At 43.4% G+C, this 144179-nt stretch overlaps 1 protein-coding gene across 1 annotated transcript; it reads left to right on the forward strand.

The window, feature by feature from the left end:
• The first annotated feature begins 16412 nt into the window (after window positions 1–16412).
• Window positions 16413–116533, forward strand: CDYL2 (chromodomain Y like 2). The gene is made up of 7 exons (XM_083165271.1): window positions 16413–16693; window positions 94581–95124; window positions 102152–102369; window positions 110660–110832; window positions 111304–111514; window positions 111649–111792; window positions 113692–116533. The coding sequence occupies exons 1-7, from the start codon at window positions 16670–16672 to the stop codon at window positions 113848–113850; spliced, it is 1473 nt and encodes a 490-aa protein (XP_083021397.1). The 5' UTR covers window positions 16413–16669; the 3' UTR covers window positions 113851–116533.
• The last annotated feature ends 27646 nt before the right edge of the window (window positions 116534–144179 follow it).

A 144179-nucleotide genomic window follows, 5' to 3' on the forward strand; every position in this document is an offset into this window, starting at 1 on the left:
ATGGATAGAGGCCCTACAGGATAAGACCATAAAACAAGAAATGTTTTTTGCCCATAGTAGGTACGTACACTATGATAAACCGGGGAGATTCATGGCCCAGTTAGTTAGGGATCAGCAGGGGAAGAAGAATGTTACCCAGATTAGAAATGACCAGGATCAGCTGGTGGGTACCACGCCAGAGATGGCACAGCTGTTCCTTGAGTACTTTGAACAGCTGTATGCATCAACAGACGTGGAAGAGGTAGGGGTTAAGGAAGAATATCTAAGCCAGATCATACTCCCCCAGATTAGTTTGAACGTAAGGGAGAGGTTGGAACAACCGATTACTTTGGAGGAAGTAAAGCTGGCAATTAAGCTTTCCCCCAATAATAAGGCATCGGGATGTGATGGGCTTCCCATTGAGATTTACAAACAAGAGATTGATATCATTGCCCCTAAATTGGTGGATTTGTTCAACGAATGCATGGAAACAGGCAGACTACCAACCTCAATGGAAGAAGCCCTGATCATCTTGATCCCTAAAGAGGGCAAGGACTTAGAAGATAGAGGATCATATAGGCCCATATCATTAATTAATTGTGATGCCAAGATATTGGCAAAAGCCTTGGCGATAAGGATGGAAGAAGCTGTGGATAGTGTTATTCATAGTGACCAAATAGGATTTAGGAAACACTGCGGTACTGCCATGAATATTAGAAGGTGCTAAGGGGATTTAGGAGCCATGATGAAGCAGGAGGGACATACGGCGGTGGTCTCACTTGATGCCGCTAAGGCTTATGATTGTGTAAACTGGAGGTACTTGTGGGCAGTTCTTGGGAGGTTCGGTTTCGGTCCCCGGTATATCAAATGGGTGCAGATGTTGTACCGGGAGCCGAAAGCGAGAATCCATATAAATGGATACACCACAAGTCAATTCCCACTGATGAGGGGGACGCGACAGGGGTGTCCCCTGTCGCCAGCATTATTCAACCTAGCAATAGAGCCGTTGGCAGGAGTGCTGAGGGCTTCCAGCAAGCTACAAGGCATAGGGGTAATAGGGGCCCCCAAACAGCTGGTCTCAATGTATGCTGATGATATGCTTATTTATTTATCAGATTATAGAAATGAACTGCCTTGTGTATTGGGAATAGTGGAGGAATTCGGGCTACACTCAGGGATTAAAATAAATTGGGCAAAATCCAGTGTGTTTAGGACCAATAGTCAGGGGAATACAGATCAGCAGAATATTGGTCAATTGGGATGGGTCACCCAGATGAAATATTTAGGAGTTATGATCTCTTGCCATTTAAAGGAATATTGCACTCTTAATATTCTCCCTTTAATCAAGTGGTATCAGGAAAAAGCCAAAAGTTGGATTAAACTACCCCTAACGGTATCAGGAAGAATTAATTTAGTAAAAATGGTGATCCTTCCTAAGTTCTTGTACGCTTTGACTCAAGCCCCAGCATATATCCCTAATAAGATCTTTAAAAAGATTGATGGAATAACATCGTTTCTTATATGGGGGGGGAAACGTGCTAGAATTAGTATCGTAACACTAACAGGGACCAGGAAATCGGGGGGAATGGGTCTGCCCCATTTTAAAAACTATTATGTAGCGGCTCAACTATGGCAGTTAATTCCTTGGGCTAGGGAGGTGTGTGATAGTGAGACGATAGCACGGGTTGAGCAAGACACAGGGGGGTTAACCCCTAGACAGGTGGTGCTAGTCCACCAGGGAGTTAAGCCTAGATGTGAACTGGTACGCCAAGCACAGAAGGTAATAGCATACGCACATAAAATTTGGGGACATGAGGGGATAGACCCAGAAACCCCTATATGGATGAGACGTACAAATACTGGGTGTAAAGAGGTATCTGAGTATAATAACAGTAGCCGGATTTGGAAGAAATATGGGATTCAGACCGTAGGCCAAATCTACTGAGAAGGAAATATGAAGTCTTTTGAGCAGTTGTCCCAGGAATATGGGGTCCCCAAAACAATGTTTTTCCAGTATCTTAGACTTAGAACTATGATGAAAGGGGTATATGGTCAAAATGGGGTGGTGTTACAAGAATCCCCGGTTAAATTAGTGCTAGGGGGCACAAACAAATTGAGCTTAGCCACTATTTACAAATTACTAATGTTGAATATGGAGAGGCCACAAGTGGAACGAACTAGACGGAAGTGGCAGGGGGATGTTGGGATATTAACAGATCAAGAGTGGAAGCTGGCCCTGGCCTCCCCAATAAGAGCAACCCAGGCAACTCGGTTCCAGCAGATACAATTATATTTGCTGCATCGAGTATATGTGACACCAGAACAACTTCGAAAGCTAGATAATACAAAAAATGACTTGTGTCCCAAATGTAGCATGGCCCAGGGTACGTTTATACACATGGTGTGGCAATGTCACAAAGTCCAGGCCTTTTGGGTTAGCGTGGCAAAGGGGATGGCAGAAATAGGAGTTAGGATACCACTGGAGGTAAAAGTGTGTGTTATGGGAATTGTCCAATCAGAGGGGGGGAACAAATATGAAATGACACTGGTGGAGAATTTACTGGCAAGCGCAAAAGTAATAATTGCAAGGCACTGGTTTGCACATAAGAAACTAGAACAAATTCAGTGGATTAGATTAGTGAATGAAATAGTCCGTCACGAGAGATATATGTATAGTAAAAGGCACTTGATGCACAAGTTTAATAAAGTTTGGCACAAATGGATTAATAGTAAACATTATATAGCCCGCACAGAAAATGAATAGTTGGTGTCACACCAGGGGACTCAGTCGACAAGACTGAGACCTCTGGTGGGGACCTGGACCGGTACCTGAACCGGGGAGGTTGGAGAGGACCCCTGCGCATGAACTGCGCGACAGTGCACCCAGAGCCAATAAGCAGTCAGAGGTAAAAGTACAACCAGATTTATTATGCAGAAGGTTGTAATGATACAGGCAGTAAAGTATGCAGGAGAAATGACAGTTCATACGGATTGCAATACTTTACAGGGATGATGAATGGAGTATCGATGGTGGAACATCGGATGGATATCGGATATGGAGACTGTAGGTCCGGAATGACGGACGGCAGGAAGGAGCTTGACTGTGAGTCCGGAATGACGGATGGAAGCTTGACTGTGGGTCCGGAGTGTCGGACTATCGATGGTGAAACATCGGAGACGGATGATGGAGACTGTGGGTCCGGAATGACGGACGGAAGGTAGGAGCTTGACTGTGGGTCCGGAATGTCGGACTATCGATGGTAGAACATCGGAGGCAGATGATGCTGGAGCATCGGAGGACCAGAGTCCTGGAGCTAGGCTGGATCGCTGGGCTGACGAGGCAGGTTCACAGGTGATGGAATAACCTGGATATCAACAGGAGATGGAATAACCTGGAATACACTGCAGCATGGAAGACAACACCAGCGGATAAAACACACTTGCATGGAGACAAGGACAGCTGACCATATACAGGAGACAACTGAAGCACTAGCATTGATCTGAGAGCTCCCAGCATACTTATACCCACTGGGTGGCCAGGATTGGCCGGGCAGGTATGACTGGGAGATCAGATCACACAGGATTGGATGGGAATGACATGTGACTGGGAAAACATGGCAGCCCCCATGTCAGGCTATGGCGGGAAAGTATGTTTGTGCACACCATGCTGGATACTGGGAGCAATGGCGGCGGACAGGTGGATTGCCGTGCACTGGGTACTGTCACTGGGGACAAGGAGAGCGGTGCGCCGCGCAGCCGCGGACTCAGCAGCGCTGAGCAGACTGGAGGATGGCAGCGGTGATGGCGCACGGCAGACAGGACGCCGGCAGGGGTGACGTCTGGACCGCAAGCTGAACCTGCGGAGGCACTTAGCCGGTAAGAAAGTCTGTCTGAGAGCTCGGATCGTGACAGCACCCCCCCCTTTAAGGGTGGCCCCAGGACACCTTTTAGGCTTGCGGGGAAACTTGGAGTGGAACGCCCGGATGAGTCTGGGAGCATGGACATCGATGGCATTGGTCCATGATCGTTCTTCGGGGCCGTAGCCTTTCCAATCGATCAGATATTGCAGACGACCATATCGGATGCGAGAGTCCAAGATCTTACTGACCTCATATTCTGTTCCACGCTGGGTGCAGACCTTAGGAGCCTTGGGGAGCTTGGAATGAAAGCGATTCAAGACCAGCGGCTTGAGCAGCGAAATGTGGAATGTAGCTGGCACTTTCAAATAGGGCGGCAACTTGAGCTTGTAAGCTACTGGATTGACGACTCGCTCAACTGGGAAAGGACCAATATATCGGGGAGCGAACTTCATCGATGGCACTCTCAATCGAAGATTCTTGGTTGACAACCAGACACGATCTCCGGGACGGAGGGCTGGCACAGCTCTGCGTTTCCTGTCGGCAAATTTTTTGTACCTGCTTGAAGCCTTCAGGAGTGAAGAACGAATAAGCTTCCAGGATTTGACGAATTGCCGGATGGTCGTGTCGACCGCTGGAACAGAGGACACAGGTTGCAGAGTGAAGTCAGGAACTCGAGGATGAAACCCATAGTTGGCAAGGAATGGAGTGACATTAGATGAAGAATGATATTGGTTATTATGGCAGAACTCTGCCCATAGAAGGAGTTGAGCCCAGTCATCTTGGGAAGAAGAGACATATGTGCGGAGAAATGCTTCAAGGTCCTGATTCACCCTCTCCGTTTGGCCATTGGTTTGAGGGTGGTAGGCTGTGGAAAACTTTAGCTTGATTTGAAGCAGGGAGCACAGGCTTCGCCAGAATTTGGCTACGAATTGGACTCCTCTATCGGAGATGATTTCGAGAGGCAGTCCATGAAGCTTGAATATCTCTTTGATGAAGAGCTGGGACAGCTTGGAAGCTGACGGAAGACCGGTGAGGGGAACGAAGTGAGCCATCTTGGTGAACCGATCAACAATCACCCAGATGGTGGTGAACTTGTCAGACTCTGGAAGATCAGTTACAAAGTCCATAGAAATATGCGTCCAAGGACGATGTGGCACTGACAGTGGCATCAATTGCCCAGGAGGAGACTGACGACTGGTCTTGTGCTGAGCACATTTAGCACAAGAGGAAACAAAGTCCTGTACATCCTGTTTGAGGGACGGCCACCAGTAGGACCTGGTGATAAACTCGTAAGTTTTCTGAATGCCTGCATGGCCAGCGAATTTTGAAGAATGCGCCCAACAAAGCAACTTCTTTCTTAGAGCTGGCTTTACATATCTTTTCCCTGTAGGGGGCGTGAGATTAGAAACTCTCGTTGCGGAGAATGCCACTGGATCAATAATAAAGTGTTGATGTGTGGACTTAGACTCACTTTCTTGCTCCCATGAGCGGGAAAGGGCATCAGCTTTTCGGTTTTGTGTCCCTGGACAGAACGACAGCTTGAAACGGAACCTGGAAAAGAAAAGTGTCCATCTGGCTTGACGGGGATTTAAACATTGAGCAGACTTGAGATACAGAAGATTCTTGTGGTCTGTGATAATTGTGATCTCATGAACAGCGCCCTCTAGAAGATATCTCCACTCTTCTAATGCCAACTTGATGGCGAGAAGCTCTTGGTCACCGATGGCATAGTTACGCTCTGCAGGCAGGAACTTACGGGAGTAGAACCCACAGGGATGAAGACGACCATCGGGCGCTTTCTGCGAGAGGACTGCCCCAACACCCACGGAGGAGGCATCAACCTCGAGAATAAAGGGCAAGGTGGTATCAGGTTGCCTTAAGACAGGAGCGGAAGTGAACCTCTGTTTCAACAGATGGAAGGCTTCGATGGCTTCTGCCGGCCACTTCGCTGGATTAGACCCCTTTTTTGTCAAGGCAGTGATGGGAGCCACAATAGAAGAGAAGTTACGAATGAATTTTCTGTAATAATTGGCAAAACCCAGGAAACGTTGAATACTTTTCAGCGAAGAGGGAATTGGCCAATCTTGGATGGCCTGCAGTTTTCCTGGATCCATTTGAAGACCGGAACCGGAGACAATGTACCCTAGGAAGGGTATAGACTTCACCTCGAAGACACACTTCTCCAGTTTACAGTAGAGATGATTAGCTCGCAGCCGGGACAGAACCTCTTTGACCCAATAACGATGTTCTGTGATGTTATTGGCGTAGATTAAAATGTCATCGAGATATACAACTACATGACTGTAAAGAATGTCCCGAAAGATCTCATTGACATAGTGCTGGAACACGGCTGGGGCATTGCTGAGCCCAAAGGGCATGACGAGGTACTCATAGTGGCCGTCTCTGGTATTTAACGCCGTCTTCCACTCGTCGCCCTCTCGTATGCGGATGAGATTGTATGCACCTCTCAGATCGAGTTTTGTAAAGATGGTTGCACCGCTGACACGGTCAAACAGCTCGGTGATGAGAGGCAACGGATATCGGTTCTTTACTGTAATGTCATTGAGGCCGCGATAATCAATGCAGGGACGTAGGCCTCCATCCTTCTTTTTGACGAAGAAGAATCCTGCGCCAGCAGGAGAAGTCGAAGGACGGATGAATCCCTTTGCCAGATTTTCCTTGATGTAACTGGTCATGGCTTGAGTCTCTGGAAGAGAGAGAGGATAGGTTCTACCTCTGGGTGGTTCTTTGCCTGGGATGAGTTCAATAGGGCAATCCCACGGTCTGTGAGGAGGTAGGACATCAGCGCCAGACTTACTGAATACATCTGAGTACTCTTGGTAGGGAAGAGGCGGAAGGTCTGCTGCATCGGCTGAAGAATGACGAGCTGGAAGTACCTTTTGGAGACAGGTACCAGAGCAGGAAGGATCCCAGGAAAGGATTTCGGATGTCTTCCAATCAAGACGGGGATTGTGAAGACGGAGCCAGGGTAAACCCAGAACCAGAGCATGAGTGGCTCGGGGTAAAACCAGGAAGGACAAGAGTTCAGTGTGCAGGACTCCCACTTTCACTGTAAGTGGCAAAGTTCTGCGGGAGACTGTCGCATCAGGAATCCTACTGCCATCCACAGCAGTAAGGAAGACAGTCTTGGAAAGACTTTCAGTGGGCAACCCCCACTTGCGGACCAGTTCTGCAGTAACAAAGTTGCCAGCGGCACCGGAATCAAGAAGCGCGGAGACAGTCTTGAAATGCTGACCAACTTGTAGGGAAACTGGAAGGACACAATCGGTTGCTGATGGAGAGGACTTAATTACTCCTAGCCTACCCTCTCCTTGACGGGCTAGGAGGAGGAGTTTTCCTGACGCTTTGGGCATGCAGAAATTTGATGTGCAGGATCGGCACAATACAGGCAGAGCTGTGCCAACCGTCGACGTCGACGTTCTCCTGGAGACAAACGGAAGCGGTTTATCTCCATTGGTTCTTCTTTGGAATGGACCGCAGGAGCAGTGGGTAAAGAAGGCGGAGGAGTTGGCACTTTAACTGGAGCGCTCTTGTGACGTTCTATAGCCCTTTCTCGGAAGCGTAGGTCTACTTTAACACACAATGAAATAAGGTCACTTAGACCTGAGGGTAAGTCTCTTGTAGCAAGTTCATCCTTGATACGATCGGATAGGCCATGCCAGAAAGCTGCGTATAAGGCCCCATCACACCAGGAGAGTTCTGACGCCAGAATCTGGAACTGGACCAGATATTGCCCGACGGAGCGGGATCCCTGTCTGAGACGGAGGAGTTCAGTGGAGGCAGATGCTGATCGCCCAGGCTCATCGAAGATACGCCGAAATGTTGACACGAAGTCCTTGTAATTGGACAGGATGGCATCAGATCTTTCCCATAAGGGAGATGCCCACTCTAGTGCCGCTCCACACAGGAGGGAGATGATGTAGGCGATCTTGACCCTTTCAGTAGGGAAGTTGCTGGGTTGCAGCTCGAAGTGAATCTCACACTGATTGAGAAAGCCTCGACAGGTCTTGGGGTTCCCATCATACTTGGTGGGGACAGACAGATGAAGGCGAGGTGCAGCAGCCATTACAGGAGGATGAACGGGACTTGGAAGTTCTCTGACAGGCTCAGGGCCACTGAGAGTGGTCTGTAACTTATCCAGCCGGGAAGACAGATCTTGCAGGCAATGAATCACTTGGCTCTGCGCAGCCTCTTGCTGATCCAAGCGAACAGCCAGTTGCTGTACAGGGCTGGGTGGAGAAGCTTGGTTTGCGGCTGGATCCATTTGGCTAGTGCTTACTGTCACACCAGGGGACTCAGTCGACAAGACTGAGACCTCTGGTGGGGACCTGGACCGGTACCTGAACCGGGGAGGTTGGAGAGGACCCCTGCGCATGAACTGCGCGACAGTGCACCCAGAGCCAATAAGCAGTCAGAGGTAAAAGTACAACCAGATTTATTATGCAGAAGGTTGTAATGATACAGGCAGTAAAGTATGCAGGAGAAATGACAGTTCATACGGATTGCAATACTTTACAGGGATGATGAATGGAGTATCGATGGTGGAACATCGGATGGATATCGGATATGGAGACTGTAGGTCCGGAATGACGGACGGCAGGAAGGAGCTTGACTGTGAGTCCGGAATGACGGATGGAAGCTTGACTGTGGGTCCGGAGTGTCGGACTATCGATGGTGAAACATCGGAGACGGATGATGGAGACTGTGGGTCCGGAATGACGGACGGAAGGTAGGAGCTTGACTGTGGGTCCGGAATGTCGGACTATCGATGGTAGAACATCGGAGGCAGATGATGCTGGAGCATCGGAGGACCAGAGTCCTGGAGCTAGGCTGGATCGCTGGGCTGACGAGGCAGGTTCACAGGTGATGGAATAACCTGGATATCAACAGGAGATGGAATAACCTGGAATACACTGCAGCATGGAAGACAACACCAGCGGATAAAACACACTTGCACGGAGACAAGGACAGCTGACCATATACAGGAGACAACTGAAGCACTAGCATTGATCTGAGAGCTCCCAGCATACTTATACCCACTGGGTGGCCAGGATTGGCCGGGCAGGTATGACTGGGAGATCAGATCACACAGGATTGGATGGGAATGACATGTGACTGGGAAAACATGGCAGCCCCCATGTCAGGCTATGGCGGGAAAGTATGTTTGTGCACACCATGCTGGATACTGGGAGCAATGGCGGCGGACAGGTGGATTGCCGTGCACTGGGTACTGTCACTGGGGACAAGGAGAGCGGTGCGCCGCGCAGCCGCGGACTCAGCAGCGCTGAGCAGACTGGAGGATGGCAGCGGTGATGGCGCACGGCAGACAGGACGCCGGCAGGGGTGACGTCTGGACCGCAAGCTGAACCTGCGGAGGCACTTAGCCGGTAAGAAAGTCTGTCTGAGAGCTCGGATCGTGACAGTTGGGTTGTTACTATATGGTAGGAGACACAAATCAAGGGCACGTGTCTATAACTATAAAGGTGATAAAGACGTTAAGTGTATAGAGTGAGATTGGGAATATGCTGAACTTCGCGGGGGGGGGGGTGGGAAGGACAGGGGTAGGAACACAGTAACGTGTATAAATACGGATGCCACACAGGAAGGATGTATGGGAATGGCCCACGCATATGGCCAGTATAGGTCGCCCAAGGAGGGTATAACCCTTATACTAAGCCTTCTCTCTCTAATCTACCCTTTCCCTTCTCTGCTAAACTCTGTATCCCTTTATTTTTAACCTTTCTTGGTATAAAATAATGGTGAGATGTATGTAGCAGTGAGAAATAGGCATAGTGAATATATGAGCTATGAGGGCAAAGAGGGAATATGTACCTAAGTAAAGTGCAGTACCAGCCCTGGGGGATTAGGGACCCAGCAACGCTATGCTGTGTGGAACCCTCTTTTTTAATATCTCTATCTACCTTTGATCTATGTTTCCCTTCTCTGCTAAACTCTGTATTCCTGTCTCTTCCTTTTCCCCTGCCACCAAGACAGCAACAGAGACCCAAAGCAGGAATGGTGAAGTAATCTATTAATGGGTATATGGGAAGAGCGAGAAAGTGGCTCGCTAGGAAAGAGGGGCCGGTGGGTAATATGAGGGCGGAGGTATAACAAGATTGTGAGGGGTCCGTTACCACAGAGATAACTGTGTTGTGGTTTGATTAGGTTAAAATGTGGTAATCTGTGTAAGTGTAAGTCTATGTATAAGTAAATGTCTCGTTTTATAAGATTGGAAAAATTGAATAAAGAATAAAGTATAGGGAAAAAAAAAAAAAATTACATCATAATGCCCATTACATGTTAAGCCACACACCATAATGTCCATTAAGTATTATGCCAAACACCATAATGATTATTAAAAAATATGCTACATGAGTGCTGCTTACCTATATGCTCATTGCCAGTGGTTACATGCTCATTGCCATGTGGGATTGCATGCTCATTGCCAAGGGGGAATACATGCTTGCGGTAACTGGGGGACAGCCGCCTCCGGGCAGAAATAACAGCCATTGACAGCCGGGCAGAGAGCAGGGGGCTGCCCCGCTGTATTCAGAGCAATGCAGGTCCCGGCTATTTGAAATAATACCCCTTTCACACCAGAAAATGCAGGGATTTACCCGGGCTGGCCCCTATTACACCAGCCTAGTTCCTGCATTTTCTGGTGTGAGGAGAGAAAACTACCCCCCCCCCCCTTTAAACTTTAGGGGTAGTTAACCAGCATTATCTTCGGAACCAACTGACCCATTTACATGTGGGTTTCGAATGATTTTCAAATGATTTTGGTCCTGTGAAACTGGGCCATTTGGTTCCAGAGAAATCTGTCCTCAAACAACATGAACAGCCATGAAATGACATTTCAAACATGAAAAAATCAGTTTACCCGCAATATCTCTAGAACCAATGAACCCATATGGACCAACCTGGTATCAGATTAAAGGCCCAGCAATTTGAGTTAGACTGAGATCAACTTCGAGCTTCTGTGATGCCGTTGGAACCAGGTGGGGGTCGGAATTAGCAGGTCTCATGTTATCCTATGGGGAAAACGTTCCAGCTTTGCCTGGCGGTATCTCCGGTTCCCGGGGGGGCTAGCAACGCGGGGCCAGGCTTGTTGGAAAGCCCTGACCCTCAGCTTTAAATGGGCCTATTTAGAGAGTGGGCCTGGAGCTGTAGCTCCATCAGCCCCATTGTTAATCCGGCTCTGATTAATTGATCCTAGACCGGATTCAGTATGAAATCCCGGCGGTTGGGATCCCGGCGTTCAAAATCCCGACGCCGGAATCCCGACCGCCGAAATCCCGACAAGGGGGGGACGTGGATCGCCCCCCCCCTTGCGGGATCGCTGCACTCGCCACGCAGCGGGCCTGGTGCCTCGCTACGCTCGGCACGCTAATTTATTCTCCCTCCAGGGGTGTCGTGGACACCCACGGAGGGAGAAAGTGTCGGGATTTCGGCGGTTGGGATTTCGGCGGTCGGGATTCCGGCGTCAGGATTCTGAACGCCGGGATCCCGACCGCCGGGATTTTAACTGCATCCCCCTAGACCACCAACTGGAGGCACCCCTGGAAGAGCATCTCACCTCAGGGTGCCTAGGCACTCAGGGCCTTATTCTGATCGGTGCGGATATTCCCGAATTCTTTCGGTGCGGGCCGCACGCATCGCTGTGCGGCAGCGTGCGGCCATCGTCCGTAGAAACGCCCACGTGTCCTCCGCATTCGGACGGACTCACTCTTTAAGAACAGGGCGTGTGTACGGACGACATATAAACCATGCGTGTGCGGGGGAAACGTACAGATTCTTGCACGGTCTTCCCGCACAAGCACGGTCTTACCGCGTGAGAACGTACGGAAAGCTGTAATAAATGTTATTTTGGCCCCACAAATGTCTGTATTAATTTAGACATGCAGAAGTGGCATGTGTATTAGTATTAATATTATTAAGTTGTGTGCATTATTTGCAGTGTTAAAGTGTGTGACAAGTGCAGCATGTAATGTTCCCTTTAAGCTGCAATGCTTCCAATTGTAGCAGTGAGAAGCGTGTAATTAACAAGTTATGGGTAAAGTATGTGATTGTATTGGGTTCAGGTGACATTGGTTGAGGTGCGTCCGTCCTGATTAGGCGTTCCGATTGCCTAGCGCATGACCGAGTGGTGTCCGCAAAGCAAAAGTAACCTTTTGGACACCGCACATTTCTTCCCTTTTTGTTCGCGTGCATTCGGCGTGCTGGCCGAATGCACGCCTACCAATATATGTGTACTCCCCCGTGTCCGCCCATGTTTCCGCCCAGTTTAGCCCACTTTGAAACTACGCCCCTGTGTCATTCCGCATGACGCCCATAACACACCCCTATTGCCCGAATGTATGCGGTGCACAGTTCTGTACGGGATTAGTGAGAACATGTACGGAGACCATGCGTGGCACATGCGCGTCGCGTTCTCCACGCATGCGCAGACGGCTAAAAAACGCCATCCGAAAGAATGCGGAAAAGTCCGCACCGATCAGAATAAGGGCCTCAGTTTGGGAATCACTGGTCTAGTGTGTATGCACCTAACTCCTGAAAGCTTCCTGTCCTCCACATGAAAGGTGCACACCCTGACTTTGTTTTGGAGTTCCGTAATTATCATACATGAATTACATTCTATTGGGAACTGTATATAACCTGCTTGAACCAGTCTGTCCACTCACACAGATCACTCCTTATTAGTAACCTTTCTATGCCTATTTCCCTGCATAGTGGACTCAATTAAGAGTTGCTCAATTCTTCTTGTCGGGTTTGGTTTCCACTTTTATGTAACTTCTGTGCATTTACTGTATTATCAGTTACTGTATGTAATACTGGCCTTCTTTATATATGCTGGGTAGTAATAATAATAATAATAATAATATTAATTTTCTATTACCAGGCTAAAGTAACCCCTTCAGCATGTCTCTTTGTAAAGTTTGGGAGGGTGCAAATTTACAGGAGGGCGCCGAACACCCTAGCACTGGCCCTGCCCTGGAGAAAGAGTTAGCCAGACCAGACGGGTTCTATCTGACATAACGTGTAGCGTGGGGCTCTGCCTGGCATAATGTCTTACCTGGGGCTCTGCCTATCGTGATGTGTGTAATGCCGGCTCTGCAGGCATAAAATGTATAAGGGGGATATACCTGGTATAACAGGGACACTGGCAGGTATTCAATGCTGTGGGCGAGTGCTGACAGCGAGCAGAGCTTCCTGCTCGCTGTCACCACTCACCCTGACAGTATTCAACGCAGCCCCCTCATACGCCAATTTCCCCTCGCTCCATTTTTTGAGCGAGTGGAAATTGGCATATGTGGCTCCTGAACCAGAGAGACTCACGGCTAAATATAGCTTTCTGCATTAGCCGCGGATCTCGCTGTTTTGGGGAATTTCCCCGGATCGTTGAATAGAGCGAGCGGCCGGCACAGGGGTTAAACAGCGAGGATAATAAGTGTAATAAGGGCTCTGCTTGGTGTAATATGTAGCGGGGGACTCTGTCTTGCGTAATGATATGTAGCGGGGGGCCCTGTCTGGCATGATCATGTAATGGGGTGGGGGGGCTCTGCTTGGCGTAATGTCTAATCGGGGCTCTGCCTGTCATGATATGTGTAACTGGATCTCTACCTGGCATAGTGTGTAATAAGGGCTCTTCTTGGTGTAATATGTAGCGGGGTGCTCTGCCTGGTGTCATATGTAGTGGGGGGCTCTGTCTGGCATAAAGGGCATTATACACCTTTTTTCAGTGTGCACCTTCGGCATGTGCTGTCCCGTTGCAAAGTATGGAAGAGTGCAAATTTATAGTTTGCAGGGGGGCAGCGAACACCCTAACACTGGCCCTGCCCTGTTTGCTGGGTCTAGCTGGGGAAGGATATTACTGCACGATCCGGCTCTTTACTCCTCCCAGCGGCCGGGCCCAGCGCAAGTGCTGCTGCGCCTCCCAGATGCTGAAATCAGCACCTGGTGCCATTTTTTTCTGTCCCTGACTCCTGGCTACACACTGCGCCGCCGCTGTTGAAGCCTGCAGTCTGACTCCGCAACTTTTTTCAAGGTAGTCTTTTTCTGGCAAGGCCACATCCCTGCAACAAAGCCACGCCCTCTATGCAAGGCTTCTACCGCATCCCGCCGCCGCCCTGCAACGACCCCCCGCCGCCCCGCACGGACCCCCGCCGCCCCCTCACCTGTGTCCGGGCAGCACAGAGCTGTGCTGCCCGGACCTGTGACCTCCTCCCTGCACTGATCCTCTTCCGGGTGCAGGGAGGAGGAGAGCCTGGCGCAGCAGCGCCGGGTGTGGGAGGGAGGGGGAGCCGCCGGGACCTGCTGGGACCCGGCGACTCTCACCGCAAAGGACAGCTCTTAACGCAAGAGCTGTCCTTTGCTATAATTATCGCATATGTTAGAACATATGCGATAATTATAATGGCGATGGACGGCGAAGGGGGGCGGAGATTCTTAGAGAATCTTTCCCATTGTATGCAGTCCTTCTGTGTATCCTATGCAATCAGGGCCGGTGTAAGGCATCTCAGCACCCTAGGCAATACTTCAACCTACTCCCCCCCCTCTCCCAAACTCCACATCAAAAATGAGGAGGTGGCCGCAAAGTAGGGAAGTATGTCTCAAGAGAAAGTATGGAGGTGAGGTCATAGAAGTTTTACAGCATTAAGTACAACAAGAATCCTCATAGATATCCTTGATTTTTATATTTTCAGACTTGGTGGCGCCCCCCGGATCCCAGCACCCTAGGCAGCTGCCTAAAGCTGCCTAGTGGTAGAGCCGGCCCTGTATGCAATCCCAGTCAAGGCTGCAGAATATGACAAATCCTTGTGGAAGCCATGGCCAGGGGTTAAAGTGTGGGGGAGGGAGAGGATGGAACTGATTTAACCTTCACTTTGGCCATGCACAGTAATTCCAACAAAAAAGCATTATAGTTTGCAAGGGGATGCCAAAAACCCTACCACTGGTCTGCCTCAAGGCCCCCATACTCTAGTCAGATTTGGGCCAATTTCACCCGATCCCAACGTCGGGCTGAGAAATCTGCGCTTGCCGTCTCCCTCAGGTTTGATGCACGGTTCCGTGCGCATCGTACCTGAGCTGGAGGTCGCACTTGCCGGCTTCTCCTACCCGGCTTCTCACCACGTGGCGTGGGATGGGGTCACATGCTATACATCGCATTTCAAAGGACCGCATGCTATGTATCGCATGTCATCCTGCCACCTGGGAAGGTCCGGGCGGAGAGGGGGGGGGGGGGGGTGTTTGAATGGCCATACACTGCAGTAGTGTAAGGCCACCATAATGAGAAGGGGGGGGGGGGTAAGAAAGAAGGGGGAAATGAGTTCCACCACCTCTCCAGGACCACTTTAAGCCCTGGCCATGGAGCACAGGACCCGCATGTCGGATCAGAATCAGAGATAAGGCATATGGCACTTTTCACATGATTTATCAGCCCGATGGGTGGAAATCGAGTGAAAAAGGGCCATATGGCACTAGTGCAGGCTTTCCCAACCACGGTCCTCAAGGCACACCAACAGTGCAGGTTTTAGTGATACATACCTCCCAACTTTTGAAGTTGGGAGGTCGGGACGTTCGCGCGGCGAAGCCGCGCGTGCGCTCCCGAAAAGGGGGTGCGGCCTCAAGGAAAGGGGGCGTGGCCTCACAGGGTGACGCGAACTCCGGCCACGCCCCCGTTTTCGCCGCTCGTCGGCGCTGAATAGACGCTGTGCGCATGCGCACAGCGTCTATTCTCTGCAAGCTGGGGGGGCTCCCAACTGTCCCCCCCACCGCGGGACAATGGCGGCCCCGGGCGGGACGCGGGAACGTCCCCGAATATCGGGACGTTCCCGCGGAAAGCGTGACAGTTGGGAGGTATGGTGATATCCAGGCTTCAGCACAGATGGTTTAATCAGAATCACTCAGGTACTAATTAAGTCACCTGTGCTCAAGCCTGGATATCACTAAAACCTGCACTGTTGGTGTGCCTCGAGGACCGTGGTTGGGAATGCTTGATCTAGTGTATGGAGGCCTTTACACAACAAAGCAAGGAAGAGCTGGGGGCTGTAAGAGGGCCCCATGCCGCACATTACTTAGTGCAGACACTCCTGAAAGACCACTTCCAACAGGTATAAAATAATATGGGCTTCCCAATACAGGTGACACAGTCATCACTGAGCGGGGACACCAGGTGCAGAGACCTAAGGGAAGGGGACATATACAGTATTGGAGGGTCTGTCACTGACTTCATATAACAAACTGGTTTCTGATAGCAGTGTTACCTCACAGGCACCTGAGGTGTTAGGTTTCCCAAAAGGCAGCAAGGAGTGACAAATAGTGACATTTATCTGTCACTAATAGAGTTGACAATGACATTGTCCTGTATGGAGGCTGATGTGCAGCACACAGCACCCAGGGGGGTTGTGTAGACTCACAGCAGCTCTGTGTGTTGTGTGTGTGCTTCTATATACACAGTAGTGTGATGGTGGCTCAGCACTAGATCACCATGGCCAGTGAGAGCGGAGTCAGAGCCTCGCCCCTCCCCGCCCCCCTGTCAGGATGCTGCCGGCCAGCCCCCAGCTCTCCTGTCACGGATCCTCCTCCCACGTTAGCCCCGCTCCTAGAGCGCCCTCTGGCGGCGGTCCCCTTCCAGTGAGCAGGGCAGGAGCTGGGACTCCCCCCGTGGCTGCTCCAGAGCTGCTTCTGCTGCCATCCGCTGCCGCCGCCGCTGTGTGTGATTCTGCGCACACCGACTACACCCGGAGCCTGGCATTCCCCGCACGCAGCAGCAGCAGCACCAGCGCACCGTAGCCCCGGCTCCCGGCAGCATGGCTTCTGGGGACCTATACGAGGTACGCTACACCCCCTGCTCATAGATGGGCGCCCGCAGCGGGAGGAGGGGGGTTCTGGGGGGGCATGTGCAGGCCTAGGGAGGGGACAGCACCCACTGCATTAAAGGGGTGGCGTTGGGTGGGCGTCTAAAGTGAGTAGGGGGCTGAATGTTGACAGTTAGTAATGCCAGGGGTGGGGGTGGCGGTTACTGCGAATGCAGGAGGGTGCAGGTGGCAGCACTGGAGGGGAAAGGTGGTCTTCCATCCATGTGCAGGTGAGGCTGCTGCTGATCACACAGGTGACCTGTTGGCTGCTGCAGAACCTCTTGCAGGCAGCAGGTCACTGTTGTCAATCATCTTGGAACTTTTTTAAAAGTCCCTCTCTGTGTATTATTTTCTGTAGTCTCCACTACTTCTGCTACGTTGGCATCCGTTACCAGTTACTGCATGGTAAGCGGTAAGGAGGGTGGGTTATGCCTGGCGCACCTGGCAGCAGGTGTCGCCTCCGCTGCCCCTTCTGCCAGGCTGAGTAGGGACCCTCTCTACACATGAGATTGGTAACCTTTTTTTATTTAGAAAAAAATGCCAAGAGTCGCTGCAGCAGCAGCAGCTGCCCATCCTGTACAATTAGCATGTTCTCTGGCCCCTATAGGTATGGGGTTTGCTACTAGAGATGCAGCAGCAAGTACTGACTCATCATATAGGAATTGGCATATGAGCACCTGTAGTGCTGATCTAATTCAATTAAACTTCCAAACGTTAATATAATACCATGGTCACCCTTATTTAAGCCTCCATTCATGTTTCGGTTTTGGCTGTTTAATCATGGCGCACTCAGATGACCATTTAATATGTGCACCTATCAACGGGTTCTAGTACCTGGGTGCACCAGCTGTTAAGCCATCTAAATATTGTCCCATGGTCAAAAAATAAACGTAGCATGTTGGCCTTATGTGATCAGGAATTGGAGGACATGATCACCATGGGCAGCCTTTGACACATCTTGCCACCTTCACACTGTAGAAGAGTGGTCATTGTGGTAAGATGAAGACTATTCATTATCTGAATTGAGTATGTTTATCTCTAGGTTTATTAGTGACCAATAGCTACATCGTTGACCTTTTCTGATTGATGAATAATTGCTTCAAAGAAATACTTGCAAAAAATCCTGTTCTTGAGCGTTAATGGTAAATGATATGGTCTTAACCTGAGAGAGTGATAGATCATTCTTATATTGATGAGTCCAACCCCCTCCCGACGTTCGTTACATGTAGAACCCACTGACAAAGAGATTACGCTGACAAGGTGATGTGTGTCTGTTGATATTTTAGAAACTCAAAGGGACAGGGCAGAATTGATTTTTGTTCTTGAAATGTTCAGTAAATGCAATAACAGCCTGGAGAAAAATCAATTTGCCTATGGCCATATTTATCATACAAATGGTTTACAATTCCAACTGGTTAACGGTCTGAGCTGTTTCTCTAGATTGTTTACATACCCTACTGCTTGGGGGAGAATGATTGCAATTTGATCTTAGTGCCTTTTTATCCATGACGCTTGAACGATACCGTATGCAGGCTCTTTACATGTTCTACGTTGTATTACTATTTTATTTGTAGGCTTTTTACACTTAATTGATCAATTTTTGAATGAATTACCTTATTTTTTTATGAGAATACATTTCACCATTCTTGCTTAAGATTAAATGGTAGATTTACAAAAAGTTCTAAAAATGAATACCAACCAATCAGATTCTGCCTAACATTTTTTTTATTGCGTGCTAAAAAATGATTAGAATCTCATTGGTTGCTATGGTTCCTTTTTTAATTTTTCTAACTTTTAGTATATTTACCCCTTATTGTTGAGCAAAACTTGGATTTAACTATGTAGCTGTGCTTCAGGTGTAATTTCCAGTGAATTTAACTAAGAATGCATGTCTATACTTTCATGTATTTTCTTTGACACTTTTAAATGTGTTGGTATTACTTGTTTTATAAGACATGAAGGTTAATACAAATTTTTTCAATATGTACATTTTAAACAGGAGGCTTGTATTTAATGTACGGTGGTTAACATTAGAACGTTTATACCATTAATAAGTATTGACAGCAGTGCCTAGTGTTCAATCAGTTGAATACTATTGTTATCGCAGGTCTTTTTTTAAAGTCCAGATTACCCCCATGAAGTATTGATGCCAATTGTTCACAGAGAATATATAAGCTACTATTTCTGGAATATTATTTACAAAATGGCTGCCTCCACATGGTGTAGACCAGAGTTTCCAATCTCAACAGTTACAGTACAGGTTTTAAGGATATCTATACTTGAGTCCAGATGCTTAAATCGATTTGACTAAGGTACTAATGAAGTTACATGTGCTCAAGAATGGATAGCGTTAAAATGTGGCCTGTGATGGTGGACTTTGGCAAACTCTGATGTAGACGATGGTGATATCGACCAACTAAATTGGTCACAGGTTCTAAGCTCCTGTTTCCGTTTGTTCAGTACGTACCAGTTGTACCAATGTCGTCATTGTGATCCTTGTTATGTTTGTTACGTTGGAAACCAAACTGAAATATGTGCAATTGTTTAGAAGACAACATATGGGTCCAACGCATTTTGTCTATCCTGGAGTATTGTGCATATTGCAAAGACATGAAAAATCAAATGCAATTTTTTTTCCCTGTTCATGTTTACATCTCTTCATAAGAAATGGGTTATTTTTGGAAAAGGGAAGAATAGATTAGTGGATGTTCCTTTGTAATCAAATTCTACCTCTAATGCCGAAATAAATTAATTTCTTAATGCTTGGCTTAAACGATAATGAAAAACTGTTGAAAGACACAAATCTGTGCGAAAATATTTTTTTTAGATTCATAATTCTAAGCGTTACAGGATTCTTTGCATTTGGCATGACACGATTAATTGAAAAGGTTGTATTTTGTAAGATCCGGTATGGTTTGACTGTTTGCTAATTGTAATGGATTCATGTCCAAAATAATTACTGCAAAGAACTTCCTTTTGATATATTATCTTATTACAAAATCTCAGTGGCCCCAAAGTCTTACATGACAGGAAGAGATTACTTTTGGAGATATTTTTTCCAAAGTGGCTTGAAAAGATGGATGGGATGTTAAAATATGGCTTCACACTTGGTTTTGTTTTATGGAAGTTAGTGTAGTAGGGAGTGTGTGATGATAGCGTTCTTAAGGGGTGTACACACGTTGCAAGTGCCTTGCTATTCAATCGCGTATAGTCTTGCCTGCAGTGTCTGTTTTTCTATTCGATTTCATTGCCGCAGGGCCGTGCATTGGGATCCAATCGAAATCGAATGCCTTTATATAAGCAAAATCGAATTGCAAAATCGAATTGTAAAATAGACCAAGTCGAACCGTATGTTTGGGGCATTACACCATGGACAACTTGCAAGAATGCATTGCTGAGAGCATTTCTATGGAGTCACCAACAATTGGGATCTCAGTGACAATGCTTTAATCTTTGGGCATCTTGTTAGGATCTTCATATATGTCATGGCCTTCCAAGAGACCTGGAAGCACATGTTGCAAACTGATCTCCATGACTCTTTTACCTTTTATCAATTATTTATTAGTTTCCTTCTTAGTCCATGTATTGTGCCCAAAAGTCTTGCTCATCTTTCCAGATATCTTTAAATTCAATAATGTTATTGACTGCCTGATCCATCACACTATTTTTATATGTTGTACCGTCTTACGCTTGTACTTACAGGTCACTCTATTTACTTACCATCAGTCCATTTTTCAGCTATAAGGTTATACATCCAAATGACTGGGACATTGACCACAGATCATGCAGGCTCCATTACCTGGTAGTTCTCATTTCCTGCATATACAGTACCTTTGTCTCAGGGCAGATTAGTCTCTCTGCACTTACTGTACATTTCCTCTCACCTCCAGGCACTTTCCTTGTGCATTATCATAAACTTTCCCCAACTCTGTGCTTTTTCCTCATCTACAACTACCCCCAGCCCTGTATGATCTCCTCGTTCCTCATCTACAACTACCCCTCAGCTCTGTGTAGTCTGCTCTTTCCACATCTAAAATTGCTCCTCAGCCCTGTATAGTCTCCGTCACCTCATTAAATGTTTCTTGTTCTTCTTCTACTTTTACTCCTTATATCTACATTCTCCCTGTCTTTTTTTTCTTCTCCTTCTACAACTGTATATGAAATCTCTGCATCCTTGTTTTCCTTGGGTTAGCACTGGGCTCCCTGCATTCTTCTTGATCTTCAAGTACCCCTGAATTCTGTGCATCCCTCTTGTTGTTGATGCCCTCACCTTCATGTATTTTTCTTGTAGATATTATACTGTTGCCTCTTATCTTCATCAACTACTCTTAACCCCTTTATTACCTTGTTTCATCCGGTTCACCACAACTGGTCCTTATACCTCACCACCACTCCCTCTTGTGTCTTTCTATATTCCTAGAAGACCAGTCTTACTATTCAAAACCAGGTGAAGTCTGTTCCAAGAAAACTTGCTTTCAATACCCCACACCCATTATCACATTTATCTCTTATGGCAGTCTTATTGCTTGCAATCAACAGCCAATGCATTCTTACTATTCAAACTAAAGACCTTCGCTTCACATTTTCGTTCTCGTACTACTATTTTGTCCCCAGCAAAGTACAGTACCTGTATCTCATACTATAGCATTGTGTCCCTTAATGAGCTGGAGATTGTTGTGTAAGAAGCCTCTGCAATCTGGCGATGGCACATGGGTGAGTAGGTGGTAGTATGAGGTACTTTACTGTTCAAAAGCAGATTTTGTTTAGATCTACATTCCAAAGCCTCTGTGCCAACTAGTTTGTGTTCCATGTGATTGTCGGGCATAAATCCCCGAGCCAATGGAGTCACCTGCCTGCAGGCTCCTAGCCATAAAGGAGCACCTGCATATATAACAGCACTTGTTTAGTTCACAGTGGCATCCACATGTGATTGGAGCTTTTTAGCACACCCACTACTGCTGCACAGTTAATCAGCTCTGTACCAGACGACCTGCTAACACCTACTATAGGGGACAGGACTGGATTTTTTCTGGTACCTCCTCTTTTTTTTTTTTTTTTCTATAAAGGGATTTCTGCATAAAAAAAGTAGCATGGTCTGAAAACAATGTTGTGTTATTTAAGCAATTTGTGTCCCCCCATTTATATTTCAAAACCCGGTTCTGTTATTTTATATGTTAAAGCTGTTCTCAGGAATGATATTATTGACTGCTTAGATTAGTGTTAGCTGCGTCTCATGGGTAACTGAATAAAATGCTAGTGCTCATCCCCTTGGACCATAATTTATTGTGTTTTTCTCTTGCGTTTCCCACTAAAAGAGACCTATGTAACCTTGAAAATGATAATCACATCTTGTCTCTGAGCTTCATACTTGTCTATATAACCCACTGCTTCCATTGCGTTTAATGCCTGATTATCATCTCTATAAATGTTCCACAAATATTTCCAAATGTTTTCCCTTTTAAATCCTCATATATATTATTTCTAGAAGGTAACTTTTGGTGACGATCCCTTTTTTTTCCCCTTTATACTTAGTGAAATTTAATAGGAGAGATTCAGAAAGTGAGAGATTTGGTAAGAAATCTCCAGTTATTTTAAAGCGGCAATCATTTACACTGCAAAACCAGTTCAATTTTGCAATGTAAATGATTGCTGCTTTAAAAGAACTGGAGATTTCTTACCAAATCTCTCACTTTCTGAATCTCTCATCCTATTTAATTTCACCCTTAATCTTTAATATGGTACCTCATTTATTGATTTTGGTTAAGTTCTCCGCTTCTGCCGAATTGTTAATACAGGTCGAGTATCCCGTATCCGAATATCCGTTATCCGAATTATTCCGAAATACGGACATTCCAGAAAGTGAAAAAAAAATTTTTTTTTGCTAAAAACTCACTGGGGACATATGTAACAGCATCACTGGGGACATGATATGTAACTGGCACTATATATGTGCAAGACAATGATTGCTTGGCATTCAAATTCAGTGCTGAGATAGTACACACATTTTGTTTCACGTTTTGAAACCTTGTTTTTTGAACAATTAAAATATGTTTGTGTGTATTTTATGTGGTAATAAAATATATTTGTGTGTATTTTATGTGTTTATACAGCATAAATGCAAGATACTTCAAAATACATAATTGAAATATTAAAATATTCCAAAATACGGAATAATCCGTTATCCAAAATTCTCCTGGTCCCGAGCATTTTGGATACGGGATACTCAACCTGTATAGAATTGCGCATTGTATTTTATTTTATTTTTTTTTTAAATCGAAGTTAAAAATAAAATTGTGGCCCTACTGTTCTTTCCCTAGATGCGTTGATAGGGCATGGCTAATGGGGCCTACATACGATACCTGTACTCTGGTCTGCGGGGGGTCTCCGTCACCTCCCAGCCAGCTTCTGCTGCCTACACGCCGGGGACAGCTAAGCAGGCTGTCCCCGGCGCCTCCTCCTCCCCCCTGCAGCCGGAAGGACGTCCGGCTGCGTTGATAGGGGGAGAAAGGGCTTACCTTCCGGGGTCCCGGAGGACCTGCAAGAAAGTAAGCCCAAGGGAGGGGGGAAAGGGGGGGTTGGCGGGGTTGCGGCGACGCAGCGAAAAGAAGCCCATAGACTTCTATAGGGTATCGCCACCCAAAGGTGGCGATACCGTGCCCTGCGATAAAGGTGCGGCCGGGTAATAGTACATAGGAAATTGCTTGGCTACTCAAAATGACTACAAATGAACCAGTTCTTCTTTCATCCTACTACAAACCGCCAACCGTGCTATAAAATTAATCGTATTTTATTTGCATGCAAAATTATCCCTCGAGCCACCTAGTTTACTTTGTTTCCAGTAATTCCTGGTCATAGTTCCTCTTGTGTCTATTTTTTTTTTACCATTTACATTGTGTTGACCTTTTTTGAAAATACTTCAATGGGTTTACTTTATATTCAGTTACTTCTCTGAAGTTGTTGACAAACTTTGTAGACTCGGAATGAGCCTCGAAAAGAAAAAATACTCGTATAATCCATATATGAAAAAGGTGATTTAAAATTTGCCAGAAGGAGTTGCCGTTCTAGAAATAGGTAAAAAGCTGGAACAAGACAATGCTTTCTAAACAGATTTGCTTCTGTTTAGGTCAAATTCTGTATCGTTACTGTCAGGCTGCATTGGAACGTGTTTGGTTCTTACTGGATCTGACAATGCCATTTCATGCATCTATGGTCACGTGACTCTCCACACTGGCTTTCTTGATCTACTAGGCTCTCCGCTCGACTTGCCCTGCTCATAGGGCCCGGTGGGTGGCTTGTGCTCATTTGACCACTGATGTAAATGGAGGGGACAAATGAAATTAATAAACCTACAGGATGTTAAACCTCTGCCTGCAGTAATGGGAAGGTGCCGAAATATTAGAATTAGCAAACCTTGCCTTTAACGTTACTGTCCTCTCTTTTTATATATTGCCGAGAAGCTTCCATAATGTCTTCACCTTTGACCCTGACCTTTAGTACTGAGGTGTACGTTTATGAACAGGTTATATGACGGAAAACTGTGCCCATTAGATCAGATCCAGCTAGCGATCCATGGACTATGCACCTATTGCATCACTTAATTACTTGAATTGATTCACTGAATCGGTTGACCTAGAGGCTATAATCACATATGTAAGGCATGGCTTCTATGTAGTCACCACTTACACCTCCAGTGGCTACTGTTGTGCCTGCTGCCATGGCTCATACCGTCAGCATACCTACTCCTGCTAGATATGATGGCAATCCCAAGAATTTTTTTTTCTCTTTCATCCATCCTGGTGACACAGCTCAACCATGGGATGTAGGAGGGTCCAAAGGAGCCAGGCACCTATGCTAAAGCTTTGAGAGGCAGGCTCCTCCCTTCTGCATCCCAGCATCCCTCAGTTCGTTTTAGGTACCCACCGGAGTGGGTACTGTGCTGGACGGGTTCCCGACAATCATTTACCCGATGTCGGGTTCCCGACTGTCAAAACGCCGACAGCCGGGTGCCCGACGGCCACCCGCTATTTTCCCTCATGGGGGTCCATGACCCCCAAAGAGGGAGAATAGAATAGGTGGCTCGCGTAGCGAGCCACCGTGCCCACAAGGGGCTTTTTTGCGCTCGCCATGCTGTCTGACTCCGGGCAGTCGGGATAATGACTGTCGGGATCCCGACTGTCGGAGTCACATACCACACCCCTATGCTGAAGGACTGCTACAGCAGCCATACAATAGAGTAGCTAGGGTGTTTTTTTTTTTTTTATTACTATTACATCTTAGTTAGTGCAGGTACAGTGTGAGGCTTCCAGGGGAAGTTTCTTCACACTGACAGAGCAACAGGGGCTGACAGAAGCGCGTCCTGTCAGTTCCCTATGTGCTGAGAGACGCTGTCTGGTCTCTCAGCACAGCACTTAAACCTCCTCACAAGTGAGGTTTCCTGGACCCTGGGGGTCCCCGGAGCCGGCTCCCTGCATAGGGGGTGGGGAATCATGGGTGATGGGCACCCCGCAATGGCAGCTGCCATCTTGAATGGGTTTACAGGCTGAAATCTGAGGAGATTGCAGCCTGTTACAGGAGCTCAGCGCTGCTGGGCGATTCCTAGTGGTCCCCATTGAAGGGGAGACACAAGAAAAAGAAGAAACATTCAGTAGGAGCGGCTCACAGGGGGAAAAAGGCGCCAAAGCGCCTCCCACCCGCTGTAGCAGGGACTTCCTTCACTCTGCCCTGGCGCCCTTTCATCCCACACTGTGCAGAGCTGGAAGGAGATTTTTCCTGCAGACAGTGTGACAAGTTTCTTCTGAGGCAGCGTTATCCCCGGTGACCACAGAGGGTCAGACAGCAGACAGATAAGTACACTTATATATATTCGCTTTGTACAAACGCCTGACTTCGTGCACTGTGATAAAATCATGACAGAAAGGTGTAATGCTGGAGTGTTGAGGGAAGGAGCGTCTGCCGTGTTAATTAACTGCAAATTTTGCGGGCTTAAATTAACTCCTGAACAGTTTGACCATGGGGATATATGCCCTTCATGCGAATCTGTGCCCAGTGGGGCGCAAGACCAGAGGGCTGAGCAACCTGAGCCTGCGTGGGCAGCTGCTCTGGGAAGGTCTGTGTCTGCCTTAGTACAGGCTTTGAACAGACAGATGAGTTGGTGAGATCTCCCAGGCCAACCCTGCATTTATACAAGCCATGCAGGACACTGCTCAAAGTGTGCACAAAATGAATGCTTTTATGGAGCAGTTTACTAAGGAGTCTGAGGTTTCTCCAAGACACCCTTTATCCACCCCACCTATTCCTAATATAGACTATGAGGAGGATGGGGAGTGTGTGGAAGACATGTCATGGGATCAGAGGTAATAGATTGAATTCTCTGTTCCTGGTGTTGATGATTTCATTTTGGCTGTTAAAGAGGCATTGAATTTATCTGAGGTGGATAAGGCTCCCCAACAGGGAGTATTCAAGAGACAGCGCAGAGAGGCAGTCACTTTTCCTTCTGATGAAGGCATGCAAGAATTGCTGGGAGGGGCGTGGAAAACGCCTGATAAGAGACTCCTTATGCCCAAGAGGTTTTTGAGTCTGTACCCCATGCCAGAGGAGCATGTAAAATGGTGGAAAAAGGTCCCACTGGTTGAAGCCCCGGTCGCTAGGCTGTTTAAAGCTACTGCTTTGCCTGTGCAAGGGGTGCTGCATTTAAGGACCCTGTAGATAAAAAGTTAGAGGGTTGTTCAAAAGCAGTTTTTGAAGGTGTTGAGTTTACTCTGAGACCTATTATTGCTTCTGCCTGGGTCTCCAAGGCCATGATGGCGTGGGCAAATACCCTGTGCGCATTACTGCAGCCGGATTCAGAAGCTTTTGCATTGGCTGAAAAGCTGAAGGCGGGGGCGGAATACACCTGTGAGGCTGGAGAAGAGGGAGTCAAAATGGCTTCTAAGATGTCGGCCATTTGCGTGACGGCCAGAAGGGCCTTGAGGCTTAAGGCATGGGATGCCGACAATGAATCCAAGAAGTCTCTGGAAACATTAGCTTTTAAAGGGGAGTTGCTTTTTGGTTCGGAATTGGAATCCCTCATTAAACAGGCAACAGGGGGAAAGAGTACGTTGCTTCCCATGCCGGCAGCCAAACAGGGAACTTCCAGGTTTGCTAACTTTCGCTCGTCCTTTCGTCCCTCCTTTAGAGGGGGTGCTTCTTCCAGAGGGCAGTCTAATAGAGGAAGATTTGTTGCTGGAAAAGGTAAAGCTCCCAAGTCCCGTTTTGGTGCCTTTGCAAAAAAGCAGGCTTCCAAGGGTGAGGAGAAGCCCTCCGCATGGGGGTTCACCTTTTGCTGTACTGGGATGCTTGGGCTCTATCGGCCCAGGATCCTTAGGTTCTCAATGTATTTTCCCAGGGATACAGGATCAACCTGAGGGGCGTACCTCCAAGGAGGTTTCTTCCTACACCTTTATCCAGGGAGGCACGCTTAAAAAAAGCCCTTTTGGGGGCGGCGTGGTCTCTCCTGGAAAAGGACGTGGTGGTTCCGGTACCGCGGGAGGAAAGGAAGAAGGGGGTTTTACTCCATTCTTTTCTTGGTGCCCAAACCGGACAACTCATTCAGACATATTCTGAACCTGAAGTCCCAGAACCTCCACTTGTGGGTTGGTGGATCACTTCAGAATGGAATTTTTAAAAACCGTTCGCCTGATCCTGGTACCGGGAGAATTTCTAGCCTCTGTGGATATTCAAGATGCCTATTTGCACATACCTATATGCGAAGAACATCAGTCCTTGCTGCGTTTCGCAATAGGCAATTTAAAACTGCAATTGCATGCTCTCCCCTTCAGGCTGGCGACAGCCCAGAAGGTGTTCACAAAGATAATGGCGGTCATGGCAGCAGCACTCAGACTTCAGGGAATTGTAATCATCCCGTATTTGGACAACCATTTGTTCAAAGAAGAGTCAGCAGAGAAGCTGCAGGAGGATCTGTCTGCTGCAATTCAGTTTCTGCATTCCCATGGGTGGATTTTAGATCTGCCAAAATCCCAGCTGTGCCCACTCAGAGGCTTCAGTTTCTCGGAGTCATTCTGGATTCACACCTTCACCATGTATTTCTTCCACAATCGAAGGCCAGAGACATTTGTCAGTTAGTATGGACCATTCTGCAGTCACCCAGTCCATCAGTATGGCATTTCCTGAAACTAGTGGGCAAAATGGTGGTGACTTTCGAGACCTGTCAGTACGCCAGATTTCATTCAAGGCCGTTCCAATGGAACATCCTTGCAAGTTGGTAGGGGAATCCCAAGTTCATGAAAATAGAGAAGGTTCTCTTAACACCAGACACTCTGAATTCCTTACTGTGGTGGACGAATGTGGAATCTCTCCTGTTAGGGCATTCCCTTCGGTCATGGGATTGGTTGGTGGTCACCAAAGACGCCAGCCTCTATACAATTATACATAGGAGCTGATTGGTTGCCATGGCACACTTACCCACTCTTATCAGGACTATGCATATTTCCTTCTCTAAGTCACCGTAACCACTGCAGTACTCCTTCTTTGTGAAATGTCTTTATTAAAGGGCTGAAGAATTTCCTTCATATCAAGAATGACATTGCTTTGTTGAATTACAACCAGATGAAACCCTTCCTAGGGGAAGCATAATCCTGTTATCATTACCGAATACTGAATAAGTAAAATTGACAAAATGTTCATGAAGAAATCTAATTTGCCCACTAGGTCAGACTACTAGTTTGTGAAAAAGAAAGGTTTGTGTATCGATTATCCTGGCGTGAACAATTTATAACACAATCAGGATTTGGGCAGTTTGAGCATCTGGGGTTGCCCTTCAGTCTCTGCAATGCCCCGGCCTCTATTCAGTTTGTACGCAAGATCTTCAGGGATCTGATATCTGATTTTGTGGTGGTCTATCTTGATGACCTATCTCTTTTTTTTCTTTTTTTTTTCAAAATTTCTGGAACATAGAAGATGTCAGAAATTTTTTTCTTCCCATACCTATGGCAAATCAATTATTCTGGAAACTTAAGTTTTTGTTACACAAAATAAATTTGCCTACCTAGGGTATATTGTCCCAGATACAATTTTGAAAAACTAGATTTCATTATCAAGTGGCCACAGCCAAGGGATCTGAAAGCATCTCAAAGATAATTGGAATTTGTTAATACAGGTTGAGTATCCCTTATCTGAAATGCTCGAGACCGGAATTTTTGATAACGGATTATTTCAGAATATTTTTATATTTCAATGATGTATCTTGCATTTATGTTGTACAAACACATGAAATACACACAAATATATTTCTCTTTTGTCCATCCCGGTGACACAGCTAACCTTGGGATGTAGGAGGGTCCGCAGGAGCCAAGGCACCTATGCTGAAATTCTTCTGGATGCAGGCTCCTCCCTGCTGCATCCCATCATGCCTCAGTTTGTTTTAGGTGCCAACAGGAGTGGGTGATGCTGCAGCCGCCGTTTTTCTTGGATTTTTACTAGAAATAGCTAGGTTTTTATTATTTCATTTACTTAGGGTTTAGTGCAGGTTTTTTCACCAGTGTTCTGCTTCTGATGGAAGTGCTGCACACTGAGCAGAGGCTGACAGAAGCGCGTCCTGTCAGCGCTCTGTGTACAGGGGTACGCCGTCTGCACCCACTGCACAGCACTTAACCTCTGCTCTGATGAGGTTTGCCTGGGCCCTGGGAGCATCTGGAACCGGCTCCTTGCTTAGAAGGGGATTGTGGGGGAAGGACCTCCCACGATGGTGGGCGCCATCTTGGAAGGGCTTATAGACTAAAATCCCACTAGGGAGGTGAAGTCTATTACAGGTGTCCAGCGTAGCTGCATGACTCCAAGTGATCCCAGAGAGAAGGGCAGGCACTGGAGGTGAGGAAAAACACTTGTGGAAGTGGCTAAAGGGGGAAAAGCGCCAATCTGGCTACCTACCCCGCTGAAGCAGAGACTTTGTCTCTTACTGCGCCATTTATCTTCATACTGCGGAGCTGAAGCCTGGCTTTTTTCTGCAAAGTACAAACGGTGCAGTTTCTCCTGGAAAGCGCTATCCCCGCTGATGCAGAGGTCACTGACAGCAAGCAGACAGATAAGTACACTGTATAAATGCTCTGTGCTTTGCCTGACATTGTGCACCGTGGGTTAAATATGGCTGACGGCTGTGATGATGCTGCTGTGGGGGGGGGGAGCGTGGGGCATGTTATTTGACTGCAGATTTTGCGGGGTTAAATTAACATGTGAGCAGATGGACCCTATGCAAGGGGACCCTATGTTATTGCAGGTCATACAATAGGATGAATTCTCATAGGATGAATTCATAGGATGAATTCTCTTATGGAAAAGTTTGCAAAACCTTCTGAAAGTCCTTCCTCCAGGCGGCCTTCAGCTACACCTCCTCTATTAACTTTGTATTCTGATGATGATGGTGTGTGTGAAGATGATTTGTGTGTGAAGATGATTTAAGTTGGAAGCAAAGGGAAGAGGCTGACTCTTCTGTCCCGGGCATTGATGATTTAATCCTTGCTGTGAAACAGACATGAGACTTGTCTGAGGAAGACAAGGTGCAGGCGCATTGTGTATTTAAAAGGGTGCGTAGAGATTCTGTTACATTCCCTTCGGACCAAGGTATGGTTTCCTTGTTGGGGGAAGCTTGGAAAGTTCCTGATAAAAAAGTGACTATGTCAAAGAGGTTTGCAAATATGTACCCCGTGCCTAAAGAGCATGTAAAGTTGTGGGAGAAAGTCCCGTTAGTGGACGCTCCTGTGGCTAGATTGTCTAAAGCCACAGCCTTGCCGGTCCAGGGTGGGGCAGCTTTCAAGGACCCCGTAGACAAAAAAGGGGAAGGATGCCTTAAGGCAGTTTTTGCAGGAGTGGGCTATACACTATGCCCCATTATTGCTTCAGCTTGGGTAGCCAAAGCAATGATTAAGTGGGCTGAGGCTTTGGGAGATCAGCTGCGGCCTGATTCTCTTAGCAGAAAAGCTCAGATGTGCAGAAGAGTACATTTATTAGGCTGGGGAAGAAGGCGCAAAGATGGCATCTAAGGTGTCCGCCACGTATGTGTCTGCAAGGCGGGCCCTCTTTCTTAAGGCCTGGGAAGCAGACAGTGAATCAAAGTAATCCCTAGAGTCTTTGGCCTTTAAAGGGGAGCTGCTTTTTGGTTCCGAGCTTGAGTCCATCGTAAAGCAAGCCACAGGGGGAAGAGTACATTTCTCCCTACTACGGCAAAAGCTTCAGGTTCAAAATTTGGAGTTTTTAAACCTGCTTTTCGCTCATCCTTTCGGGGTGGAGCATCCAGTAAAGGTCAGGCGGGAAGAAGTAGATTCCCAGCTAGAAGGGAAATCTTCCAAATCTAGATTTGGAGCCTTTGGTAAGAAGCAGGTGTCTAAAGGAGAGGATAAGTCCTCTGCATGACGCTGTGGAGGCTCCCCGTTCTGGCCCCAGAGTGGGGGGTCGCCTTCTGCAGTTTCGGGACAAGTGGAATATTCCAACCTCAGACCCTTGGGTTCTTTCGATTGTCTCAAAGGGCTACCGGATAAATCTCAGGGGTGGTCCTCCACGGAGATTTCTCCCAACCCCTTTGCCAAGTGAAGCCAGTTCATGTACTGCCCTATTGGGGGGCGGTGTTGCCTCTCAGGGAAAAGGGGGTTGTGGTCCCGGTTCCTCAGGAGGAACGCAAGAAAGGTTTTTACTCAATTATTTTCTTGGTTCACAAAAAAGACTGGTCAGTCAGACCTATACTAAATTTAAAGTCTTTAAATCTGCATCTTTGGGTGGATCCTTTCCGCATGGAGTCCCTGCGCTCAGTGCTTGGCAGCATAGAGCCAGGGGAAGATTTGGCTTCCGTAGATATTCAGGATGCATATCTTCATATACCCATATGCAAAGAACATCAGTCCTTCCTTCGCTTTGCGATAGGGGAGACTCATTTACAGTTCCAAGCTCTACCTTTTGGTCTGGCAACAGCACCAAGGGTATTCACAAAGGTGATGCCTGTCATGGCAGCGGCACTCAGGCTGAGAGGGATAGTGATTATTCCCTACTTATTCCCTACTTAGCAGAATCAGAGGAAAAACTCCAGGAACACCTAACAGTGGCGTCACAGTTCTTGCAGGACATGGAATGGGTGTTAAATCTCCCCAAATCTCCCCAAATCTCCCCAAGTTCCATAACCAACCAACAGGAGTAACCCTATGATATAACCCACAAGTGCATTGACACACACACAGCACGTGCATCCTTTTAATTATTGTTCAATGTTTTTGTCAGTCATGTACGTAGTCTTTATTTCACCTTAAATGGCTTCTTTTTATCGATATCATTAAAAGTTACTTTTTAATACTTAACAACTTTTCTTCTCCAGTGCGCCAGCAACAAAGACAATCCTTTTCTTTTTTCGTTCCCCATTTGATCCCCACGCAGAGACTGCTGTTTCTGGGGGTGATTCTGGACACTCACTTGCACTGGGTATTTCTACCAGAATCCAAAGCAAGGGACATCCGTCAGCTGGTGTTGATGATACCACAGGCATCAAATCCTACGGTTTGGCAGGGGGTGAAGCTTCTCGGCAAAATTCCAGAACATTTCAATGGAACATTCTTTCCTGTTGGTCAGGGAATGTGAAAACCATGAAACAAGAGAGATTACTTCTATCCCAGGAGACAAAGGAGTCCTTAGTCTGGTGGATGGACGTAGAGACGTTGCAGCTGGGGTGGTCTCTTGGGACTGGGTGGTGATAACGACTGACACCAGTCTCAGGGGTTGGGGGGCAGTTTCCCTTCACCTACGATTGCAGGACCTGTGGTCCACACAGGAATCCAGACTGCCAATAAATATATTGGAACTTCGAGTGGTTTGGAAGACTCTTCAACAGGTGGAAGATTGGCTGAAGGGCCTCCCAATCAGGGTACAGTCGGACAACGCCACGGCGGTGGCTTACCTGAATCATCAGGTGGGACGCGATGCAGGAAGTCTCGCAGATTTTTTCAGTTGGGCAGAAATCAACATTCCTGTTCTGTCAGCTGTGTTCATTCCGGGGATCCGGAATATAGAGGCAGATTTCCTTTTAGAGAGGACCTGCTGGAGGGAGAATAGTCATTACATTGGGTGAGGGACGTGGTCCCGACAATCGGGATCCCGACAGGCATTCACCCGACGTTGGGATCACGACTGTCAAAACACAGACAGACAGGTTCCCGACGGCCACCCGCTATTTTCCCTCGTGGGGGTCCACGACCCCCATAGAGGGAGAATAGAATAGGTGGCTCGCACCTTCTGACGCTCACGCCACCTGATGTAAATTTTCCAGACTAAATGATAATTTGCAGCAGACACCGGCTTAAGAGCCCTGGCGTCAGACGATCCTTATTTCATCAGTAAGGAGGTCACATAAGCCAGGCAGTGAAATTGAGCCCAGGTAGGTGCAGGTGCAGAAATGGCCCTTGTCTTAGAAGGTCCTGTCGAAGAGGAAGGGGTCAAGAGTCCATTGTTAATCTCAGAATGTCCGAATACCACGACCTCTTGGGCCAGTCTGGTGCAATCAGAATGGCTTGCACTTGTTGAGACTTCACCCCTTTTCAGCACCCGCGGTATCATTGGGAATGGAGGAAAAATGTAAACCAGGTGAAAGTGCCACGGAACAGTCATGGCGTCCACCGCCCAAGAGGCTGGGTCCCCGGTCCAGGAACAAAATTTCGGAACCTGACAGTTGTTCCTGGATGCCATTAAATTCACTTCTGGGAGCCCCCAGAGACTCATAATCTCCTGGAATACTTCCGGATGTAATGGGTGAGGTATAGGGGTCCGACAGTCGGGATCCCGACAGTCATTATCCCGACGTCGGGATCCCGACTGGCCGCACCCAGACAGCATGGTGAGCGCACCTAAGCCCCTTGCGGGCTCACTGCGCTCGCCACACTGCGGGCACGGTGGCTCTGCTGTGGTGTTTCTAGCACAGGTCTGGTTTGCATATCAGTGATGATATACAGACCACACTGTGCTAGAAGCACTACAGCAGACAGTGACACCCCAGACAGGGAAGAGGAACTGCATGGGTTTTCAAAAATAGCAGGTTCTAGAATTAACACTACATGTAATATTGGCTCTATTTATCTACCCATAGAGACTATTAAGTATTAAAGTTGTTCCTCAAGTCTTTGAAGTTCTTCCAAATAAATATTCCAATTGGACAGCATCTGACTCTTCCTAGACACTTATCGTAAATCACTGTTTAAGACTCTTGCGATCAAGATGTTCACAATATGCAAAGACCGTTTCTCACATCAATGGCCTCCAGCAAGAGTAGTATGAAGTAAATACACTTTGAGACTGACAAATCTATTGTTTAACCAACTGGAAAGGATATGGGCTCAAGGAAATGCTGAGTAAACACAACATTCATGTATGCTCCTTATCTGCTCTCTATTTCACAAAACATTTTCTCCCAAACACTGTAAGAGTGAATTTGAGCCCAACCCTAAGTGGTGGTCTGATGTTGCTTCATGTGCTTTCTGTCTGCCGACTCACTTTATTTTTTTCAATCTTCTGGGTTCTTGTCTCGGTCACTGGTCTGCTCGTAGGTTGGGTGGGTGGCTTCACTGAGGGTTTACTCTTGTGGACCTCTGACTTCAATGAAGTTTTCAGATTGAAACCTATTTTTAAACCTTGCAAGAAGTGGCTGCATTAGACTTCACAAATCTAGTCTCCACCATTTCTATATATTATTGACTATTGTATTTGACACAGTTTGCATTTTGGCTCAATTCCCAGCTGTACTGATATTGGCTTGTAGCCATCCCTTTGTCCCACCGTTTTGGCTTTGGCATGTCCGTCCTATTATTAGACCTAGCTTCTTAAATAGTCACCAACCAATTACATCTTGCATCAGTGCCACTATACAAGAAACCGTGGAACTATCCTCTTGACTGCCATCCCATTGCTCCCAAACACTGTCCGTCTAACTTGATGGTCCATATATGAATTATGAAAAACAATATTGAAAATAATTCTCCAAATGTTGAAAGTATGTAACAAACAATCTGCCAATTATCTATCATGATCACCTTTCCTTAGTAGTTGAAAACCGTATTACAAATGTAAGCTACTGCTCCACTGGCTCACTGTTTTCACTGCTTCATACATCTCCCCCCTGAGCCCCTAAAAGTGGGTAAGTTATTAGCACTGTTGTAAGGTAATGCCCTAGCTTGGCCAACAACTCTGTCAAGCACATGACACTTGAATTAGTTATCAGCATTTTTGGAAGCTTCCAGAAGAATGTTCGGTGACCCTACTTGGACAGAAACCCCCTATTCAGTTCTTTAAACTCAACATGATGGTAAACAGTCTAATCTGTAATATCTGGTGTCAATTGGTGGCTGATACTGACTGGAACATGATGGTCAAGGATATCCATTTCAATTGTATGTATTTCAAATGTAGTGCATTGTATGGGCAATTCCCATAAAAGTAGACATGGGACATGAAAAAAAAGTTGTCATATTCAAAAAAATTATTTCCCAGTCCATCGGTCATAGTCTATAGTAGTTTAAAAAAAAATGGGTTGGTAAGTGTCACATGACATGCTGCCATTTTGTCTTATTTAAGCAATAGGCATCAGGCAGAAACTGATATGGACACAAGGATTAGAAGACTCTTTTTGCGCTAATAAACAGATTTCGCCTGTTCAGAGTAGGGGGATATTACTCTTGGTCCCCAAAAGCTATATGTATACAAGATAATTTATACTCTAAACATAAGCGCTCCCCTTATGGACAATCTGAATGATGTATATACAGAGAATACTTCCCTTCTATGATGTTTTCAGTGGTTGGTCCTCAATCTTAAAAGAGCCGACTTCTCCCAATCTTTTACTCGGGATTCAATAGAAATTGGAAAAACAAGAGAAAAATACAAATATGTAGGGTGGTATTTATCCAATCCAAATATTTCATATAAGTGGGTCAACTCAGGCGTACCAGGACTCACTATTGCAAATGATTATAAAAGCATATCAAGGTTTCTTTAAATTATAGGGTGGCGTACCCTTACTCACGATGGGATAGGAGACTTCACACCTATAGCGGTTTATACTTCTTTATTTCACATTCAAAAAGGTTTTTTCCTCACACACATAAGAAATTACATAAATGAATAAAACTTGTAAAAACTGCTAAGTCCTCAGAGTAGGTGCAGTGTCACCACGGAGTCAACTCATCTGCTAAAAAATCTGGATCCCCAACAGATGTGGACACCCCCGTGTCCACTTACCTCCTTCTCAATGAGTCCAATAGCAGGTGTAAAAACACTTGTAAAGAGTCAACATGTTTCGAGATCCTTTCTCTTCCTCAGGACTCTGGCTAGTGCTCTTGGACTGATCAGTTTATTTAGGTTGAGGCTCCTCCTCTTCTGGTTCCGACTCTCCCTGGCCTGGGTTCTGGCTAGCATCTCCAATTTTTCTCCATAGTATAGGCGGAGTTCACAATACTGATGTACAGATGAAGCGGGTCTCTTCTTTGCAGGGGATGGCGATGGCGACGCCAGCCGCCTTCCCCCTCCACCCGCCATCTGTATCTGCGAAAGGGGATGCGCGCACGTCCCCTTCCGACAGCTTCCCCCGGTCCCCGCCGGCTTGTCGTGGTCACCCGGGGTCCCCACCGCCTCCCCGCACCCCCCCCCCCTAACCCTGTCTATCTCCCTGAAGCGTAGACGGACAGGGTTCCCGTCGCCCCGCCGCCCGAAAACTGAGACGTGCGTCTCAGTCAGATGGACGCCGGGCTGCTGGCGGATCGCCAGCAGTGACGTTCTGGCGATTGCCAGCAAGAGGGAGCCCGGCTCCATCTGTAAATCTTTCCTTATCGCCATATATATGGCTCCTGTTATAAGTTGCCCCAATCCTCTCCTTGGTTGCATGCCCAGATCTCTGCTGCGCAAACCACGTTGCCGACTGTCCGCTAACTTCCGGTGACGTTTGGCTTCGCGTCACTTCTGGGTCCGATCTATCGGGTTGAGGGTGAACATCATTTCCTGGTCTGGAATTGCTCCCGTTCTCCTGCCACTGTATACAATGGAGCCTCGGAGGTAATCGGACTGCGCTACTTCCGCTTTGGTGACCCACGTGGCAAGTAGCTGTCGGCCATGTTTTTCGTTCATCGTTTATTACTTATGGATAATTCTTATTTAGAAATCGCTTTGTGCATCTCCATTAAAAATCTCTGGATTACTTTTTACAACAAAACGAACAAGTTCAATATATCTAAAAATCAGCATCTCATATGTAGTCAAATAAGAACAATTTAATACAAATAGATTTTAAGCTATTAAAACTAGAGAAACCACTTCAGCTCAAAATCAAGGTTTAATCCTAAAGGGGTCAATGTTTTTAATTTGTAAATCAATTTCATCTCTGCTCTTGCTAAATTATGTTATACTGTATATTCCTATCCCTCCAGTTACCATCAATTTTTTGTATTCCTATAAACTTTTTCACTGAGTTGATTGAGCATTGGTGAATTTCTTTAAAATGGTTTGAAAGGTTGTGTGTGACTAGTCCTTTTTTAATGTTCCGTAGATGTTCTGATATTCGCACTTTAAAGGGATGGGTGGTTCTCCCTATATAAAATAGACCACAGTCACACTCTATCGCAATAAATAATGTTGGAGGTGTCACAGGTAATGAAGTCTTTGATTTTGTAAGTCACTTGATTCACCGTTATTTCTGACAATTTAAAATTTTCTGCTTTTATGTTCTTAAAGGCCATACACTGGCCGCATCGATGAAAACCTTTGGTACGAATCAAACTTATCTTGTTTTCCGGCAGGGCACTTCTTACTAGTTGGCAGATCTCCTATAAATAAATTTCGGTTTATCAGGTATTGAATTTTTCAAAACAGGATCCTGTTGTAACAAGTGCCAATGTTTGTTAAACACTTTCTCTAGTTCCCTGTGATTCTGGTCGAATTGGGTGAAAAAGGCACATTGTAAACATTTGGTTTTATGTTCTTCATCCTTTTTTTTTTCTAGGTTGCAGAAAAGTTTCTCTATTCTTTTGTTCAAACTCTTCTATGGCGGTATTCAGGTCTCCCTCTTGATAACCCTTCGCCAGGAACTCTTCTTTTAGTTTCATATTTTGTACTACTAGAGTCTCTGGGTCCCTACAATTTCTTTTTTTTTTTTCTTTAACAAATATTTTTCTTTATTGAAGCATGAAATAAAATACATCTGGAATACAGTATAATTGCATTCCCATTCCTACAATTTCTTTTAAGACGTATAAACTGACTCTTTGGAAGCCTTTTGAGCCAGGGGTGATGGTGTTGGCTATCAGTTGGAATGAAAGTGTTGACATCCATTGGTTTATGGTAGGTTTTTAGTGTTCATTCTAGCACCCGCTATATTTGAAAACCCATGCAGTTCCTCTTCTCTGCCTGGGGTGTCACTGTCTGCTGTAGTGCTTCTAGCACAGTGTGGTCTGTATATCAGCACCCATATATATGCAAACCAGACCTGTGTTAGAAACACCACAGCAGACAGCGACACCCCAGGCAGGAAAGAGGAACTGCATTGGCTTTCAAAGATAGCGGGTGCTAGAATAAACACTAGGTTTTGGTCTGCATTGTATCATTCTTAATATAAATGGTCAAATCCAGAAAGTTGACTTCCTGTATGCTGAATTCAAAGGTAAACTTGATGTTATGTGTATTAATATTCAATGATTCCGCAAACTTTCTGAGTTCACTTTCTGTTCCTTCCCACACTAACAGGACGTCGTCGATGTAGCGATTCCATTTGATGAGTGTATTGCCCCAAGCTATGCTGTTGTATATAGAATCCTCCTCCCATCAGGACATGAAAAGATTAGCATAGCTTGGGGCGAATTTAGTCCACATCGCTGTGCCTCTTGATTGAAAATAATATTTTCCTTCAAAGTAAAATAAATTATTGTGTAAAATAAAAGAAATAGATCCCAGGATAAAATCCTTCCTTGCGGCTGAATAATCTGATTTTTCTAAATAGAAACTAGTTGCCTGGAGTCCATCCTCATGAGAAATACGCGTATACAGGGAGGTTACATCTCCCATCCCCAGCCATTTCCTACTGTTACAGATGTTATCCTGTATAGATCTTAATATGTCTCCAGTATCTTTCGAATATGCTCTAATTAAGTGGTTGGAGGCAGGAGTCTATCAGGGCAGACAAATTCGATGCTAACGAGCATGTCCCGGCAATAATAGGTCTGCCCGGAGGGTCAACTTTATCTTTATGCAGTTTTGGTAGGACATAGATTATCGGTGTGACCTCTTCTATGTTTAGAAAGTCATATTCTTTTTTGTTAATGCCTTCCTCTTTAAAATGTTTCTCCATAAGTTCTTTAAAGGCTTTTTTAATTCTCACCGTGGGATCTTGATTTAGTTTTTTGTATGTGTCTTTGTCTTCCAGCTGTTGGTTAATTTCTTTAACGTATTTTCCTTTGTCTAATATGGCTATGCCTCCACCTTTGTCACAAGGTTTGATTATGATGTTCTTATCTTCTCTTAAGGAGGTTATCGCTTCGTTATCCTTCTTGGACAAATTTGTTTTCTTCCACACTTTACCATTTCTTCTTCCTTGATCTACTTTTTTCTAAATCACTAATCACCATCTTATTAAAATTTTCAATGAAGTTTCCTCTTATATGCATCGGATAAAATTTCGACTTTTTTTTTATTTTGGTATTCTCAATTTCGGTATTAGATGTCGAGGCTATAGCTTGAGTTTCTTTGTTTTCCTTCATTGCAAAAAATTTCTTCAACGTGATTTGTCTTGTAAATTTATGGACGTCTACAAATTTATCAAAAGGGTCCGAAGTGGAGGTAGGTGCATACTTCAGACCTTTATTTAAGACTTTCGGTTTCTGACTACTCTTTCACTTAAATTGAAAACAATGCTAGACGGGGGGTTACTCTCTGTTATCGGTTTTCTCTTTTTTATCCTTTTATTTCTGTTGTAATTTCTCCTCGAGATTTTTCCTCCCCTTTTGCCACTTTTATTCGAAAGTTTTCTTTGAGTGTCTACTTCTCTCTCCTGTAGTGAACTTCCTTTTTTCTTGTTATTGATCTTTCCCTTCTTCGTTCTAAAAAAGAGGGACGTTTTGGAAAATCCATTCTGCAATGAGAGGTATCCTGATCTCCATACTGAACAGGATGTCTTGGCTCCGTTCTGTAGTGCTCCATAGTGTTCTCTCCTCTCTGGTGATTTCTATTTTCTTTTTCTTTTGAGGGTGATTTCTTTCTCCTGGGACTTCTATTCTTAGATGGTGACCTTCTATTCCGACTCCTGTTTTTCCTAACTTCTCTACTTCTTGAGAACTTTTCTCTCTTTCTTGGATTTACAAAGTCCATTTCTTCTTGTTCCTTATTCTCAGTTTGATGCCAGTTTCTATTCCCTCTGTGTGTAACACATGTAAGATGTAACATCTTACACTCTGGGGGAATTATCTCCTTTGTTGGTAAGGATTGAAGTCATTCTCCCTTCGGTATTCTCGGTTCGATGTAGCATGATTGTTAGCCCTTCTGGTTTCCCGAATTCTCCAATCCTGTATGTCATACCTCTGTTGGTAATTCTGCCTATGAAAATTCTCCGAAGTAGAAACAGGATAATGGTTCCTGTATCTAAGTCGATAATTTTGGTATTCTCATCTTCTATAAGCAAAATTTCTGTTGGGATAGTTCCCTTCATAATTCGATCTTCTCCAGTCAGTTTGTTCTTGTCTTGATTGATATCTCCAGTTATTATATGGTTTGTAATCTTCTTCCCTCTGGCTCAACAAACGGTTTCTTTTTCGGTCCCTGGCAGAAACTGATTGTGGCCACTGATTATCTATTGCTGTTTTCTGAAAACAAAGGTAAGGAACTTGGATTATTGTAGTGTACAGTATAACAAAGGTTGAGGACATGTACTGTCAGAAATTATATGTTGATAATTAATGTTTCATGTGGTTTTATGTTAGTGAAAGAGTTACATTTGGCTCATATTTGGTGTTACATCCGTTAAGTTTTTTGGTATTTTTTTTCCATATTTTGGTTAAAAAGATGAGTAACGCATGCTATTTACCAATGGCCCATTTGTTCACCACTTATTTCCTTTGGCAGTTCTGTACTGTAACCGTAACATGCTCAACGTAATGGATGTAACATAGTTTGTTACATGTGTTCCATCAATGATCTAGGCCCATTACTTGTTATTCCAAGTTTGCTTTCTTTTAATATTCAAGTTCAGGGTGAGATTGTGTCTGCCAACTGAGTTTCTGAAGGGGTCACGCTCTATACATGTATCGTCACATGAAATAAACAGCCAAGTACTTATGTTGTTGTAAGTGATGACTTACAACATGACTCGCTTGCTATTCTTGAATGCAATCGACTCATCCTTGGTGGCCATGCAGATAATCACCCACCTATTTCAACACTTCATATGCGCTCTGACGGTGTGACTGGCCAATTCAAGAATCGCTATGCACTTATGGCAAACCCATGGCTATTGCCCCCGAATGTGAAGGAAGTAACTTGGACATTTTTGGGGACTGCTCATGGGAAAGGTCCAATGGATGGGTTAAGTGGGACAATACAGAGAGCTGTATTGAGGGCTATCCGTTAGAGGACAGTCACAGTTTAAAGTGCTGTGGAATTCTTACAGGATATGTCAGAGAATCTTAAAGTTCTCATCTTATCAAAAAGTTGATGTATGTAGGCAACACATGCAAGGCCAGTGGTCAAGAACTAGTGCTAACCCCATTCCAGGTTTGAAGATTTTTCACTACTTTCAATGTACCATAGTAACATAGTAGTCCAATTACTATGTAACATTAGTTACTATGTTACATTGAAATTATTAACAATTCTTCAAATCTGGAATGGGGGTCACACTAGTTATTGACCACTCGCTACAAGCAATCTATTCCAAGCTTGTGAAATAAATCCTCAAGAATACCAACGACCATTTAACCCTTTGAGTGTTAACATCTCTGTGAGCAATGTGCAATATCTGCTAAAAATGCCAGCATTGCTCACATTTGTTATATAAATTCAAATAAAAATGTTGTGTAAAAAAGATTTATATTTCCTATATAAGGTAAATATTACAGGTCATTGTGATGAATAAAAAAATTTATTTGCCAATTTTCACACCTATTTTGACAAATTCACTTGGCGCTCAAATGGTTATTTATTTTTATTAACATTTTCTTATATAGCGCACACATATTCTGCAGCGCTTTACAGAGAATATTTGAACATTAACATCAGTCCCTGCCCCAGTGGAGCTTACAATCTATATTCCCTACCACATGTACACGAACACACAGACATTCTAGTGTTAATTTGTTGGGAACCAATTAGCCTACCAGTATATTTTTGGATTGTGGGAGGAAACCGGAGTACCTGGAGGAAACCCACGCAAGTACGGGAAGAATATACAAACTCCGCACAGTTCGGGCCATGGTGGGAATCGAGCCCATGACCTCAGTGATGTGAGGTAGTAATGCTAACCATTACACCGTTCGTACTGCCGAAGGATATACATGCAGCTGTACAGCAAAGTGTTGATGCAAATGTCACGGCTAAGATAGATGACTTTGTTGTAGTAAAATATGACACTGAAAAATTGTATATGACTCTCACTGATATAACTGAGAATGGAGAGGTTAATGACCCTGTACCAGTTAAAGCAAGGAGGGTTTTTTTTTGTTTTTTTTGCATCTCCTCAATAATGTATTTGATGGTTACGTCCGTGATGATTTTCGAGTTATGTCCGTTACATGTAAATTCCATTAAATAATGTCAAGGTAATAAGCATGACGTACCTGAAAATTGTACTAAAACAATATGTGTGGTTTATACTTTATTGTAAAAAACGTATGGAATAAATATCTGTTGTAGTGTCAGATAAATCAAACGTATTTTATTTCAGAAATGACAATGTCCTATCCCGGTTACATCCATTACATTAAATGTATTATTAGTTATAGCAGACAACAATGGTGAGACTTGTTCGCACTTCATAATTTTATTCACCAGTGGTAGATACAATTATTGTCAAGTTTGCTTCTTTAGGTGCATTTTATATTTGAAGCAATCCAGATGTTTATCACAAACTTTGCATCTGAGAGTGACATCTGTTACTTTGGAATTGCCTGTATATTAGTTTATATACGTTTTTATCTTTCAAAGATCGGTTTAGTGGGTGGAAAGAAGAACTTTACTAATATGAGCCACATTAAAAAATTATAATATCCGACCAGAAATTTTATTTAGGGATGAATTTAAAAATGTTAGATCTTTTTTTATTAAACTTAATATCTACAATACATTTTAGGGTGTAGATCATAATGTCATGAAATTTGTCATTCGAAATCCCCATATTGGTCATTGTGAGTAACCGAACAATCACAGGCATAGAAAAAATAACATTCATAGCATCACATATTGTAAAAAAAAAAAAGTTATGGCTCAAAACGGTGTGTGGAATATCCATTTCAAATGTAGTATGTCTCACTTAAAATGCTATGCATTTTACAGACAAATGTTTAATGTTTATGGATTGTAGCATCACAATTGAATCCAGGATAATAGAAAGTTTCAAAGAAAGATTAACCCCTTCAGTGGTGGGTTTTTCTGGGGCAGGAGTACCTAAATAGGACAGGTTTTTCCTGTCCCAGAAAAACCATCCACTGATGGGTTAGAGGAGTCCTAGTGCTCCCCTCCCCTCCTGTGACCCCCCCCCAGCCCCTCCGCTCCAGTGATCTACAGCGGAGCTCCCCTGCGGCCGCTGCCAGTCATAGCAGCACACTAGCAGGCGGCAGGCTCGGCTAGGCTCGGGAGGACTCTGACGCCTAAACACCCGAGCGATCTGAGTCCCCCGAGCTGTGCGGAACATCCCCGAGCCTGCGGCCATCTCTCCCACAGTAATGGCGGCGGCAGGGGAGCTCCGGCGAACGATCGCCGGAGCAAAGGTATGGGGGGGGGGGACACAACACTGGAGGGGGGGGGGACTCGAAGCGGCCTAGTGAGGGTCGCTGCTGAGGTGATGCGCTAGTGGTGCACACCTGTAGATTTGTGGAATGGCCGGAAATTTTCCGGGACTGCCCGCTGCGGCACCGCAGCTTGGCCCGGAAAATTTCCGGGACTGCCACGGAAGGGGTTAAAACGGAACTAGTCCATTCCTCCTGCTGGTGAACATTTTATTGTAGCCTCAGTACCAATGAGTATTAAATGTTAAGCAAAGCTTATATAAGTTGCTTACTGCTGGTTCAGTAGTAAATGAGAGTAGTAAATGTGGTCCTCTACTGGGTCAGTTATACACATTTACTAGCAGAATGTTCCAACTGGTTCGAAAACTGCAGACTGGAAATACTTAAACTCGAATACCTTTAATGCATTCACCTGCTGGAAATAAGCTCAGTCTGGACATTCCAGAATTCTGTATTTTATTACCATATATTTTAAAATCTAATTGTGTTTGTCTCTAATAGTAGACCCTGTATCAATGAGAAATTTTATTTACAGTGGGTTGCCATTTCCATGCCAAAGCCAAGATTGTCCAATTATAACCTATTGCTGGGTCTCGGAAAGACTTTCGACTTTTTGGTAGAAAGATTTTTCCATTGTTTGTTGAAACTCCTGAATGACATTGAGACTATACTACACATAGTCCAGTCTTTGAAATTCCCAATCATCTTGGGAATTTGCTGACTTTTCCATTAATTGGGAAACCGGGAACTATGTCAACCTTCTGTTATAAACATTGTCCAAGTTCTTTGGTATTCACAATTGTAACACAAGAATTGATGATTCCGCTTAAATATTAAAGGTAAAAAAAAATGTCTTTGTACCTGATTCAGAGTTGTACACTATTGCCCTCAAAGCTGCAATTTTGTATTCAACTGCCCAATGGTGACTTTGCACATCCCAGTGGCTTCATACCAAGATGCAGTGTTGGTCGCAGATCAGTGGCTTATCAAACTTCTGATTAGCCCAATGGTCATGCAGCTTGGCAGCAGAAAAGAAGGTGCTGGACCCCCTGTAACTGCTTACAGGATGGCAAGCAGAGGCTTAGAGACGCTCCCAAAACCAGTGAGACTTGTTTGCGTTTTTGCCACCATGCCCCAAACTGTCCCTGGTTGTCACTTACTACTTTTCCCTCATCTATGATTTATTTGAAAGTTTACAGTCTGAAAAGTTCCATACAAGCTCTATATTTGAGGATCATAAAACGTTCTGCAGTACATATGGTCCAATATACTGTAAAGCACTAATGGTCCATCTACTGTAAAGTGTTCTCTTTCAAAAACTCATCTCTGTTCGACATTCAGACTGCTCCTTTCTGGGTCCATTCCAATCCAGCACCTTCTAAAGGTGGATGCCTCTAGCACATCAGTTGGGATCCTGTATAGAAACGGAGAGGTACATTCTCCAATCTTGTACATTTTTTTTTGCTCAGCTGTTCTCAGCAGAACCAAAATATTTTATCGTTGGATTGAGAAATCTTTTATAGCCATCTTGCTAACATTGTGAAGGCACTTGCTTGACAGGTCTAGTTTCCAGTTACCATCTATACTGACATTAAGAATCATTAATATATAAAAACTTAAAAAGATTACATTTTCAAAACTTTGATGCCTGTTTTTTCTGATTCAATTGTACTTGTCCTGGGTCTTGTAATATTCAGACAATTGCCATATCTGACCTCTTTGATAAATATCAGGAATAATCATGTAAAGAATAATTTATTACACCCTAAACATTTGTTCAAATAGCATGAAAATTAAAGCCCACCAAAGATTTGCGAAACTTCAGAAGATCAGGCTGAGTAACCAAAATTACAAAAACAATCTAAATGTTGTCTAATTTGAGGTTTGGGGCTATTTATCCCAAGTTAGTGTAACAATACCACAACTATTGGTGACTAATAATTAAATGTTTTAGATATTATAACTTAATATTAATGGTTATGGTCAAAAGTTTGAAGAAGATAATATTCTGTAGCTGCATGTCCAATTTGTGCCTTTAGCAAATCGACAGGCCTCTTACAACCTGTATGGGTGGGGTCAGATATGCAAATGTTAATTGGTTGAAAAGAAAACCTCAGGATATATGAAGTAAACTACACCAGCGCGGTTTCCTTTAAATGCTCATATTTTTATTAACTCCACCAACTGCTGAATCTGTGATTGTGAAATCATGTATTTTACTGCTGCATTCCAGTGGAAATTACTTAATAAAGGAAAATCACTAAACAGACCAGCAAAATCAATTTATACACTTTCTAGTTAAAGACGTTGCTAATCACTTTATTTTGGAGTATTCTGTCTTCCTGTCATTTTTAGCCATGTGTTTATATTATCAGGCTAGGTTCTTTTGTTTTGTAACCCAGCGATGCAACACTGTTGTCCCCTAGTATATGTATCAAATACATAAGGTCGGGATGTAATACAGATGGAGCGCCTCTCAGCCAGCACATGCGGAATGCCGGTCGAACTCTGACTTTTTTTTAAAGGGGCAGTCAGGTATGGTTTTTACCTTGTAAATGATTGCCCCTTTAAAAAACTCTGAGTTCAGTGAGCATTCCACTTGGACACTATAACATCCCACCCATAGAGCACAGCAGTGATGTATCGTATCCAAGGATGCAATTGTGCCTGATGATCCAGCTGGAAAGACTTTTCCTTTCGATCTCCATTTACAGCGTTTCTTAAATTAAAATGACATATTCCTGCTAATTTTATTTTTTTGTTTTCTCATTAATAACTGCAGAAGCATTCATATTTGTACCGTGCTAGAACATTGGCAGCCGCAGACTGCTTTCGGTATATTGAAAAACCTGCCTTAAAAATATGTAGTTGTATGGGGATTATTATAGAACTATGTAGTATAATATACGATGATAGTGTTCCCGCTAGGCTGTTTTAGCGGGGCGCTGCGTCCTGCCCGATTTTTTTTAAAGGGCAAAATTCACCCTACCCCGCTAGCAGCTCCCCGCTAAAACAGCCTGGTGTCTGCCCCGACGGTGTGCATGGGGAAGCGCAGCGCCACCTTAGACGGCACTTCTCCGGCAGCACTGCAACTTCGGCGGGGCCGGGCCCGCCCCCTTTTGTAACGGCGGTGACCGGGCCCGCCTTTTTTCATGACGCCGTGGCCCGGGCACGCCCTTTTGGTGACGGCGGCGGCCCTGGACCGACCACAACTGTGACGTCGGCAAGCTCGGTTCGCCCCCTTGCGCTTCCCCGTGCAGCGGCGCCCTGCCCGCCCGCATTTCTAGAAGGAACACTAAGGTAATACCTGTGGAAAATAGAAGGACAGAGATGTATCATCGCTGCTGGAAAAGTGCAGTAGACATAATATAGAATAAATCCCAATGATTATTCTACTCATTCACTACAGATCTGATAGGTTCTCTTGTATTCAAGTTACTTTATTCAGAGCCAGATGGGGTCTGCTTGGTGATAGGTATTAGCAATGTTTCATGCTCACAAAAATCTGACAAGATGCCACAGAAACCACTGTCTTATACATGGATACAATTGTTTATTGTGTGTACAGTGAAGAGCAGCCTGTAATGTTAACCCCTTACCGCCGCAGCCTGTTTTTGCCTTCCTGACAGAGCCCTTTTTTTCAAATCTGACATGTATCACTTTATGTGGGGATAACTTTTTATTGCTTTTACTTATCCCAGTGATTTTGAGATTGTTTTCTCGTGACACATTGTACTTTAAGTTAGTGGTAAATTTTGGTCGATACAGTCTGTGTTTATTTGTGAAAAATACCAAAATGTCGTAAAAAAATTTAAAATTTTGCAATTTGCAAAATGTTAAATTTTCTGCTTGTGAGACAAATAATCATACCACTCAAAATAGTTAATAACTAACAAAGACCATATGTCTACTTTATGTTGCCATCATTATTTCAACCTCCTTTTAATTTTTTTGGACACTAGGAGGCTTAAAATATGAATAGCAAATTCTCAAATTTTCAAGAAAATTTCAAACACTGATTTTTTTAGGGACCAGTTCAGTTCTGATGTGACTTTGAGGGACTTGTATGTGAGACACCCCCATAAATGATGCCATTTCAAAAACTGCACCCCTCACAGTATTCAAAACAGCATTTTGGAAGTTTGTTAACCCTTTAGGTGTTTCACAGGAATTAAAACAAAGTGTAGGTGAAATTTCTAAATTTCATTTTTTTAGCAGATTTTCAATTTTAATACATTTTTCTAAGGAACACAGTAGATTTTACTAGAGAAATGTGACTAAAAATTGATTCCCCCAATTCTTTTGTTTTCATAAATATCCTATATGTGGCCCTAGTGTGCACGTTGACCAAACCACAGGCTTCATAATAGAAGGAGCACCTACTTGATTTTGGAGCCTCCTTTTTATGAGATTATTTTTTAGGCACCATGTAGGTTTCTAGGCACCATAAGATGCTAAAAGTTAGGAACCTCCCCCACAAGTGACCCCATTTTGTAAACTACACCCTTTAGGGAATTCATCTAGGGGTATAGTGTACATTTCAAACCCCCAGGGGTTTCACCAATTTTGATACAACTGGGCTGTGCAAATGAAAAATTACATTTTTTTACACAAAAATGCAGTTCTGGCTCAAAATTTTTCATTTTCACAAGGAATGAAGGAGACAAAGCACCCCAAAATCTGTGCCGCAATTTCTCCCGAGTACGGCAATGCCTCATATGTGACCAAAAAATACCATTTGGGTGCATGGCAGGACTCAGAAGGGAAGGAGTGATATTTGGATTTTGCAGCACAGATTCTGGTGGAATGAATGGTGGGTGCTATGTCGCATTAGCAAGATTATTATTTTTGTGTTTGTGTAAGTGTAGTGTTTCAACACGTGTATAGTGTAGGGGGGTACAAACTTTATTTCAACACGGGGGGTATGTAGTGTGTATGTAGTGCTTTAACACGTGTAAGTGCACTTAAGGGGCAGCAGCTTCAAGGCAGCTTTTGGTACAACCTTGAAGGGGTTAAAAGAAAAAAAAACGCTCCTGCGCCAAAAATTGAGCACAGATGTTGGTCAGTAACGTCCGTCACTGATCAGCGCTCAAAGGCAACAGGAATTTGATCCAAAAAAAAAAAATTAGATCAACCCTATGCCAAAAATGCTGATCAGTGAGCGCCGGAACACAGAAAACGCTGCAATTGGCTGTTCACATTTGAACAGCCAATCGCAGCGATCGCCGATGGGGGGGGGGCATCGCTGCCCCCCCTGGGCAATGAGGGAAGATGTCTGCTGTCAGGGACAGCAGCCATCTCCCCTCTGTCACCGCGTCTATAGACGCGGTGACACTTTAAATGCATGACGTACATTTATGCCATGCGTCGGGAAGTACATCCCGACCATGACGTAAATGTACGTCAAATGTCGGGAAGGGGTTAAGCCCAGTACACAATTGACAATTTGCTCCATGAACGATATGGGGGAGTATTCAATCTCTGCCAATATTTACCGACAGGGGAAATATCTGCACTCACCTATTCAATGCTGTCGTAAATGACAGCATTGAAGGGTGTCAGACCCGTTTGTTTTTTTAAAGTCTGATCTGTTTTGTTGGAAACGCTAGCGGATTGTCGAATTCATGGCCGTTTTTCAACCATCTGTGGCTGGTTTCGCCGATACGCGAGTTTCCAACAGTCGGAACATCAAATTCTGTCTGTCGAGTAAAGTAGTGAACTAGAGTATCAGAATTTACTTTTTTTTTTTTTTTTTGTGGCTCCCCAAGTTCAAAAGCTTCTTATTATGAAACACAGATCACACTAAAACAATTGTGTTTTTTGTCATCCTGATGTTGGTATTTATGATTTGAAGCCACAAGCTGTGGTTTTGCTTATTACATTGACCATAAATAATTTGGATGGGTTCTGGATCACCAACTGAGGGCACCCCTGCAAGTCACCCACTGGATTAGAACAGTAACTCCATAACCTAGTTTGTTCTTTGTGCCATCAAAACCATTCAGACTTATTTGCCGACTTCCTGACCTGCCGTATGGTAGATCCTGGAGAGGATATAAGGCATGTCGCATCCTCATGTTTCCCACCTACCCACTTCACTAGGAAGGAGGGCAAGACCAGAGAGGGTTCCGTGCTGTACCATGAGTCAGGTTGAACTGCAGACCATCTTGTGTGCGAGAAGGCAAGCATGTATACATATGTATCAAAGCAAAGTCTAACATACATTGATCATATGTTTAGAAGTGATTGTGGATAAAGAGCATAACTTGTTCAAGTGGCAATGCACGTGACTTGTCGTAAGACAACCACCCTAAGCTGGGATGGTAGTTACCCTCAGAGAGATTCTGTTCACTTTGGTGCACCAGAATATATAAAAAATAAGTCAACGCACACAACACCATAAGACATGGTACAGGGTAATTGGTAACATGTATCATTCAGCAGCCTCTTTCAGTCTGCACCCTAATATGTCAATCTCATAATCTACAGTTAGACAGTCCTGTGTCCCCCACCCAGACTGGAGTATTGGCTCACACAGACCCTGTCCTTGTAGGGTTTGTAGGCACAGCGATGGATGCCTAGCCCAGAGGGTTTCCTGATGATTTATGGTATTATTTCCTTTTATTCCTAACTGGCAGATCCCCCTTGTTGCCAAAAAGTCTACTCAGGGTATAGGGTCAGGATATCCCAATGCTATGTAAGTGTTGTGCTATGGAGACCCATTGTGCATCTTCTGAGAGTTCTAACCTAATTCTCTGATGACTCTGCTATTGTGAATCCTTATCGTAGCTGGAGATGATGGGGAGTACAGAGAACTTGTGCAGAACTTTATTATTTGGTGTCAGGGGAACCTACTTCAGCTTAATACGAGAAAGACTAGGGAGTGGGTAGTTGATTTCAGGAAACGTCAGCATACTCCCCCAACTCCGGTGAGGATTCAGGGAATGGATATTGAGATCATAAGAACTGACAAGTATCTGGGTTTTCACCTGAAAAATAAACTGAACTGGTCCGATAATTCTGCTCTGTATAGGAAGGGAAAGAGCAGACTTTATCTGCTGAGGAGACAAAGGTCCTTTGGAGTTCAGGGAACGCTCCTGAAGACCTTCTTCGACTGTGTAGTGGCATCGGCCATATTCTACATCTACAGAGTGGTCTGCTGGGGCAGCAGTGGTTTTGATTGCTGACCATAAGAAACTAAACACACTAGTAAGGAAGGCCAGTTCTGTTTTAGGAATGCCTTTTGGATTCTGTAGAAGTAGTGGCAGAGAGGAAAATGATAGGCAAGATAACATCCTTATTGGATAATGCATCACACCCACTCCAGAATTTTCTGACGGAACGGTGTAGCTCTTTCAGCGATAGGTTGCTTCACCCTCGATGCTCAATGGAGAGATACCGCAGGTCTTTTACAACTTTCACGGTCTGTAGAAGACCAACATGTTCTTAGATTCCAGATTCATATTGATTGGACTTCTTATCATGTGTGTTCTTATTATGCTATTTTATCTGTACTTTGAACCTTGCTGTAACAATAGCAAATTTCTCCATTGTGAGGCGAATAAAGGAATTCTATTCTATTCTATTACCACCCACATTACTTTACCATGGGCTGCCAGCTACAGTAGCTGTCTTTACCAGTTGCTCAAGCATTGTTCTGATTACATTACTAACAACCCCTATCACTCCTCACACAATGCACTAGCACAAATGTTACACACGGTAATTAGCTAGCACAGCTGCCCAGCTTTACCTCCTGTCACACACTATAGCTTCTGCTGCCCTGCTACAGTCACACAATGTGGCAATGAACTTTATATCTACAATACTTACAATATCACAGGTAATATCAAGGGCAACATATACATATTTACAGGAAATAACAATACAAGTGATAAAATGGTTCTCAGTCCAGTTCCATCTCATGTCGTCACACTCATTATTCTTCAAAACATCTGTCCAGTTTGCGGAGGAGCAAACAAAGTGGGATTGTATTTTGGTGTGCGCAAGATTGTGTAGTGTCTATTTTTATCCTTGCCAGCGGAGATGCATCGATAAATGCAGAAGACCCCTGACTCAAATAGAACTGATATATACCTTAAATCAGGGGTGGCCAAACCGGTCCTCAAGATCTACCAATGGTCCATGTTTTCCAAATCTCCTAGCTGGTGCACAGCTGTAGTCATTACTAACTGTCACATTCCAAACATGTTGCGTTCATTCCTACTATAGACCCACAGGTTGCCTGAAAAACATGAACTGTTGGTAGATCTTGAGGACAGGTTTGGCCACCCCTGTCTTAAATACAGTAGACCCATATTGGCAGCTCAAATAATTTGCCGGCTCCTACTTTATGTATTTCATCCACTCCTCAATCCTGGCCAGTCACACATTACAAATTGACTCTGAAGTGTATGCTCATTTGGGTGTTAAAGAAAAAGTATAATGAAATATTTTATTTTTATTTTGTATTAGATTTAACATTAAGGCACACTCCAAATGTAGCATACAATATTTTCAAACTTTCCAGTAGTTTTCAAGATATTACTGATTTTCTACTGATAACTCACGTTACATGTTTTGTCCATGGTTTTTAAACATACATTTGTAATTATGAAATCTCTGCTCTCCTATGTAGCATATGTTTTTGGTAACTAAACGAAAAATATGACAGGTGATGTTCCAAGGCATGGAATATGAAAAATGACCTTAAAATGTAAAAAACAAATCTGGAGCAAAAAAAAAAATGATGGTAACTCGCGTTACCTCAAGGTAACTCACGTTACACTTTGCCCATATTCATACAAATATATTTATTCAACAAATCAAAATAGAAATATTTTACAAGGTATAACTACTTTTTCACAAAGGTAAGTTATTTGAATAAAAAGTGCCCTCTAAGCTGTAACAATTGTTGGTGCTGAAATTTTTTTCTGCATTTTTTTTTTGTAACAAACTTCACCTCTCTGACTGATGCCCATTTCCAGTATTTCCCATCTCTTGTCATGACATTAACATGATATTCCCCTTTTCCTATATTGTAACAATTCCTGGAAATACATATAGTACTTCCACATCTAGCTTTGGTGAAAATTCATTAGTTTCTATGAAGGCAGGGGCATATGACTGAAGGGATCTTTCAGCTTTTTCAGTTGTTAGAACGCCAATCATTTCATTGTCTTCCATATTTAGGTAGTGTATCGGCTTTATTCCCTCTAATGGTTTAGCATTTGTTGTAAGGGATTCAAAATCAAGTTGGTTGTTGATGTCGGCTATCTCATCTTGGTTCTTTAAAATAACTTTGAGGATCCATCGACAGCTTTAACAAAGTCTGAAGCACATTGCACAGTGTGCTTCCTGTTTTTCACATTTGCCCACACCTGTCTTTTTACTGCTCCACCAATCCCATCAACGGCTCCCTTTCCATGAGATGTGGCAAAATAATTCAAATAAATTTTCGTCTCCACATGTGTTTCCAAATGTTCTATAGCTTCCGCTATATATCTGTTTTTAAACTGAGAGCTGGGACCATCGGACCAGATTTTTATATTTGTAACTGTTGAAGACAATGCTTGCAACAAGGTGTACATTTATGGAACTACAGCTTCTTTTGTATGGACAAGGTAATCTGATACTATCACAGATGAATACAAGTCTCCAGAATCCCAAGCTGCTACTGTGAAAAGGCTCACTTGATATAGTTTGGAAGTTAAGATGGTACAAAATAAAGATAGACAGATGGAAACCCACATTACAACATTAAGATCAATTACAGAGTCCAGAGAATATAAAACATACACCATTAAATCTATTGACAGCAACACACTGTAACGTGAGTTACCATGATGGTAACTCACGTTACACACATGTTTTATTCATTTATTTGGTAATGCTACTGCATTTAATAAATGTTTAGTGGTTTTGGACTAAGCACTGTATGGTCTAATGTTAGGAAAATATGAAATCATTAATTTTTTTGCAACAATCTGACAAGATTAAACGAAAAGATAAACTTTTAGGTAACTCACTCTACATAGTTGAGGTTATGCTCATTAGGAATGCCAGAACTCTTAAAGTATTTTGAATATGGATAGTATTGTTAACGAAAAATGATTTCCAGATTGTGATCTAGAAATGAAGTGACGTATGTTTTTTTGAGTATTATTAACATTAGAAAATTTACTTTGAATTCTGGGGGTTTTCAAAGTCTATTTCGCCATCTGAAGCAAGCCTAAAGCAAGATGGTTGCCATAGCAACAATGATGCTACTAGCTAAAGAAATCTCTTGGAGGGAAAACTCACATTATTGTACTATAATAATTTTCAAAAATAAAAGTGTTGCTGTGAAAAAGAAAATCCACACAAATTTCCATAGTTACACGGAAAGACCCATTAGAAGATTATCTTGCAGCCCATAAATATGTGCAGGAACACTTGCAATGTTGAGTCTATCTGATGTGGTGGATATTATGTGCCGCCAACATCACGGCACCGGTTCATCTCTCTGAACTGAATCTCAAACTCAGTCCCGAGGACCACACACACATACACACAGTTTGTTGTCCATGTCACTTGTGGATTTTTAAAATCTGACCATTGGTGATACACAGGTAACCTTGAAAATATGACCTGTTTGGGGTGCTGGGGACAAAGTTTGAGTAAAAATTCATAGCATTGTAAAACATAAATAACCGTGTCAGGAAAATGGTGTTATATTACATTACCTGCAATTTTTTTTATGTAGTAACAGGATAAGGAAGGGGTATATAACTATGTAGCAACAGCTGGTGAAATGTATCTTATGTAATAATACCAATTAAGCCAAGTACTATAGTGCATCTAAATAGCCGGGGGGGGGGGGGGGGGATGGGGATTTGTATTTACAAAAAAATCTCAGATTTTTTTATTAAGATTCTCAGAAAGAGAAAAGTCTTGTTGCGCTTTGGCTTGCAAAAAAAAAAAAAAATGCGTTAAAATATAAATGGTTCTTAAATTTCAGAAGAGGAACGAATTTCCCAGGAAGAGACTACAGTTCTTTGTAACAAGATAAAAATGTGCTGTTGGTACAAAAACAATTTCATGTATCCTGTAACGTTACTGAACAGAAACTGTTGTTTGGTCTTCGGGAAACTTTAATCTATAAAATGAATCTTGGTTAAAGAGAAATAAAACTACATTTTGAATATACTGTAAAAAAGGAAAAGTCCAAAGATAAGCAGAATAAGTCAGAGATCGTCTTGAAGTTGCTGCAACATTTATATAATTCATCAGAGCCATAGCTATTATGTTATATTTTGCGGATTTAGATAAGATACTTTAATAAAAAAAATTAATTGTATCCCTCCAGTCTGACAGGTGTAAAGCCCTGTACACATGCATCGATTTTTCACGATTTTCGATTCGATTTTGCTTCTAGAAGCAAAATCGAATCCTAAACAAAATCGAATGGTTTTTGTGTCACTTTCGGTCTACATTCGTACACATTCAATTTTACAAGTGTCCTAAAAACCATTTGATTCCGTTTCGCTTCTATAAGCAAAATCAAATTGAAAATAGACAAAAATCGATGCATGTGTACACAGCTTAACAGTTCTGTGTGGAAATCATCTCTTAAACTGTGTAAATACGCTTGGATTTTTCCCTGTTTTCGATTTTGCTTATAGAAGCAAAATCGAATCCACATCGAATGGTTTTTAGGACACTTTCGATCAGCATTCGATTCGATGCGCGCTCCCGTTGTCTCAAAATCAAAAAGAAAAATAGACTGTGCAGCCAAGAAAATCGCAAATTCGATCCAGTAAATTAATTGTGTACAATGTACCATGAATGTAAATGGAATTCTATATCGAAATCAATATCTAATGCAAAAGTACAGATCTAATGCCAAATTGAATGGGAAGATCTAATGCCAGATCTAATAGAAAATCGAATCTAAAACAAAACGAAGTGTGTACACATAGCAAAAGGCTTTGTTTGTTAGAAATGGCTGTCTGCATTGTCAAGCCAACCCAGAAGAGTTTCTTGCATGAGCCTTTCAAGGCATTTTGGGATTGGGGCACACAAGTTGATAACCTCTCCTTATCCTATATAATAAAAAGCTAACACTGCTCCTCACCTATGGGGGGAATTCTAGTGTTTTGCACGACGGCAACCACTAGATGACATCCGACAGAGCAATTCAAGTGTTGCTTTCTTCAGGCACGCACAGCCACCATTGCTGTAATGTTGAGTCATTTTGATGGGCTGGCTATTAGTACAGAACAATCCCCCAAATTCATTTAAAATGAAGGTTTTGGATGTCATTCATTTTTCGTTCTTTCCATATTTATTTTGGATTCCAAAATGTATTTCAAATACAATCATAGCTAATTGATGCCTGGCTCCTACCGGATATATAAATTACTAAAATACTGGTGAAAACTGGAGTGGAAGCGAAACAAGTGTTGACCTTCTTGAATACCTTTTGGACATTATGATCCAAGGCATACAGATAAGGCTGAATAAATCCCCCGCTGGTCTTCTGCTTTCGGTGACCCTTTTACTTTACACCCATAAAAGCATAATTCTTACTTTACGAGGGGTGGACAATAAATTTCCAGATGCACAAAAAGTATTCTATTTACAAAGTGAACATTTAAAATTTCAAAGTATTTGCCAGAAGAGTCTGTGCAAAGTTGAATGTGCTCAAACAACTTGGTGATGCAGCTGGACCAGTCTGAATCCAGTAGGTCTTCTACACACTGGATGCAGGTCTCCACTGCAGCATCCTTTGACTGAAAACGCATCCCACACAGGTGTGTGTTTGCCACAGTGGGCTCATGCCTATTTATACACAAATCTTAGTAGATAGTGACCAATCAGCTTTGAGGAAGCTTTGAGCAAGTACATTCCATAACATGATAGAAGTTGATTGGTTGCTATGAGCATTTTCTCCACTGGTCTTTTTCTCAGTTCTTTTCCCAACTAGATTCATCACCCCCAAAATGTCATGACACTATTTTCTATACTGTGCTCTTCATTCAATGGCCATCACCATTCTCACACCAGCCCTACATCTGGTGCTAAAGTATCATCTGAACACATATGGACAAATGTGCATAAGCACTAGTCCGTTCCTATGGAGCACTAAAAATTTGTAGTCCCATGGATCCATTGAATGCCAGGTGGACCTTGCGTGGTTGCAGTACCTCCACGTTGGATTACATGGATACCAAGAGGCAGATATAATAGCTTTTTCATTTGTTGGAGGTGCAGAATGCCGGTCAAATTCTGCCATTTTTTTTTGTCACTTCTTAGGCATGTGTTTGCCTTGTAAATGAATGCTGCTTTAAACAAATGCACGAGTTCAACCGGCATCCCCCACCTTCCATGAACTAAGATGCTATTACATATTCCCCAAAGGGTCTGATGCTGACTTGCAAAAAGCAAATGCATATATTCACATGTATGTAGAGTTGTACGGATCTTGCGATGCCATTGTCCACATCCTTATGCTTGGTGTGATGCTCATCATCAGTGCACACTTTGTGCTAGGTGCAAAAGTTACCCTGGAAATAGGCACATTTGAGCCTACATCAAAGTTTGGGGAGCTCACTAATATTCATTGTAGCAAACTGCATATTGTAAAATCGGTACTTGTGTAGTTTCAACTTCATGCCAACGTGGATAGTGGGGGTATGAACTATCCACGTTGGCATGGAGTTAAGTTACTTTATTTTAGATAGTTTGGGGAGCGTAGAACCCGGAAGTAGCACGGCGCCATTCTGGCGCCGTGAAACTACACAAGAACCGTAAAATTCTATCAGTTCCTCCTTCCTGCCTGTGGTGTCCCTCTTTGCTCTGGGTTTTTCCAGAATCTGATTTCTATCTTAACATAGTTTAGGTTGAAAAAAGACTTCCGTCCGTCAAGTTCAACCTTTTACTGGACCACTTAGGGTGTTGTGTAGATGTTAAATTCCCTTTTGATTTTATTACATCGATTCCACTTTGAGTTAAATAATATTTATCGGTTGTACCCTTCGATGTTTTTACCCAATAAATGCTTGTCCAACCTTAATTTAAATGTATTTATTGTGTCTCTTCGGGATGAGAGTTCCATAAGTTTACTGCCCTGACCGTAAAAAAAAGCTTATCATTTTGGAGGGTACAAAATGTTCTCTCCTCCAGCCAGAAGGCATTTACACATGTCCTAGTCTCCAGCCTCAAAGCAAATAAGGTATTTTACAGTTTGTTATATGTCCCCTGATATATTTGTACAGTTTGTTATATGTCCCCTGATATATTTGTGAAGCAACCTATCCATATATCTCTAACCTCATCTCCATTCATACACCCTCCCGCCCTCTACGGTCGGCTGACGACTGTCATCTCTCCTCCACCCTGATAACTGCTTCCCATGCTAGAGTACAGGACTTTGCCCGTGCTGCACCCCTTCCGTGGAACGCACTCCCTCGCTCCATTAGACTCTCCCCGACCTTGCAAAGCTTCAAACGGGCACTGAAAACTCACCTATTCATCAAAGCGTACCCTTTCACTGCATAAACTAGCTGGTTCTCCGACCCCTTGCCTGTTTACATCCTGCTATCTAACCACCACCCACTTGCTTGCACCTCTTGTAATCTGTCTTTCTCCCCCTCCTACTAAATTGTAAGCTCCTCCGAGCAGGGCCCTCTTCCCTCCTGTTGTCAAAGCCCACTTCTCTTCACATTTTACTCACAGCTCTCCTATACTCCAACACTCAGTGACCATCTTCGTCGGCATACACATCTCCATCATTGGCCTCAAGCCTCTAGTTGTATGTTGATTGAGTCCTCACTACTTACTTTTAAGCTGTAATGTGTATTGATCTGTGGCGCTCTTTATTTGTACTGTATTTTTGTTATTTATTCAATGTTATGCCGTTTTGTCTCCCTGTACTGTTCCTTTGTACAGCGCTGCGAAACACTTGTTTCGCCTTATAAATAAAATTATAATAATGATCACCTATCACTGAAAGTGCTACACAGATCCGTCAAAACGTTTTTGAGCGGGTGTGAAGCATTATCCAATATAATATTATATAATATAACAAATGTGAGTGACACTTAGACCTCATCTTATCATTAAGATACCAACCAGACTGTGCTAGTACCACAGCAGAGAGCAACACCCCAGAAAGGAAGGAGGAACTACAATACTGCACATGAAAACACCATTTCGTGTGCAGTATTGTATCTCTTTGTGTGTTTTCGTGATACACAGACCTCAAGGCGGTCCCAATGAGCAGCTATTAGGCATAATTGTTTTCACAACGCACATTCTTGTAGGAAGGAGGAACTGCAAGTGCAGGGTGCTAGAATGAACACTAGCTCACACTTGCATCAGAATGCCCTCATTATGCTTTGCCTACCATGAGATTACTTACCTGCAGATTCAATGACATTGAATAGTGTATAACTCTGCCTTGCCTGTTTGTGTACTGTTCCAGGCCATGTGTAGTGAACAAATGGGTAATCGTTCAGGTTCTAAATGTCTCCTATGCCACATTGTATAAAGTATGGTATACTCCCTCTAACCCTAAATAAGCATTCACTTATCCGTTGACTATTTGATCCTGCTGACTGACTATTCTCTATTTTCATTATAAACATAATTTTTTTATTTATAATTTTTTATATCTGTGACTGAGAACCTTTTGACTGCCATACCTCACGTTTGCTTATCACATGGCTGGACAGATTTATGTCTAGTTTACCACAACAACTAAAAATTGCACCACACACACACACACACACACACACACAAAGAAATTCATACTTTCATAGTTTTCCACCACTGACTTTTTCATTGGATGATCATCTACATCCTTCAGCCAATCTCCAGTGCACCTCCAGCTGTCCATTTGAAACCAATTATTTTTACTTTTTTTGGGCTGTTGTATCCTTAAATTAATCCAAGTGTCGGGAGGTCACATGAGAATCGGCGGCTAAGATCAGAGGTATTTTGTAATCTATTGAACCTTCTTGGTTTTGTTTGTATTAACCTGTAGTAGTACTAGATGTGTAGGACACTTGGAAGCCAAAGGGTTATCAGCACGCATGGAAATTGTTCTAGAGGTTTGGTAATCCTTAGAAACCAGGAAACGTTCAGTACTGTAAATGGAGAGCGAGGGAATTATCAGAGAAGGAGGTCAGGGTTTAAGCCAAAAGTTTGATACACTTGGAGTAAGTCCAGAGCTTAATTGAAAATGCTAGACACTGGTTCATGAACGCAGTCATCTGGCATTGCTGGAGTTGTATTTAACTGTCGAGATGAGCAAGGAATCAATGAACCTGCCTCCAGAGTCGTCCATGATTTCCTGGAGTACATAGCTCTGACGGGACAACCCTGTCCCCACCTGCCAGGATCTAGATCTCAGGCAGACCCTCCCTATTGTTTTTCCATAATGGAGTAGCCGTATTGTAGGGATGGAGACCTAACCATTCTACTGTGGCACTTAATGGAAGAAAATTCAAAATGAATAGTGCTTGAGATTGATGGTTATGAAGTGCATGCAGGAATAGACTGGTGAAGACTGCATTTGAAAGTCTTCAGGTGGGTGTGTAGGCTGAGGCAGAAGAGCACACTGGTGTAACAAGGGAGGGCTAAACTCCGAATGAAATAGCAGCAACAACACGATGGTACAGTGCTTGGAGATGGACTCACTGCTTGTAACAGACTGATGTGGGACTTCCTTTAGCTATTGGTAATTTACCTCTATGGAAGTTTTCGGGATCTGGTCACTAGGTCCACCCTATAAAGGTTGACCATTTAAGATCAATGGGGCTTAGGCCGACACCTGAAATAGGTCAACATGGCTATGGTCAACAGGGACATTAGGTCGACATGAGTTTTTAGTGCCGACAGGTGGTATTTCATGCCCTACCATCCACTATGGCACGGTGGGAGAATAAAATAGTGTGCCGAGTGCAGTGAGGCACCGTGACTGAATCCTAGTGAGCACAGCGAGCCATTCGAGGAGACGGGATGTGTAGACATTTTGACCGTCGACCTTCCCATTGTGGACCTGAATCTAGTGTCAGCCTTCTGACCCTGTGGACCTTAGCACCCTTCAGTGGGTTGACCCAATGCATGTCGACTTAAATATGGCCCACCCAATGACCCATATCCAAGTGGTTTATATAGTGTAGTCTGCACCTGAATTGGACAGTGGAGTCATGTGAGTAGTAAAGTATCTCTTATTGTCTTCAATAGTGATAACTGACCACGGGCTAGATGGTTGCAGCGGGAACATCATACTAAAAATGAATAAAGAGGAACGTCCATAGATGACTGACCTGTGGACACAGGTGAATCAGTGAATCACTGGGTAAAGTTACGAGGGTCTGAGAACCCACCCAATAGTGATAGGGCCTGGTAAGAGCATCAATTCTCTAGTAAAATCCATGGAATTCGCTTTTCCAGGGCTTGATGAAGATCAGCCAGAAGATATATTTCATGTGATTGATCCAGCTGAGATTGTACCATAAGATATAGCTGATGGGCTGGATTAGGTGACTGGAGGGACTGGAAACATCAGTCAAACTTCCTGCGATATATTGCATATGAAAAATCACTCTTTTTTTTCCATCCGATTTCAATAAATCACTGGTGCAGTATGACCGATCTAGGGGCTTCTATCCGACACTCAAACGATATATCGCCCCGAAACATCGAAATTGGATGAAATTGTGCAAATTGTGATTCTCTTAAACTTTTTAATTGCCTTCATGATCTGCATTGCCGCTGTGAGACCCAGGTCTATAAGGAATGGGGTAGGCAGGTTGACAAGCAATAGGTCGGCATGAAAAAGGCTGACATGAGTTTTTCACTTTTTTTTATTTTTAAAGGTGGTTTTTCATATTTTACAAAGATAGATTATAATAGTATGCTGAGTGTAGCAAGGCAGATTCCCGAAGCATGGCGAATGCAGCAGTACAGTGACGACCTATGTTGACTTAGACACAAAAATTAAAAAAAACCGTCAACCTTTTTTATTTGTCGACCTTTTGCTTGTTTCAAACTTTTGACCTTGTTGACTTAAGATGTGTCAACTTTTTTGAGGTGTCGACCAATACTGGTTGACCCTATGACCCATATTCAGGTTGTTGTTTTTTTAATCATAGTGAGGCATCCCAGAATATTGTAATGAACTATGTGGTTGACATAGTCTGGTATGGTTTTATTAAGACAATGGGTTTTGCAGGTTGGTAAGTATATAAGTGCGGATTTGAACGGGTGCAACCAATACAGTGATTTTAGCAGTTGGAGGGGGGTTGGATGCGGCGATGTGGGTCATAGGGGACAGGGAACAGAAATTATATGGGCATTCCTATTGGCAGAATTGGATAGTTGTTGGCGTGTCTGAGTGCGGTGGGGGCAGCAAGAATTTAAAAAAACCAAAGTGCATAAATTCTAAAAGCATAAAAAAAATTTAGGCTGGTAAATTTTAACATACAGTAGTAAAATAGTTTGTACGGTTGAAAAAAGACATCAGTCCATCGAGTTCGACCTATTAAAATTATACAATAGTATCCTTTCTCCAGCGTTCCCTGAGCCCTTGGCTGATATTTACCCTACTGGACCTCCCACTATGCATTATAATTAATGGTTGTATTTCCGGATTTGTCTCTCTGCTAAAAATTGGTCCAACCCCTTCTTAAATATATTAAGTGAATCAGCCGTCACAACCTTTTCTGCCAGAGAATTCCAGATCTTAACTGCTCTAACTGTGAAGAATCCGATCCTTTACTGTGTGGGAAATCTCCTTTCCTCCAGCCTTAGGGGATGCCCACGTAAAGTCTAAAGGTGCCCATACACGTTACAATTACTGGGTGTGATGAGTTGCGCGCTCCCATCACACATCTCATCAATCTCATCAAAAAGTATGTGCTGCACATACTGTACTAGAACTCATCTCATTGCATATCAAAACCTATGCAATACGATGCGATGCGATCTAGTCCAAATTGTATACAATAATTGTACCGTGTATGGGCACCTTTAAAGGTTTGCCACAAAAGGATGAAATCTTGGACTTACAAGGATTTCTAATCACCGGCACACTGCCACCCAATCAGGAGCTTTATCTCACACTGGCAGCTTATGGTTGGGAGTACGAATCTTTGTTTCTATGAAATAGCAGTGGGCAGCTTTATCGAGCTGATGTATGGGATTTTTATCTTTGTTTAGTCACCTGCAGGATGATGAAAGAAGAAAATATTTTATTTCTTGTTAGACTTCAGCTGATCAAGAACAACGTTTTTATATTTAATACAGTTTTATATTATAGTTTGAGGAATTTTATTCAGTTAAACTTTGTACAAATCTTTTGCGTTATTTTTTTTCTTGTTGTACTGAATGAGGTATTTTCAATAAGTTCTGGGCTGCCGTGTGTCTTGTTGAGTCATTTCCAAGTGCTGGTCAGACCGGATACGTTTTTCTGGCTCTGGACCCAGATACCCAATTAGAAGATTAAGTTCTTCCCTTCAATCGCACTTTTAAATGTGGAATTCCAGATGATGCGGTTCTCTGTATGATCACCAGTCTTTGCAAGCCCAATATAAGTAAGCTCAGAGCAAATCATAGCTCCATACTACAGTTTGTTATATAGCAGATATGTGTTAAATGTAAGACGGAGGAGGATAGAGTTACAGGTGGCTCCTGTCCAAGCGGAGGTTTCATTTTAAAGTAGCGTTTTCTAATCTGTTTGCCAGGAGGCACATGATTTATCCACAAAGGTTTGTGCTGCTTTGTTTTATCATCCCGGAGATTGGAGCCCTGACAGGAGGAGAGTGGTATCAAGCGTTGGTAAGCCATAAAGTGGAGAAGTCGTCCAAAGCAACCAATTGACGTCTGTTATTTCAAAGACTGTGCTAGATGAATGACAGCTGGAACCTGATTGATTGATTAATTGCTTTTGCAGCTTCTCCACTTTCTCTCCCCAAGTCTGGATACATCTCCCCCAGAGAAAGTACAATTATCACAAATTGCACGATATTGTACTTTGAGCTCTTCAAGTTCTCTCTGTAGCCGATGTACCTGTTTATATATAAACTAATGCTATTACCAGTTCTGTATATAGCGCACTTTACAGAGAATATTTGATCATTCACATCAGTCCCTGCCCCAGTGGAGCTAACAATCTATATCCCCTACCGCATGTACACACAGACACAGACATTCTAGGGTTAATTGGTTGGGAGCCAGTTAATCTACCAGTATATTTTTGAATTGTGAGAGGAAACCGGAGCACTCGGAGGAAACCCACGCAAGTACGGGGAGAATATACAAACTCTGCACAGTTAGAGCCATAGTGGGAATCGAACCCATGACCTCGGTGCTTTGAGGCAGTAATGCTAACCACTACACCGTCCGTGCTGCCCAAACTCCATATCTCTGAGTAACTGTGTTATTATTTTCTGTGCTTTGCACACTGTTAAAGTTCTCTAAATGTCGTGGTCCAGTTCATCATTTTTCGTTATGACTTGAAGACGCCTAGCATGGCAGAAGCTGATGATTGGTCTCTTTCCTTTCAGACTATTTCTGATTGGGTCTTTTCCTGCTAACATAGGGGGGGTAGCCAATCCGGGACGCTTCGGCCGACAGTTTTCCGTCCGATCAGGACTTAGCCTGGGGTGCTGCTCTCTGCTGTGTTGCTTCTAGCAGAGGCCTGATCTGAATATCAGTGCTGAAATACAGACCACACTGTGCTAGACCACCATAGCAGAGAGCGACACCCCAGGCAGGTAAGAGGAACTGCACGGGTTTTGAAAGATGCAAGGTGCTAGAATGATCACTACAGTACACTGTGCCGCCATTAATTCAATGGGATACGGTCATTGGGTCTACAGCAACTAGGTCGACATGGGTCTAGGTCAACATGGATTTAGGTCGACAGGTCATTTGGTCGACATGGTCAAGGTCGATAGTCAAAAGGTTGACATGGGTTTTTTCAGTTTTGTGAAAAACCCCATGTCGACCTAATGTTTGTGTCGACCTAATGACCTAGCGGCTGTAGGCCCAATGATCCACACCGAATTCAATACAGCTTTAAGCCGTTTTCCCACTGGTGTCATTTCTATGTTTGTGAGTTGCAAAAGGTTATAATACGAATGTCCCTACAGCAATATCAGCAAGCCTTTAGCAGCTATTTTAAGCATCTATAAGAATGACTACTGCTGCCATATTGCTTTATAATGGTATACGCACTGTATGCGGATGATTCAGGAGGCCGTTCTGTGCGATAGTCAAACCTCCATTTATCTCAGCTGCTGTTATGGTGATTATACCTCTACCAGTGGAATATACAAGATTCAGTAATCATTGGCAAATTGAAGATGACTCACGGCGCCACTTCCAAAGTGCATTGGTGTAGTTGCAGTTTCATATAATTTATATGTGCTTTGTGTCCATGAGTGCTTACCAGTGGCCGCACTTCTGTATAACACTCAGGCAATGTGTGGGGATTCTAGAATGTAAAAAAAAAAAGAGTAAATTACACAGTTCACCGGTTCTCTGCTTTATTTGGTTTGTTTGATTTCTGGTTCAGAACGCTCTGTTAAAATGTTTCCAATGTTACATGGGCACAAGGTATACTTACCTACCTTTTAGAAGCCCAGAGAGGTAGACACTGCTGTGCAGTTCGGGGTGTGGGCCAGAAGCTGACACTAAGCCCCGCCCCCACCAAATTCCACGATTCGCGGGTCTACACAAAGGAGACGGAGCTGAAATAACGCGGTTTACATTATTTTAGCCCCACCCCCTCCTCAAAGTGCCGCGATCACCAGCATTAACCCTTTGAGTGTCAACGTTGTTGTGACAGATTCTCGAAATATCCGCTAAAAATGCCAGCATCACTCCCAGCGACTGTTATCTTCGTATAAATAAATACAAATACAGCCAAGCCAATTCATTGAAGTTTAGTTAAATATTACACACAGAAAAAAACAACAGTCGCTGTGAGTGGCGCTGGCATTTTTAGCGGATATTTTGAGGATATCTCACCGCAACGTTGGCACTCTAAGGATTAAACTGTGTGCCAAGGGTGGTGCAGGGGGTGCCTGGGAGAATGCAGGGGACTTGCCCACCCTTCTGGGGGCCGGGAGGCCTACCCACGATTTTTGGGAAGCTTTTGCCCATTACGGGGGGGGGGGGGGGTACTGCTCACAGTACTAATTAAAGTCATTTTGTTCAATTAGTACTGTGGGCAGTATATAACATGACAAACTCGAACAATTTTTAGAGATTAGCTACCATTAAGCTGGTGGTAATGGCAAACCTCAAAAACCATAGAAACCTGGTAGGAAAAGTTTGGAACTTTTGGTAAAGACTAACGGGAAATGTTTATTAATAGGTAACCCGAAATAGGGAAAAATCTGCTCGGAACCTTTACTCAATGGACTTCCACCAAGACTCCAGCACAATCAAACAATTAATAGCACAGAGTGGTTTAATTGGGGTCTCTTAATGATTAATCCGAGGGGACATATAGACTGAAATGGTCAGAGCCAGTGATATATAGAGACTATATACATGTTGTATACTTATCAATGTGCGCCGGTTGTTTGGGTGTTCAGGCACGTCTGCATGATTGGCTAGAAGCTTGAGCAGGACTTTTGTCTGTGAGAACCAGGTGAAATTGGCCCAAATCGCGCAAGTGTATAGGCACCTTTATACCACAGCCTAAAAGCTTTGTGCAAAAACGGGGGGTGTGGGTATATCCTGCGCTAACCTTCACTGCTTAATGCTAGTGGATGTACACAAAGGATAAGTGACAGATCGAATATGTCTAAAGCATATAGAAACACCATTATGAATCTCACCACACTCTATATAGAAATAAGCGGAGAAATAAACCATAACCATATAAACAACTCAATCTTTTCCTTAAATATTGCGGCCCAACTATTATCTATGTATAGGGAATAGCATCAATGAATAAATTACCCCGAATGTCCCAGTAGCAATGTTTCGTTACATGTTTTGTCCATGTCTGATATATGATATTTGCTCCCGAATTACAACTCCCCAAAGCAATGAAACGGTCCCCATGGAGATGAGGGCACAAAATGGAGTTAAAGAAGCTGAAATCAGTAAGGGCAGAAGTCAAAGCAGCGAAAAAGCCCACAGACTGTAAGAACGGGCGGATATGACGCACACGACACACCAGAGCGCCACAGAAAGGGCGGAAGCCCACAGAACGGGCAGATGTCCTTGAATACAGAGGGCGGGCGGAAATGACGCCTACCACACCAGAACAAAAGAGGAGCCCAGGGCAGCGATAGATCACTCTGCTTTATCCCGAGGATGCCTGTGACACAGGCGAAACGCGTCGATCTCAGAGTAATCGATCCCTCCTTACACAGCAAGCCACACGGACCGCTGCTACTATAGGAGGTTTTAGTCTGCCGGCAGACGAGGATCGTACCCCTGGAAACCTTACACGCATCACTTACACCATCTACTGGTAAGCAAATTCATTGCTGGAAACCAAGTGACTGTTTTTGCTCTCTCCGGATTACCCTTTGAGACTTTCTTTGATTAAGCACCAGAAACGCCAACAGAGGAGTAGTGCACTTATATGTTCTGTGTTAGTTTGTCTTGTCTTGTTACATACCGGTATTAGGACAACCCAGAGAACCACTAGCATTGTAAATGATCACCTGTATAAAGTACTTTCTCTACCTTTATAAATGATCACCTGTGCAAAATATATTTTTTCTACCTTTTATTAAAATAAAGAAAACTATTATTTATAAACATATTGTGTCACTTATCCTTTGTGTACATCCACTAGCATTAAGCAGTGAAGGTTAGTGCAGGATATACCCCACACCCCCCGTTTTTGTACGTATACTTTGGTATAGGGTATTCCGTAGTATACCCAGGGTAAATCCCGCAGCAACCATCTAGACTGCAAACTCAGCGCAGTTGTTACACATCTCCGCCTAGTAAAAGCTTTGTGCACCTGTTCTTCTCTTGTACGCCTCTGCAGAGATTCTGACTGCTAGGAAAGTGTGGGTGAATGTGCAATGTGCAGCATTGTGCTTAGTATGATCCTAGGCCTGTCATTAGTAGACCAGGGTGTTAAGAGTTTACTGATCAGGACAGGTACTAACATGCTCTTTGATAATGTACTAACATGAAAAATTTGATTTTCCCGAGACGGATTTAATTTCATACAGACCTAATTTGTTAGGTTACCGCAGAAGGTAATGGTTGGGATACAGCAGACATCAGTTTAAGGTTACGTTTTAGATTTGCAGACGTGTCACAGAACATGCATATTAATGATGGTAAAGTTTTATATAATGAAATAAATGATGCAAAGAGCTTAAGTGGACTATGAAGAGGCACAGTGCAATCATGTATTTTATACACTGTCCTGTAGGTTCAAATGCATTCAAAATAAAATAAAAAATGGTTTTGCATTTTTAAAATATTAAGATTTTTATTTAGACTGGTGTTTCTCAGTCATTAGAGCACCGGAACAGGACAGGGTTTCCATTTCTCCCTGCTGGTGCAAAGGTGTATTAAAAGATCCGCAGGTAATACTAAAATATTTTTAAAAAAAATCAAACCCTTTGTAAAAATGCCAAATGTCATCATTTGTTGTTTTTTTTTTTTTTTTTATAAAACTTGTTTTTTTCTTTTTATGTCCTTTCACACCAGAAAATGCAGGGACCCACCCGGGAATATGGCCCAGGAATCATGCCGGGCCATTCCCGGGTTGGCCCCTTTCACACCAGAAAAGTACCTGCATTTTCTGGTATGTAAAGGGGACGGGAAGGAGGCCAGCAGGAGGTAGGGAGGAGGCGGGATGGCAGAGGAGGTGGGCAGGAGGTGGTGAGAATACTCACCCCGGTTGCTTGTCCTCTGTGCAGGCCGGGGATCAACACAGGTGTCAGTGTAAATGACGGGACAGGCGGCGGATGAAGATGACGCAGCTCTCCGGCGCCCTCACTGCCGCCGGAGAGCTGCGTCATCATCATCATCCACCGCCTGTCCCGTCATTTGCACCCGCCGCCTGCGTGGATTCCCAGCCGGACAGGACACCGAGGACCACGAACCCGGGTAAATATACCCTACCCCATTCACACCAACTAGTTCCCCGGGAACAACCCTGCTACCTAGCAGGGTTGGATTGCCGGCAAATTAGCCCGGTAATTTGTCCCGAGAACCTTTCACACCAGCGCTAGTACCGGGTTGTTCCCGGACTCAACTTGGGAATTTAGGCTGGTGTGAAAGGGGTATAACATAGACATTTAAAACTCTCATCACAACTTGGTCACAAATGGTTCCTGAGCATGTATGCCTGCAATTCATATAGCAGAACGTTTACAATATTTATAAATCATAACATTTTCAAGGTTTTACAGTTGTTTCCAAATATACCAATCTCTTTAGATCACAATAAATAGCCCAGTTTGCCGCACCACAAACTACATAGTTTGCGCCTTCTGACTTTTTCTTAAACTGCGCGTCTTAATCTGCAACTTTATACGAAGTCCTTTGTTACAAAAATATACTAATACTAAATGCTTTGGCCCAGATTTCCCGAAGCTTGGAGCTTCTGCCTGTCATGATGCAGGTTGTTTGAAAAATTACAGTTATGAGCTGATTGGCTGATACTTTCTGTCTGCTTTATCTGTCTCCAATGCTTAGTAAATACACTGGGGCCAAATGCATTAAGCCTTAAAAAGTGACAATCTCAATCCATTCGCAATTTGACTGACCGTAAGCCGGTATTTGTGGGCGGAAGCATGGCGTTTTCTGGGAGAGGTTGGAAAAACACCAAGGTGTTGACATCAGTGCTGCACACTTTCAGCTAGGGATGCCAATCCCAGGATTTAGGGCATTTTTGACCAGGATTTCAATCACTTTCTGTCAGGCAGAGTTCTGCTCAGGCGCTAGCCAGAAGCCATGCTGTGCGGCTGCGCCAGCCGCAAACCCCCCCATTGCCACGTCTGCCGGTCCCCTCCTGCATGGTCTCTAGCCACGCGCTCCCCTTCTGCTGCCGCCTTTTCTGCTGCTCGCCCACCTTGTCTGCTGCCTTTGCTCGCCCGTCCTGTCCGCTGCCTACGCCGGTCAGAAGGCCAATCCCGAGAATCCCGGGATTGACAGTTTTTTAATCCCAAATTCCGGGATGGAAAAAATGGCTTGGGATTGGCCTCCCTACTTTTGAGCCTGTCTGTGTCGCAGATTAGTGGAAGCCTTTGACTTATGCTGCCCATACACTTCTGAGATATTGCATACAATCCTTCGATTTCGACCTCATCTGGCCGAGAAATCGAATGGTTGTATGCACAAAATGTGTACCATTCGACACAATGCGTGCACGCCTCTAGAATGTCGCGTCTCACAGTCTTATGTGCTGCACATAATATTTCTCGAATTATACGTGCGGTCGAATGCTGTTTTGTGAGCATGCGACTTTTCTAAATGGCGACGTGCGATTCTTGAAGAGTTCTGCTCACTTCCTGGCCCCTCCTCTTCCACCACCCTTGTTTATTGAACGGTGCATTCGATAAATCGCATGATCAAAGGCACTAAAATTCTGAGTGCTGAGCTTCAAAGGAAATCGAACCTGAGATTGCATCGAATGTAATCGCACAAATGTATGGCCAGCATGATTCAGATTTGCGCAGTGGTTAAAATAAATGGGCAACGGCTGTTTGCCGCGATTTTGGTATTACGCAATCCAATCTGAATTATGCGCTATTCACCAGTTGATGTTTGTATGTGCTTTTGTATATATGTGTATATCGGCAGTGGCATCCCAATGAATTCCGATGGTTGGGCACTAGGGGGAGGGTTAGGCTGCTGAATTGAACGGTTATGCTGCGTGAGGGGGGGTATGTTAGGGTTATGCTGCATGAGGGGTAGGTTAGGGCTACAAAACTCACCAAAATTAGATGGAGTTTGACAATCGCAATGCCTCTGCTGGAATTGGGATTCCACCGCCGTAATATCGTACCCAACCCATATACACAGTATAGATGTAGTCTGTGACCAATGTTGCCCTTGCGTAATGATATGATGCATTTTCACGGTGGTCTGATCTGCTCAGCCCTCATCCTTGTCGAAGAAGCAGAAGACTTCATGTTGCAGTGAAGTGGACAAGTCCAAATATGCTGGTGTGTCCTGAACCTTCACAAATTACTTTTTCTGTAGGAAACTGGGCCGAGAGGCACCGGAGGTGCTTGTCATAGGATATTGTTTTCAAATGTAGATTTAAAATGATAAACGAGTACTAATTAGGGATGCAGAGGCAGCCTGAGCTGTGTTTAACACTGACATACTGGAAATATAATTGCCTTTAAAATCCATCTTTGTCCAAATGCCAGCTGTCCTCCTGTGATCACATCTGTATTCTTACAGCTTTGTCTTTACAATACTATTAAATATTTAAATGTTAAACACGTAACACAACTTTGTCACAAGCGAGGATTACCAAGTACAGAGGAATAGTACCGTAGAACATTTGCTTTATAAATTTCCCAAGCCTAACATAGAGGTAAGGGTCATTCTGAACAGCCAGAACGAATACAACTATTGACCGGTTTTCAATGAAAAGCTTTTTAGTTGTACAGTATTTACACAAAAAGAGCACAACTTGTTACATTGTTGAATGGTAGGGGCCAAATGTAATAGGGTGAGAGAATCAGAATGTGAGAGATTTTGGGAGAGTTTTCCATTTTTTTTTAAAGCGGCAATCATTTACACTGAAAAACCAGGTTGATTTTGCCATGTAATTCGTTGACGCTTTAAAAAAATTGGAAAACTCTCCCAAAATATCTCACTTCTGATTTCCACACCTTATTACATTTGGCCCTAGATGTCTATGTGCTTTACAGGTAGAGCCTCCATCTAAATCATACTGCTTTCACATTGCAAAACCTGCTTAGACCCAGCATTTGAAATGTTTCTTTAAACGGGTCTGAGCAAGTTAAACCTCATTCACACCACATATCTTTAAACGGTATTTCAATGCAGTCTTTGTCCTTAAATGGTATTTTAATGCCGTTTTTGTCATTTCGCAACATTGAACCCGTTTAAACCCATAGAAAACTGGATGAAAAAAAACCAGGTCTGAAACGAGTAAAACACTACTTTATGACCATTTAGAAATACCAGTTTTATAGAATCAGTAAATTCACTCTGCACCTAGTAGTTCTCAACCTTGTTCCTCAGGACCCCCCAACAGTGCACATTTTCCAGGTCTCCACACAGAATCACAGGTGATATAATACCCCTTTCACACTGCAGCTATAATCCAGTAATTTGCTGATTTTTAACCATTTCAAAACGGTTATAGCTGCAGTGTGAAAGCACCGGTTTTAAATTACCGGTTCAAGAAAACCGGTAATTCAAAACATTTAAAAAGAAGGATCCTACATGGTTCAGACACGTTGTGTGCAGTGTGAACAGGTCTGAACCACTATTTAGGATCCCACACCGGTCCCTCCCCTGGTACCTGGCCTGCGCCCCCTTCCCCTTCTACTTGCCAGCGTGCGGGGATCCGGGCAGCTGGGTCCGTGCATTGCTGGGAAGGCCGTTCGACGAATGGGTAGTGTGCGGCCGGTCCCTGCGGCGGATGGGAACTAGTAGCGCTACGGTATATTACTGGTTAATTACTGTTTTTGTACCTTTCACAACTTGTTCAATGTGAAAGGTACAAAACCGGAAAGTATTCACAGCACCCCATTTTGTTATGTAACAGCCTTATAACAAAACCCCATAACGACAACGTGAAAAAAAGTTGGGGAGATTTTTGAAAATGTATTTTAAAAATAAAAAAGTCTGTACAATATGTGCACTATGTATCAGTCCGAACCTCTGGATCAGATAACATGTACTCTAATGTGTACCCTTCTGATGTGTAACAATCTATTCAGTAATTGTTATATGGTAAATATACTTTTTTAATGAATGATGTGCATAGTTGCACTGTTACAAACAATGGGTACAAAGGGTGAAATTTTAATAGGATGAGAGATTCAGAAAGTGAGAGATTTGGTAAGAAATCTCCAGGTTTTTTTAAAGCGGCAATCATTTACACCAGTTTGATTTTGCAGTGTAAATGATTGCCGCTTTTAAAAAAAACTGGAGATATCTTTATTTTTTATTTTTTTTTATTTTTTTATTGAAGCAATAGCGCTGAATTGTACACATACAAAGTAAACATTTGAAAAGAGATGAGCATTTCAATAGTTACATGTGAAATCAATAAAGTATTGCTAATACAGTATCACAATAACATGTCTTGTCGTCACTTATACCCCTTTCACATTGCACTTTTAAAACGGTATATTGCCGTTTTTTTCCCATTTTAAAAAGTTTAAGGCTGCAATGCGAAAATGCCAAAGTTGATTTACCGGTTAAAGATAACCGGCATTTCAACACGGTTAAAAAGCAGAGTCCTACACGTTTTAGAGCTGTTTTTTAGGCAGTGTGAATGGCTCTATTTCAATGGCTTGAAACGTGTCCCTTGGGGGTTAAACGGGTTGAATTTTGAATGGTATTAAATGATTTTTAAAACGGTTTTCACCTGCAATGTGAAAGGTCTCAAGGCTCAGACCCGTTTTAAAGTCCCATTTAAGAATCCCGTGTCATTACCCATTTCTGCAATGTGAAAGCAGTATTATTTAACAGTTTGAATGTCAATGTATGTATGTAAGCATTAGTATACAGAAATTATAATGAGGGGTAGAACAATAAAACTGGAGATTTCTTACCAAATTTCTCACTTTCTGAATCTCTCATCCTATTACATTTCACCCAAAGTTCAGTTTTTTAACATTAATCGATATTAAAGGCTCTGTGTTACTAAGTGCCATATTCAATGCGGCTGGTGAAGGGGTTAAACAGCGGGGATCGCAGAAAATAAGTGATCCTCGCTGTTTAACCCCCTCACCGGCCGCTCCCTGTATTCAACGTACCGGGGGCATGTCACAGGACAGCGAGGATCCCCCAAACAGCGAGGCTGCATTAAGTCGCGAGTCTCACTGTTTCTGTGGCCGCATACACCGATTCCCCCTTGCTCCAAAAAACGGAGTGATGGGGAATCGGCGTGTGCAGGGGGCCAGTTGAATACTGACCCTGCGAGCTGTGACAGCTTGCAGAAAGCATTGAATATACCCCTATGTGGGATAATAAATTGCACGTAACCAAATATGCCAAAAATTCTCTCTCTAACGCATTTGTATCACGTTTCCTTGTAAGGATGGGGGTGGCTTCTTTTTTTTTTTTGCAAAACATTTTTCTTTATTTTTCATCAATAATCAAGTAGTAACAAGAAATTGAATGTATAGCATCTTTCACATACATTGTCATGTCATATTAATCTAAACATGTCAATAAAACTTTATGCCTTGAATACCTTGAGATTTTACTGTTCTCTTTCTTGTATAATCATTACATCTATAACAAACTATAACCCCAACTCTACCCCCCTCTAACCCTCCCTCCCTCCCCCTTCCAGTCAGGTCTTGGGTTCAATCTAAGTGTTGCTTAACGATCTGGTGAGGTACCAAGTGGTGCCTTCATATAGCGAATAAATGCGCTGCTGGGATTCACTATCCAGTGTGTCAATATACACTCCCCATTTGTGCATAAACTTCTTAACCCCTTGTTCTACATGTGGGATTGTGGCTCGCCTATCTAGGTGTAAAAGGTTTATTAGGGACGTTTTGACTGAGTGAAGGAATGGGGGAGAAGACACTGTCCAATTCCTTAGTATGGTTTTCCTAGCCACTGTCACTACTATTGTCAGAAAAGGAACAAGAGCCGTTTTGCGGCCCTGTAGGTTCCAGTTAGCAAAATTCGCACATAACATGGCTAAGGGGTCCTTGGTCAATTTTAAGTGGCATATTTCATTTATGAATCCCATCACTTTGTCCCAAAATTTTCTTATGCGGCCACAATCCCACATACAGTGGTAAAAATCAGCTCCTGTGCCCTTACATTTCAGGCATCTCCCCGTTTCCCCGGGGGCGTAGTGTCTCCTCTGAGCTTGGGATATGTATGCCCTGTGTAAAGTCTTAATATGTACCTCTTGCATCTGGGCTGATCGAAGTAATTTCAACGTTTTTTCCATGGGTTTTAGAAATATGTCAATCTCAGTCGCCTCTGGTATGTCTCGTTGCCAGTGCGCAATGGCATCAGTCCAGATCTTCTCCGGTTGTACCGGGAGAAGGTCTGTATATATATATCGGAGTCTGAAAGGCCCAGTTAAGCTTAGTACAAATATTGACTTTAAGGCATCTGGTTGTTCAGGGTTTACCATGGGGGGTGACAGCGATTGTATGTAATGCCTAACCTGAAAATATAAAAACATATCTCTATTTGGGATTGAGTACTTATCCTTAATATCCTGAAATGACATCACCTTGCCTCCCGGATCAAACACATCTTTTATAGTCAATATTCCCTTTTCTTTCCATCTGCGGTATCCTGCCGTGTTCATTCCCGCAGGGAATGCTGGGTTACCCATTAATGGTATAAACTTAGTAACAGTATGTCTTCTACCTAGTTTTTTATTTACCTGGGTCCACATCCCGTAGGTGTCATTAAATAGTATATTTTGCAGAACCATCGCAGGGATGTCCTTTCGTGGTAAATGCAGCAGCGCCGCCAACGAGTACGGCTCTACCAATTCCTCCTCTGAAGCCTTATGCGTGTAGGATTGACCATTGTGTAACCAATCTAGAACATATCTTAGGAACACCGCCTGAGTGAATGCTACAATATTTGGGATTCCCAACCCTCCCTCTGCCTTTTTTATAAATGTTTTGTGTCTAGCCATTCTTGGTTTCTTTCCCTGCCATAGGAACTTGAAAAAACTAGTATTTAATTTAGCTATATCTTTTTTTGTTAGCTTTATGGGTAACATTTGGATGCAATATGACAGCTTCGGGAATATTATGGATTGTAAGGCTGCTGCCCTCCCCATCATAGATAATGGCAGATTATTCCAGTTCTCCAGCATGGCAACGACTTTGTCTACTATAGGGGTAAAGTTTAGTTGATATAATTTAGTTAAATCTCCTGGTATGTTAATGCCCAAATATTTAATTGAGTCCCTTGTGACCTTAAATTTATCTAATGTCGGGGAGCCCTCCCAAATCTCGTCTGGACCCCCTACCCTCAGGACCTCGGACTTGCCCACGTTGATCCTGTAGCCTGCAAATGAGCCAAACGCTGTGATCAAATCTAAAATGGCTGGCAACGAGTTTCTCAGGTCTGAGGCAAACAAAAGCATATCATCAGCAAAAAGACATATCTTCATTGTCGTGGTTCCCACCTCTATTCCTCTGTAGCCCTGGCTGTCGCGCAGGGCAACCGCCAGTGGCTCCAGGGCCAAAGCAAACAGTAGGGGGGACAGGGGGCATCCCTGCCTGGTGCCCCTCTGTATCTCAAACGGTTCAGAGACATATCCATTACAGGCTACTTGGGTCCGCGGGTGCCAGTACAAACCCCTAATTAGATCTACAAAAGGAGTCGGGAATCCGTATCTAGTTAGACATTCAAATAAATGGTCCCAGGTGACCAGGTCAAAGGCCTTCTCCGCATCCATAGACACAATTGCCCGGCCACCTGGGCTTTCTATCCCCCTTCCATGTTGAATCACTGTTAAAACCTTACGAACGTTTACCACTGAGTGCCTACCACAAATGAACCCAGTTTGGTCTGGGTCTACTATCTGTGGCAGGATAAATTTCAGCCTCTCCGCTATAATTTTAGTTAATAACTTGTAGTCAACATTTAATAGGGAGATCGGTCTGTAAGCTCCCGGATCTTCCTTGTCCCTTCCCGGTTTAGGTATCACCTTGACAATAGCAGAATTGAAATATAATGGTACCCGCGTCCCCTTTACTATGGTGTTAAATACCTTTCTCAATGTTTCCCCAATTCTTGGGGCCAGGATCTTATAAAATTCCCCCGAGAAGCCATCCGGCCCTGGGGCTTTTAAAGGTTTCAACATGCCTATGGCTTGTTTGACCTCTTCATCTGTGATAGGGGCTATTATATTTTCCTTTTGCAAGTCCGAGATCCCAGGCAGCCTTACCTTTTCCCAGAACTCTTCCTTTTTGGCCTGATCAATATGATCCTGACTATATAGTTGGGTATAAAACTTATTAAAGACTTCTAAAATTTCTGTTCCTTTATGTGTTATGCCTCCCTCAGGAGTCTTGAGAGAAGCCACCACGGCCGAAGTTCTAGTTCCCCTAAATAAATTAGACAGGTACCTCCCTGTTTTGTTACCATGCGTGTAAAACTGGAATGTGGAGTTGGACATGCACTTCGTGGCCTCCACTGCTAATAGTGAATCATAATGAGTTTTAGCCTTAACATAGTTCTGTTTATGTTCCTCAGTGGCCTGTGTTTTGTAGTGCGCGAAGGTCATGGTTAGCTCCTCCTGTGCTTTTTGAATAAGTGTTGTTCTGTCTCTACGATATTTGCCAACAATAGACATGATCTCCCCCCTTAAAACTGCTTTTGCCGTCTGCCATAGTAACAATGGGTCTGAATCCTGGTTTGCATTGTTGTGTATATACTCCTCCCATTTTGCCTCCAACATGTTGCGGAACTTGATGGATGTGGACAGATACGCTGGGAATCACCATTGGCGGTGTGTTCCCGTATCAACCGATGTGGCTATGTCGCACCAGATCAAAGAATGGTCTGATAGACAGATTGATTCTATACCAGCATCCAGAATATCCGACATCATGGAAGAGGAGGTCAACAAGTAGTCTATACGTGACAATGTACCGTGTGCGGCTGAGAGGCACGTATAATCTCTATCTGTAGGGTATAATAATCTCCAGCAGTCCATTAAATGCAGTTGTTCTGTAATAAATTTGATATCTATTGCTGGTTGTGAAGGGGGCCTTCTCGGGCAGGACGACCTATCCATCAATGGGTTGGCCACCATATTAAAATCACCTCCCAGAATCAGTCTTGAATCCGAGTGTGCATAAAGTTTAGACATTAGTTTGCGGTAAAACTGCTTTGAGGAGGAATTAGGAGCATATAAATTGCAAATGACATAGTGTTCCTTGTTCACTTGCATTTTCACTATGATCACCCTGCCCTCTGGGTCTACGTATACCGTGGAGATCTGCGCATTTAATTTGGCTTTGACTAATTTAATAACTCCTCTCGCTTTAGATCCATAGGAGGCAGAAGCTGCCACAACATAGCCCATTGATCCCAATTTTGCATGTTCTGTGTCGGTGAGGTGCGTCTCCTGCAACAAGGCAACATCTGCTTTTTGTTTTTTGAGATACAGTAGTATTTTTTTACGCTTTATAGGAGAGTTCACCCCACCGACATTCCACGAGCATACTCTCATAGCTGTCATCCTATCCCAATTCTAGTATATCTTTGCAAGATCGCCCCAAGACCTGTTTCCCCTGTCACACGTAGCCGCGACGGAGCGCGGCGGGTACAGTACTCACCCGTCCGCGCCCGCCGCCGGCTAGCGTGTGCAGGCTCCGGTCTGCGGTGTGCGGGTAGCGGCAGCTCTGGGTAGGGATGGCAGCAGTAGTGGTGCCGGGAGGCCGGCGTCGCCATCTTGGTTGAGGGCAGGAGACAGATTGGCCCAGAGTGGAGGTTCCCTCCTCATCCTGTGCTGACAGCCAATGGCAGCCATCCCCTGGGGATATAGGGGATCTGCCTAGGCTGTTCAGTGTCAGTGCAATGAGTCTTTGGAGTCATTCACAACTCCTAGCCGATTCCCGGATCCTGGCTCTTTCTCTCCTGACTCTGGTGCCTTGCTCCCTGCATCTTGCTACAAGGAAGTTTTCTCCTGACACCAATGCTGCAAGTCCTACCTAGTGCTTGTTCCTGCTTGTGTCCCAGAATTACCCTGCACAGCTTCCCGCTGTCCTCCTTCATACAACTCATTCATTCCATCATCTTTCAGTCATCCGGATCCATTTCTTCTGTCATCAAATCAACCTCCTTCCGGATCCTCATCTATGTACTCTGGCTCACCAAGTATACGTTTCCAGATTTCCCTGCCCGTTATTAGTATTGTGCTGGACTCTATTTAATTTATTCCAACTGTCACTTAAAGAAGTATTTGAGTGAAGTTTATCATTTATGAAATCCGTTATTAAACCTGCACGTTTCAATCCTACTCCTCCTGGTCCGTCTCCGGTTCCTGTGCACCACACGACTCCATCCAGCCCTTTAGCCGTGACAGTTTGCACTGACCCGATGGAATCGGGTGAAGCACAGGCCTCCATGACGGATGTTTTTCAAGGCATCATGGCTCGATTGGAACAAGTAGAGACTACCCAGCGTCAAGTGGCTCAATTTCTCCAGACCTTGTCATCACCTCAGGCGGCTCCCTCAGTTTCAGCAGCACCAACCTCCGGAGCTTCGGCCCCTGCTGCTCCCCCTGGGCCAGCTGCTCCTCACCAGCTACACCTGTCAACCCCCAGTAAATATGACGGGTCCCCGAGGGGGTGTCGAGGATTCCTGAATCAATGTGACGTCCATTTTACCCTCCAGCCTTCCAATTTCCCCTCTCCCAAGACTCGGGTGGCTTACATCGTGTCCCTACTGGCGGGTCCAGCCCTGGAGTGGGTGTCCCCCCTTTGGGAGCGTGCGGATCCCATCCTCAATAACTATGAAGAATTTGTGGCCTCCTTCCGTCGCATCTTCGACGAGCCTGGCAGAGTGTCCTCCGCAGCCACGGAGATCCTAAGGATTCGTCAGGGCAGTCGCCCAGTGGGACAATATGTCGTACAATTTCAAACCCTGGCTTCCGAACTCAGATGGAACGAAGAGGCTCTCGTTTCTGCCTTCTGGAACGGCCTAGCCGGGCGCATCAAGGACGAGTTAGCAACTCGCGATTCTCCTTCCACCCTGGCTGAACTCATTTCATTATGTAACAAAGTCGATCTGCGACTCCAAGAACGCCAACTTGAGAGGAATCGCTCTGATCGCCTTCGCCCTCGATTTCCTTCCAATGTCGCACCAGCCTCCAAACCAACCCCGCCTCCTGCGGTGTCAACAGATGAGCCCATGCAAATCAACCGCTCCCGTCTCTCTCTCGAAGAGAAGTCCCGAAGACGGCGAGAGAATCTATGCATGTACTGTGGCTCCTCAGCTCACTTATTGGCTTCCTGCCCGCTGCGGCCGGGAAACGACCGCTCCTAATCTCCCCGAGGGAGGTCCGATTAGGAGTCTTGCTTCCATCTCCCTCTTCTTCTGATTCCACCATTCCGGTTACCCTTGTGTGTCCCCAAGGGAGAAAAAGAGTTCAGGCCCTATTGGACTCTGGAGCAGCGGGAAACTTCCTTTCTTCTTCTTTTGTTACCCAACATGCCCTGCCTGTGCAACCCCTGGATCACTCGCTGGTCCTCACTGCAGTGGATGGGAGTCGAATTCGTAGTGGACAAATCACCCATCAGACCACCCCGGTGACACTGCTCATAGGAGCTCTACATCAAGAGACCCTCGAATTCTTCATTCTTCCACAGTCCTCACACCAAATGGTCCTGGGCCTTCCCTGGCTCTCCAAACATAACCCACACATCGATTGGACCAATATGGAGGTCAAGGCCTGGGGAACAGATTGCCAGTCTACTTGCATTCCTCAGATCCTTCCGGTCTACCAGACCCATCCACAACGTGAGGGTAACTGTCCTTCATCCTCTTCAGCTCCACCCTTGTCGATACCCGCACCATATCGTTCATTTACAGATGTATTCAGTAAAGGTGGTGCCGACACCCTGCCTCCTCACCGTCCTTGGGACTGCCCGATAGAGCTGGTGGCCGGGAAATTCCCTCCTCGTGGCCGCATCTATCCCCTGTCGCTACCTGAGACTGAGGCCATGTCCTCGTACATTCAAGAGAACTTAAACAAAGGTTTCATTCGACCATCTACTTCTCCGGCCGGGGCCGGGTTTTTCTTTGTGAAAAAGAAAGATGGCGGTCTTCGGCCATGTATCGACTATAGGGGCCTGAACGACATCACCATTAAAAACCGCTATCCCTTACCCCTTATCGCAGAACTATTCGACAAGATCAGAGGGGCAGCAATCTTTACTAAATTGGACCTGCGAGGGGCCTACAATTTGATCCGGATCCGTCCAGGTGACGAGTGGAAGACGGCTTTTAACACGCGCGACGGCCACTATGAATACCTGGTGATGCCCTTCGGCCTTTGTAACGCCCCCGCTGTCTTCCAACAGTTTGTAAATGATATCTTTCGGGACTTGCTGTACCACTCCATCGTAGTCTATCTAGACGATATACTCATCTTCTCTCCAAATCTCCAACTTCACAGACAGACAGTGTCCGAAGTCCTACGACGTCTTCGCCAAAATCAACTGTTCTGCAAGTTGGAAGTGCGTTTTTGAGGTCACGTCCATTCCATTCTTGGGTCACATTCTCTCCGCCACTGGGATAGAAATGGACCCAGAGAAGGTGAGAGCCATCCAAGACTGGGCAGCCCCCACAACACTCAAAGGAATTCAGAGATTCCTAGGGTTCTCAAACTATTACCGGCGATTTATCCGGAACTTCTCTACTATCGCTGCTCCCCTCACTGCTCTCACTTGCAAGGGAGCTGATCCAAGCCGATGGTCGCCAGAAGCATCCTCTGCCTTCCAGCAGTTAAAGAGAGCATTCATGACGGCACCAATCCTCCTCCAACCAGACCTCGACAGGCCCTTCATTCTCGAGGTGGACGCATCCTCGGAAGGGATCGGGGCCATCTTGTCACAAAAAGGTGAGGATCAAGAATTACACCCTTGTGCCTTCCTCTCCAAAAAATTCCTCCCAGCAGAGAAGAATTACCCCATCGGGGAACAGGAGTTGCTTGCAGTCAAAACTGCGTTAGAGGAGTGGCGATACCTTCTGGAGGGGGCACGACATAAGATCACCGTGTATTCAGACCACAAAAATCTGTCCTTTCTTAAACAGGCTCAGTGCCTTACTGCCCGCCAAGCCCGTTGGGCCATGTTTTTTGAACGCTTTGATTTCCAAATTAAATTCCGACCTGGAACCACGAATACTAAGGCAGACGCTCTATCCCGCTCCTTTGAGACGACCTCTGACCTAGAGACTCCTCCTCGTCCAATCCTCGATCCGCTGGTCTTCGCCCAAGTAACCGTACAGCCATCTCCTCCTCCAGGTAAAACGTTCGTTCCCCCCGAACTTCGCAAGAAAATATTGTCATGGGCACATTCTTCCCGCTTCGCAGGGCACGCAGGAGCACAAAAGACCTTGATGTTCCTGTCACGTTCTTATTGGTGGCCAACCATCCGCCACGACGTAACCAACTTCGTTGCCTCTTGTGTAAGATGTGCTCAGCATAAAGTGCCCAGAACAACTCCCGCTGGTCCTCTCCGCCCTCTAACCATTCCCACAGAACCATGGACCCATCTGTCAATGGACTTCATTTGCGAACTACCTCCCTCAAAAGGTCATACCGCAATCTGGGTAGTGGTCGACCGATTCTCGAAAATGGTCCATTTTTTCCCACTAAAAGGTCTCCCCTCTGCTCCAGTATTGGCTCAGCTATTCATCTCAACCATTTTTAAACTTCACGGACTGCCCAAAGAGATTGTATCCGACCGCGGAGTACAGTTCGTTGCAAAGTTCTGGAGAGCTCTCTGTGCCGCGGTACAGGTCAAACTCAAGTTTTCCACTGCCTTTCATCCCCAGACCAACGGCCAGACAGAACGGGTGAATCAAGACTTGGAGGCCTTTATCCGACTGTTTGTCTCGTCTTCCCAAGATGACTGGGTGGATCTTCTCCCGTGGGCAGAATATATGCATAACAACTCCTATCACTCTTCCTCCGGAACCACCCCCTTCTTTACAGTATTCGGCAAACATCCACGATCTCCGGATTTCTCAGAATTATCCTCTTCCGAAGTTCCTGCAGCAACCACTTCATTACAACGCTTTGCTAAAATCTGGTCGGATGTCCACACCGCTCTTCTTAAATCTTCCGCCCGATACAAGAGGATGGCAGACAGGAAAAGAAGGGCAGCGCCCAGATTGAAAGTCGGAGACCGGGTATGGCTGTCTACCCGCCATATACGCCTCCGTCTGCCCTCTATGAAGCTGGCTCCCCGGTTCATTGGGCCATACCCTATCATCCAAGTCATTAATCCTGTCGCTTATAGACTTCAACTTCCTCCTTCCCTAAGGATTTCGAATTCCTTCCATGTGTCCCTCCTCAAGCCTTTAAGGTTGAACTCTTATCAAAAGAAGATTCCCAAACCGCCCAAGATTAACTCCGAAAGTGGGGCTGAATTCGAGGTAAGACGCATTATAGACTCTCGTTGCCGCAATTCTCGTACCCAGTATCTGGTGGAATGGGTTGGGTTTGGTCCCGAAGAGAACTCTTGGGTGGATTCCATTGATTTGCACGCTCCAAAACTGGTAAAGCAATTTCTCCAGAGAAATCCGCACAAGGCCCATAGGCGCCCTGGGGTCACCCTGAAAAGGGGGGGTACTGTCACACGTAGCCGCGACGGAGCGCGGCGGGTACAGTACTCACCCGTCCGCGCCCGCCGCCGGCTAGCGTGTGCAGGCTCCGGTCTGCGGTGTGCGGGTAGCGGCAGCTCTGGGTAGGGATGGCAGCAGTAGTGGTGCCGGGAGGCCGGCGTCGCCATCTTGGTTGAGGGCAGGAGACAGATTGGCCCAGAGTGGAGGTTCCCTCCTCATCCTGTGCTGACAGCCAATGGCAGCCATCCCCTGGGGATATAGGGGATCTGCCTAGGCTGTTCAGTGTCAGTGCAATGAGTCTTTGGAGTCATTCACAACTCCTAGCCGATTCCCGGATCCTGGCTCTTTCTCTCCTGACTCTGGTGCCTTGCTCCCTGCATCTTGCTACAAGGAAGTTTTCTCCTGACACCAATGCTGCAAGTCCTACCTAGTGCTTGTTCCTGCTTGTGTCCCAGAATTACCCTGCACAGCTTCCCGCTGTCCTCCTTCATACAACTCATTCATTCCATCATCTTTCAGTCATCCGGATCCATTTCTTCTGTCATCAAATCAACCTCCTTCCGGATCCTCATCTATGTACTCTGGCTCACCAAGTATACGTTTCCAGATTTCCCTGCCCGTTATTAGTATTGTGCTGGACTCTATTTAATTTATTCCAACTGTCACTTAAAGAAGTATTTGAGTGAAGTTTATCATTTATGAAATCCGTTATTAAACCTGCACGTTTCAATCCTACTCCTCCTGGTCCGTCTCCGGTTCCTGTGCACCACACGACTCCATCCAGCCCTTTAGCCGTGACATCCCCTCCCTCCTGCCTGCCCTTCCCTCCCTCCCCCAACATCCCCAACCCCTACAGAACATAGTAAAACACAAACTGGTAACTCCAACCCCATTCCTAGGGTCATAACTAAACACAGAAATTCGGAGAAAACTTTTCTCCTCGGCAATATCTTGCCTGTCTTCAGACTTCCGGGAAAAAAGGCTCCTTTCAGAGCACATCAAATCTGCTATAAGCGTCCCGGACAAACGACAAGGGTCGGCACCCCAATATTCATTCCAAATAAACAAAAATCTCTACACATAAGTCCATGTATCCCTCCTTTAGGTTTTGTTGTGTGGACTATGGAAAACTAATCAGAGGTGTAACATCTGACTTTTTCCCATATCTTGCGGATTTTCCCCGCTAGATGAGTCTTTTCAATTATTTGTATTTCTTAACCCAAATTACCGGTCCTCCACCCCTCAGTGGTTATACATAGTCTCAATACTTCTAGTAACAGCTCCGTTTACTCTCTTGTTGGGCTATCTCTTTCTCCGGCTCTTAAATACGCTTGTGCATCTCCCGGTGTAGAAAAATCTTTAAAGTTGCCGTCCTCAAACAACCGTAATCTGGCCGGGTACATTAGCGCGAATTTCCTGTTGTCTCGTATCAACTGGGTACAGATCACTGAGAACTCCCGCCTGGCCCTGGTGACCTCAGCTGAGTAGTCCTGGAATAGGTGTAACTTATGTGTTTCCCACATCAGGCCCTTCACTTTGCGGGAGGCTGCCCACATCAATTCTTTATGTAGATAGTTTAGTGTCCTGAAAATTACCACTCTGGGTCTATTACCAGCTCCTTCCTTCTCTGGGCCCAAGCGGTGTGCCCGCTCTATGACCATATCGCTGCAGTCAGTGGTCACATCTAGCAATTCAGGCAAAGTGTTCCTTATGAAGTGTTGCAGTGCCTGTCCCCTTACTGCCTCTGGGAGCCCCACTAGCCTCAGGTTATTCCTTCTTGACCTATTTTCGAGGTCGTCCAGTTTATTAGTCATCATATGACAGGATTTTTGTAATGCATCATTATGTGCTTTTAATTCTTGCACTTCATGGAATACAGTCCCTATTTGTGATTCATTGTGGGATACACGGTGGGTGAGCTGAGATAAGTGTCCTTTGAGTTCCTCTATAGAGGACTTAAATGTGTCTGCCTGCTGCTGAAACATGGGAGTGATAGTGTCTCTTATTGCTCTTACCATCTCCTGGTATGAGGCTGCGGACTGCTGTCCTGTGTTCTCCGCGCAGTCCTGGTTTGGTGTGGGGGTGAGAGGGCTGCTGATGTGGGTATCAGTCTGCTGCGAGTGGAGTGCAGGCATCTGAGGGCTGGATGGGTCTGCGCGCCCCGCTCTGGGCGTCTTAGCTGCTGCGGCCGCCATCTTGATTTTTGGCTGGATCGTGTTCCGTTGCTGCTGGCGTCCTGGCATTGGAGACAAATACTTCTCCATACAGCGGGGACTGTTCCTGAAGGTATGGGGACACAGTCCTTCGTGTGTGACCGCTCAGCGGTGATCCTGGGGTGCCGCCCCGATCACCGTCCACGGAGCTGCTGTGGCTTGCGGCTCACTACATGCCCGCCGGAACCGGAAGTCGGGGGTGGCTTCTTTAAAGAAACAATCAGACAGGGATTGTGAAACTGCGTTGTCCCTTTAAAAGAGTAGATTCCCAATTCCAGACCCCCGTGCACCAGTAACAGTGATCCACGCTTAGTCTACATTTAGGGCCAAATTCAGTCTCGTTTTCGATGGTGGGTGCAGATCCCCTGTGCAAATGCCTTCGGCGAGTATCACACACGCCAAGGCGTTCGCATGAGTAGGGTCGGGAAGGTGTCGGGCAGGGACCGGCAGCAGGCAAACGCGGGGGGATGGTTGACTTCACAGGACATCAGCGCACGCCTGCTTTTTCGGCAATCATCGGCACCAATAAAAGTCAGTTCAGGCTGACTTATTACCAAAGGGGAGAAAATTCCTTAGATGGCAACCATCAAATGACCTCTTTCCCCTTTCGGTCGCATGTGTTCTCTTATACATCCTCTCACATGCTAGTGGGGGGGGGAGGCTTTTGGCGGGGTAATGCTGACCTGATCATTAGGTTGCGAGTATACGCAGCCTAACGAACAGTTCTGAATCAGGCCCTTAATTAGGAATGCCTTATTTTGCTCAGCCCTTCACCCCCAAAAGATATTTACGAAGTTGTGCATCAACTATGGTCACTACGGGTCATACGGTCGACAGTCAATCAGTCGAACATGAATGGCCGACAAGCAGTGTGGACATGTCAGAGGTCAACGTAGACAAATTGACACACAAAAATGTTGACGTGAGTTTTTCACTTTTTGTGCCAATGTCTATATCTGTCAACATGGACCCCCAATTTGTGTAGTGCCTACCCTCACACCTTCGGGCATGGTCCTGCGCTCCATTACACCTGCATTCCACATGGATCATAAAGCATGTAAAGTAAAAAAAAAAAAAAAACATGAAAAATCAAAGGCGACATTTTCACATTTCACATAACCATTGCCATTTTGACATACTGCTTGTGTACCTTTTGTCAATGTCAACCTAGTGGATTTCAACCTTTTTGTCTGTTGACTGTCATCTGGATACCGCCAGTCTCGGGAAACCTTGATGTATCCCAAATCGGTTACTTCATTTGAAAAGCCAACAATTTATCTGTGTAACCGCATTTTCTGTTTTACATTCTTAACATACCAAAGGCAAAATAAAATAAGTACACAGTAAAGATACAATTGGGCATGCAGACATGGGACAGATGTTTATGTAATCTAGTATTCGCTCAAACTTCTAAATCCTATGTTCCGGCTATAAACCTCTAACTGATCAAATTATTTATTTTACTCTTTTTAAAGTGTGTGGTGTGCAGCTTCTACAGTACCATGTAAGTGACTGCAATAACCATCTTAAGGGTGAGAATGTACTAAGCATTGAAAAGTGATAAAATGGAGAGTTATAAACCACCAACCAATCAGGTTATAACTGTCATTTTTCAAACCCAGTTTGTGACATGATAGTTAGGAGCTGGTGGTTCATCCCTCCCCACTTAATCACTTTTCAAGCTTAGAACATCGGGAGAGAACAAAAATCTGGTAAAGATTGGGTGCAATCAATATTATGTTACCAAAACCTGAAAAAGAGACAATGATCATTCAGACACATTGGTTAAAACTGTTTGATTTGAACAAATGTATCCAGACAATTGTTTTAATCTTATTTTCAGGTTTGGGGAGCAAATTTGTTCTCAACTTTGTTCTAAGTTCTAAAACTCAGTCCTTAGGACTCCAGACATATCACATTTTTCAGGTCTCCAAGGAATTCTAAGTGAAGTAATTGGCTCCATCTGTGGATCTTTTAAAATTTGTCGGTGAGTCCAGCTAGGTGCCCTTTGAAAAGTGAACTGTTTGGAGTCCTAAAATAGCCCTTGTGCTTCCCAGTGGCTAGATTGCCCATACACACATAACGATGTGTGTATGGGCGATTTGTGATAGCCAGTGTTCTCTGATTAGAAGACTGGCAATTTGAATAGATCTTGACTACATGTAGTCAAGATCTAGTCAGGTGATGGCTGCACATCACGGTTGCTCTAGGGCATACACACGGAGCAATCTGTGCTCATTTCTAAGAGATCTAGACTATGTGTATTCCCCCTAACACTTCTTGTTGTGATCCCAATTAATTGTATGCTTCATCTGAAACAAAAGTCATCAGAGAATGTTCTAATCTCCTTTAAAAAAAAAAAATCTATATCCACTGGTGGAAGAACTCTCCCTGACAAACAATTGCACTGTCTATTGACTATTTTCTTGCAAGTACTGTAGTGCCAACATTTGCCCCATCATGTATGGTCCTATGGCTCAACATTGAGGCTAATTTCACAAAGAAAACCCTCACTTTCTTGTCTCTGGTTCCTACGCAGAGACCTGCACCATCCACCGTCACATTACTGCCTCAATTAAGGTTCTACATCAAAATACTGTATGGCATATGTACTAGGACAAGGCTGATCTCACAATTTCAAGATATCTGTTGACCCTTATTGGGGACAGCCTTGACTTTCCACCAGCATTGTTTCTTGCATTATTCTCCCAGTGGCTTGAAGCAGTTTTGGCAAAAGGTGGCTCCGGCATTTACTCTGACTTTCTTCAAAAGTTTTCATCACATTTAAGTCAAGTTCCGTTGCTGTCCTCTAATCCACCCATTTAGACTCTTAGAAATCGCACCCCTTTTGAGTCACTATGTCATCTACATTTGATGCTGTTGGTGATAATATTTATGTATGTTGGTCTTATACTTGACCTCCAATTCAAATTCCACTGTCATGAGCTGGAATAGGAGAGAAACCCTGGCTGAAGCATGAAGAGCTTTTGGATGTGTGAGTACATACGATAGGTTAGAGATCGCTCTGTATAAAGGCAACTGTCCTCCAATATCGTATATCACTGTAGACACCTGGTTATTGTCTCTTCTCATAGATTGTTTTAATGGCTACTGTGTAGTCCTTCGACCCCCAATCTGTGCCACTAATATTTTTCCATTTATACTCTTAACCACCTTTATAATGTAATTATCAATTTCCCATCTATCTTGGTAAATGTCTTTGTTTCCTTTTTTTTGAATTGGATTTAATTACAATTAATTATATTTTTTTTAATAAAAAAATTGTCCCATTACATTCTCTTGACCTGACAAAATAAGGAAACATTTTAAAAAATAAAAACACTGCATAAAACGAAAAAAAAAAATCACATTTCGATGGAGAACTGTAAATAATCATTAATCCAGTGAATTATTTCTCGGTGTTCAAAATTGCATCCAATCTGGCAACTTTCCATGATGTCTATTCTGAATGCCTGATAACTCAAAATAGTGCAAAGAAGGGTGGCGTCCTGGACACCAGGAAATAAAAATTTGGATTAATGTTTAATTTTTCCAATTCCATTTTGGGTGTGATTTGCTTTTTATGCCAATTGATTTAGAAATCAATGCTGAAACATGTTAAAAAAAAATAAAAGATTTTAATACGTGTAAAGAAAAGCAGGATTATTAAGTGTCAAACTTTGCGGCAGATTTAGCAATGTGTGATAATCATGTTATCAACTCATTACTTATCTTAAATGCTGCTCAGCCAATCAGCTCCTATATGTCATTAGTCAAACACATAACAGCTGATTTGTTGGAGCACCATTAAATATTCATAATCAGTGATCACAAGAATATCACTCGTAGTTAAATCTGCCCCTCCATATTCTTTGTGTATTCTCTTCCAATGTTGAATATATTTATGACCCATTTAATGTAATTGGTAACTCTAAATAAAATCTCTTTTTTATTTACATTTCATTATTAAATGTAACTTCTAAAGCAAAACATAATTTGCAATCAGTGGGGATCTAAGAAGCAAACATTGGCTAAAAGATAAAACAACCGTGTAACAGAGCACTGATTTAGAACCTCTTCTAAACCTATTTAAAACCTATTCCGTATTATTCAAACTATTGTTTTTCTCCCTGAAGTCTAATAAAGAGATAATTAAGTACCATCATAAATAATTGTATCCTGCTTCTGTGTCTTATTTAAAGACTGCAGTTCAGAAATTAGTGAACACTTTGGATGAGTACTCACATTGTTTGTTAGATGTAATGTTACTGTGTGTTTTCATAAAGGTAATGAGTTTGAAACATGCCGTAATAGATTTACGTAATAGATAGACGGGATTTATTTTTTGTTTTTTTGCTATTTGACAGGCGGTGTAATAAGTTGGCTCCTAGTAAAAGAGTCGTTCTTTCCATTATAGTTGAAGTAGTTGAAGAATATAAGTCCCTCTGTGACTTGGTGGATTTATGTCAAATAAGCAGTATATTGTTATTTAGAACAATGTCATATTATATTGCCGCAGGTGAAGTACATCTGGTGTGTTTTTGTCTACATTAAATTTGGGTACTTTTCGATTGTAAAATTTTTGTGTAATTTGAACATGGAATCTGTCTGTAGTTCTGCCAGGATAATGCTGTAGCAAAGATCTTTTATGTTTGAGACTATAGAGTAACATTAAGAGGAGTATTTCAAATGTCTTAAAATGCTTTTCTTGAATAAAAATAGAAGTATTTATTTTGAAATAAATTTTAATAAGTACCGGCATGTTATAAAACAAACGTTGAAGTGTTACAATCATTGAATGTTCTTGGAGAAAGCGAAATTAAATGTGGTGGTTTTTTTTGTTTGTTTGTTTGTTTTTTAGATTTAAGCTGTTTGTGGGATAAAAATAGCATTTGTCATTTTAGCTAATACATTATAAGTCAACTAAGGAAAAATACACAGGGTTTTTTCTGTGGGCTTGGTCCAATTGAATTCCCTCCTAAGCATACTAAGGGGGTGATTTATGTTTTCCACGTACATTCCATGCTTACCGAGCGATTAGACGCCGCCCACCAAATGATTGTTCCACCCATTTGCAAATAAAAGTCAGCCTAGACTGATGGTGGAACTATCATTTGGTGGGCGCCTGGACGTAGTCAGGGCAGGCAGCTGACTTTACAGGCCTGCGTTCAGATGGAGATGCCCAGCGCTCCATTCATATAAATACGCCCAGGAAACACCAGCACCGCTGTGTGTGTGAGCGAATCAGCAAGTGTAATACTCACCGAAGGCGTTTGCTCTGCAGATCTGCACATGTGTATTTTCGCCAATACACATGCTCCAAATGGTGCAGAAAGGATAGGGGTACAAGGACACATCTGTATGTTTTGTTTCTGCTTACAATGAAGCAGATGGTAACTTCTAACCCCTCCCTGGGGGACACTGGTATACCTGCCACTGGTCATATCTCAGCTGTAACATATTGTCAAATCCTTTGTCTACATGCTGATAGAGTTCTTTGAAATAGCATAATGACAAGAAGGATTGCGAAGTCTTTAAATCCACTACATTGAATGTCACTCGACTGTGGTTGCCATGGAAGTAAAATTGCACCCTGCCACCCATCACACACACACCCATGTATTTTCCTTTTGAGATACCTTCTACTGCTCTACTGATAGAGAAATGCATGTTCACATTGTCTACCTTACCGGGAGCCATAGGAAAGATGGAAAAGCCAATCAAAAAGCTGGGCCAACAAACTAGCAAGTTGGTAAACACCAATTTAGGTGCAGCAAGACCTCTATTAGCTCTAAATCTAAACATGAGGTTTTGAGACATTCAAGCATCTTCCCCTGTCATAAAAGGATGAGGAAACTACATAAAACTGGTTAAGGAGAGGGAATGATTGGGTGTATGGAATGGATTGAAAGAGGACAGTTTGGGGAGTACTATCCTCTTAGCCTGCCCAACCATGATATCTCATAACTCCCAATCAGATTAGAGTAATTACAGTACTATATATGATAGTATGAAGGTCAACTGGGATTTAAACTCCCATAATAAAGCCCATGTTCTTGATTAATTAAACAATGGAGAAGGGGATTAAGCTGGTTACCTAAGGCTTTAGCTAATATTTTAATACCAGCATGACTCCCCCGCACACCAATCTTTTGGTTTGTGTTGGCCTTTTGTCAATGTCTACCTAGACCAGGTCAACCTTTTTTCATGTTTTGACCTATTGTCGACCTAATAATCCACACCCTAGCACATGACCAAAGAGGGTCCCGCTTGTAAAAGCTTACTTATTAAAGGGAAAGGACAGACTAGGGTGACTCAGAAGGGTCAACTGAGCATAGAAGAAGGATGAGAGATGACTGGGCATGAAGAAGTGGGTTTTGAGAGCCCAAGATCATCAGTAGACAGGAGGGGTGGCAATCATTTGTGGAGCGGAGTGTGAAGGGATAGGCTCAGAGGTGTAACTGGGAGGTGAGTGGGTGAGGGCTCTAAGTGACTGTCTGCAGCTTAAATTGTTTTCTGAATGCAAAGGTGAGCCAGCGCAATGCTTGTAGGCGAGCCAGGGCTGTGCCTGTAGGTGAGCCAGCGCAATGCTTGTAGGCGAGCCAGCGCAATGCTTGTAGGCGAGCCAGGGCGGTGCCTGTAGGCGAGCCAGCGCGGTGCTTGTAGGTGAGCCAGCGCGGTGCCTGTAGGCGAGCCAGGGCGGTGCTTGTAGGCGAGCCAGCGCGGTGCTTGTAGGCGAGCCAGCGGGGTACTTGTAGGTGAGCCAGCAGGGTGCTTGTAGGTGAGCCAGCCTGGTGCTTGTAGGTGAAGGAGAAGCAGACGTAGTAATATTAACGCAAGATAAATAGAAGGACCTCATTGAATAGGTAGAGTAGGACTGCATTTCTTTCTTAACACAACACAAGACACGTCAAGTAATTTCCTCTGTTACTATATAACATGCAACAATTGCTTTGTATTTTGCTAATTGGTGTAGAGGAATGGTGCTAATTGGGGCAAAATAATTATACATAATAATTGTATTTGTCACATAAACCATATACACGCTATCATCAAATCTGCTGCTTGTACAAGTTCGGTTACTTAGCGAAGGTTTTAATTATCATGATTCATTTCTGTTGAATTGTGATCTGTAATGAATGCTGGGATTTTTTTTTTTTTAACAGTAATTCTTGGTAGACGCTAATCATACAAATATCTGTCATCTGCGTTTTTCAGTGTCCTGCTGTGCTGATTAACAGTAATACCAGGTGGTTCAGACATATATTGGGTTTCTACTGAAAGCATTTCGGATCATCTTCACTGGTCTATTTTACTATAATTGTGTTTCAGAATAACAGGATAGCTTTTATGCGTAACGCCATATTAACATGATCGTTCTATGAATTACACAATAAATATTGATGTTTAATGTTACTTTACTTAAGCCTAATTATTAGTTTATGACACCCGCCCTCTGCATTTATAAGTGCCGTAGGTACTTATGTAGTATCTGGGCGTCCGATTTAGAAATCGGATCGCATAGCATGCGACCAAATCGTATGCGATGCGATGGTCAAGATTTTTCCATAGGATTCAATGTTAAAATGGTCTGAGTCCATTTTAACATAGAATTCAATGGGAAAAAGGGGTCCTTTTCCTTTCCCCACTATCCAAGTGGGCATGGAGTTGGATATAAACCTGTGGCGAGCGTAGCGAGGCGAGCGTAGCGAGCCCCGCGAGGGGACACAGAATACTTTTTAAGAAATATGCGTCCCCTCGCGGGGCTCGCCACGCTTCGGGCTCGGTGGCTCGCTGCGCTCGCCACGCTATATAAAATCAACTCTATGCCCACTTGGATAGTGGGGAAATGAACAGGACCTTCTTAACATTGAATCCTATGCAAAATCGCATCGAATCGCATCGCATCTGATTGTATGCCTTAAGGTAAGGCATACAATCACAAAATCGGCAGCCCGGATACTACATAAGTACCGTGCCGTATTTATTCTTCAACTATCACATTGTCTAATGAGTCTTCCTCTTCCCCACTGTAATTCTCCTGTTGTAACACGACTGTCTTATTTTGTCCTTCTGTTGTGTAAACTGCCTGCATCTAGATGAAAACTCTGCCTGGTATGGGTCATAGGTTCAACTGTATGAAGGTTGGCACGTGAGATAGGTTGACATGAGTTTTTTCTCACATTTTTTTGTCCCGAATTTCGACTTAAGTCGACACGGACACCGTACCGCTGCGATCATGCTTCGGGCACGGTGCTTCGCTGTACTCAGCACACTATTATATTCTCCCTCCACGCCCCAGTGGACACCGTACCGCTGCGATCTCCATGCTTCGGGCACGGTGCCTGGCTGCGCTCAGCACACTATTATACTCTCCCTCAACGCCCCAGTGGACACCGTACCGCTGCGATCTCCATGCTTCGGGCATGGTGCCTGGCTGCACTCAGCACACTATTATATTCTCCCTCCATGCCCCAGTGGACACCGTACCGCTGCGATCTCCATGCTTCGGGCACGATGCTTTGTTGTGCTCAGCACACTATTATATTCTCCCTCCACGCTCTAGTGGACACCGTACCGCTGCGATCTCCATGCTTCGGGCATGATGCTTTGTTGTGCTCAGCACACTATTATATTCTCCCTCCACGCTCTAGTGGACACCGTACCGCTGCGATCTCCATGCTTCGGGCACGATGCTTTGTTGTGCTCAGCACACTATTATATTCTCCCTCCACGCCTTAGTGGATGGTTGGGTATGAAAGACCATCTGTAGGTTAAATTGGTTTAACATACAGATGTAACCATGCTCATCGCACAGGCGTGTGGGGTGACGTAACGCCCTAAGTTGCAACTATCCCTATCTATGGCAGCACATGCATCATAGTACGGGAGCACAACTACTGCGACTAGGGTGACACTAACACTAAACCCAGTACGTACTGTTGGGATTCCACTGTCAGGATCCTGACTGCATCCCCTGTACATAGTTAAAGGCTGGGTTGGACAGCAGCAAATTACTCCTTGTGCTCATTTATTTGTAGCACTTTACTGGTATCAATCTCTTTTCTTTAAATCATTGTGATATCTGTTATTTCTGTCTTTATTTTTCTGGTATTTTACTATATAAAATCCATATTAAATGCATTTTTTCATCACCAGGTTGAAAGGATTGTTGACAAAAGAAAGAACAGGAAAGGGAAGTGGGAATACCTAATTCGATGGAAAGGTTACGGGAGCAGCGAAGACACCTGGGAGCCGGAACACCATCTGCAACACTGCGAGGAGTTTATTGATGAATTTAATGGACTACACCTAAACAGAGATAGGAGAGCCAAAGCTGGAAAGCTTTTACGGGGGGCCGCAGTGGACAAAATGCCCCACAGGTCATCTGACTCTGGGAGAGCCAGGGGAGCAGCACAGAAAAGACGAAGGATACATTCCTTACAGAAACAGAAGAAGGTGTGTACTGCCAAATATGCCCCCGGAGACAGATCAACAAAGACCTTAACATACAGAACTACTCCCAGCGGGCTGCAGATTATGCCGCTGAACAAACCCTTGGAGAATGGGGACTCCGCTAGTCACACCGAAGACCAGCACTTTGAAAATGGCTCAGATCAGGGCAAAAACGAGGATGACAAAGTCAGACAAGGGTTACCAAGTGGGCTGGAAGACTGTGATTCAAATCTAATCAACGGAATAGGTATGTAATGTACATTTACTGTGCAAGCTTATAGGAATAAGCACTGAGTGGTCTGGATTGTTGTGCATTTACTGTAAATCAAGAGGAACATCCACTTTCATATTGTAGAATTAAGGGGGTACTGAATCTGTGCAGACAGACGTACAATTGGCACTTTTCGCTGATGCTTGGTCGAATTTACAATCAACATATTCAATGCAAGTGACATTTTTCAACTGTCGGAAAAATCGTCAAGGTCAGAAAATACGTGGATCGGCGAATTACTCGCCGATCTACGTGCTTTCATGTAAAATCCAGATGTTTCCCAATACTTTCCACCAATGCAGATTCAACTTTTTATCAAAGTCAAAATTGCATCGACAGAAAAAAAGTCTGAAAACGGACCACATTTTTAAGTCGGTTTAAATAAATGTGGATTTTTGTTTATTGGTAAATTGTGATGCAGAGTGACCTCTTAACTCAGGCACACACAATATTTTAACCAGTATTCTATATTACAGCAACATTGCCAAAATCCATGCACTCCTCTAAGGGGCGCAAGGGTAAATTGACGATGGTGGTAGTCACAAACTGTCCCTGTTCCCGACTGTTCTATGACACACTATTTTTTTTTATGTTGTGTATATTCAAAAAGTGCAGTTTTGATTTTAGAATTTTTTTATAGGTTTTTTTTTTTTTTATAATTTACCCATCATTTCAAAGGTTCATATTAGGATTCAAGTCTATAATAAGCTGCCAATAAAGGCAGAGCACTAGGTGAGAGAGTTTAGACCAGAAACATACATTTTTTCCATTTGCACCGGCACATCATGCCGTGAGCTTATTGGTGGATGCACGGGAGGCGTGCGGGGCCATATCTGTAACAAATTCCTATTTAAATAAACACAGATATCATGAGTTTTCAAAGCCAATCAGAGGCCTTGTTTAAAAGATGGCAACTTTTTCCATTTAGCGGATGTCTCGAAGCTGAATGTGCTGGAATCCCGGTAGTACAGTACTAAGCTGCTCTTGCTGTTATTGACGCGCATTTGCCAGAAAATATCAGATTTACTAATTGCAAATGAAACTCCCGGCCTTCAGGAACAATTACATTTAACACAAACATGACAAATGCTGGGAATTGCTGCAGAATGAGACTGTTGCATCGCTGTGGCTTTCTGGCTACTGACTTAAACACTCAGAATAAAGACATTTCCCTTGTCACAATTAGATTTCTTATTTAATTATGTGATTACTTACGAAGTGGAATCTGACCAGAAAAATCTTTGGTCTGTGTGCGATACCTGGAAATCAATGCAGTATTACCAGGGCTCCTGTTGGAAAATCTGAATATGTTCACTTGTTATTTGTATTTTACCAGCCGTTAATTTGGACCAACTGCTCGTAAAGCCAAACCACCAGGCAACTAAAAGTAATGTGAAAACATGATGATAAAACAGACATTACCTTTTACACACAGAGCGTCTGACTGAAGTTTTATATTTATATAATGTATATATAATGTATATGTGTGTGTGTAAAGGCTAACTACTCAACGCTATGAGGGGAAGTACTGCCACGGACCACTAGAGGTCACTCGACAGACTAAATTACTTCTTTGTATGCTAAAAGATGTCATAACAGAAAGTGAAAGCAATTTTTGCAGGGACACTTATCTATTTCAAACTTGCTGGCTATGGAGAGAGGGAGCTGTGAAGACAGAGGTTGGAGGTAGGAGCAGATAGGGACTAGGGGAAGGGTGGAGATGTTCTGGGCTAAAAAACGGTCACAGCTCAAAGTGAAATTACATTGCAGAAGCCGTTGTTTTGACAGGCTTTTAACTAGTAAGAATATAATACAGTTACCCTTCTATTTCCACCTTCACTTAGCATGAAGTCATTGTTTTCTCAGCATAAATTGAAGCTAGAGGAATGTAGCAAATTAGACTATTACCATATTTTATTTGTGTTGACTACATGTCCTACAGGTGTGTCCTCCTACATCTAGCCTCAATATGCCATGAAGCATGAGATACCTAACGCAGGTGAGCCGCCAGGCCCAGCAACTCTGCTAGCATCGGGCAAAAATGCATCTTGGTCACAATGCAATGTATATCATGTGTGTGACCGAGGGGTAGATCTATTATGCACTCCCTGCTTCGCCTCTATTGAGGAGCTATATCAAAAAGATGTTGTATGACCACCTTGTCTGACAGATCGGGAGAAGTGGAAGCCCACCCTCCGGCAATCCCCACTAGAGCACACAGCGCATAAGCTTAGTACTGACATCGCCCTGCCTGGCCAACTCCAGTACAATATGCGCAAGATCTCGCTGATCCCACCCGCCGCAGCGCTGTCCCTGCTGTGGAGATAGGGCAACAACACCTGCAGCTTTTGAGATGGATTGATGGGGATGTCGATCACACTCGGGTAGGGGAGACCCCAACATATCTGCTCCACAGGGCAGGGAGTCAGGTACTGCACTATGACGATCTTCCAGATCTAAGAACGAGCTAGCGGTTTAGCCAGTTAGGGGCAGCCCAGCATGTCTGAGAATGCAGGGTTTGCCCCAGGAGTGATTGAGACAGGATCATGTTGAGAGGTGCCTCTTACCACAAGGACACACCACTTTTCTGATTAGAGTGCATAATAAATTCAATAAAAGTAAAATAAAAAAGCCAAGAAAAATGATTTGCTTATTCCATATCCATCCTTATAATGGGTTTGCTCAATTCTAGTTAGGTAGAGCCTTTTAGGAGCTCGTTCTCTTCCCTAGTATCTCTTGCTGATTCTAGCTGGTTAGTATTGCTTAATTTATTGTATTTGATGAAGAGGCGGAACTTGTTCTTAAATCCTGGAGGAAGCTGGTGATGGGCTGGCAACCTGGACACACTAAAGCTGTGGACACACGATACGATTCTGGCTATCGATTTTGACTATATAGCCAAAATAGAATGGGCCCAGGATGAATCGGCATCATTCTTCAATCACAATGGATCAGCAGGCCAGACATAAGGGGAATCAAATTTGCTACTTTACCTACACCAATGGGGGCAGAATGTAGAAAACAGCATCCTGAGCCGAACAGCAGAAAGAAACTGGCTTGACGTGAGCCGGAATTTTTTTTTTATGAAAAGGAAAAATGTTTTTAAAATTAAAGGAACTCCATTTAAAAATATTGTTACGTTGATAAAACAAAACTTTGTTAGATGGCAACAACATAAAATACCAAGAAGCCAATGTACTAAGCCTGGAGAGAGAGAGAGTACCAACCAACCAGCTCCTAGCTGCCATTTTTAAAGCACAGCCTTTAACAGCTACGAACTGATTGGTTTGTACCTTTTCTCTCTCCAAGATTTTTAAAACCAATATTTCTTCATTCTGAAAGAGGGCACATTTGAAGAAACATCAGTCTAATGCTTAGAGACCACTATATACTGTATGTATAGATAACTGATGCTGGATGTTGACTGAAGTCAACTCTGTCATAGCATGCATGTCTAATCCTACTATACTTCCACTTGGAGTTGGGGGTCCCCTTGGGGACCCTGTGGATAGGAAAACAGAATTCTCTGAAGGCTATATGTTTCTTTAGTGATTGCATTGATGCCTCAAACTCACACTCCAGGACCCTAAGACTTTATATGGATGATCGTGACAAGTAAAACAAGATACCCACTAATAAGTATACATATTGTTTAAAAGTGCATAGAGTTCCTATGTGAAGCTTAGTTACCATTGCTTCTTCAGCTAGGTCAATGGCATCTTCAATGTTGGCTAGAAAATTGCAGAAGCACAGTCTTAAATCTAGTTTCAATTCAATTTAAGGATAGATTAGATCTTTTCTCCAGAGTGCTTTAGTATTATGTATTTTTTGTCACCGAGATGTTTTTTGAAATCCCCACTCCTCACATCTGTAGTTCAAAGATTATATAAGTAATATGCCACGAATTCAATGCAATGGGGAGATTGTTCCTTCTATCTCCAGACAGCATCTTTCTGAGCCTCCAAGATGAAGAATTAGTCGTCAAATCACAGAATCCGCCAGGAATATAGTCGAGATCAGTGGCCATTATTTTGCATTATGCAGACATATTCCATTGAAGAGAAGTGGGTTTTAAAGTTTAAAATAAATGGCTACATGATATAATTTCAAGTTTCCAAGAGGCTACTGTACTGAAAAGTAATAGACTCAGCAGAAAAAGAAGCTCAGCAAGACAGTCTACAAAACGTATCCAAACCAAGGCTAGTGCAGGAGTTCCCTTAGATCCGAAATGCGTAGACTTTCTTTCCAAACTATCCCTTGTGTGGAAAAATTCTGGAACCTATCATGGAATTATTTTACTTTATTCTCATATCTATATGATATGATGATGAGTATTTTCTCTTTTTTGTAGAACTTCAGTACACTTTATTAAAGTTGAGGTGTTGCCAATAGCAACCAATCCGATTCTAGCGATCATCTGCTAGAAGGTGCTAGATAAATAAGTAGAATCTTATTGGTTGCTACGGCAACATCTCCACTTCTGAAAAACATTTTAGTTTCATGTTTGTTGTGGCTGTTCAACAAAGATCATTTCTGGATCCTGGAACAACACTTCGAGTACACTCAACTCTTTCAGTCTGTAAACCTCTCCAAGAATACAAGAACACAATAATATGACAAAAGTTGTGTCCTTATCTGTATGAAAGCCTGGTGATACTTGTAACAGGCCATAAAAGCCATAACATCGCTGGCGATAACTTTTCTGCAGAGACTTGGCTGGGCTGTTAATCAAAAACTCATTCATAATAATATTTTTTTCTAGAAGTGGCAATAACTACCAGACCAAACAAGTTAACTTCTGAAGCTACTTTTCTTGGAACAAGTACAATCTCAAGTTCCTTAAACTTAATTAATATTCTCTTCCACCACTGTAAATTAGTTTCTTCCTAGGCAAGATGGCACTTGTGCCACCCTTAGAGAACTAATGCTGTAGGATTGCTACATCAGATTATCAAGGAACACTCTCTAATGAATGGCAAAAGCCAACACTAAACAAGGGATCTCAGTTTGATCCAGTTATTTAGAATGGAGACCCATCTTCTCTTGATGTTAACATAAAGCAAAGTTATGAAGGAAAGAAAACATTCATATATGTTGTAAGTTCAAGGAGTATGGAGAGCCACAAACCAGTTGTGGCCTTCATAGATCCTAGCACTAGAAGCAAGAGAAATGATGGAGTAAGTGGCTAAACTGTTGTTATTGTAGTGATGGACTATTTGATCCTCTATTCAAGCTACTAGTAAAAAATATATTTGACCTTACACAAGTGAACATTACAGCAATGGGACAAAATGCCACATAACTAAGGTTCTTATCTCATCGAAAGATCGTGGGGACAAAATAAGTGGATGTATTAGTATTTCCATAGGGGTGCCAGATGACAAATGGATAGCCTCCTTTTCATCTCTTCTCTCTTATTCAGAAAAATCCAGAAATAGAAGAAAGAGGTGATTACAGTTTTTCCATTTTGGCTGGCATTCTTTAGGTAGAAACATGACCTCCCTGTTTTTTATCCAGATTTATTACACCAGGATCAAGCCTTTTACCAAAATCTGTTTTAAAAAGTAATTGAAACTGCACATAGACAATGGGGTACCAGAGTCTATATGAAATAATCGGATCCAAGCAAGAGATAATAACTTCACTAGAGTATTAGAGTTTGTAAGGAAGTTGGTTGGTGGTGGTTAATGGTGTGAATTCAGAACTAATTCAACCTCACTTTCCATACTTTCTTGATTTCTACAAACTGGACTTTTTTTGGTGACCAAATTGGCTTTCAAACAATTGATCAAGCAGTGCTTTTTGTGGTACTTCAGTTTAGTACTCAAGACATTAATGGATTTGAACTAATGCTTGTGTTTTCCCTCAGATGAATGTTATTGAAAGTAGTTCTTATTGTGACTATTACCCCTGCCAGAAAACTTGGAAAGTTAAACGCACTTCTTTAAAGATAAAGTGGTCCAGAGAGCCAATCCAACTTTCGTGCCAAAAGTCATCATTTCATATCAACCAGGAGTTTGTGTTACATCCAGTAAATGAAAAGGAAAAGTACAGTAGGGCAATATAATAGATGATCCTGTGAGAGTCTGTATAAATATATACATAAATCCTATTTGTATGGATATAGAACAATTGTTTATGGTTCAGATGAGATTTCAGAATGGTCATGCCCCTTCCAGATCAGTGATTTCTAAATAGATAAGTGAAACAATAACATAGACATACTGTACAATAGAAATGGACATAAAGATATGGAAATAGTAAATGTGCACACTACTTAAGTAGTAGTAACTTCTTGGGCAAAAAGGGCTTAAGCCTCTTAACAACTTTGCAACACAGCAGGCTGAACAACTGTCCATACGTTTATGTAGATAATATCAATTGTAGTTCTTATCCTTCACTGAAACGGATACTTAAAGAATATTTAATTTATGTTGTTGCGTATGTGGGTGCAGTGGCGGAGCTTGTAGGTGGTGAGCCATGGTGAATAAATTTAATTTTCTTTCACCCTAACCCAAGTTTGCAATATGTAACACGGCAGTGCGTGACAGGAAGAGGAAGAGGGGTGACAGTGTAAGGCAGGTGGAGGCAGAGTGTGACAGGGGGAAAGAGTGGGTGACTTGGGAATCCAGAGGGTGAGGGGTACAATCACAATGTCCTATGTGGTGCGGATAGAGGCAGTGGCCCCTTCTCTCTTTGACAGGTGCCCCAAGAGTTCAAGAACGTCTCCCTAAAATTGGGGTGTTTCCCAGACATTGTGGAAGAGTGGTCAGGCATGGTTTAAGGATATCTTTGATTGAGCACGATCGGTTTAATAAGAAAGACGGAGCCACTAGACATTAATTCTGTTCTACACTGCCTTAATGATGGGGGGGAGTTTACAGTAGTTATAAAAATAATACTCCAAATCAAAGGCTATTCCCTACTTCTTATTTTGCACTCTAAAATGTATTTACATCTTTTTCGCATTATTTCTAAATCAGGTTTTCAAATATTTTTTAAGGTGATTCATTGACAAATGGCGAATTGAGCTCACACAGTCCCGTTAAGCGGAAACTAGATTTGGAAAAAGACTACGTCTTCGATAAGAGACTGAGATACAGTGTCCGTCAAAACGAAAGTAATTGCCGATTCCGGGACATTGTTGTGAGGAAAGAAGATGGCTTTACTCATATACTTCTGTCCAGTCAGACGTCCGACAACAATGCCCTGACACCTGATGTAAGAGAACCATATGTATTTTCTTTTTGTTTACCAAAGGTGTCTCATTTTTATTGAAGGAAATTATCCGATATTCTGCATGGTGCTGAAATGTTGAAATGAAGATCCCATTTTATTAATGTTATATGTGTAAATATTATTTAGATGTGTACTCATCGCACCAAACAGTCTCAGCAAGCCGGGGTGACTTGGATTGCCCAAAATATGCATTTTGTCCGTAAAAATCAAACAACTGGAAGTGACAAAGAAAAAGTCACTATGCTACACTTCTCTGTGTGGCTTAGTTGGGTGAGGTGACTTGCGCCAGATAGTTTTTGTCCGGCAACGGCTTACAGTACATAGAATAAAATTAATTACTTCTAAAAAGAAAAGAGGTGATGTTGCCTATCATTTCTCTATTGCGTCCTAGAAAATGATTGACCAAATCTGATATGGGCAACATCACCTTTCATTTTTAGAAGCTTTAGTAAATTTGCCCCTTTGACTTAACATAGGTGTACCTTTTGTGTTCCTATATACCATATCAATATAAGGGGTACCCAAAAGAAACTGCAATTTATTAAAAATAGTGTATTTATTTGTAAATTTTTGAAACTTTAGTCACCTTCAATGTTTTCTACACTTGTATCAATACATTTGTCAACACTTTTTTTTTTTTTTTTTGCATTGCTCAAAACTTTTTATCTTGTACTCACCGTTGATGCCGTTTCGTAGTTTTTACAGTTTTTTTTACACTTTCACAAAATGACACAGGTCAAGAGCAGGTGGGTGGGGCTATGATGTCCTATCGTTTCTGGTTAAAAAAAAATGCTTAACACATAGGGTGTTATTCTGGTTCACTCCTTCTGACAAATTCCTTCTTAAATGGACAAAACCATGTGCACTGCAGGTGGGGCAGATGTAACTTGTGCAGAGAGAGTTTGGGTGGGGTTTTACTTCAAAGTGAGATCTATATTACCATGTAAAAATAAAGCAGTCAGTATTTTCCTTGCACAGAAACAAAATCTAATTCTCTGCACATTTTACATCTGCTCCCCTGCACATGGTTTTGTCCATTTAAGAAGGATTTTGTCAGAAAGAGTGAACCAGAATAACCCCCAGAGTGCTGTGTGGTCAGGTATGTTGTCATGATGGAAGAACAAGTCACCTGTTATCCACAAATCGGGACTTTTTTTAAAAAAAACTTCCAAATTAAAAACTTAGGTTGACTGTTTGACCCTGTGGAACGAATGAACAAACGAATGAGCAGTGTTTACATAAGCATCTCTCGCAAAAATAGGCGAAACGTTGAAATAAAAAAAAATGTAATAAATTCACTGGAGTCAAACGGTATTTTACCCCCTACAACAGTAGTGAACCCCACTCAGTAGGGTTCCGCAAGCATTTACCTAGTGGTGGAAGCCCATTCTGCAAGTAGAACAGGATTTCTGTTTCTTTTGGATACCTCCTCCTGTAGCATACTGTATGTTATAGCAAAGCATAATGATGTGTTTAGTCAAATAAATGTTCAAACTCTAAGTAAATTGACATTACCATATCGTGTCTGTTCCAAAGCTTTTATCTTTTCAATATAGTTATGTAATTTATTGTTTTCTTGTCTTATGCAGCATTTATTTTTATTCTTTTCATTTTAAATCCACCTGTGCATATATCTTAATCCGATTTGGCACCAGTACTCTATTTATATATTTATTTATTTATTTGTAACTTTGAATCTACATTAAGGACCTATTTCTGGTTGATGCTCAAGGCTGCAAATTTCCCAGCCTTGCAAATCTCACAGATGCCGGCCACTTGGACATCCGCCCCGTCCCCTCGCACGCCACGCTCCCCCCTCAGGGCTGCTAATGGATGATTTGTATAATCATCAATTCGCAGCCTTGGGTGCCGGGGGAGAAAACGACGGCGACCTTCGAATTATTTCTCCAGTGCTCTGTGGTGTCTCAGATCTCCAAGCGCCCTGTGCAGGAAGCGGATGGGCAGCTGACATCCGCGGATGTCAGCTGCCTGCACCCAGGTCACTGGGCCATTGCTATGGTAATGCCCAGTGTTTTCATGGGACCGCATGCGCAGACGCTAAAAAATCTTTAACTCAGAATAACCCCCTAAATCTCCTATTTTATTCTGACATTATAACTATTCATTTAGAAGAAAGCTGCTAACAAATAATTAACAGGTGCGGGTTGACCATAATATTAAACCAAAGTTTATAGTGACCTCTTTCTGTTTGCAGTACTAAAATAGTCTACGTATATCGGATTTCACTTTGCCCACTTAGTTCGAAGGATCTCCTATTTATTCTGTAAATTGTAACTTTCGAACAATCATTTTTTAGTTTTGTTCCTTCTTGGTTTTCATTTTCTTATAATTGCTTCCTATCAAAAGGGAAATCTGTCCTACCCTCTGGGACAGAGAGCTGATTAAATAAAATCTCTTAACTGTATGGTCAGCAGTTTATGTTTAATTTTCAAATCTAGTCATTTTCGTTGACCTGTTGGATTGGCGTATGGTCTTTTTAAAAATAAAAAATAACATTTTAAACCGTTTGAGACTAACTTAACTTAAAGGATGCAGTAGTTATTCTTGCCTTAGAAATACTTTGAGGCGGTATTCAATATGTGCCAATATTTCAGACAGGGGAAACATCAGCACTCGCCTATTCAATGCTGCCGTTTCCGACAACATTAAAGGCAGATTACGACAAAACAGATCCAACTTGAAAACAAGACGGAACTGTTTTGTCGGAAACAGCCACGGATTGTCCAATTCACTGCCGTTTATTCGACAATCCACGTACGTTTTTGCCGACACGCCCAATTTCCTAAACTCGACAGCCGAAACATTGAATACTGGCTGTCGGGTTACAGTCGCGCTGGGTGAAAATGTCCCAACAGTCGGAATTCCATATTGAATTCCTTTGTGTAATTTAAATTTGACATTAATCCTTTTTTGCGCCATATACTGTAGAGCAAGTGGCACAACTTTGAAGCTCCGCCTCTGGTGTCACTCCTGTAGAATAAGTGCTTTTTTCCTGAATACTGTGTCATCTTCTGATCGTAGTCTTGTTCAAATTCATTTATGCTGCCCTACTTACTTAGGGTAAGTATATTTTTAAGCAGTAATGAGACAGGGCTCACTTGTATTGGGTCCCTGTCTTTTTACTAAGATAAGCAATACAGGGGCAGATTTATTAAGCCTGGTGAAGTGATAAAGTTGCCAGTGATAATGCACCAGTCAATCAGCTTCTAACTGTCAGGTTATAGGCAGGATTTGAAAAATCACAGGAGCTAATTGGCTGGTGTCTTATCACCAACCACTTTATCTTTTCACCATGCTTAACCCCTTCACTGGCACTCTTGAGAGTTTTCCAGGCTATGCGCCAGTGCCCAGTCTGTCAAACTCCTTGGGAGCGCCACTGCCTGCGCTCCCTCTAGCTGGGCAGCGCCACTGAGTGCTGCCTGGCTCCTGCTGCCTGGCCCTGCCTTCTTACCCCCTGGCTGTGTGCGGCGTGACCTTGCTAACATCACGCCCCACGCAGCCGGGCTGCCGGGGGCAGGGCCAGGCAGCGGCTGATCTAGTGCGTGGCCCTTCCCGGCCCCTGGTGACACAATGGGGGGGGAGGGTAAGGAGCGCTCCCCAAAAAGGCTCTCCCCGTGGGGAGCGCTCCCCAAAAAAACTGGAAGGTTAATAAATCTGCCCGTTCATCACAGACAATCTACATAACATGCCAATGTCGCATTAGTGATGGGAGGAAGTCTGCAGCCCACTTAACAGGCTATGAGGCGAGGTTTGAGGAGTTGTGTAGTCATTTCATAGTGGCACAAAACTCTGCAGTTCCAAATGTGCCAGGTGTAAAAAATAAATTAATAGAAGTGCATTTTTTACAATTTTATATGGTAGTGCCACTTTATTGTATGCAGTCATGTCTTGTCCCATTGGATCTTACAGTCTAAATTCTGTGACATTTGTCCTAGTCTATATTAGCATTCAGGTTTTTTTGTTTGTTTGTTTTTTTCTTTTAAAGTATGGGATGAAACCAATATGCCAGGGGGAAATGTAAGCAAGCCCAGGGAGAACATGCAAATATCACAGTCGGGGCCATGTCCTTAAATGAACTCATGACATCAATACTGTGTGGCAGCATTGCTAACCGCTATATCACATGAATCCTGACCATGCTAAATATATTTTACTGAATGAATGAATTTAACAAACTGCTACTGACATATTGGAAGCATTGCTTTCATGACTGCACAGTGTGGGCTGTTAGAGCCACAAACCAGTGCAGGACCAGTGATGTAACAGCAGCTCAAGTTACTGTAGCTTTATGTCCTGCATCAGATGCCATTAGCACACAGTCATATAGAGGTATACATTGAGAATGTCAGGATTGTTGACCATGACAGGATGTCGAAATTGTAAATATCAACAGCTGATTTGTAGTGTTGGGATTGTTAATTGTATCCTTTATACATAACAACAAAGGCTCCACATTGCCTAACAAAGTACATAAACAAAAAAGGACATAGTTTTATAGACATCGCTGCATCAGCGGTCAAAACACTCAAGCAGCAGGCCTTTTGAAACCAGGGATATTTGCCATTGTATGGTGACTACATGTGAGGGAAGGAAAAGCACATGAGAAAAGATGATCCTGCTGCAAACTGCTCGTTCTAAAGGGGAGGGTCAGAGAATGGTGACCTAGACCACTGGTTATCAACCTCGGTCCTCAAGTACCCCCAACACTTCATGTTTTCCAGGTCTCCACACAGAATCACAAGTGAAAGAATGAGCTTCACCTGAGGATCTTTTAAAATGGGTCAGTGAATTATGAGTGCAACTGCCAGGTGATCTGTAAAACATGAACTGTTAGGGGTCCTTAAGGAACGAGGTTGAGAACCAATGACCTAGCTGGTGCAGACAGTGAGCATAGAACAGAGGGTTAGGATGAGAGATGGATGGCTTTAGTAAAGAAGTGGGTCTTAAAAGCATTTTAAAGTGGTAGGAAGTACTCGGTAGGAGATGCTGAATTAGTTTGTGGAGCACAGTGAGTAGCCAGCAGTGGGCAGCGAGATTAGGTCAGCAATGGAAGTGGGTTGTGTGAGCGCTTTGGTAAATGAATGTTAAAAGCTTGAGTTGTGTTCTAAGGGGGGGGGGGGTGCAAGTATAGTGCTTGTAAGAGAAAGGCAGATGTAGTACATTTGGAGAGGTAGATGAGCTGGGCAGCAGCATGGAGAGTGTTTGGAGGCCATGAATAAGGAAGGTGCAGTAGTCCAATTTTGGAGTGAGAGGATGAAGGTCTTGGCAGCAAGGTGAGAGGGTCTGATCCTGAGGACTGCGAAACGTATTGAATGTGTGGTTTGAAGGAGAGTAAGGCGTCAAGGTTAACGCAAAGCCAGTACACTAGGAGGCTAGAGGAGATAGTGGCGCTGTGCAAAGATAATGACATTGTGATAAGTGAGGTTTTATGGGATGGTGGTGGGATGATCATCTCGGTCTTTAAATATGTTAAGTTTAAGAAAGTGCTGGAACATCCAGGGAAAGATAGCAGAGATACGAATGAGTTGAGAGGAAGAACGGTCAACGGAGTATCCTCAGCATAGAGATGATATTGGAGGTCAGAATACCTGATAAGCTCATCTAAAGACAGAGGGAGAATAGGAGGGGTCCAAAAACAGAACTTTGAGAGACATCTACTTAGTGGAAGTGTGGGGGGGAGTGGAGTTATGATAGGAGTGGTAAGAGAGGTAATGTAGGAGGACAGTCAGGAGAGTGCAGTTCATAGACCAAGGGATAAGAGTTAGATATACTCAAATCTCCAATGGAAAGTCACATATGCCGAAAAATTTGCACTGCCATTGTCGACATTTTGAATGTTGACATTTAAAAAGTGATGACATTCTGTATGTCAACATATTTTACTACACCCAGTAAATAAGTGGAGGGAGCTTGTATTGTCTATAATGGAGTAAGGCGATTATACTGTAGCTGGTCAGGTTAATGTTGCATAATCTATTTTATTTTCTAGAAAATGTATATTTAATGGTCCTTCATTTGCACTTTGTCAGCATACATTGCCACATGTAAAGGACTATGCAGACAAGCACATTGGGTTTTTGTTTTTAAATCACATGCTAACATTTAAAAACAAATATTTTTTTATTTGATTGTCAAGCAAAGTGCTGCTCCCAGGTAGTAATAGTAATATATATAGATTATAACTAAGCAGTTCTTTGTAATGTTTTTCTTTGTGAAAGATTCTGTCTGCGCAAACATTTAACTGAAAGACTTGTGAACAGTCTATGTTGGTGGGAGAGCAGTGTACAGGGTGATACGCTATACATAGATAGACCCAAAATAGTATCAAGCCGACTCTTATTAACACCGTCGCAAACCCCAGGAGCGGTGTAATGATAGGCCATGATACATCTGGGTTTAAAGGGACAGGCACACCTGGGATCAAGTAGAGAAAGTGGGTATATTGACTAAATGGAAGAAAGATCTCTTTGAAAAGAAAAGTGGGGTTTCCATGACAACCAGCACTCTTGGGATTTCTCACGATCTTTAACAGCCTCTGTCATGATCACAGGAGGAACGTTGTAATTCTAGGCAGTCTGGCAAAGCCTGCGTTGGTTTTGTTGTTCTGCTAATGTAATTGCTGTGGCCTCAAGAACACTGAGGGCCATATGTATCAAGCTTCAAAAAGTGATAAAATGGAAAGTGATAGCCAATCAGCTCCCACTTGTCACTTGTCAAACCCAGCTTGTAACACAGCAGATGGGAGCTGATTGGCTGGCTGTTTATCAGTCTCCAATTTATCACTTTTTGAAGCTTCATACATCTGGTTCTGAAGACCATTGTAAACTAAAGCCATGAAAGTTTATTAATAACAGAAGTTACTGGTATAATTTTCCTTCTGCCATTCTAGGTATATCTAGAAAAATAGTGCTCTCATGTTGTGTACGGAAGTAACCGTTTCCAGGACAATAAAATAATTATTGTTTATACAGTACTGTATGTTGGAACACTTGAAAGGATAATTCGAACACATGTCCGTAATCTATTGGCTTATGCCGTAAGGGGGTCAGGACTCTGATCGCAGGTATGCCCACTGCAGTCTCGTAGGCTTTCTTAGCTGAGGCATGTGTACCATCTCATACACAACTGCCCTCTTCTCTTCACATTTCACTCACAGCTCTCTCATACTCAAACACTCAGCGACCATCTTTGTCCACATACTCCTCTCCATCTTTGGCCACCAGCCTCTAGAAGTACGTTGATCAAGTCTTTACTACTTACATTTGCGCTGTAAGGTGTATTGAACTGTGGCGCTCTTTTTAACTGTACTTTTTGATTTATTTACTGTAATGTTAAGTTTTGTCTCCCTGTACTGTTCCTTTGTACGGCGCTGCAAAACACTTGTGGGGCCATTTAAATAAAACTATAATAATAACTGTCTCTTGGCTAAGTTAAGGCAGCTTTCTGCTGCTACAAGGTCACCACCATCTTAACTCATTGTGAGTGCTCACCCTTCCACCCAATCTTCAAATAAACACAATAAAACAGCTTACTCGGGACATACTGTACTAAGAAATTATGGAGGTATATCCCATCCATTGTACCAAGAGTACAGACAAAGATCCTGTGATAAAAGATTTAAAAACAGGGAAGTGTAACAGGGACCTTCTGTTTTAAGACCCATGGGTAGAGCTCTGACATCTTCAGTGTAAAGATGATAACAGCTGGTAACGTTCACCTTGCAAATATTGGTTGATTAAATATGTAGGAGATGCAAATTAAGGGCCAGATTCATTAAGCTTGGTGAAGTGATAAAGTGTCTGGTTCATTATTACCAGCCAATCCGCTCCTAACTGTCAGGTTACTTGCTGGGTTTGAAAAGTCACAGTTAATAGTTGATCGGCCGGTGATAAAGTACCAGCCCCATTAACACTTCACTGGGCTTAATAAATCTATTAAGTTCTATGGTTAAAGCTATGGTTAATGAAGATGACTGTGGAATTCAACATTTCAGGCCTTTAATGGACATTCATCAGGAACTGAAGTCCATTAAAGGACTGAAACGTTAAAATAAGGATGCCATGTGTTTCTGACTCTTCTTGTAAATGCTGCCATAACTATCGCCTTACTGCAGATCTACTGTCTATTTGATGTTCCTACATAAAGGAAGACACCTGGGCAAGCACTTATTGAGTGGCAGAACTGTGTTTGTCTACCAAATATATGTACAAGAGACCTGTGCAATGAAGTTATGTTTGTCTCCTACACTCAGATTATGAAAGAGGTCCGACGGGCTTTATGTAATGCGTCATCTGATGACAGTAAACTCCTGCTGCTTAGTGCCGTCGGTAGTGTATTCTGCAGCGGCCTTGACTATTCCTACCTTATCGGGAGGTTATCTACAGACCGGAGGAAGGAAAGCTCAAGGATTGCAGAAGCTATAAGGTACTTGAACATTAGCTGTTGAAAAGCAATTAAAAAACTTTTAACAAACTGGATTATCTATTTTATAATGAGTGGTAAATAAACTATATATCTGTCTGTAAATAAACTATGCAGTCGGCTTCATCTCAATGTTATGATTTTAGTATTATAGCATTGAAATATAATTGTTTATTATTGATATACAGTAATTAACAAGATTTGAAGGGATATGTCCACTTTTGCAACCCAACACATGACCCTGTACACATCCATCACGTGTAGATGGATGTGTACAGGGTTCATCCATCTATTGGGAACATGTACAGTATGTTCCCAATAATGATCTGATTGTATAGACCATTATAGGCCACCCGGGAAACCCAGCGACGCTGTCAACCACGCTGAAGACAAATGACAAGATAGGCCCATGTTTGACCAGAATAATTTTTTTTTCCTTGAGTTTCAAAGCCAATAATAATGTTTCTTTTTAAGGGATTTTGTAAAGGCATTTATCCAATTTAAGAAACCAATTGTAGTCGCCATCAATGGCCCAGCTCTTGGCTTGGGGGCATCCATCTTACCTCTGTGTGATATAGTTTGGGCAAGTGAAAAGGCTTGGTTCCAGACTCCGTATGCCACTATCCGCTTGACTCCTGCTGGCTGCTCTTCATACACATTCCCTCAGATACTCGGTGTTGCCCTGGTGAGTTGTCTTTATTTCAAAATGTTTTTCTATTTCCCACCATGATTCACTTAGAGAAGTCTTTATTTGGCTTAGAGTTGACTATGATCTTTGTCAAATGCTTGGCAATAACAATCAAAGCTCTTTCTCTCTAGGCCAATGAGATGCTGTTCTGCGGGAGGAAGCTTACCGCACAAGAGGCATGCAGCAGAGGGCTTGTCTCGCAAGTATTTTGGCCAACAACGTTCAGTCAAGAAGTTATGCTCCGAGTAAAAGAGATGGCTGCTTGTAGTGCTATGGTGAGATTATTCTGTATTGTGGTAACTTTTGTTGACCTCCCCAATAATGTACCTTCAATTATGCCGCTGTTTGTAAGGACATAAAATATGATACCTACAGTATATTCCCAGGAAATATGATCTATCACGGGCTGCCTTTGGTGAGCAGTTTCCTCTGACTATATATATATATATATATGCATACACGCTAACCGGCTTTCCCCCTGCCTGGCGCAGTCAGTGGGGGGGCGGACAGCTTTGCGTAGCGCATAGCGTCCTCGAAGCCACTCATCTCTGGTAATACCAGCAGATGAGCAGCTTTCCTGCTGATGATGTGGGAGCGCGCATCACCGCTCACCACTCGCCGCTGGGCCATACACACTGGGTGGTTTTGAGCTGGAAGCCGCTCAAACTTGCTGTATTGAGCGGCTTTCAGCTCAAAGTCACCCAGTGTGTATGGGCCTTTACAGTGGCGTAAGTTCGTCACAGTTGCCCGGAGGCAAGATATATATTGGTGCCCCCCACCACACACACAACCTTATATAATATGTGTCTGTTCTGAAATGTGTTTTATGCACACATAAATATAGAGAGAGAAAGAGAGAGAGAACACATATATTTCAGAACTCGGCTACGGAAGGGATATGGATGGCTTTCAATTAAGTGATTTAAACTAGCTGGGGAGGAGAGGTGCCCTTTGGGAGCTGGAGCCCGGCGGCAGATGACTCCATTGCCTCCCAGAATTCTGCCCGTGGACCTTTAGTTCTTTGTGAGGATATTCTTTACTACATTGGCAGTAAAATCTGTACAATGATACTGGTACATATTGCCACCGTCTCCACAGACCGCTGTCCCTCATTATCAGAGGTGGTAGAGGCTAAGACATTAGAGCAATTTAAACATGCCCGGAATAGACGCAAGAATATTCTTGAAAAGAACTAATGGGGCATACACACAGTGCAATAGAGGCTATGGCCGAAGTTGACAATGCGATTTCCCATTCATGTGCATGGAACCAACTTTGACTACACGCGCTTGCGATTTCGACTATATTCATATGTGTTTTTTGGCCATGTGCGATTTGGCCTTATGCCTGAATACGCTGTGTGCGATATAGTCAAAATAGACCTTGTCTGCAGTCTATTTTTACTTGCGATACCCACGCCAAGGTGCCGCACATCGGTATTACAAGTCTCTTAACACGCGATTTGTCTAACTTTCCATCCAAATTTGACTATATAGTGAAAATAGTGAGCCAAAATCTCACCGTGTGTATGCCCCTTTAGTGTTGAGATTATACCTAAAGGATAAAAAGGGCAGACTAGTTGGGCCCAGTGTCTTTTATCTACCATCAAATTCTATGTTTGTATGCTGTTTCCAGGTGAATCTAGCCACTCAGCTCCATGTCGATGTGTCCACTCCATCCCCATCACAGTATACTGGCCAGTACCCTCTCACAGTATAGTGGCATGGAACGGTCTTCATTAAAAGCATAGCTGAACCCATCTTAACAGTATGGCTTGCAGTGCCGTCCCTTCCTTACAGTATAGAGACCAGTGTCCCCATCCCCTTTACATTGTAGTAGCTCTACCATCTTTACAGTATTGCATCCAGTGTCCTTCATCCTTGACACTGTGGCTGCTTGTCCCTCTCCCTTCACAGTATAGCACCCATTGTGGAATGGGACACAGTGCCCTATACAGTTTTGTTATTCAAAGTAAGTTGTGAAAGTGGTAAATCAGCATTCTGATTGGGTTCTGTGATATACAGTATAAATGACTATCATCATGAAGCATTAAAATAAACTCATGTTTCAGGTGTGCCACTGAACTTTTCAGTTACTTCTAAAGGTCCTTATTTTATAGTGTCCTCATATATAAATATTTGTGTACCCTTTTAACTGTCCGTATCTACCCACAGGTATTAGAGGAATCCAAATGTCTAGTCCGAAGCTTCCTGAAATCCGTCCTGGTGGATGTAAATGAGCGGGAGTGTCAGATGTTGAAACAGCTCTGGAGCTCACCCAAGGGTCTGGACTCGCTGTTCAGCTACTTACAAGACAAAATCTATGAAGTCTGATATCTTCCCGTCAGGCGTTTTCTTTCCACTTCCGTCTTCACGTCTGCGATAATCTTGAAAGATGCTTGAAAGACATTTTTTTGCCAGAGCCCAACATTATGCAATGAGGAGTTGGTCATACTGCTTCCAGATTTTTTTTTTTTGTATGTAACAAAAAGTGGTACATGCTTCCAGAAGCATATAAGATTAATGAAGTACTGAAACTTCCATCCACATAAAAAATGGATAACATTCCGTCAGCCACCGGGACAGTAATACTGTGTGTGCTGCATTAAGTTGTTTCACTTGCTCCGATGACACTCGTCGAATATCTAGTTGAAGTAATAATGTGAGAATTGCACTTTGTACCTTTCTTTTTTGGATTGTTTGTTTCTTGTACTTAAGTATTGGATGATTTGTATATATCGTTTGTCCATCTGTTTGGGTTTATTCTTGTTTTACTTTATTTTTATTTGTTGTTTTGGAGAAAAACATGTTGTTTTCTTCTGTATGTTAATTAGCCAACTGAACTAATTTATTGTTTCTACGTTTCTTTTTCGAGGGTAAAAGATTAAATGTTTCCTCCTTGGGCATTTTTTCCACTTTTACGCCTCTCATGCAAAATATGATTAACAATGCAGTTTTATATTATACCACCAAAAAGAAAATCGAAAGGAAGTTATGTTGCATTAAATGTCAGTGACCTTTTTCCTTTAATGCACCCATAGCGTCACTTTATTAATGGTAAACTGTACTTGCAACTTAACAGGAATGGAGCTTCGTACATTAAGAGTTCTTCCTGTCCCATTTATGCCTCTAAGGTGCACTGCCGCCTTGCATTTCGTAACCCGTCAGTAGTGTTGTCCATGCTACTACTCCGTGGACAGGACATACACCAATTGTCACAGGTGATGATGGAAAAGTCTCCTGTCTTTTTGAAACTGGTACCAGTGTAGTGGCAATCAGTTGTAGGCATGGGGGCATTGTAAGCGGGGACTTCAGTGGTATTGTAGGCACATTGTGGCTCTCAACATAATCAATGTTCCCTCCATCTTAGCTAAGCATTGCTATGTTTCGTATCGGTGATGTTGACATCCGAACATTATGTCGGGAACTTGGATTCCCCCTTTAGCATGTTACACCGCCTGTACTGAATGTAATACTTTTTTTTATAGATTTACAAACCTTACAATACTTCATCCAAAACAATGCTTTAGGTTAGTGTGTGAAATATGGAATATAATTGTCCTCCTATTGTTTGTTTAGAAAAAAAAAATGGTGTTTATATTTTTTTGCTTTGAAAGAAATGCACTTCTTTTTTTCTGATATTTATTTAACGTTGGTAATGTTACAGAGTGCATAAATGCAGGTGAGAGATTGGAAACCTTGCTGAAGTTATTCTCTTCTTTTCAGTCTCTGTTGTTCCCTAGTCCCTAGTCACCTTATTAGATTAGCACTTGTTTTTGGCTTTAAAGGGGATTCCTTAAACAATTGGATTGGCCTTCCCCATCTCTAAAAGTCAATAGAATTCCATAATTCTAAAAGTCAATCGGTGTTCCCCATTTCTAAAAGTCGATTAGATTTCCCCATCTCTTAGTCAATCTGGGTTCGCCATCTCTAAAATTTATTTGGGGTCCCCATCTCTAAAAGTAAATCAGGGTTCCCCATCTTTAAAGGTCAATTAGGTTTCCCCATCTCTAGAGTCAATCTGGTTTCCCCTCCCCATCTATAAAAGTCTGCAATATTATATGTATTAATGCTGTTTCTGTAACCCATGGCAGATTTATCTGAGACTCCTAAATGTCTCCGACACAAACGAACAGTTGATCTACAAACCTGTAAATGCATAACTAAATTTTTACCATTTTATTTAGATTCCTTAATAGTTAAGTTCTGATTTGATTTATTTATTGATTAATTATTTTGTTTGCACTTAAACCTATTAAAAGGGATACAATTAATTTTCTTGTTTAAAATTATATTTGCGTCTAGTATTTTTGAATAAGTGTGGTGATCACCTAACCTCTAATATTCCCACCATTCTTGAAAGCACGGATTCCACTTTTTTAACCATTTGCAGCAGTACAACTGCCTACATTAATTATAAATTACACTAAAATATTATAATTTCAAAGCAATATACATATTGTAAAATGTCTTACAAAAGCCCAAAAAAAACAGCAATGCAAGAAAAATGTTTATTTAAAAAATTATTTTTGGACCAAGCAGTTTTGATTTGGCCACGGGGATATAATCTTAAGTGTACTTGCCAGTCGAACTGAGTGGAGGCAGACATTTTGTGAGCTGTACTATTCTGCAAGAGACGTCAATGTATCTATTTACCAGAAACCACTGACATTGGTTATTGCATGACGACTCCGTGATGTCATTAGTTTTCATTGAAATTCTAGGTAACCTTGTTATGTACAATCGTGCCACTCACAAAATGGCTTCCTGCTCTCTGCGTGAAGGAGGGTTACACTAGTTTTCTATGAAATTATAGACAGCATTGTCATGTTCCACTCATAAAATAGCTGAAACCGCTGTAAAGCTTAGTATACTTTAATTTGAACTGGTACCTTGACTGCAAGGTTATTTTTCTCTGTACAAAAATGTCTACTATATATTTTCTTAGTATTGACAGAAAAGTAATAAAATTACAGGACATGTTCCCTTGGTGAAAAAAATAAACGTTATTTATCAAGTCAAGGAATTATTATTTGTAAAATAAACGTTATTTGTAAGTCCAGGAATTTCATGGAAAGCCAATTTTGGGACATATTACAACAAAATGTAGTAAACCTTGAATTGTTTCATGGTACTTGTTTACTAGATATGGACAGTTGTGATCATTGAATAAATAACGTTTTCTAGATAAAGCAGACAAACTTGAAATGTACTTAGAAATAGCCCTCACATTATAATTTTGTAGTACTGTATTTTTATAGTGTCTTGCCTAAGAAATTATACATTTTCCAAAGATGTATTCTGATATTTTGTGCTAAAATGTGCTAGACATGTCAGGAACATAGTTAGCTGCCTTCAATATAGATATTACTATGTCCTTTCCATATCACTTGTATATTTGTTTATTCTGAATGCAGAGTCATTGCAACATACAGGAATTTAATCTTTGGAGGTAATTGTATGTTGGGTTAGCCTTTGACCACCAGCCTAGTCTCTTCCCAGAATTGACGTTGCGTCATTTCAGTGGTTGTTACATAGATTACGTGTAAAAATGTATTAATTACGCTGTTTAAAAAAAGACTTTTTGTCCATATATGTAGTCATTTATAAGAGGATTTACATTTTGATTTGGCCACGTGGATATAATTTTAAGTGTACCTGCCAGCTGCCAGTGGAGGCAGACATTTTGTGAGCTGTAATATTCTGCAAGAGACGTTGATGTATCTATTTAACAGAAACCACTGACTTATTAGTTATTGCATGACGCCTCATTGATGTCATTAGTTTTCATTGAAATTCTAGGTAACATTTTTGTGCCACTCGCAAAATAGCTTCCTGCTCTCTGTATGAAAGAGGGGTACACTAGTTTTCATGAACTTATAGACCGCATTGTCATGAATAGAGGTTCCACATTTGTGTTTAGGTCATATGGCTGGGTTTTAAGAGGAATTGGTCAGCTGACACCTGCAAGGCATCTTTATATTGTTAGCCTAGTTGTTCTTCTAGTACCTATCAAGTAAACAAAGATCTATATATTCCTGACTGAGCATTTCAAATGAATAATGAGGTACGTTAATGAGGTTACTGAAAAGGCGGGATTAGTAATTAAAGTTAGTGACTCCTACTAGTGGTTTATGCAAAAGGAAAGTGAAGTAAGTTGCTATACAGGAGACAGGGTTGCATTCTGCTTAATATGAGCTTTAAAATGATGTTCTTTGAGGTTTGCTAACGCAAACACTGTAGGTCTAGTTGAATGACTTGGGCCAACGCGGGGCTGTTGATGAATTCAGACAATGACCATTTATAAAGCAGGCCATACACCAGTCCAACTTGCTTCCAAGTAGTTGGTTGGTTGAGATAAAAATATAGTAGTTTGGGAACAAATGACAATCAGCAATTTGTTCTCAAATGCTGGAAAAAACAATGAGAATGGCCACTCTGACAGGTTGTTAAAGCAAAAGGAATTAACCAACTGGCATCAATGACCCTATTCGTCAGTTGTTAAGCATTTGTAAGTAAATCGATAATTGTCATTCGTTCCCATACAATACAATATTTTTGTTCCAACTAGTTGTATAGTGGTCTGGTGTAACATGAATGCTGTCCTCAACCAATCAGATTACCCATCTGCCTCAATCGGATGTTGATTGGGATTTATATTTTATATTCGTGCCCAAATGCTACAATTTGTTGACCCAACTGGACTTTTGATTCTTTATTTTTACCTGTTACAACCTAAGTTTAATTGTGACTTAGCCTGATAATCATTCAGCAAAGGATATCCCAAGAGAAAAATAAAATACAATATTGCATTTATTTTTAAGATACAGTCCAAGTTATTACACATTATATAACTAGGCTAGATTAGTCATGGTCCAAAGTTTGATAAATGTACAATACAGGGCAGGTTCTGACAGTGATCCCTGGATATCTGATTAGGCCAGCAAGATATTTTTTAGGATCCAGTATTAGTCAATAATAATATGCATTGCCGCACCTTGTACATACTTGGCTGCACCTCACTGGTAGGCCATGGAATGGTTGCACAGAACCCAACACAATCCTACACAGCTATTTGGTGACCTTGGTTTGGCTTAAGTTTTATGCCATACACAGAGTATGTATTGTTTATATACAGTAAGGGTTTGGAGGACAATAATGCAGTAATAAAACAGAACTGGCCAACCTGTGGCTCTCCAGCTGTTGTGAAACGGCAAACCCCAGCATGCCCTGCCACAGTTTTAGCATCTCCTAATAACAAAACTGTCCCAGGGAATGCTGGGATTTGTAGTTTCACAACTGCTGGAGTGCCACAGGTTGACCAGGCCTATGATAAGAGATTTTTATAAAAGGTGGTGTTTAAAGAAAAGATTTGCCCTCAATGAAACAAAGTTGTTTGCAGAATGTTTTGTTTTTTGCTTGGTTAAATTATTTGACTCATTGTGATGAGGAAAAAAACACACACAAAACAATTTACCTCAGAAACATTGTTATTATTGCTAAACTGTGCAAATTGTTTTAAAATATTTGTGTAATTCAATTGTTTGTATGCTTCATACATACTGTATGGCTAGATGAGTTCTAGGACATGTGACACCTTAGTCATTTCAGTTGTATTCATTGAAAAAGAAAGTTTATTTTTCAAAGCAATGGTGTTGATGTCACAAGTTAGTTGTATTTTGAGCACCTGTCATTGTTTCTCTGTTAAATATATATTTATTTGAAGTACGGGTTTGTAAGAAGACTGGTCAATGTTTTGCAATCAGTGTTACAGGCCTTCTTGTGTTTTTCTTTTGTTTGTATGCTTTATTTCTAGACTATATGGGGAATTCAATTGCCAGTGAATTTTCAGAACCGCCACCGCAGTTTACAGCAGTGGAATCTCACTCAAGTGTATTTTCTACTTCATAGGGGAGAATCAGCTGGGAGAAGAGTGCGAGTCGGGTTTCTATTGTGGCAAGGGCAAATCGCCCACTTTGGCAGCAATTGAATTCTCCTCTGTAGCACTTCAGTTCTTAGTTACTGCTTAAAGGTAAAAAAAAAAAAAATGGGTTGGGTCACAGGGTTTTTACCTGTAATAATGACCTCTCCAATGGTGTCTGGGGCTCCCAGTGGTCACCCCTCCATCTTCCCATTGGGGAGGGAAACGTTCATCTGTCAGACCAGACTTAGGTCGACAGTCGTTAGGTTGACCCCGGAAGGTCGACTGTCCCCAAGGTCGACATGGTTTTTTCACTGTTTTTTGAGCCGACATGTGCCGACAGGCGGTATTTCATGCCCTACCATCCACTAGGGCGTGGTGGGAGAATAAAATAGTGTGCCGAGCGCAGCGAGGCACCGTGCCCGAAGCATCGCGAGCGATGCGAGGGGCTGCGGTTCAACTCCAACTGTGTCCATGTCGACTGTGTCGACATTCGGGTAAAAAAACTGTGAAAAACTCATGTCAACCTAATGACTGTCGACCTAAAACCATGTCGACCTTGGCCCATGTCGACCTTGAGCCATGTCGACCTTGGGGACAGTCGACCTTCCGGGGTCGACCTAAGTCTGTTCTGACAGATGTACCGCTTCCATTGGGGATCGGCCAGGGAGATGTAGTTCTATCAGCTGCTGCGTCGGGTGGGGGTGACACGCGCATTAATTGTCATATGCACCACACAAACACAACTATTTTAACCCCTTCCCGACATTTGACGTATATATACGTCATGGCCGGGATGTACTTCCCGACACATGACGTATATATACGTCATGACTTTAAACTGTCCCCGCGTCTATAGACGCGGTGACAGTTTAAACATGTCTGCTGTCCCTGACAGCAGACATGTCCCTGCATGCCCAGGGGGGGCGGTGATGCCTCCCCCCTGTCGGCGATCGCTGTGATTGGCTGTTCAATGTGAACAGCCAGTCGCAGCGTTTTCCTGTGTTACCGGCGAATCAGACGCTCGGTAACACAGGTGTCAATCACCGTCGGGTGTGAGGGGGCATGAGGGGGTCACCGGTGATGACCATACCTCACCCCACCTCACCCCACCTGCCCCCAAGGCTGTGATTGGTCCGTCGGACCGACGGACCAATCACAGCCAAGGCGCGTCATTTAAACTAACGGTGACTGCGCTGCAGACGCCATTCCGGTCTGGAATTGCGTGCAGAGCGGTCACCGGCCAATCTGTCGTAATATACTGACCTGATCCTTGCCTGATACTTACCTTATCACCGCTGGTAACGTGCTGCCAGCAGCTGGATGCTTCCTGGATCTTGTGACTTCCTGTGTGCTGCTGCTGCAGTGTCATAGTCACAGATCGTGACAGATAGTGACAGAGAGTGATAGAGAGTGCTATATTTTGTGTCTGCTGCACCCCTTTTGTGCTGATCAGTATATCTGTGCTGATCAGCAACTTTTTTTTTTTATATATATACCTGTCAGTTGCACCAAAGGTTGTGCTGCCTGTGCAACTGACTGCTGCCCCCCCTGCTGCCCCCCCTTTTGTGCTGATCAGTTTAAATTAATTTAGATCAGCAACTTTTTGGGGGTCCAGGTTTTTTTTTTTTATATATACCCTGTCAGGTTGCACCCACAGTTGTGTGCCTGCTGCCCCTCACTGCTAATCAGTGTTGCATCACTTCATCACTGATCTGCAGTTTTTGTTTTTTTTGGAGAGTGCAGTGGGGTTTTGTTTTTACACCCACGTTGCTTTTGTGGGTGTCCTGTGGCCGCTGATCAGTGACGTACATCACTGAACAGCATTTTTGGCACAGGGTTGATATAATTTTTTTTCTGCCGTTTTTTTAAATTGTTTATTTTTTTGGAGAGTGCTGTGGTTTATTACACCCACGTTGCTTTTGTGGGTGTCCTGTGGCCGCTGATCAGTGACGTACATCACTGAACAGAATTTTAGGCACAGGGTTGATATAATTTTTTTTCTGCAGTTTTTTTAAATTGTTTTTTTTTTTTGGAGAGTGCTGTGGTTTATTACACCCATGTTGCTTTTGTGGGTGTCCTGTGGCCGCTGATCAGTGACGTACATCACTGAACAGAATTTTAGGCACAGGGTTGATATAATTTTTTTTCTGCAGTTTTTTTAAATTGTTTTTTTTTTTTGGAGAGTGCTGTGGTTTATTACACCCATGTTGCTTTTGTGGGTGTCCTGTGGCCGCTGATCAGTGACGTACATCACTGAACAGAATTTTAGGCACAGGGTTGATATAATTTTTTTTCTGCAGTTTTTTTAAATTTTTTTTTTTTTGGAGAGTGCTGTGGTTTATTACACCCACGTTGCTTTTGTGGGTGTCCTGTGGCCGCTGATCAGTGACGTACATCACTGAACAGAATTTTAGGCACAGGGTTGATATAATTTTTTTTCTGCAGTTTTTTTAAATTGTTTTTTTTTTGGAGAGTGCTGTGGTTTATTTTTTTTTAAATTGTTTTTACACCCACGTTGCTTTTGTGGGTGTCCTGTGGCCGCTGAGCGCTGATCAGTGACGGACGTTACTGACCAACATCTGTGCTCAATTTTTGGCGCAGGACCTTTTTTTTTTTTTTTTCAACCCCTTCAATTTTTTATTTTTTTTTATTGGGATCAAATTCCTGTATAATGTATTTTTTTTCTGCACTACATACACACTACACACTACATACCCCCCGTGTTGAAATAAAGTTTGTACCCCCCCTACACTATACACGTGTTGAAACATTACACTTACAGAAACACAAAAATAAAAATGGCATCCCAAATGTCATCCCAAATGTCATCCCAGTCATCCAGAAGAATGTATTCAGCGGAGGAGGCATATGCCATGCTTGCCTCTGACACAGCCAGTGATGCAAGCGGGGAATTTGAAGGATTCGTCTTAAGCTCCTCTTCCTCCTCTAGTGATGAGGGACCCCCTCAAAGACGCCCCCGTAGAGCAGCTGAGACCCCCCCCCAAATGATTGATCCCGTATGGACCCCACCACCAGACAATTTTGAGCCCCAGGTTCCTGAGTTTTTGGCCATCCCAGGAATCCAATTTGATTCAACAGGTCTCAGAGAAATTGACTTTTTCAAATTATTTTTCTCTGATGATTTTATAAATTTAATGGTGGACCAAAGTAATTTATATGCCCAGCAGTTTATTGCTCAAAACCCCACGTCATAATTTGCTAGGTGGACCCCTGTAGATGCAGTAGAGATGATGACGTTTTGGGGTCTGGTGTTACATATGGGCATAGTAAAAATGCCAGAAATTAGGCAATATTGGAGTACAGATGTTCTGTACAGCACCCCATTTTACCGTATGGCCATGACTCGGACTCGTTTTGAGACCATCCTTAAATTTTTACATTACACCGATAATGCACAGTGCCCACCCAGAGATGATCCCACCTTTGACCGGCTATTCAAAGTCAGGCCGGTCATTGATCATTTCAGTGCCAAATTTGCAGAGATGTACATCCCTGAAAAATTTATTTGTATCGACGAGTCCCTTATACATTTTAAAGGAAGGGTTAAATTCCGCCAGTACCTTCCCAGTAAGAGGGCAAGGTATGGCATAAAAATGTATAAACTGTGTGAAAGCACCTCAGGGTACACCCACAGGTTTAGGGTATATGAAGGGAAGGATTCAAGAATTGAACCGCCAGAATGCCCCCCCTCCCTCGTAGGTGTTAGTGGAAAAATTGTCTGGGATTTAGTGCACCCCTTCCTGGATAAAGGTTATCACCTCTATGTGGATAACTTTTACACTAGCATCCCCCTGTTTAAGGCCCTTGGTTCAAGAGGTACAGCAGCTTGCGGTACTGTGCGCAAGAACCAAAGAGGCCTCCCAAAAACGCACATTGCCCAAGTACTGAGAAGGGGTGAAAGCAGGGCACAATCCACCGAAAATATGTTGTTGGTCAAATATAAGGACAAGAGGGATGTCCTTATACTGACAATTCATGGAGACAGTACCACCTCCATCCCTGTACGAGGTACCAGTACCCACACCTCAAAACCTAATTGTATCCTAGATTACAATAAGTACATGGGCGGAGTGGATCTTTCAGATCAGGTACTGAAGCCGTACAGTCCCCTGCGGAAAACAAAAATCTGGTACAAGAAGCTGGCCGTGTATATCATCCAGATGGCACTGTATAACGCTTACGTGCTATTCCGTTCTACCAGCCAGAGGGGGACATTTATGCACTTTCAAGAGGAAGTCATAAAGGGCCTAATATTTGGGAACCAGCAGGCAGAGGGCCCCAGTACTTCTAGTACTGGCCCCCGTATGGTACCAGGGCAGCATTTTCCTAACGAAATCTCCTCCACTGCAAGAAAGGGCAGGACACAAAAAAGGTGCAAAGTTTGCTATAAAAAGGGAATAAGAAAGGATACTATTTTCCACTGTGAAACTTGCCCCGACAAACCCGGCCTATGTATAAAGGAGTGTTTTAAAATATACCACACATCTATGGATTATTAGGTTCATCATTTCACCGTGCTTCGGGGGTCTTGCTAATGCCACATAGCACCCACCATTCATTCCACCAGAATCTGTGCTGCAAAATCCAAAAATCACTCCTTCCCTTCTGAGTCCTGCCATGCACCCAACTGGTATTTTTTGGTCACATATGAGGCATTGCCATATTTGGGAGAAATTGGGGCACAGATTTTGGGGTGCTTTTTCTCCTTCATACCTTATGAAAATGAAAAATTTTGAGCCAGAACTGCATTTTTGTGTAAAAAAAATTAATTTTTCATTTGCACAGCCCAGTTGTATCAAAATTGGTGAAACCCCTGGGGGTTTGAAATGTACACTATACCCCTAGATGAATTCCCTGAGGGGTGTAGTTTGCAAAATGGGGTCACTTGTGGGGGGGTTCCACTGTATTGGTGCTTCGGGGGTCTTGCTAATGCGACATAGCACCCACCAACATTCCACCAGAATCTGAGCTGCAAAATCCAAATATCACTCCTTCCCTTCTGAGTCCTGCCATTTTTTGGTCACACATGAGGCATTGCCGTACTCGGGAGAAATTGGGGCACAGATTTTGGGGTGCTTTGTCTCCTTCATTCCTTGTGAAAATGAAAAATTTTGAGCCAGAACTGCATTTTTGTGTAAAAAATTTAATTTTTCATTTTCACTGCCCAGTTGTACCACAATTGATGAAACCCCTGGGGGTTTGAAATGTACACTATACCCCTAGATGAATTCCCTGAGGGGTGTAGTTTGCAAAATGGGGTCACTTGTGGGGGGGTTCCACTGTATTGGTGCTTCGGGGGTCTTGCTAATGCGACATAGCACCCACCAACATTCCACCAGAATCTGAGCTGCAAAATCCAAAAATCACTCCTTCCCTTCTGAGTCCTGCCATGCACCCAACTGGTATTTTTTGGTCACATGTGAGGCATTGCCGTACTCGGGAGAAATTGGGGCACAGATTTTGGGGTGCTTTGTCTCCTTCATTCCTTGTGAAAATGAAAAATTTTGAGCCAGAACTGCATTTTTGTGTAAAAAATTTAATTTTTCATTTTCACTGCCCAGTTGTACCACAATTGGTGAAACCCCTGGGGGTTTGAAATGTACACTATACCCCTAGATGAATTCCCTGAGGGGTGTAGTTTGCAAAATGGGGTCACTTGTGGGGGGGTTCCACTGTATTGGTGCTTCGGGGGTCTTGCTAATGCGACATAGCACCCACCAACATTCCACCAGAATCTGAGCTTCAAAATCCAAAAATCACTCCTTCCCTTCTGAGTCCTGCCATGCACCCAAATGGTATTTTTTGGTCACATGTGAGGCATTGCCGTACTCGGGAGAAATTGGGGCACAGATTTTGGGGTGCTTTGTCTCCTTCATTCCTTGTGAAAATGAAAAATTTTGAGCCAGAACTGCATTTTTGTGTAAAAAATTTAATTTTTCATTTTCACTGCCCAGTTGTACCACAATTGGTGAAACCCCTGGGGGTTTGAAATGTACACTATACCCCTAGATGAATTCCCTGAGGGGTGTAGTTTGCAAAATGGGGTCACTTGTGGGGGGGTTCCACTGTATTGGTGCTTCGGGGGTCTTGCTAATGCGACATAGCACCCACCAACATTCCACCAGAATCTGAGCTGCAAAATCCAAAAATCACTCCTTCCCTTCTGAGTCCTGCCATGCACCCAAATGGTATTTTTTGGTCACATGTGAGGCATTGCCGTACTCGGGAGAAATTGGGGCACAGATTTTGGGGTGCTTTGTCTCCTTCATTCCTTGTGAAAATGAAAAATTTTGAGCCAGAACTGCATTTTTGTGTAAAAAATTTAATTTTTCATTTTCACTGCCCAGTTGTACCACAATTGGTGAAACCCCTGGGGGTTTGAAATGTACACTATACCCCTAGATGAATTCCCTGAGGGTGTAGTTTGCAAAATGGGGTCACTTGTGGGGGGGTTCCTAACTTTTAGCATCTTATGGTGCCTTGAAACCTACATGGTGCCTAAAAAATAATCTCATAAAAAGGAGGCTCCAAAATCAAGTAGGTGCTCCTTCTATAATGAAGCCTGTGGTTTGGTCAACGTGCACACTAGGGCCACATATAGGATATTTATGAAAACAAAAGAATTGGGGGAATCAATTTTTAGTCACATTTCTCTAGTAAAATCTACTGTGTTCCTTAGAAAAATGTATTAAAATTGCAAATCTGCAAAAAAAATGAAATTTTGAAATTTCACCTACACTTTGTTTTAATTCCTGTGAAACACCTAAAGGGTTAACAAACTTCCAAAATGCTATTTTGAATACTGTGAGGGGTGCAATTTTTGAAATGGCATCATTTATGGGGGTGTCTCACATACAAGTCCCTCAAAGTCACATCAGAACTGAACTGGTCCCTAAAAAAATCAGTGTTTGAAATTTTCTTGAAAATTTGAGAATTTGCTATTCATATTTTAAGCCTCCTAGTGTCCAAAAAAATGAAAAGGAGGTTAAAATAATGATGGAAACATAAAGTAGACATATGGTCTATGTTAGTTATTAACTATTTAGAGTGGTATGATTATTTGTCTCACAAGCAGAAAATTTAACATTTTGAAAATTGCTAATTTTTCCATTTTTTTACGACATTTTGGTAATTTTCACAAAAAAAAACACTGTATCAACCCAAATTTACCACTAACTTGAAGTACAATGTGTCACGAGAAAACAATCTCAAAATCACTGGGATAAGTAAAAGCAAAAAAAAGTTATCCCCACTTAAGTGATACATGTCAGATTTGAAAAAAAGGGCTCTGTCAGGAAGGCAAAAACATGCTGCGTCAGGAAGGGGTTAAAAGCAGATTTGCTCTGGTGGTGTATGAAAAAAGATGGTCATTTCCATAGAAATCACTGTGGCTCATTTTCTGTATTCTAATTGAATAAGAAAACACAGCAGCTGTGTGGAAAATTCCTGCGCCACCGGGTCTTTCAAATTTCCCAATGACTGTTAAATCCAATGTCACTCTACCCACCACTTACCTCCATGGAACATTAGTCTGGATCAGTATAAGATCACAATTCTTTTCTGCACACATCCATGTCGGTAGCCATTTCCAAATTGTGGGTGGGATGTACTAAGCTTCAAAAGGTAAGTGGAGGCTAATGAAGCACTAGAAAATCCGCTCCTTTCATTTTTCAAACACAGTCTGTAGCTTGGCAGTTGGGAGCTAATTGGCTGGTAGGTTATCACTCTCCACTTTATTACTTTTTGAAGCTTCGATCATATCTGGCCCTGTGACTGATGACTCCTACGGCTTGCTATAAAGCAGGGGTGGGAAACATTTGGCCCTCCAGCTGTTAAACTGAATATCCCAGCATGCCCTGCTGCAGTTTGTTTTTATTTTTATTTAGTAGAGATGTGTATTTCAGATTAACTTGGTTCTTATCTACAAAATGATCAGCTGTCCATGTAATGATAGCTGTGAGATCTGAGTAAGTATAGGTAAAACCGAACCCGCACATCTCTACTATTCAGCCATGCTAAAACTGTTGAAGGGCATGCTGGGATGTGTAGTTAAACAACAGCCGGAGTGCCAAAGGTTCCCCATACCTGCTATAAAGCATTTATTGTATGTCTTGTCTTTTTTCTCTATAATCATAATCCGTGTGATGTGTAGACATAAAGACTATTGGCTATAATGCTAATATGTCTCTTTATATAAATTGTATGGTACGTGTTTCCTAGCACGGCGCCTGTCGTGGGTCATCGCATACCTTAAGTTAAGGTGTGCGATGGACGCGACCATTGCCATTTTAGGGCTATTTTTAGCCTTTTTCCCGACAATTAAAAAATCACGTCCATCGCATGCCTTAACTTAAGGTATGCGATGCGACCGACGTGATTTAACATTGAATGCATTGTATTCAATGTTAAATTCCTATGTAAAATCGGGTCCATTGTATGCCATTACAATGGCATACAATGCGACCGATGTGATGGATCCGATTTTATATAGGGGACAATGTTAAACGGCCCAATGGACCTGATTTTTGATTGTATACCCACCCTGATGGGTAATTTGTATGTCATATGCCCCCCCATTGTTAACGCCACCCCACGATGAACGCCAACCCGAAGCGTGGCGAGCACAGTGAGCCCGCGAGGGGCGGTGGTACGCGTCCTTTTCATACTCCCACTATCCACGTCGGCGTGGAGTTGATTTTATATAGTGTGGCGAGCACAGCTAGCCATCGAGCCCGAAGCGTGGCGAGCGGACGCGTAATACCTGTGAAGTAATGCGCGTCCCCTCGCTGCGCTCGCCACGCTTTGGGCTTGCCACACTATATAAAATCAACTCCACGCCGACGTGGATAGTGGGGGTATGAAAAGGTCAGAGAACGCCACGCTTCGGGTTGGCGTTCAGCGTTGGCTGGCGTTAAAAATGGAGGGGCATTTGACCCATCAGGGTGGGGATACAATGAAAATTGGGGTCTCAGGGACCATTTTACAATCTACCATCCGACTCTGAGGGACAGTGCTCCCTGTGGGTGGACAGTCAGAAAAAATTAGACTGTCCCATGAGATTTGGGCCTGTTGCGAGGTGTGTAATGAGGACAAAGGGCATGATTCATCTGTGCTGGTATCCTTCCACAGCCATCGATGTTAGCTGTGGAAGAGCAAGGATCTGCATCCAGCAGTGTGCCACACTTAAATGCTCATAGATCGTATGTGGCTTGAGAGCCACAGGTTAGCCACTCTAGTCCTATGAACTTGCCACATCTTTGAACATTGAACATCCTGCAATTAGGGAAGCCAATCCCAGGGCATTTTTTCAATCCCGGGATTCGGGATCGAAAAATGCTCAATCCCAGGATTGGCTTTCCTAATAAAAAGACACCCTGGCTGCCCCGCATTTACTTACATTTGAGGGTGCAGCAGGGTTGCCGGTCAGTTTCATACCAGTGCAGCCCGGTTGCTGAGTGTTGGGACGAGTCATCTGCTGGCTGGGTGGGCGGGCTGGCGCGCTGGCTGGGTGGGCAGGCGGCGTGGCATCATACTGCCGGGCGCGACCTGTGCCTGCACAGCGTGACCTCTGATCTCGTCACGCTGAGAAGTCACGCTACGCAGTGCTGCTGGGAGAAGTCGTGCTGCCCAGCATTAGACTGCGCGCATGCGCAGTCTAATCCCGGGATTGGAAAATCCAATCCCGGGATTGAAATCCCGGTGTTTTGGGCGCCAAATCCCGGGATCCCGCTGATCCTGATCCCAGGATTGGCCACCCTACCTGCAATCTTCATTTTCTGACAATGTAAAACCTGTTGATGCAAATACCCACAATTAATAGCCTTTTCAGTACAATTATATTCCTCAGCTAAAATCCTCCAATTTCTAACAGGATTGATTAGATCAGTGGTTCTCAAACTCGGTCCACAGAACCCTTAACAGTTCAGATTTCCCAGCTAGAAGGTGCGTACATGCATGCTTACCTATAGGATCCCCATAGGCCTCTTCTCCAGTAGTAATCAAAATCGGTACCTGTGATAAAAATTGATACTAACCAGTGTAAATTGCATCCTCTTTGGTCTATGTAGGCAATCCATGGGTTAAAAATAATAAAAAGTTAAAACCAGAGGGCACTGAGGTGCTGATAGGCTGTGCGTGGCTCCACAGATGTGCATGTTATCAATTTAACTTGGGCATCTATTTCCCACCATAAAATCTAACGTTTTAACATAGGCATCTATAGTGCAAACTGGCAATTCAGGCTGACTGCAAAATTAATTGGGGTCAACTTTGAAGTACATCCTGGACCGGGGGTGCCCTGGAGGGGTGGGACCATATATAAAATGTGCCCCGGCTATGGCATTACCTTGATGGCTTTTGGAGCCGGGTGCTGGTTTAAAAAAATACGGGGGAACCCTACTCCTTTTGTCCCCGGTATTTCTGTAACCAGCATCGACTCAAAGAGCCTTGGGCTGGCTATGCTCATAGGGGGGGGAAATATTAATTATGGCTGGGTTCCCCCCTATGAGCATAGCCAGCCCAAGGCTCTTTGAGTCGATGCTGGTTCCAGAAATACAGGGGACAAAAGGAGTAGGGTTCCCCCGTATTTTTTAAACCAGCACAGCGGCCGATATCGATGCACGGCCCCACAGCATCGTCATCGCCCAGCCAAATAGACACTGCAGGCAAAAATATTTTTTCTAGACCTGCAGTGTCTATAGGCTGTACGAACGGACTGCTGCGTTAAGGTGCCCACAAGCTAGAACGATTTATTTTTACCGATCGGCCGATTTCTGACCTGATCAGCCGAATATTACCTCAATCGGATGCGCGCTACCACGGATCTTTTGCTAAATCTTCTGATCTTACGTGTTGCATGAAAGATCAGAAGATTTAGCAAAAGATCCATAGGAACACACATCGGATCTTAAGGTCCCCATACACTACATGATTTGGGCTTGATTTCATGCGATTCTGGAGGATCGGGCCGAGTAATCGAGTGAAATAGCACAAATTGCGTAGTGTATGACATCTGATCTGATGCGCAGTCCCGTGCTCAAAGGATCAGATCAAGAGGTCGGAGGGTCTGCACATAAGATCAATCTTATGTGCAGCCGTCAGTGCGGCAGGGAGCAAGGTTCAGGGGAGCGGGGCCCTGGTGTGACTGGCGGAGACCGGGAGCAGGGTCCGAGGGAGCTGCAGGCAGAGTAGAGGCAAGAGAGCAGGGTCTGGGGTAGAGGCGGGCGCGGACAAGAGTTGCTGGGTCCGGGGTAGTGGCAGGAAGGAGAGTAGAAAAAATCCTATTCAAAAGACTGTGTGGCCGCTGATTGGCTGAGAGCTCAGCCAATCAGCGGCTGCCCAGTCTTTTGAATAAAAAAACATTTCTATTCTCTCTCGCTGCTATCTCGGACTCTGCTCTCCGGTTCCCGCCTGCCGCTACCCCGGACCCTGCTCTCCTGCCGCTACCAAGCCTGCAGCTCCCCCGGGTTACATGTGATAAATTGCATCTGATTTATCACATGTAAAAATGCCACATCAATCTTACTAAGCTCTCCTACAGAGCTCAGGGGAAGTCGAGGCCGACTTGTCCTAAGAACAAGTCGGCCTAATGTATGGGGCCTTTAAGATATATCTTTGATAAAGCAATAATCGCTAAGTCAAAATCTCCCTACTTCAGCCCCTTTAGTAAATCTCCCCCATAGAATCAGTTTCCTATTTTCTCCTCTTCCAGGATCCCTCCATCTCCCCCCTCTCTCTCCTCATTGATATCTCCATCTCTTTTGTCTGCCACGTCCACTTTGGTGCCACTCTCATCTTCAACTCCCAAGTTGGCAACTGCATCTTTCTGCTTTTTAGCATTCCCCTCCACCCAATGCAATCCATAATAAATGCTAACTAAAACTAATCTCACTTTCTCAAATTCATCACATCTGTTGCTGTTTGAAAATCCATACACTGACACTCAGTGTCCTCTGGAATCCAAATCAATTGATGAAGTCTGACCTCCCAAGCCCTCATTATTACCCCTTCAGCATCTCGAATTTCATATTAAAATAATCTCTTATCTTACCCTTCTAGAGTTCCTTCTCAACTTTGCCTTGTCTCATGTCTTCTGTCTTCTTCCTATAAAACTGCTCTTGTGCTGATGTTACTCACTTATAGAATTTTCTATAGCGTCACACCAAACCCTGCCTCTGCCTTCATATCTTTAAAAGCTACAGTAGAAAGAAAAATGCACACTCTAATGTACACTCTAAGCATTAAGAATGCTGATAGTTCAAATAATATTGATAAAATCTTACAATTAAGATGCAGTATAAGTGAAGTTCTTAGCACGTTTGACCAAAACTGTTGCCTCATCTACCAATGTCCAGGTGAACTTTATTAGATGGGTTTGAAATATCTCTAATACGTATGCATTATATGTATCACCAGTACCTGAATAATTTAACCAGTCACTCGCTACAGGAGTAATACCAGAGGACTGGATAAGAGTGCAGGTATGCCCACTGCACAAAAATGGAAGCTAGGAAGAAAAATGATGGAAACACTATTAGAAGAAAGAACAGGATCCCAAACAGCATGGATATAATGGGGGCATATTAAGCCATACAAATATTTTTGGTACTTGTGTAGTTTCACGGCGGCAGCTTATGCTACGTTTTAAGCTACGCTATTAGCACAGCCCAACGGCTGCCTTACTTATGTAGTTTCACGGCGGCAGCCTAAGCTATGTTATCAGCGTAGCTCAACGGCTGCCTTACTTGTGTAGTTTCATGGCGGTAGCCTAAGCTACGTTATCAGCGTAGACTGCCGCCGTGAAAGTACACAAGTAACTATGTACTGTTGCCGGGAACTGCATCTCTGTCCCCGGCGTCCCTGGCAAGCCTACTCAGTGCCTCCCTCACACCGCCGGTGCCAGCATGATCCCCTCTCTTTGGCGGAGAGGCACTCCATCTGTTTGACACGCAGGAGTGTCTCAGACACCCCAGCAATGAGACGCTTCTGCGTCTGAGTAGCTATCACGGCAGGGTACAGCAACCCTGCCTACAGGGTTAGGGGCTCTGTAGCGCCTTTTCAAGCCCCCACTATCCACGGCAGCCCGTAGCGTTCATGTCTGCTCAGTAAGGGTTTCCATGGCTTTTCGTGCATATGTGCAGTAGCAATATATTGTTCGACTGCGGCAACACTGCGTAAGTCTCCGAACCAGGCCCCATAGCCGTTCCAGGACAAGTATATGTAGATAAAATAAATCCAGCAATAAAGCACCATACTACCTGTACATGGAAAGATGGTACCAAAAGGCATGGAGAATGAATTCTGGCTCATCTTCTCATTAATGCAAGTTGCTGGCATGTCAGCGTGCTACAAGTCATTTCCACAAGCCTCTAAGTATGTTTTGGAAGAGGACATCCTTGTTTGCCTTAGAGATTATGTCACCTGTGTTTTCTCAGCAAGCATGCTACTAACTCCGAGCTGTTGTAACACAGATCAATAACCTGTTAGCAGCTAATGTTGATTAGATTTGTATTTTTCCACTTATCCACCACTTAGATTGTAAACTCCTACATGCCCTCAACATGAACTGAAAATAGCAGCTTTGAAATTATAGTAATTATGTTATTTTCAATTAAATGCAGGGAATATTCTACATAGTCTAGTGTGCAAGTACAATTATGCTCTCCTGTAGGTCTGATGCTGGGAGTTTGCCTACGAATGAGGGGATTCGTACGGCATTGGGGGGGGGGGGGGGTTCGGGCAGGCAGTGTTCACCTGCAAACACATTCAGCCTAGCAAACAAGTGTTAATCAGGCCCATTGTTCACCCTCATGCAAGTTGTCCTCCTCAGAAATATCTGCTGCAGTCCCTCTATTTCCATTCACAAATGCAGTCCCCATAGATTTTTATATAGGTTTGGCTCCTCTAGCTAATGTCATCTGCAGATGACGTGTTTCAATGTGAGAGTTATTTTACAAAAGTCAAGTGTGTGTGAGGGACTGGAGGCATTGGTATTGGGGTGTGTGAGGTAGTAGGGTGAAGCTTTGCCTAGGCCAGAGCATTGGAACCCTACCACCTGCACTGTGCCCTCACCTCGTACATAGCTGCAGTGACATGATCGCACTGTGTAAACAAAATATCATGAAACAACCTTTCCCGCATACAATATCACACGATCACCCTCCAACTGCGCTCTGTATTCAAAACACAGTGATTGTTAGCTCAGCATATCTCAATACATGTTAAACCGGTTATTCAGTGTAACATTTTATTGCAATACTGTATTTACAGAAGAATACCCACTAAATAGTATTAATAGTGTAGTTCATGAGTGCAAATGTTAGTTTCTTGTATGTTTGTGGTGTGTATGTGTTCATGCCTATATATACTTTCAGTGTAAATATATAGATAGATGGAAACAAACAAGGAGGCGCACAATGGTGTAGCATGTTAAATAAAAAGGATTTTACTTCCAAAGAATAAAAGAACTCACAGTGAGTTGTGTTTAAAGAATGTAACACAATAACGGCATGATACATGATGAGGGATAAGGCGCAGCAACTATCACCGTCCTCCTCCGCGTCCACCCATGACTGACTCCTGGATGTGTGATGTCACTGCCTCATCCTTCGCCCAAGACTTTGTCAGTGGGTGTGTCTTCTGGGGACACTGGCACTGTTTAAATAGAGCTGTAGATTTCAATTAACCAGGCCCTTTGACCAGAGGCGTAACTAGATATTCCTAGGCCCCATAGCAAAAGTTTGTAAGGGCCCCCTGTTTAGCAACTGATGGTGATAAATGTATGCAAAACATATTAGTTTGACAGCAAAGATGGGCCCCCTTCAGCTCTGGGCCCCATAGCAGCTGCACCCCCTGCACCTATGGTAGTTACGCCCCTGCCCTTTGACCTCCTTTGCGTATTGAGAGTTTATCAGATGCTGTCCTCCTTTATTATGTGAAGGGTCACGAATATGCCATCTATATCCCATTGATTACAATAGGGATTCCGCAGCCATTTCCATCGGGTCCGTTCGCTCGCATGCGAGATCGATATTATGCACATGCGCATTTTGAATGCACCCAACATTGCAGGGGGGCGTGGGCCAGCAGGCGAGGGTACTTGCCTATGGGAACGCCCAGCATTTCATGGGTGCTCCCATGGAAATCGCTCGGTGACGTGGGTGCCGGGGGTGGACAGCTGACATCACCGGATGTCAGCTGCTCGCCTATTTCCTCCCGAATGTGCACGCAGATCTGAGAGACCTTTGAGTCACGTTTGATATGTGTGCACCAAATCTTTTGATGGTCGGCGATTACAGAAAGATGTAAGAGTTTCCCCCTGGACATGCCGGGTGAACAAGCACGGCTTGCGAACGGGGGGCGGCCACCCCAGCATCCGCAAGGCGGTGTCTGGTGGACTCTCAAGGCGGCGAATACACAGCCTTGCGAGTGAACCAGAATAAGGTCTGCGATGACCATTTTTCTTTAGACTTTATAACACTTAAAAATATCAGAATAACACAATTTATTGGGCCTTATTCTGGTTCATTCGCTCGGACGCGTGCACGGACCCTTGCGAATGACCCCAACCCCGCCTTGCGATTGGATAGCCCGCACCACCCTTTCGAACACCGAATTCCTTCGCAAGGCTTGCAAACAGATGCTTTACATGAACATCCATTCGCATGCCAGTGGGAACCTCCCCCATCTTTCCATGGCCGCCGACGCAGGGCGTACACATATGCTATTGGCCCAGCCCAGCACCCCACGCCCCTCTACACCCCCGCTTGCAAGGCTGGGAGCATGCACTCGGCAACCAGACTTCTCGCCGAGTTTGCACGCACCCAGGGTATACATATGCGCAGAAATGCTGCTGCGCCTACGGAAAACATCGGCCCCCCTTCCGAAATCACGTCCGAGGGAATGAACCAGAATAAGGCCCATTGTGACTATGGTGTTTTTATATCTCTTGCTGCTGAACTTACCACAGGTGTAACGGGGAGAGTGTCCCTTTAAGTAAAGCAATGAATTGTACAGATGGCTGTCACAATGCGCATCATTTCTTTATCCGCTTTTGTTCCTCCACAGATGGTCTTAAGGGAGAGAGCTCTGTATTGTCTCGATTTGCGATGAGTACATGTTGAATTTTTAATTACTAGTGCGCTATAACACCCTTGTGGGTGTTTAGTCTGCACCTGTAATGTGGGTATTACCGCAAGCTGCTAAAGCAGACCAGGAGCCTTTTATGTGAGAATCACTAGGCAAAAAAAAACCCTGTAAAAAATAAAAGAAGTAACTTTTTGATTCACCATTAATGAGAATATATTGTATAATATCCCTGCATTCGGGGCTTGGAAAACCATCCAGAGCACTTGTTTAGAAATCAGACAAAACAGAGCTCCGATTACTCATTTTCAGCTGCCCAGGAGAGTTAGATCTGAGAGTTCAATTTCAGCGTCGCAATTATCTAGATAAAAATGGTTTAATTGCGGGTGGATTTGGCGGTCTCCCGGGTCTTCTTTCATGTGTCCCACTGTTTTGCTTGTATCTGACTAAATATTAGGTAAAGGATTCTACTAGGATTTCTTCCATAAACATATTGGGATAGATTTGTGAAACAGGTGGCAGAACACTAAGTAATTGCACTGTTATGTTTTTACAAGGTACTGGTATTATAAAGGCAGCTGAGGGGACGCTTTTGTAAAGGCCCTTCTGAAAATGGTGTTGCAATGAAGGCCAGTATTCAATGCTCCCGATTCACCGTTTTTTCGGCAAATCGAGCCGTTTTCACTCCTTGCGGTGAATTTTTTTTCACTGAAAATATGATTCACCCTATTCAATGTTCACTGTTCACCGAAAGCGACCAGTGAATGCCGGCCAGTTCTCCGTTTCATGCTCGCTGCAATTCGCTGGTGTATTTCAATGGGGTTTTCACTGGGATTCGCCGAGAGTGTATTCAATGCTAGGATGGAGAACTGCTTTCTCCATTGATTTTCGCCATGATTCTTTGTTTTTATATTCGTCATCTTTTTTAGGTGAACTGGAATGTGATCTTTTAAAATAAAGCGGTTTTTGGGGGGGTTTTTTGGTGTCAAAAAATCAGATTTTTTTTTTCGGTGAAGGGGCATGCTATTTTTATTCATGTGCTTGCAGCACATGAATATATTTTTAATTTTTTATTCATTTTAAAAAAAATATATATATATATTTTTTGCACATTCGCCAGCAGGGGGCCGGGAGCCACTCATTAATATTCATATGTCCACTGCACTCTGGTTCCGGCTTGTTAAGTGCGGGACCAGAGGAGCTGCTCCCTACCCCTGCCCCCGTGCTAGCATTGCAGGTGGGCAGCCTCTGCTGCATATGCCCCGGGAGCCCTCCCCTATAAATTCTGGGGCAGGCAGGGAGGCTTCCATCTCCCTGCCTGCCTCCGTCCCCGAGCTCCCAGCAGCATTCGCCGCAGGGTTTAAAATTCGCCAGCAGGGGCACCAAGCCCCTGCTGCATTGAATAGGGTGACAGGGAGGGCTGGCAGCGAATGCTGCAGCCCTCCTGAACCCTGTGAATGTGCATCAAATCCTAAACAGCTGCACATTCGCTGATTCGCTGCACATGGAGAAAGAAATCATCGAATACTCCCCGAAATGTTTAATCCATATTGCCCATATTCTATGGGTGGAGAGGTGGAACTACTGTTGGTGCAGCACATGCATTGCAGGTATAAGGGGCCCATTGCTGCCACCTACTGCTGTGCGGCATATTGTTAACTTGGTTTGGAGTGGAGGATTTTTGCACCTGGCCCAACCACTCACACATTTAGCCACTGCATGGGCAGATTTATAGGTGAGGACGCCTCCTAGGCACAATAGTAACAGCAGAGCCAACCACCACCCCTGCCTAATTATTTTAGGGATGCTGTCCACAGCAATAAGGTCAACATATGAAAAGGTCCACACAAGCAATGGGTCGACATGAGTTTTTGCGGGGTTTTTATAAAAAAAAAAGGTGTTTTTTTCATACATTACCATCCAAGTGGACATAGAGTTAGATTATAATAGTGTGGTGAGTGGAGCGTGGCAGTTGGTGAACCATGTCAACCTATGTTGACAGACACCGAAAACCATGAAAAACTCAGGTCAACCTATTGCTTGTGCCGACCATTTCACCATATCGACCTAAGGTATGTCAACCTTTTTGGTTGTGGCCACTATTGGCCAAAAAGTTCCGTCAACCTTTTTGGCCAATAGTGTTCAACCTATTGACCTTATTACTGCCGAACCAATCACCTATACATATTATTTTCATTGATTGGTTATAAGTAGTGTGGGCAACAACAGGACTGGAGGGATCCCGGGATTTGGCTCCAAAATTGCCGGGATAACAACCTCAGGATTGAAGTTTGCAATCCCGCGATTTCGGGATAAGACCGCACATGCCTCGCACCCGGCCCACCGCTCCCGGACACACCCGCCCAGGTGAGTAAATGTGCGGGGAAGCCGGTTTTGAGGTGGGGGGGGGAGGTTTATTAGGGAAGCCAATCCTGGGATTCCAGGATTGAGCAATTTTCAGTCTCGGATCCCAGGATTGGCATCCCTAGTTATAAGCCTTCAGTTGATGATCGCCAATTTAATGGAATAATACAAAGTCACTATAACTTTTGTTATTTGTATTTATGTATACATCTTACAGGGACCGTGTGTGCATGTCCTACCCATTTACACTCCATTCAAGGTGGCATATGATACAGTACAGTGGCAATATCTGGTGTATTGCCAGCTGACAGTGCCAACACAAACATCCTAGTATGCGGCCCTCAACAAATGTTGCCCCTAGGCATGTGTCTTAGTGCCTAATGGGAGAGTTAATATTGACATACGGTATGCTATGATATGTGAAGCACAGTGAAATTGTTAGAATGGGGATTCGGTTTCCATGCCTTTATTTTCCCAACATATGGAAATGATCTATATTACGGCTTTCTCTCTTTTTTTTTTCGGTTCTCTATATCCAGTGATTTTTTTTTTCTTTTAAATGAATAAAGGTACCAGTCAAAATTGGTATACCCACCCTGGCAATAAGGTTTCTCATAAAATGCTTGTTGAAGCCTTTTTAATAATAATTGGTGTGGTAGGAGGAGAATAAAGAAAATGCTTTGTTATTTAAATTAAGCAATTTTTTTTAAGTCTTTCATTCTGCAGGAGACTCCCTGACAACCTCCCTCTCTCCCTCATTAATCTAACAATCTCCCTCATGTCTCCTAGCCCACATTACACTTACATCATAGTTACCTCCCCTCCAGCATTCTGCAGGAGACTCCCTGAAATAGCAGCAATCTCCCTCTCTCCCTCATTAATCTAACAATCTCCCTCATGTCACCTAGCCCACATTACACTGTTACATCATAGTTACCTCCCCTCCTGCATTCTGCAGGAGACTCCCTGAAATAGCAGCAATCTCCCTCTCTCCCTCATTAGTCTACCAATCTCCCTCATGTCACCTAGCCCACATTACCCTGTTACATTTTAAGGAATGACAGACAGATACATTTACATTGACTCATCAGCACCATTTCCCAGCACTTTACCAAGTATAGTAGCTCTTACTAACTGCTTTGGGCTCATCTACATTTGGATATAGTTCATTTACCAAGATTCCTCTCAGATGTAGCAGTACACACCCACGCTTCTAGGTGCCACGTTCACAATCTTTTTTTACTATCTCTCCATATATGGAACTAGACACGCCCCTTTAAGTGGAACATGACACACCCCCTCTATGGGGCGCTGTGCAAAATTCTATAATCTCCCTGAAACTAGTTTTCAAAAGTAGGCAATTATGTGCTTTGCACATGCATTAACCGTCTGATGCATCATACATGTACATGTCCAACATGTAAGCACCACACATCCCATCTAATCTGTCCCATTCTGTTCAAAAACTCTGAGGGCTTTATTTACTAAGTTCTGTTGGGAGTTATGTTGAATATGGGATGTTGCCCATAGCAACCAATCAGAGTCTACTTCTTATTTATTTAGCACCTTCTAGAGGATAGAGATGGTCGCAGTCCATACAGATGGTGCGTCTTTGTTATTAATCATAGTTATGTTGCGACTCCCCTCGTTTTCACATCGCTCCGTCGCCGGTCGGGCAGTATAACATTAATCCCGGGTCACCCATTATACAGAGGACAAACCAGGTTTAACTCTTCTTATATCCCTGGTTGAATTGCTGGGTTGGTTGACCCGTGATATAAGGTTTAGTGCTTTCACACCGCTCCTCGACCTGGGTCAACCCGGCAATAACCCAGGTTTGAGGTACGGTGTGAAAGGGGTATAATAAATATTTGTTATCTTCTGCTGGCTAAACACAAGGTGATAGATCACCAGAAACAATATATTGCAAGGTGGATGGCGAGTGTGTACACCCGATATGTCTAAACCTGCTGTGCGCTCCTGCATCATTGCTGGGAAAACCGCTCATCTGCTGGTAATATATATTATCTATCTATCTTTCCCTTATTTCTCCCTAATGAATATGAACATTTTAAAGGGAAGGTGCATTATTTGGGAGCATGTTATTGGTCAATTTCAGTGGAATCCTCTCTTTTGAAATTGGCCCGAGTAGACTACCAACCAACAATGACAAACAGAACTAAGGGACACCACACACACTATTTTTACATAGGAGTTTAAATGATTCACTTATTCCAGAGAAGTAATGAAATGACAAAAAGAAACTCCAAGTTGGATGTATTATACACAACGTCTTCTACAATTAGCAACTACATATCTTCAATTACATTTTACATATTTATAATCTGAGATGTGTCTGCAAGCTATGAGTGGGTTAGGTTGCTATGGAAATAGAGAGCTAGCAGACAGAAAGTGTGACCGAACGCTGCTATGTTCTACAATGATATTCTCCGTTTAATGTTCCCATTTATCGTTATTTACATTCTTCTTTTGTACCGTAGCGAACCCTAGAGACATTAGTTCTCGCACAAACTCTTCATCTCTGTCTTTATCTAACACATGAATTGGGCCTGAGGCTAGGAGAGTACTAGGTATAACAAAAAGTTAGATAAAAAAAATATTTCACAAGTAAGATGCTAAGTGCCAATGGTGAAGTTCCAGCCCATTAGATAATTACTTATACCCCTTTCACACAGAAATTGAAATTCCCGGGTGAAGCAGTTCCACTACGGAATTTCATTACATACATGGGTCCTTTTTCTGTGTGAAAGGGTCAATCCGGATCTTAAACTCCGACCCTGCAAACAACCAGGGTTGGAGATCCGGAGTTTAGGATCCGGGTTGACCCTTTCACACAGGTGAAAAGCCGGGGGTGGAGCTTGGAGATGACATCATCTCCAAACGCTGGGACCGCCAATCACCCCGCCGATCATCACGCTAAGGGCAAGCCCACCACCAAGGTAAGCTGCTGGGCTGCCCTCAGCCCCCATCCACGAGGTGAATGCATTCCGCACACATGTATCCATTCACCTCCTCCCTGCCTCCGCTGCTGTCTGCAGATACAGCAGCGGATGCTGCCCAACCTCCATGTCGGGTGACCTGGTGTACCCGTTTACACTGCCCTCTACCCAGGTCCTGCCCATGTTCTATCCCGGTCAGTACCTGGGTAGAAGTCTGGTGTAAAGGGACATGTTTTAACCCCTTTTACACCACCGCCGCCGACCCGGGTCCACAAGGGAAAAACCCGGGTTTTTGCAGTGGTGTAAAAGGGGGTATAAAAGTAGCAATCCTATCTTCCAAAAAGTGAATCTACTATTGTGGAGTTATGGAAAATAACTGTTCTCCTTAATGACTGATAAACAATACAAACGTTTGTTTTCTTGCAAAGATTGGCACACCCTATACCAGAGTGTTCCTCAAAGCACCCCAACAATCCAGGTTTTAAGTACAGTTGTGCTCATAAGTTTACATTCCCTAGCAGAATTTGTGATTTTCTGGCCATGTGTCAGAATATGAACGATAACTCACAAACTTTTCTTTCACTCATGGTTAGAGGTTGGGTGAAGCCATTTATTGTCAAACAACTGTGTTTACTCTTTTTAAATCATAATGACAACAGAAACTACCCAGATGACCCTGATCAAAAGTTTACATACTCTGGAGATTTTGGCCTACTAAAGGTAACAATCCCATACCCTCCAACATCTGGAGGACCAAAATCGGTACACACTGAGAAAGGGGGCGTGGCCATACGTAAAGGGGTGTGGCCATACGTAAAGGGGGCGTGTCCACCCACTTTCCGGGCATTTCAAATTAAAAGTAAGCGCTTATAATATAAATATTTAAATATTACATCTCCACACTTCTCTTGACTCTTATCCATCGTGACACACCGGCTGCAGCTCATGTCACTTGGTGGCTGCTGGCATATTAAAATAATTATATTTAATATACTTATTTAATAAATAAGTATATTAAATATACTTATTTAACATACCAGCAGCCACCAAGTGACATGAGCTGCAGCTGATGCGTCACGATGGATAAGAGTCAAGAGAAGTGTGAAGATGTAATATTTAAAGTCCTAGTACAGCCAGTCCTGAGTTGTTGCCGTGCACTTACAGTGTGCTGTGACAGGCTCCTCCGATGTGCTATCCCAGCCCAGTCAGTGTCACACGCGCCGGGGCTCCAAGTCCTGGCTGAACACTGGGCGATAATTGGCGCTATGAGGGAGACTGAATAGGACGAGTCCTACTCCTCCCATGATTGGTGCTCGGTGCCAGCGCGTGACGTAATGACGCACGGCACCGGCCGCAGCAGTGCAAACTGCAAAGTACTCTTAGGAACGCCGGGGGGAGGGGCAGAGGGAAGCCGGCGGCGCAGCACAGGGGCCCGGGAGCCAGGAGGAGGATGCGGCGCACATAAGAGTGAGGCTGACGCCAGCTGAAATAAGAAAAATAAAGAAAATCGGTACAATCATAATTTGCCGGTACAGACTGTTAAAAAACTGTACTGTACCGGCAAATTCGGTACAGTTGGAGGGTATGCAATCCTCACCTCTGATCTGTTTGCTTGTGATCAGGGTGTGTGTGTGCGCGCGCATTATATATATATATATATATATATATATATATAAAAATAAATAAATAAAGGTCAGTGAGTTTCTGGACTCCTAAAAGACCTTTGCATCTTTCATCCAGTGCTGCACTGACATGTCTGGATTCTGCTTCATTGAGAAAGCAAAATAATTGTCAAAGGATCTGTAGGAAAAAGTAATTGAACAGGGAAGGTATATAAAAAGATATCCAAGCAATTGAGAATGCCAATCAGCAGTGTTCAAACTCTAATTAAGAAGTGGAAAATGAGGGATTCTGTGAAAACCAAATAACAGTCAGGTAGACCAACAAAAATGTCAGCCACAACTGCCAGGAAAATTGTTCGGGATGCAAAGAAGAATCCACAAGTAACTTCAGCTGAAATACAGGACTCTGGAAAAAAGTGGTGTGGTTGTTTCAAGATGCACAATAAGGAGGAATTTGAAGAAAAATGGGCTGCATGGTCGAGTCTCCAGAAGAAAGCCATTAAAAAGCAAATGCCATAAAGCATCCCGCTTCCAATACTCCAAACAGCACAGACACAAGCCTCAAAACTCTGGAACAAGTCATTTGGAGTGATGAGACCAAAATTGACTTTTTTGGCCACAACCATAAACGTTCCATTAGCACACCTTCCAACATTACCCATGCCAGGAGGGACAAACCACTCTGCTGCTGGCCTTTCCTCTTCATGTATGATTGCTATCAGCTGTTTTTGAACAAGTTAACTAATAAGAAAGATGTTTTTCCCAAAGGTGATGGCAATAATAAATTAAGAGGAAAGCCCAGGAGCAGAGCATTGTGTCCCTCCTGGCATGGGTCATGTTGGGAGGTATGCATTAGTCAACAAGGCCTGTGATGGTGGATTGCTGATATTTTGGGGATGTGTGAGCTACAAAGGCACTGGGAACTTGGTCAAAATTGATGGCAAGATGAATGCAGCATGTTATCAGAAAATACTGGAAGAAAATGTGCACTCATCAGCCCGAAAGCTGCGCATGGGATGAACTTGGACCTTCCAACATGACAATGATCCTAAACACCTGGCCGAGTCCACCTGTCATAGGCTACAGCAGAATAAAGTGAAGGTTCTGGAGTGACCATCTCAGTCTCCTGACCTCAATATCATTGAGTCACTCTGTGGAGATCTCAAATGTGCAGTTCATTTGCAAGACAGCCCAAGATTTTACGGGAACTGAAGGCTTTCTGCCAAGAAGAATGGGCAACTTTACCATCTGAGAAAATAAAGAGCTTTATCCACAACTACTACAAAATACTTCAAGCGGTCATTGATGTTACAGGGGGCAATACACGGTATTAAGAACTGGGGTATGTAAACTTTTGATCAGGGTCATCTGGGTAGTTTCTGTTGTCATTATGATTTATAAAGAGTAAACACAGTTGTTTGACAATAAATGGCTTCACCCAACCACTAACCATGAGTGAAAGAAAAGTTTCTGAGTTATCATTCATATTCTCTGACAAATGGCCATAAATCACAAATTCTGCTAGGGTATGTAAACTTATGAGCACAACTGTATATCCATGCTTGGCCACTATTAGCATCTCAGTGAATTTGGTTTACCATTTGTGCTGAGCCATGGATATACATAAACCCTGGATTGTTGGGGTGCCCCGAGGACTGCATTTGGGGACCTATGCAATATTCAATGTGA

The sequence above is a fragment of the Crinia signifera genome, chromosome 11, assembly GCF_055691185.1.
Source record: "Crinia signifera chromosome 11, ASM5569118v1, whole genome shotgun sequence".
In the NCBI taxonomy this organism is placed as follows: domain Eukaryota; kingdom Metazoa; phylum Chordata; class Amphibia; order Anura; family Myobatrachidae; genus Crinia; species Crinia signifera.

What these genes read in the sequence shown, in the direction of transcription:
- CDYL2 (XM_083165271.1), top strand. Translation starts at nt 16,670, where the DNA reads ATGGCTTCTGGGGACCTATACGAG. An exon ending in AAATCTAATCAACGGAATAG is followed by an intron (nt 95,125 to 102,151) that starts GTATGTAATGTA and finishes ATATTTTTTAAG; the next exon opens with GTGATTCATTGACAAATGGC. An exon ending in TGGCTGCTTGTAGTGCTATG is followed by an intron (nt 111,793 to 113,691) that starts GTGAGATTATTC and finishes ATCTACCCACAG; the next exon opens with GTATTAGAGGAATCCAAATG.